At 45.7% G+C, this 144,179-nt stretch overlaps 1 protein-coding gene across 2 annotated transcripts; it reads left to right on the forward strand.

Moving 5' to 3' along the window:
* The first annotated feature begins 30,767 nt into the window (after window positions 1-30,767).
* Window positions 30,768-109,916, forward strand: BLK (BLK proto-oncogene, Src family tyrosine kinase). Of its 2 annotated transcripts, XM_043565235.1 has the most exons (13): window positions 30,768-31,137; window positions 89,469-89,577; window positions 91,303-91,354; window positions 93,438-93,531; window positions 94,474-94,572; window positions 95,870-95,973; window positions 100,965-101,111; window positions 101,561-101,713; window positions 102,557-102,736; window positions 103,912-103,988; window positions 106,801-106,951; window positions 108,165-108,296; window positions 109,023-109,916. In XM_043565235.1, the coding sequence occupies exons 2-13, from the start codon at window positions 89,470-89,472 to the stop codon at window positions 109,226-109,228; spliced, it is 1,503 nt and encodes a 500-aa protein (XP_043421170.1). In that variant the 5' UTR covers window positions 30,768-31,137; window position 89,469; the 3' UTR covers window positions 109,229-109,916. The 2 variants fall into 2 exon arrangements, with proteins under 2 accessions (XP_043421170.1, XP_043421176.1); XM_043565241.1 differs by lacking the exon at window positions 30,768-31,137 and having other exon boundaries at window positions 89,015-89,577.
* The last annotated feature ends 34,263 nt before the right edge of the window (window positions 109,917-144,179 follow it).

The following is a 144,179-nucleotide window of genomic DNA, read 5'->3' on the forward strand; positions in this document are numbered from 1 at the left end:
CTAAGAACCAGTCTGTGCTCCACCAGAGTCTACAGGTCCAGGCACCTACAACACATACAGGACAGCAGCTCGGCTGCCCCATCCTGGCCTTTGGGGTCAGTCCTGACTGGAGACACAGGGCTCCAGTCCAGAGCGGAAGGGCTCCACTTCCTTCTGGAACCCCTGACCTCAGGGCTGATTACTGGAAGTTGGCTTCATTCTTAGGGCAGTCTGGGACATGGCCAAGTTCTTTTCCTAAGACACTTGAGGTTGGCAGGATCCTCCAAAGTGATCTAATCTGCCATCACACTCATACTGGGGGTGCAAGGCGGGTGTTGTTTCCTCCATGGACAGATGTGCCCACGCACAGAGGTGTGGGGCTGCACAGTGACTTGCCCCAGGTCCCATGGGCTGGGCTGCTTGGGACGACTCAGTCCCCACAGATGCCCAGCCCCTGGTGCTGCCCCCTGGTGCTCTGTCCTTCATTGCGGTTCCCCATCTGGGCTCCATCCCACTTCTTCTTTCTGCCTTCGCTAGGACGTCTGCAGAGGGACTTTGTCCACAGAGACGTCCTGCTAATGCGAGCACCATGCTCACAGGTTCATGCTTCTAAGCTAGCAAGTGTATTTGAATGGGCATTTTTTAGGAGAGTTCTGTCATCGACCCAACCTCTTGATCCTAGAGATATCAATCCGGTCCTTCCCTTTCTTCCCATCCCCTTGGCCATTACCCTGGTGCAGGTCGCCATCAGCTTGCCCCAGCTCCTGCAGCAGGCCTCTTAACCGGTTGTGCTGCGTCCACTCTTGCCCCCACCCCTTGGCCAGTTACTCGTCCACAGCCGGAGCAAACTCTTCCAAAGGGAAATCCAAGCCCCGCTCCTCCCTGCTTACAGCCCTCCAACAACCCCCATTCCTCCCAAGATTAAAGCCCAGCATGGCCCACCGGGCCTGGCTCTGCCCACCCCTTGGGGTCCATCCTGTGTTGCTGCTCTGCTCTCCAGACACTCTTCCAGGTCCTTCTCCACACCTGCTCTTTCCACATGGGGCTGGCCACACTTCTGCCTCCCGAGGGAGCCCCAGGTTACATGTCCTCTAGCCCTACCTACCTCTCCCTTGTGGACCAGTTGTAATGTGATCTTTATTTGTGAAGTTATTTGATTAATATCTCTCTCCTTCTGAGGCTGTAGGCTCGAAGGGGCAGGAACCATGTTTGCAGGGAGACGGCTTGGTCCAGACTCAGCATTCTCTTGGACTGGCCGGACCTGACCACACGGCCCTGTGCTGGATACTGATCATCTGCCCTGTTGGCCGCCAGTGTATTCTGGCCCCGGCATGTGATAAGTGCTCCGATGTCTTCTTGGTGGAGCCGTCCCATCCCATCTGGAAATGCTTTCAACTTTCTTCACCCTATCAACCCGTCATTCGGCGTGGGGCTCCTGTTCTGCTTTTTTGTGAGTGCACTGTTTCTGTCTTCACGTACACAGGCAGCCTGTCTGGGGCAGGGATGGGGTCTTCCCCTGTGCCTCCCACTCTGCCTGGCACATGCCTGGGCAGGAGGGTGGTCAGTCAGTGCTGAAGACCAGGACAGTCAGTGAGTGGGGAGAGAGGAGAAGGAGAAGGAACCAGGTCTCTGTTGGAACAGTCTTAACCCTAATGTCTAACCATATGTGGTGGTCAAATGAGTTTATGTGTAGAGCTCCAGCATAGGGTAGTAAGTAGGCATACAAAAATATTTTCAAAAAATATACTGATGTGGGAAAATGCTGCGGATTTCACGCCAAGTAAATACGATAGGAGTACCAAATGTCTAAGTAAATGAGACATTATGAAAGCTTTAATTCTAATATCTAATGTCTAGTTTTTTTATATGTGTAGAAAAAAAAAAGACTGGGAGGATATATGCATATACTGGCTGTGGTTATCTCTGGGTGGTAGAAAAAACAGGCTTTCAAATATCTTCTATACACTTGCATTAATTTTCTTTGTTGGCTGCAGTGCATAGTTTTTGTGAATGGCACCATCAGGAAATATTACTACAGACTAAAAATGGTCCTGTGTTCGGGGTACCCGGTGTCTCCTGCTCTGCATGGCCTTTCATGCCTTTTATGTGGGGTCCTGTGAGGCTGGGCTGGAGTCCAGTGATGGGCGGGGGATCCCCATGGCCCAGAGCAGCAGGGCCATCTGGGGGCTCTTCCCCTCCAGTTGGCCATGCGGACCAGGGAACACTGGACCAAGCCTGGGAGGACAAGTCCGGACTCTGAGACAGCACGCTGGGTCTAGGGCTGCCTTGTGGGTCGGTCCAGGTATCCAATTTGACCTTCAAGGGGCAAGGCGTAATGATGTGTGGGAAGTCTGCATCGCCTTGGCGAGTGTGTGTGTTGGTGGACAGCAGCCTCGCTGACATTAGCACAGCACTTTACAGGTTATCGAGCAGCTTCCTTTCCAGCAGTCCCAGAATGGGTGAGACGACATCTCTCCTGTTTTTACAGAAAACCTGTGCAATAAGGGGGTCAAGAAATAGTCTCCCTCTTACCTGCGAGGGTGCCAAGCTTGGAAAGGTTAGGGGACTTACTCAAAGTCACACAGCAGGTAGTGGCAGGGCTCCCAGAATGGTCTGACCCCAGCCTAGGGCACTTCATGCCACTGCACCAGTCCCTGGACGCAAACGGCAAGGCCGCCTCAGTGACCACAGTCGATCGCAGCACGCAGGGATGACTTCATTAATAAGGTAACTTGATTTATTTTTTTTTTCTGATGTTTACTTATTTATTTTGAGAGAGAGAAAGCACGAGCTGGGGAGGGGCAGAGAGAGAAAGGGAGAGAATCTCAAGCAGGCTCCATACCACCAGCACAGAGCCCAATGCGGGGCCCAACTCATTGAGTCACGAGATCATGACCTGAGCTGAAGTCAAGAGCTGGACGCTTAACTGACTGAGACACCCAGGTGCCCAAATAAGGTAACTTTAGAAGAAAGATTTGAAGGAGATGAGGGGGTTGGTCATGAGGTATCTGGGGAACTAACAGAGGGAACAGCCAGGGCAAAGGTGCCTGCTGAGCAAACATGTCTGACACAGTCAAGGAAGAGCAAGGGGGCTTCACACTGGAGTGCAGTGATGGGGGAGGGTCACAAGGGCTGTGGGAGACAACACCAGGGAGGTGACAGGGTGGAGGTGCTGGGCCAGATCCGGACCATCGCCAGGCCTCGCCTTTCCCCCAAGGGACTGTACAGATTGCACAGCTGGGCAGGGCCTCTGCCTTCTTGGCCCTCCCACATCACAAAGCTTTATCTAAATTAGTCTCACCAGTTCCCACTGGAGTTTCTAAGCTACTCCAGGGCAAACTCCATTGTCTGAGGCTCCTATGTATCCCTCTTGGTGATTGAAATTTGGTGCCCGTTCACTGAATGAGAGCAGGAAGGAAGGAAGAAATTTGTTTGGCCGAGGTGCACGGAGGACACTCTCCTGCTCCAGGGAGCGATTAGGATTTGTAGGCGTGGGCCAGAGTCCACTAGGCTCCACCACTGGCCTTTAGGAGAGACTTTTCCAGCCAGGGGCCCAGTGTTTCAAGAGGATCCAGGAAGTGTTGGTCATTTGGCATTGGTGCTACAACAATAATGGCTTCTTCCTGCCCGTATCCCTCAGGAGGGGATCATTCAGGCTGAAGCACGGGAGGGAGATGGAGACCAGCTTCCTCTCTTGTGGGGAACTCATTAGTTCAATGAGCATATGTGGGCAGCTCACCGTGTCACCTGGTGCTAGGCACTGGGGTACAGCACCTGCAGCTCATTAGTGTAGGCCGGTAATTAGCAAAGCATTGACCTGAGAACTGGAGTCAGGGAGCTGATGGCTGTCATCTAAGCCCAGATGAGCAAGATGAGTGGGAGCTGGGTGGGAGAGGTTTGGGGGAGGCTGGAGGTGGAGTGAGGCAAGAGAGGGAATAGTGTGGACCGGACAGGAATGCACTTGAGCAGACTACAAAAGGGCATGATGGGCCAGATAAGGCCTTTGGATGTGATCCTGAAGGCAAGAGGTTAAGAAGGGAGCATGTCATGGCTTTTATATCTCAGAGAGACTGGATGGATGTGGGGACAAGGCAGGAGGCAAGGATACCAATAAAGAGGTTGTTTCCATTTTACTGGTGGTAAGAGGCCATGAAAGTCTAGACCCATGGCAGGGAGTGGCTCACTGCCTTTCCCGGGTGAGGATGGGTGGTGGGGAAAGGAGTGTGGTGAAGGGGAACAGCGGGTGTCTGGAAGCAGGCAGAGTCAGGTTCAAGCCCTGGATTTTCTGGTTGCTGATGTGTGCCTGTAAAAAGTCACTCAAGTTTTCTGAGCGGCACTTCCTTCACCTACAATATTGAAATATTTTTTTTAATGTTTATTTATTTATTTTTGAGAGACAGAGACAGAGAGAGGGTGAGTGGGGAAGGGCAGAGAGAGGGAGACAGAGAATCCCAAGCAGGCTCTGTGCTATCAGTGCAGAGCCCGATGTGGGGTCGAACTCATGAACCACAAAATCATGACCTGAGTCAAAACTAAGAGTCAGACCCTTAACTGACTGAGCCACCCAGGTGCCCCTAAAATGGAAATAATTTTAATAGTCCTCTCCTTATAATGGGCAAGAGGGCCTGCCTTGGATCATGTGCTTTAGAGAACCCTGCTCTGGGCCTGCTCCAAGTAAGGTGGCCATGGGGCCAGGGACATGCCCTCTCAAGGTCCACACCTTCCCTTCTACTCAGAGCTCTAAGTTTCCAGGACCCAGGAATTTCCTGCCCAAATTTGAGTCTGTGCAGGCCTCTTTCCTGGTCTATGGAATGTGGGAGAGGGTTGCGGTGTCCTCTGCTTAAGCATAAGGGCCCTCATGTAGGAAAAGAAAGAGGGAGGGCCATGGGTGGGCAGCCCCCAGCCCCCAGCCCACCTTGTTCCAGGAATCCAAGGGTGTAGAATTAGAACCTGCCTTTGAGGTTGTTATAAAGGTACATTTGTCAAGGCAAGAGGAAAGAACAAATATTATCTAACAGTTTGTTAGCCTGGTTTATAACTCTCAAATATTTAGACACATGGCATGTGGGCCTCCATTTATACATTTGCTTTGGACCTCTCAAATGTTAGCAGTGGGCCTGATTACAGGGCTACCTCTCTGGTTTGTTTAAGATGCAAAGAAAATTGCATCCTGCACTCAAACAGGAGCCACTGCTGTTGGGAGCACTCTCTCCCCCATCGTGGAATCATGGTATCTCCTGCAGAGTTTGTCCCTTTATCTTTGGACACTTGTAAGAATCATCATCTAGAAGATGCTGCAGAGAGTATTTCCAGGTGCAGAACCAGCACATTCTAGTGACAATGGAAGAAGGCATCCCTGGGCATGGGCAGCATTTGATGGAAACCAGAAATGATTCCACTAATGATGGCAGTGAAACAGCCCTGATGGGTAGGGGAGAGCTTTCTAGATTCTTCGAAGCATTACCTCACCCAACGAGCCTGGTTCCTTTGAACGATCAAAAGAGCCCTGGAAAAGAACCAGGAGAGCCAGGTTCTCATCCTGGCTCTGTGGCAAATTAGACCTGTGTCAAATCACTTTCCCTCTTGGTTGGTTTCCTTCTCACCAAAATGAGGGGTTCAAGCTCTGGCATCTTCTGACCCATGATTCCATGATACTTCCTACCCATCTGTCATGCTGGGCAGTGGCAGGGAGCAGGACCAGAAACTGCGAAGTGGGAGGGTCTGGCAGATACCGGGCCAGTAAGAGGTCAAAGCCAGCTAGACAGAGGCTGGGATGAGAGCTAGCAGGTAAGACATACATGAACAGCTGTACCCCCATATCCTGGAGGAGAGCCTGCTTATTCTCTGCCCTGCTTTAAACCAGTTGGGGGTGGGGTGGGTAATGAGGTGGTCACAGAGCCACAGGCAGGATGAAGAAGTCCCTAGAGCCTGCCATAGAACTCTCCCTCTAAGGAAGAGAGCACAGAGATGCCCAATTGCTTCACAAACTGAACAGCGCTCCTAGAGGCCAATCCAACAGCTACTGCTAATTGAGTTTATTCTTCTCATTTCCATCAGCCAACATCTGATGATACCAGAGGTCAGGGGTGGGTGTCAGGAAGAGATGTTGTCACACACAGGCATGAAGTCCAACTTAATCATTCTATCACTAAGAAAACCTAGGCCATAAGCATGGGTTTTACAGACAGATCAAGACCTGGTCACAAAAGATAACAGAGTCCTGGTCATCTGTCACAGAGCACTGGGGAGGGATTCTGGGAGAAGCCTGTCTGTGGATCTTCATATTCAGCCCCTTTTCCAGGAATCCTAGCCAGAAGACAGAACTCCCTACTTGGGGACAGAATCCCCTTTATACTTCACTGCTTTCCTAACATCAGTTCAAACCAGCTGTCCCCATAGATGCTAAAGCAAGTGGGATACACACTTTTTCTTGCACCCCATCCTGACCAGTGAGGTTGGAAGGAAGTATATTGTAGTGCACACTTCAGGCTTCGGGGACCTTGGGTCTAGTCCTGACTCTGTCACTTGTGGTTGGGCTTCCGTGCCTCAGTTTCTCACTTACACATTGGGGGTAACAGTATCTTCCACAGTGGGTTAGTATGAAGATTAGAATTAACGCCTATAAAATGCCTGACATAACATTTGGCACAGAGTAGGCACCTAATAAATGATGTTTCTTCTGTTGTCTGTGTGCCAACTGATTCTTCGATTGTGTACCATCTGAAACGAGGTGTGCCTGTTGCTCTTTGTAGTCTAACGCACAGCGTGAGCAAATGTTAAACAACCAGGCTGGCAGTACTCCCGAATATCTTAGCTGCCTTGTTTGTCTTTGCACATGAGGTACCTCTGTTTGGAATCTGACACCAGGAAAATAGGACGGAGCATGGGGCAGACAAATATGCCTCGTGGTTGGGCCACGGGTTTTAGGCACAGACTCAGAGCACTTTCTGGTGGGGAATGTAGGTAGCAAGCCTGAGCTCGGCATGGTCGGCTGCCATTCTGCTAACATCTCATGACTAGGACTGCTCCTGATTCACAGAGAGAACTGGCAGTGGAGACAGAATAGCACACAAAGATGGGCTTATACTGCACTCAGGGATGGGAGAAGGCCAAGGTGCAACTGACAGATGGATGAACACAGAGAACTCATCTCTGCAGGATCCCCTGATAAATCACTTTCAGGTTAATGTTTCATGATCGGCTCAAAATGTTTTGCAAACAGAATCAGCCCTCCTTGACTATGGTTGGTTGTGATGATGTCATAAGCTGTAAGAAGGAAAGACAGAATAAGAGAGAGACAGAGAAACAGGAGGAGGGGGGAAGGAAGGAGGGAGGGGGAAGAGAGAGAGGGGGAGGGAGAGAAGGAGAAGGAGAGAGGAGGTAAAGAAAAGGAAGATGTTCAGAATGATACTACGGTCTGCATGTGTCCCCGCAAAATTCATTATGTTGCAACTGTGATGGTATGAGGAGGTGGGGCCTTGGGAAGTAATTAGGTCATGAGGGTGGAGCCCTCACGAATGGGATTAGTGTCCTTATAGAGACCCCAGAGAGCTCCCTCTCTGCACCTGCCATGTAGGGACACAGTGGGAAGACGACCAGCTATGAACCAAGAAGTGGGCTCTCATCAGATACCCAATCTGTTACTGCCTTGATCTTAGACTCCCAGCCTCCAGAACTGTAAGAAATAAATTTCTGTTGTTTATAAGCCACCCAGTCGGGTATTTTGTTAGAGCAGCCCAAAAAACTAAGACAGTGGGACACTTTCTTCCTCAGTGGCCTGGTCTTCTGGAGTCAGGAGCCTGTGTAAGTGAACATGACACAGCCAGAATGAACTAATGAACTAATGAACTTCCTCCTGATTTTCCCCCTTGCCCCTCCGATGAAGGTCTTGGTCCATGCAGGCCCAGGTAGTCTAACTGTTGTAGGAAGGGCCGGGTCAGCCTGGGGCCAAGAGTTGTGCAGCTAAGCCTTACCCATGGTGAACCCCACCTCAAGACAGCCTCAACATACCTTCTCTCTGTAGGACCCACTCTGTTCTCCTTGAACCTGACCTCCATTTCCAGAGCCAGTTCCCTACATAGGCATTTCTGCATCCTTGCAAGTCAGGGCTTATGGTGCTGAAGAGTTGGATTCTCTTTGAATTTTACCAAGGGGGAAAAATGACCTGTTGGCAGTAGAGAGAGAAGAGCAGCTTAGAGCGACTGCACAGAATCCTCTCAACCCCATCCCACCCCTCACTGGCCCTTCTTACCCTGAAGTCCAGCTGTGCAAAGGACTCAGGCCTGTGCAATCTCAGAGTCTCAAGTTTAAAATAAGAACCAAACTTTAAACGTCATAGTACTTCTGAACTATGTCTTTACAAAAGATTTCTTGCCATCAGATTTTAAAATTTTTTCAACGTTTATTTATTTTTGAGAGACAGAGAGAGACAGAGTGCAAGTAGGGGAGGGGCGGAGAGAGAGGTAGACACAGAATCTGAAGCAGGCTCCAGGCTCTGCACTGACAAGTTGACAGCAGTGAGCCCGATGTGGGGCTCGAACTCGTGAACCGTGAGATTATGACCTGAGCCAAAGTTGGATGTTCAACTGACTGAGCCACTCAGGCGCCCCAGAACCAAGATTTTTAAAGCCCACTCACATATAAACATGTCTATGCAAATATATCCTGTACCTGCAAAATATGAGGTTCTGGCTATTTATACTTGTGTGATCTACCTTAAGTGTTAGAAGGGAGTAGAGATGTTTAATAAATCTGTTCAGATGTACCTATTTGCGGATCCTAGAATACATAGGTTTTCCAATCTTTCCCCAAGGGTATTAATCCTGTCTCTCTCTTCCCTTCTCCCAGTAGCCACTCCTCTAACTGGAATTGGTGCCCCTCATCTATGCTTCCTTGTCCCCCGAGGCAAACAGCTACTTAACACTTCACTGGGAGGTCACTGGTCTCTTGTCTGTCTCTCCTACTAGATTCCAAACCCTGTGAGGTGAAGGATGGTGTCCTACTTCTGTTCCCAGTGCCTGGGACAGGGCTGAAATTTGATGGGCCCCTAATCAGTGATGCTTGTCTAAGTGAACAAATGAATGAATGAACAAGCATATATTCTTATAGGAGGGAAATGAGCTAAATCAGGGATGCCAGGAATGTTCTGGATGGGCAGCTGGCTATGGGGTGGGCGGTTTGAAAGCTAGGACATTTGTCCTCTCCCACCTGGAAATGAGCTTGGTGGGACTCCCTTAGTTCACTTCAGGTGTGGCCTGGCCATCACCTGCCTCACCCACTCTGACTTACAGAAAGACAGGGAAGGATCTCTTCCCTGTTATTTTAAAAAAAAATTTTAATGTTTATTTATTATTGAGAGACAGAGAAACACAGAGCATGAGCAGGGGAGGAGCAGAGAGAGGGGGAGACACAGAATCTGAAATAGGCTCTAGGCTCTGAGCTGTCAGCACAGAGCCTGATGTGGGGCTAGAACTCACAAACCGCCGAGATCATGACCTGAGCCAAAGTCGGATGCCCAACCGACTGAGCCACCCAGGCACCCCACGTTCTTTTTTCTTTTAAGTTTATTTATTTTGAGAGAAGAGAGCCCACGCAGGGGAGGAGCAAAGAGAGAGGGAGAGAGAGAAGCCATGCAGGCTGCATGATGTCAGTGTGGAGTGGGACCCAACACAGGGCTCGATGCCACGAATCGTGAGATCATGACCTGAGCTGAAATCAAGAGTTGTATGCTTAACTGACTGAGCCACCCAGGCGCCCCTGTGCGATGCATTCTGTAACTTGAGTGGCACCGGGAACCGAGCAGATCCTGAAGGAAGCGGAGTGGTCTGGGAGGTTAAAGGCCTTTTTGAGTAGGTTGGAGGAGCAGTGGCCACAGAAAGAGGGGCTCAGACCTCTGGGAGGTGGAGAGAGTACAGTAAAACCTTGGTTTGTGAGCATGATTCATTCCAGAAATGCTTATAACCTAAAGCACTTGTATATCAAAGCGAATTTCAAGAGCCCCTGACTCCATTTACCTTTTACCTCCCCAATAGGATTTGACGCTAATATAGATTGATCTGAGCCACTTGGATCCACTCCCTTCCTGATAGATATATTTCCATTGTTCCCAGTCACAGGAGGGCAGTATCATCCTCATCTACCTGTGCTTCTCCAACATAGGTTCTTGGGGGTGAAATTGTGGGGGACTAAGCCTTTTTCCTTTTTGCTATATACTAACAGATTCCCCTCTATATGGAGATGTAGTCCTTTGCATCCCAACTGGTAGGACCCATTTACCCATTAACCAAGCCAGCTCCTGATATTGTCTGATATTTTCAATGATATGGAAGAATGGTATCTTGCTTTTACTTTTTGTTTCTGTGGTTGCCTCTGAGGTTGAGCATATATATTTTTTTCCTATATGGATGCCCAAATACTCCATAATTTATTGAATCATTTATCCTCTTCCCACTGGTTTAAATGCCAACATTTTAATATATTTTATGTTCACATATGCACAGATCATCCTACTCCGTTCTACTGATCAAGTTGTCTATTCCTGAATCAGTCAATACTGCACTATTTTAATTATTATAGCTTTATTATATATCGGTATCTGTCTGTCATTCTGGGATGCTATAACAGAATACCATAGATTGGATGGCTTAACAACAAACATTTATTTCTCACAGCTCTAGATGCTGTGAAGTCCAAGGACAAAGTGGTGTAGATCTGGTGTCTATTGAGAGCTTTCTTCCTGGTTTGTAGGTGACCACCTTCTTTTTATGTCCTCATTTGATGGAGACAGAAATGATCTCTCTCTTGTTTCTTATTATAAGAGCACTAATCCCATTCATGAGAGCTCCACCCTCTTGCCTAATCATCTCCCAAAGCTTCCATATCCAAACACCATCTCTTTGGAGGTTAGGATTTCAACATATGAATTTGTGTGTGGGGGGGTGGGGGTGGGGAACAAACATTTAGCCCATTACAGGGCCAATATAAGTTTGCTAATCCTCATAGAAATTCTGTGAAGGTAATTATTATTCTCTTTTTAAAGATGAGGAAGTTGATGCCCAAAGAGTTAAAATGATTTGTCCATGCCCTGTCTCACCCAGTACCGAAGGCTGAAAGGGGCTTCAGATGGGATTCTGTTGATTACTCTGCCTGTTTTGTTTTCCTCGGCCTTGCCACTCTTTGATGTGACCTGAACTGACCATGGTGCACTGCAGAAAACACCCTCATCCCTGAGATTTTGTGAGGAGCACTGAGGAGTTATGTCCTACATGACATAGTGTCCCATCGCCCCCTCCTTCCCCAAGGGGACCCGCTGGATAACTCCATAGCATGAATGGACTATTTGTAACCTCAGCCTCAGAAGAACTGAGGTTCTTTGAGCAACTGATTTGGTTTTCTTTTTTGGACATTGTGATTCTTGAGCTGTGGTGCTCTTTATTCTGGGCCCTCTTCACTCTGGGTTCTAGAAAACTCAGAGCCAGATGTGTGGCCCTCCTTAGCAAGTAGAGAGGACTTCATAGCAGGCTTTGGGCCTACTGTCTTCATTCTTAGCTCTGTCTTACTTTTCTACTCATTCTATCCTTTGACTCATTCTTCCCTCATCTACTTTTAAAATGTTTTATTTTAGTATATTGTTGATGTGTATCTTTTTACTTAGACTTCAGACCTTTTTTTTTTTTTTTTTTTTTTGTAATATAAATGAAAAGATTTTTGGTGATATAAGTGAAAAGTTAAAGCATTTCAGATAGTGGTAGGAGCTATTTGGGGCCTGATCCCAGTGAGTTAGAAGTTTCCCAAGTTGTGTGGGGGCCTCTCCCACCTCAATGGGGAGAATTCCCCAGATTCCATCCCCTATAGCCACTGTGTCTCCCAAGCCTCAGCCCCAGCAGTGGCCTGTTTCTCCATGCTTCTGGGGCTTGGTCTGTATTCCACGGAGTTGCCTGTCTCAGTCTCAGCTTCTGCTACTGCCCTGCGAGAGGCCAGGACCCTTCTGGGCACTCATCCCTGAAAGAGCTTCCACTGACTCAGCCATGACTCACCAGCAGTGGGCCCCCAGCAGGCCTGGCGGCCTCCGGGGGGTGGTCTGGGGAAGGCCTAGAGTTGCCAAGCTGGAGATGTTGCTGACCTCTCTAAACTATTGAGAAAGTTTGATTTGTGGCAGCTCAGCCTTCAGGGTTTGAAGCTCCCACAACATCTGCTCTCAACTCAAACCAGTAATTAGTGGGATTGTGGAATGGAAATCTGGGAAGAGTTTTCTAAGCAGTGAAATGTTGGAGAGAAAAGAGGACTGGACTGTGGGTCAGGAGACCTGGAATCCAGTCCTGCTGTTACTGCTTGCCAGCTTGCAGCCTTGAGCAGATCTCTTTCCTTCTCTGAACTCTGTAAAATGGGGATAAGACCCAGATGGGGATTCCTTCAATTATTCAGTAACAGTGACCTAGCACCTTCAATGTGCTAAGGACTGTTCAAGGGGCTGTGGATACAGTGATGGATGAGAAGATAAGCCCCCTTCTTGTGGGGCTTATCTGTACTCTAGTGTGAGCAAAGACTGTCAGTAGCAACCTAATAAACCAATGAACAAGGTAACTTGAGCTTTTGATAAATACCATCAAGCAAATAAAATGGTGACTCAAAGGAAAATACTAGGGAGAGGGGAGTTAAAAGTGCCAGAGAAGGCCACAGATGCCTTGTGCTGAAGTGACAGCCATGGGAGTGGAGATAATGAGCAGATTCTAGATCACATTGGAGATAGAGCCCAAAGGATTTGCTGATTGGGATCAAGAGGATGACTAGTGGGCATTTTAGATTGAGTAAGAGCCAATGGCAGTGTTGATTCATTGAATTGGGGAAGAAATAAGTCTGGGAGGGAAAATTGAGAGATTGGTCATGGACACGTCAAGTCTGAGATCCTAGGTTGACACTCAAGTGGGGATAAGATGAAGGCAGTTGGGACCCTGTTTCAAAGTGTGGCCTAGAACTATAGAGCAGACTCAAAGGGCTCACACATGGTGAAGAGGTAGCAGAAGTGTGGATGCAGCTTTCCAGGGCACTTTACACATGTTCCACCCACTCCATCCCCTTTCGAACGTCCTCTAACTGGCCCCCTCTCCCGGTGCCTCAAGTATCCCAGTGCTGGTCCCAAACTTCCTCCATGGGTGGCTCTGGGGCTGTTCCCACTTCTCAGCACAAAATCCACACCAGTTACATCCTGGGCCCTTGGGCACATTTCCCAGTTAGCTGACACGTAGGAAAGCAGCCACAGACTACCTTTCACTGAGGTATCAGTGACACTGGGCCTCTTTTTCTCTGGTGGTGTATTTTTCCTTCTCTTTTTTGGGGATAGGGAGAGGGTTCATGTAGGCACAAAGGAACAATGTCCCAATCCAAAGGTATTGGGAAGTTGTTGGGGTGTGTTAGGTTGGGGCCTGGCTTTGAGCAGTTCAGAACCCTCTGAGGCCTTAGGATCTCCATGTGAGGAGCTTTCTTGGACAGGGGAAAGCCTTTTGTCCTGAGAGAACTTTAGAAGACAAATAGGATGCTGGCTTCTGGTAAAGGGGTGCCCCAAAGACCCCACATGGCAGCTCTTATCCTTGCATCAGGCATGGAAATTATAGGTTTGTGTTCTGGTGACACAGCTAAGGTTAGTGCACTCTGGGATACAGAAACATCTTAGCAACTGTACAGATAAGCTCCATTTGCTCCAGGTTGATACTAAAGTGAACGGGGTCCTAATGAGCATCTGTTCCTTGCCCAGTATGAGATCCTTTTCCCTGTCAGTTCCTTTTAAAGCCCACAATCAGTCTATCTAATAGATACTGGCATCCCCATTTGCAATTGAGGGGCAGCATGGCTGATTAAGGAGGGACCTGGGACTGTCAGCCAAGTTGGGATCTTTACCGCATCTCCAGGACAAGGTCTGGGATCTTGGCAAGAGGGCAGATGAGCTCTGACTTACCCAAGGGTCCAGCAGAGAACAGTTCATGCTCGGGGACCTAGCTTCTTTGTGTTCTGCCTTGTGGGAAAAACACCCATCCAGTGGCTCTAGCCTAGTGTCCTCAGCAGAGAGATGGGTACTAAGGCCAGACTCTCTGGGTATTTATTCAGCTCAGCCTTTTACTAACCCAGTGACTTTGGGTAAGTCACTCAGTCTCTCAGGGAATAGTGAAAGAAACCATCTTGTAGAGTTATTTGAGAACTAAAGGGTGTAAAAAAGGTGGCTATAGTAAGGTGCAATCAAAGTCAGCTGTTATTACCGTTATCTATACAGCAATCAAGGAGCTCTTGTTGGCCATGCTGGGATCTAAAACCAATCCTTGTTGTCAGAGAGGTAAGGTATTATGGCTGGTCAGGCCCTGGGTTGTTGCCCTCCCCTGTGACTAGGGAACATGTCTCTTACCAGAGGTAGAGAGATGGGAAATTTTGAGAGGCAGTTAGAAAAAGTCAACAAAACAAAACGAAAACCAAAGCAAAAGTAAAAAAAACCAACTTCTACGTCATCCACAGGTTGCTCCAAACTGTTTTGTCTACTGTCTTAGACAATAGTAGTCAACTTAAATGGATATCTCAGGAGCACTTAGCCTGTGGCCATCTAGAGTTGAGTACCATGGAACTTTGTATTGGTTGGCTAGAGCTGTCATAACAAAATACCACACACTGGATGGTTTACATAACAGACATCTATTGTCTCATTGTTCTGGAAGCTGGAAGTCCAAGATGAAGGTCAGCAGGTTTAGTTCTGAGGCCTCTCTTTTTGGCTTGCAGATGGCTACCTTCACCCTGTGTCTTCACATGGCCTTTTCTTTGTTCATTTGCATGTCCTGAGTCTCTTTTGTGAGTTTAAATTTCTATTTCTAATAAAGATACTAGTCAGATTAGAGTAGGGCCCACCTCAATGGCCTCTTCTTAACTTAATCACCTCCTTAAAGGCCCTGTCTCCAAATACTGTCACATTCTGAGGTTCTGGATATTAGAGTTTCAACATATGTATTTTGAGGAGGATGCAGTTCAGCCCAGGACTAATTTCATGCACAGAATTCTGGAATGTACAGAATACAGACTTTAGGAGGTTTTCAGAAATCACCAACAGGATCTCAAGAGCAGTCAGATGGAGGAGATGCATAAGGCACAATAAGGTGAAAGGGGTTGGAGCTTCCATGCCCAAATCTCCATGTCTTCATCTACCTGGAAGCTCTCAGAAGCCTGTCCTTCTGTTTTTTTTAAGGAGGCTTCATTACGTAGGCATGATTAAGTAAATCATTGGCCATTGGTGATTGAACTCAATCTTCAGCTCTCCACACCCCAGAGTTTGGGGGGTGGGACTGAAAGTTCTAAAGCTGTAATCACAGGGTAAAATCACGTGTTGGTTTCCCCAGCAACCAGCCCCCATCCTTAGGCTACCTAGGGGTTTTCCAAAAGCCACCTCATTAGCATAACAAAAAACACCTTTGTCGTCTCACCACTTAAGAAATTCTAAGGATTTTAGGAGCCTGTGTTAGAAACTGGAACAAAGATCAAATATATATTTCACAATATCACATGAAGACTTGAACATTTGCCAGCCATCTTTATCCTGTGTCGACTTCTGCCCTGCCCCCTCCCCCACTCCCAGCAACCCCTGTTATGCTTGTTTTGTTTTTCAATCAAGACTTTCTGCTGCAAATAACTAAAAACTCAACTAGAGGGAATTTACAGTCTCGCAAAACTGGAAAGTCTTGAAGTAGGGAAGACTTCAGGCTTGGTTTAATCCAGCAAGCCAACAACATCAAAAAGGACTGATTTCTTTACACTTCTCTTCTCTTCCATCTGCACTGTTGGCTTTACTCTAATCCGACTCCTCTATGATCCTAAGGTAGCTACCATGAGCTCCCACATTGCACAGAGAGGGGGAATTAGTGAAAGTAGAAAGTTCAAGTCAAGCCCTCCTATCTTATAATTCCAAGCAAGAACTCTGTTTTTCACCCTGGTTGGATCCACTTAAAACAATTTCCACCATTTAACTGATAGCTATGGTCTCAGGGATGAAATATACTGATTGGTTCATGGGTAGTTTGGGGCCAGATTTCCTCAGATTACTTGGACTTGAAGGAGAGAAGAGTATTCCTGAACAAAAATGAGTTTTATTAGAAGGGGGAAGAAGAGTGGACATTAGCTAGGCAACTACAGATATTATGACATTTTCCAACCCTCTCAGCTGCCCGCTCCTGGTAGTTAGGCAATGATGGGGGTCCTCTCACCTCTGTCTTTTGGGCATGAGAAAGTTACCAGTGCAAACTTTGCTCCAAACCCTTCTCAATTTTCCCTATCAGACATCTTTGTTGACTTTCTTATATATACTCTACATCTGCCACTCATTTCTTGCCTGGTTCTGATGGATGAGTGGGCCAACTGCCCAAATCCATACTATAGTTCAGATCCTAGGACAATCCGAGTGCTTAGAAAATCCTAAACAACCATATCAAGGCTCTGCCCATCCTTGTTTTTGCATATTACTCCAAATTGGATGCTACTTCATGTTCAGCTTTCTCATCCCTGGCAGGGAGGGCAGTTTGAGGGGGTTGAGAGGCCTTTCTAAGCAAATAGGTACAAGTACAGTTTTTTTTTTTTTTTAGTTTATTTATTTATTTTGAGAGAGAGAAAGAGCACAAGCAGGGGAGACAGAAAGAGGGGGAGAGAGAAAATCCCAAGCAGGTTCTGCACTGTCCCAACATGGGACTTGAACTCATGAACTGTGAGATCATGACCTGAGCCAAGACCAAGAGTTGGACACTTAACTGACTGAGCCACCTAGGTATCCCTATAGTGCATTTCAAAAGATTTGACACCGACAAGTCAATATAGTGTCTGGCTGCAAACCATTAGTGCAGCTGTGCCATTGTGGACATTCCAAATAGTTTGTGCTCCCTGCCCTCCCTGGGGGACTTGGATTCCCCCTCGCTGTCACTTGTTTCATAAGCCCAGCCAACACAATTGTGGTGATGATGGTAAACTTCTGCACAACCTTCAAGTGTTGTTACTGTGGTGATGATAAATGTCTACATAGCATTCATGTGTCATTATAATGATGATAGTAAATATGTGCATGGTATTCATATGTCAGGAATCATTCTCAATGCTTTGTATATATTGGCTCATTGAATCCTCACAAAACCCTAAGAGATCCTAAGGCATTATTATTGTCCCCATTTTAAAGCAAGGAAACTAACCCCAGCTAGGTTAGACATTTGCCCAAGTTCTTGGGGCTGTTAAGTATCTAGGGCAGGGTCTGACCCAGGTAGTCTTGTTCCAGATTCCAAGGTCTTAACCCTTAAGCTATTTCAGGGATATGTGAGGACTTACTTGTAAGGACCCACATTCTTGGGGGCATTACGCTTTTGATTTAAAAGAGAAGATAATGGACATTTTCTGAGTGCCTATTGAGGGCTAGGCACTTTGCATATCTGCTGCTCAAGAACCCTCAGAGCTGGGTTTCTTTACGTTAGTTTTAGAGACGACAAAGTTGTAGCTGGGGGCAGTTAAGTGACACAGCCAGTAAGTTTATAAAACTGGGATTTCAGCTCCAAACTGTGTGGTAGTAAAGCCTGTGCTCTTCACTCCGGATCCAGCTGCTTCCCAGGCTAGCAAAAGTCCCTTCACGGTCCTTCATGCCAGTGTTTTTGGCTCCTTGGGACTCGATGACTGAATGGTAGTGAGAATCAATTTAGTATGTCAAAACCAGCCTTTTAAAAAATGAAATAGCTCGGAAAAGAATAAAGCACGCAGAAGAAAGAAGAGATAAAAATAGAATACAGTAGAATAAAATAAAATACATAAAAAGAAGTGTTTTTTGGTAAAACTTTGCATTTAGTTATTCCCATTTAGATACTGAGCTGTAATGTAAACTGAGTCACACTAAAAAAAAATTGGAAGCCACTGCTCTGTGCTCTTCTGACCATTTGGTTTCAGGCACCTTCTCTAGGACCCAGGAGTTATGATACTTACGATAGGCCCCGAACCCTCTCCAGTTTTGAATTGAGCTATTTCTGAAACAACAAGTTCATTTCCTGTTGGAATTCCCAAGGATTAGGGACAAGACTACCAATTTGGTCAACTTCAGGATAGCTGCTAAAAAACACATTCCCTTGCTGCCTTTTGCATCCAGTGCTCTGCAATTTTTCTCAGAGCCACAGTCCCAGATTCTCCCTTTGTGTCTGGGCACTAGTCCACCTGTGGGCAGAGAACATTTCCTCCCCATGTTCTGGGTCATCTCTCTTTTGATTCTTCTTTTAAAAAAATCTAGTTTTAGTGTCTATCAGGGTAATACATGTATGTGGTTTAAAGACTCAAGAGAGGCTTGCTATGAAAACAAAAGCCTTTTTTTTTTTTTTTTGCCTCTGCCAACTGCCTGCCATTTTCTGCTTCCTAGTCTTAGCATTTCCAACTGATATGTGTGACATTTACCTCCATTTTGCCAAAAAGCATGCTTAGACTGTTATTTCTTGATTTTTCAGTTTTGGACAAGACCTTTTTACTTCTTACTATGAAATAAATTTAGCTCTTAGTCTGTCTGAGACACCCTGTTTATAGCACCATCTTTCCAGTATAACTATATAATAATTTTTATTAGATAAATATTCATTATTTGTATTATGATTATATAAACCCTACTCACAGTTGAAAGATATAGTATACTATGCTTATTTTTTTAAAGCACAATATTAAGTTTTCCCTGGATATAACTGACTTGATTTTTCATTTGCTTAATTATCTATGTGCTTATCACCAATTTAGCCCCCTCCAAATTAATTGTCACTAGTTGTGTAAATCTCTTCTCAACACGTTCAAACATGACAAAGCAATATGGTAATATCGCCTTACTGGAGAAATCCCCCAGAGGCCTCTGACCTGCTCCAAAATGTATGGGTTTCTTCCTAAGCCTGTTTCACAGCTGTTTTCTTGAGATTTCCCTGCACCTCACCTGAGAATCAACATTTTAAGGTGTTGCATGCCCCCAAATGTCTTTATTCTACTCTCACCCTAATTAATAGTTTGGCTTAAGACAGAATTCTAAGTTGGAAATAGCTTTCCCTTAGAATTTTGAAGACATTATGGTACTTTCTAGCTTCTAGTTTTACTTTGAGGAGTCCGGAGGTATTTTGGCTATTGGTCCTCTGTTCACTGATTTTCTCTCTGGAAATGTGTGGATATTCCTTTTACTTCATTGTTCTGGGATTTTGTGATGCAGTGCCGGTGTAGGTTTATCTTTATCCACTGAGCTGAACATTCAATGGGCCTTTTCAATCTGGAAATTTACGTCTTTCAACTCAGACATTTTCTTTAACTAGTTCTTTGATAATTTCCACGTTTCTGTTTTATTTTTCTATCTTTGTGGAGTTTTTGTTCTTGTTATTTGAAAGTTGGACCTCCTTTATTGTTCTTTAATTTTCACTTTTCTCTATCTTCTTTCTCTGAGATTTCTTCAGCTTTATCTTTCAGCCCTTCCATTTCTTTGTTGATTCCTAAGACTCTTTTTATTTTTAAAGTCTCTGTTTCTCCTTTTTTTAAACATCCTGTTTTTTCTGGTTTCATGGTTCAGTATTATCTGCTAACTCTCTAAGAATATCAGTAATAGTCTTTTCAAAGTTGCCCCTTCCTGCATAGGCTCTGTTTCCTCCAAGTTGTTTTCTTTCCCCTCCTGTTTGCTTTGTTTTTGTCTGATGTAGTGAGTAGATGCTTTTTTTCACATACTTATTCTTGATTGGTTGCTCATATTTCAGAGTGGTATACCCAAAAACCTCTTTGGAAGCACTGAGCCCATGGGTGGGGACAGGGGGATTGTTCTCAATATAGAATGATAGGACTTGGGATGTTTCCATGAAAACTCTTCATGATAGCATCTTTAGACTCTGGGCTGGTCAGAGTACCCAAAGAAGACCTTTCTGCTCTCCAGCTTGGAAGCACAGGTCTGGATGCCTGTGCTCTGCATACAGAGTTGGGAAGAAAGCTGAGGTTGGCAGTTCTCAATCTTCAGTAAGCAAATTTTCACTTAATCCCTCTAAGATCAGTATATAAGTTGTGTCTTCAGTTGTGCCTGGAGTTTCCCAGTACAGAGTCTCTTTGTTGTAACCTCAACAGAGAATAAACTTCCAGTCTTTTGCTGGGATGAGGAGAGGCAAAGGCCAAGGTGTGCTGAGTAGGACAGAAAAAGCAAGAGGGTGGAGTCTAACTGCTTTTTAAGTAAACTTTCATTAATTATTTTTTCTTTAGTATACTTTTACCCTCATTTTCAATTTCTGAATCTTCTGGAGATTCTGTATTGAAAATGGGGTCTTTTCTTTACTGATTGCTCTAGCTAAAGGCTTATCAAAACTACCTTTTGGTTTCATTGATTTTCTCTTTTTGTTAGTTTGCCTTCTATTTCACTGATTCCTACTCTGATGTTTATTATTTCCTATTTTCTGCTTACATCAGATTTGACTTACTCTTCTTTTTCATTGATTTTAGATATTTCTTTTCTTCTCTTATGTTGACATTTAAAGCTATAAATTTTTGTTGTGGCCATAAAGTTCGATGTGCATTTTTAAAATTTTGATTCAGGTCAAGATATTTCCTAATTTCCCTTCTAGTTTCTCTTTTTTTTGAAGTTATTTAGAAATGTGTTGTTCAATTTCCACATATTTGGAGATTTGCCAGATTTATTTCTATTATTGATTTCTAATGTAATACCTCTTGTGGTTGGAGAATGTACTTTGTATAATTTTAATCTTTTCACAGTCACTGCAGGCTTGTTTTATGGCCTAGCATAGAGTCTCCTGATAAATGCCTCATGCTGACTTAAAAAGAATAGGTATTCTGATGTTGCTGGGTGGAGTGTTTATACACATCAGTTAAATTGAGTTAGTTGATAGCATTTCTCAGATCTTAACCTTACTGATATTCTTTCTACTTATTCTATCAATTCCTGAAAGAACACTATCAAAATTTTCACTATAATTTTTGTATTATAAACTACATTAAATTTTTTTAAATGTTTATTTAGTTTTGAGAGAGAGAGAAAGAGAGAGAGAGAGAGTGAGTGGGGAAGGGACAGAGAGCAAGGGAGGCACAGAATCTGAGACAGGCTCCAGGCTCTGAGCTGTGAGCACAGAGTCCAATGCAGGATTCAAACCCATGAACCATGAAATTGTGACCTGAGCTGAAGTTGGACACTTAACCTACTGAGCCACCTAGGCACCCCTACACTACATTTTTTCCTTCTGTCAGTTTTTACTTCATACGCTTCAGGGTGTTGTTGTTGTTGTATAAGTGCATACACGTTTATAATTTTGTACATCTTCTAGCTTTACTGACATTTTGTTACTATAAACTAAACCTCTTTTGTCAGTGATAGCCCCTGCCTTAAAGTGTATTTTGTCTGATATTAACATAGACATTCCAGTTATATTTATTGTTTGCTCATATACATTTTTATATCTTTTAATTTACTTGTTGGTCTATCTTTAATGTTGGTCTGAATTTAAAGTGCATGTTTTGTAGCTAGCTTGCTATTTTTTTTCAGTCTTAAATGACCGTTGCCTTTTGATTGAAGTGTTTAATCCATTTATATTTGATGCAATTATTTGTATTTAGAGCTATGACTTTACTGTTTGTTTTCTACTTGTGTCATCTCCATTTTGTTCTTTTGTTCATCCTTTATTGCCTGCTTTTGTATGAAAAAATATTTTTGGTATACCATTTTAATACCTCTTTACTTTTTCCCTCAGCTTTATTTAGCTGTTCATTTATTTATTACCATGTTGTTACAAATGGCAGGATTTCCTTCTTTTTAATATATATTAAACTTTTCTTTATCCACTCATCGATTCAACAAACACATTGTTTCCATATCCTGGCTATTGTGATTTTTTAATGCTGAAATCAACATGGGAATGAAGATCTCTTTGAAATACTGATTTAATTTTCTTTGGATATACACTCAGAAATGGGATCGTAATGTAATTTAATTTTTTTTAATTTTTTAAGGAAACTCCACAATGTTTTACATAATGCCTGTACCAATTTACTGTCTCACCAACAGTGTACAAAGATTCCTTTTTCACCACATCCTTGCCAACTTGTTATCTTTAGTCCCTCTGATAATAACCATTTTAAAAAATGTGAAGTGATACTTCATTGTGGTTTTGATTTGCATTTTTGTGATGACTAGTGAAGTTGAGCACCTTTGCATGTACCTGTTGGCCATTTGTGTGTCTTCTTTTGTGAAATGTCTATTCAGTTCTTTGCCCATTTGTTTTTTGTTTTGTTTTATTTTGTTATTGAGTTGTATGAGTTCCTTATATATTTTGGATATTATTCCTTATCAGACATGGCTTGTGAATATTTTCATCCATCCCATAGACTGTCTTTTCACTTCATTGATTTTTTCCTTTGCTGTGCAGAAGCTTTTTTCATTTGATACAATCCTCTTTAGCATGTTTTGTTTCAATCTGAAGAACCTGAGCATTATTGTTAAGTCATGTCTAGTGATGATGAACTCTCTCAGTTTTTGTTTCTCTGGGAAAAACTTTATCTCTCCTTCACTTTTAATGGATACTATACTGGTTATAGTATTCTTGGTTGGCATATTTTTCTTTCAGTACTTCAAATGTGTTATCCAGGTCTCTCTGGGAATGCAAGATTTCTGCTAAGAAATCCACTGATAGTCTTATGGGGATTTCCTTATGTGAGATGAGTCTCTTTTCTCTTGCTGCTTTCAAAGTTCTTTTTGTCCTTGACTTTAGACAATTTGATTGTAATATTTCTTGATGTAGTCCTTTTTAGGTTAATCTTACTTAGGGACTTTTGAGCTTCATGAATCTGGATGTCCTTTCTCCTCCCAATATTTGAGAATTTTTCAGCCACTATATTTAAAAATAAGTTTTCTCTCTCCTCCTTCCAGAAATCCCATAATGCATAAATTGATTTATTTGCTAGTTTACTGTAAACTGCATAAGTTTCCTTCACTTTTGTATTCCTTTTTCTTCTCTAACTAGATAATGTCAAACTATCAAGTCTTTGAGTTTGCAGATTATTCTTGCTTGATCAAGTCTGTGGTTGACACTGTCTATTGAATTTTTCATTTTGTTAATTATATTCTTCAGCTGCTGAGTTCTTTTTAATGATTTCTATCTCTTTGTTAAACTTCTCATTTTATTTATGTGTTGTTTTCCTGATTTCACTGAGTTATGTGTCTGTATTCTCTCATAGCTTCTAAGCTTCCTTAAAACAGTTATTTTGTTATCATAGATTCATAGATTTCCATTTCTTTGAGGTCAGTTATTAAGAAGTTTTTGTGTTCCTTTCATCGTGCCATGTTTCCTTGATATTTCATTTTCCTTAGAGCCTTATGTTGATGTCTGCACATTTAAGGAAGCCATAACCTCTTCCACACTTTACAAACTGGCTTTAGTGGGGAAAGAACTTCACCTCTGGGTGGGTTCTAGGGAACTGGCTGGGTGAGGTGCTATGGCTCCAGCTCTGGGGGCATAGTTTTAGCTCCAGATCTGGGGAAGACACAGTGGTGTAGTCTCTGTGCAGCTCTGGAAGCTGAGGTCAACATCACCAAAGACTGTGGAGGTTCTTAGCAGCCAAGGTGGCAGGTGTTCACAGTGATAGTGATAGGTCTTTATGTATCGGGGTCCATCTTGGCAAAGGTTGTTGGGGTCCTCCTGTTCTTTTTATTCCCCACAGGTCAATGTTGTGGCCCAGAAGATCTTTCTTGGTGCTGGATTTGACGTGCAGTCATGCTCTCTACAGTGATGGTACCAGTGTCTGATGCACATTGAAGTGATCATAGTGCCAGGTGTGGTGTGTGAGCATGTGCAGGGCCACTGTAGCTCCAGGGTCTGGGATGCAGACATGCTTGTTGAAGCAGGAGTACTGGTGTCTAAGATGTAAGCACATGTCAACTGACCATGGCTCTGGGATCAAGGACACAGGTACAGTTGTTGTAGTGGTCATGCCATTGTCTGAGGCACAACTATACATGGAGCAGCTGCTGAGCTAAGGTCTGAGGCATGTGTGTTACTGTTGGGTAGGGGGAGTGGGGGATACAGCAGTAGCACCTTCTCAGGGAAGGGAGCATGGCAGTGGTTCTCTTGGTGGGGAGGGGCATAGCAGTGGCTTCTTCTCTGGGTGGGGGGCACAGCAGTATCAACAGTATCAACTCCAGGCATCTTCATCATCTGAAGGCAGCACCAATAAATACTGTGGGAGTCTTTGATGGTGAAAGCTTTGAGTGTCTGCAGCAGTGGTAAAGGGTGCTGGAATCCTCTTGATCTCTTTTCCCCCAATGTGGGGAGGTCACGTTGAGGGAACCTCTCTTGGTACTGAGTTATGTCAGACTGGAGCATAGAGTAGTCTAGATAAGATACTTTCTATGCTTTTCTATGCAACCATTTTTGGATTTGTGCTCCACCAAGTTGCTGCAAATTCTTCATTGTATTCCAGACTTCTCCCAGTGCTATTTTCATCTGTTTGTAATTCTTTACTCTATACTTTTGTGGATGTTGTCTTTTACGGGAAGGACACACACTGAGATGTCCTAGTGTGCTAACTTGCTAAGATCACTTCTTGATTTACTTTTAACTAAGTTTCTTTGAATTTTTTTCCTTTGGTCGCTGCCCTGGGGATTACAATATGCGTCTTCAATTTATCACAATCTACTTTAAATTAAAACTGATTTTTTTTTTTTTTGGTGAAAAAAGAAACTTGGCATTAGTCTAGCTCCATTTCTCATTCCCCCCATGTTATTATTGTCATATTCATGTATAGGTGTTATAAACCCCCAGTGATGTTATCATTCCTGCTTTGAAAAATCCTATGTGTTTTTAAAAATTTAAGAGAAGAAAACATAATATGTATTTATATTATTGTATATGTATTTTTTATTTACCTTCATGCTTGCCATTCCCAGTAACTTTCATTTCCTTTTTGTGAACTGGTTACCATCTGGTTTCTTTCAGCTAGAAGAATTTCTTTTAGGTTTTTTTTTTTTTGTAGTTTAAGTTAGATAAAAACAAATTCTCTCTGTTTTCTTCATCTGGAAAAGGATTTATTTCACCTCCATTTTTAGAGATAGTTTTATTAGATAATAAATTCTTAGGTGGCAACTTTTTTTTTTAGCGTTTATTTATTTTTTATTATAGAGAGAGTGACAGAGAGCACATGAGTGAGGGAGAGGGGCAGAGGGAAAGAGAGAGAGAGTCTTAAGCAGTCTCCATGTTCAGCATGGAGCCCAATGTAGGGTTCGATTCCACAACTCTGGGATTGTGACCTGAGCTGAAATCAACAGTTGGACACTGAACTGACTGAACCACCCAGGCGCCCCTCCTTTAGCATTTTAAATATGTCATTCCACTGCCTTCCAGCCTCCATTATTTCCAATAAGAAGTAAACCATGAGTTGTATTATTGTTGACATATATGTGATGCATTATTTTTCCTCTTCTTTCTTGAAAGACTATCTTTTTTCTTTGGTTTTCTGTATTTTAACCATGATGTTTGGGTGTGGTTCTCTTTGTGTTTATGTTATATTAGGTTCACTCAGTTTCTTTCTTTTCTTTTTTTTTTAATGTTTATTTTTGAGAGAGAAAGAGACAGAGCACGAGTGGAGGAGGGGCAGAGAGAGGGAAACACAGAATCTAAAGCAGACTCCAGGCTCTGAGCTATCAGCACAGAGCCCAGTGCAGGTCATGACCTGAGCCAAAGTCAGATGCTTAACTGACTGAGCCACCCAGGAGCCCCTAGTTCACTCAGTTTCTTGCTTGTCCTTGTCTGTTTGGGCTGTTGTAACAAAATACCATAGACTAGGTGGCTTATAAGCAACATAAACTTATTTCCCACTGTTCTACAGGCTAGGAGGTCCAAGATCAAGGTGCCAGTAGATTTGGTGTCTAGTGAGGGCCTACTTCATAAGTGGTTATGTTTTCTCTGTAACCTCACATGGTGGAAGGGAGGAAGGAGCTCTCCTGGGGTATAATGGCATTAATTTTCATTCTTTTCCAGGTAAATACTACTGAGGGAATTTGATTCTATCCAACTTACATGAGGCCCCACTTTCATGACCTGATTATTTCCCAAACGACCCATCTTTGAATACCACCGCACTGGGCATTAGGTTTCAACATATGAATTTTGGAGAGACACAAGCATTCAGATGATAGCATTAACTCTTTAAGTTAATGTTATTTATTAACACTGAGGTATTTTCATCTATGTTTTCTTCAAATAATTTTTCTGGGTCTTTTTCTTTTTCCTCTCCTTTAGAGCTTCTGTTAAATTTATATTTGAACCCTTTACATTGTCTGGCAGATCTCTAAAACTCTGTTCATTTGTTTTAATTTTTCATTTTTTGTCTTTCTTTTTGCGATTGTTATTTGGATTGGATAAGTTGTATTGCTCTGTCATCAAATTCACAGCTTCTTCTGCTATCTCAGATCTGCTAGTGAACCTATCTAGTGAATTTTCAATTAGTTTTTGTAATTTTCAGCTCTAGAAAATCCATTTGATTCTGTTTTTATAAGTTCCGTTTCTCTGTTGTGAATCCCTTTTTCTTGGCTCTTTAACATAAATTATTTTCACTTTTTGAGCACATTGTCCTTTTGAAATTTATTTATTTATTTATTTATTTATTTATTTATTTATTTATTTTAGTTTTATTTCTTTAGAGAGAGAGAGAGAGAGAGGGAGAAAGTTCAAGCAGGGGAGAGGGGCAGAGGAAGAAAGAATCTTAAGGAGGCTCCATGACATGGATGGAGCCTGACATGGGACTCAAGCTCATGATTGTAAGATCATGACCTAAGGTGAAATCAAAAGTCTGATTCTAATCAACTGAGCCACCCAGGCACCCCAAGAATATTGCTCTTTAATTCCCTGAACATAAATATAATATTTGCTCTGAAGTCTGCTTGCTAAATCCAACATCTGGGCCCATTTGGAATCAGACTGATTTTTTTTTTCTGGTCACAATTTCCTATTTCTTTGCATGTATGGTAATTTTTAGTTGGAAAATTGGAAAATTGTAGTGACTCTGAATTCTATTTTATTTTCCTGAAAGCTGTTGATTTTTTTGTTTTGTTTTGTTTTACTAAGTTAACTACACCTAAATTGTGAAGTTTTTTTCCCTCCATGGTGTGCAGCCACTGGCACCACTGTGCATTTTTATTTTTAGTGTTTTATTTTGTTTTTTAGTCTAGCTTTCTAAGGGTAACCCCTGCTTCTGCATTGTTTAATGGTCAGGCAATTATTTGGACAGAAGTTATTCTCAGACACCTTGAATATGTAAACCTTCCACCTTCTGCTGCCCCAGCTGTGTGTGGTTGGAGGAAAAAATTCAAATCTACAGAAAGTCCTTAGGTTTCCCTTGACTTTCACTTTTTGCTTCACTCTCTCAGTTCTCCCCAACTCATGCATATTATAGCAGTCAGTCAAATATGTATGGGGTGTTTATTAGCTCAGCCCTTTCATGGCTCTCTCACTTCCAGAACCTCCCCCTTACATTTCTGGGTGATTTTCTGCCCACTCTGAACAGAGGATACAAACTCAAGCAAGTAAAGCTGCACATTTTCATTTCCTGTCTAGAACTGATTCCATGACCTTTAACCCATAAAACTACCAATTTTCATCCCCCCATCACAGACCGCATCTGTCACCACTAGCTGGTAAAGCCACTGGTATCACTAACTAACAGCCCTCAAACCAAGCCCACCATTCATTCCCACTAGAAAAGCAGTAGAACACATAAGCAAGAAGACCACAGACTCACGGTCATTCTAATGTAGTAGCAGTTTTTCAAGTTTCTTGAGTTTCTTTTCTTCAAGTTCTTCAAGTTTCTTTTCAAGTTTCTTCTCTTTTTTTAATGTTTATTTATTTTGAGAGAGAAAGAGAGAGCACACATGTGCACAGGGAAGGGACAGAGAGGACAGAGAGAATCCGAAGCAGGCTCCACACTGTCAATGCAGAGCCCTACGTGGCGCTCGATGTCATGAACTGTGAGACCATGACCTGAACGGCAATCAAGAGTCAGACGCTTAACCAACTGAGCTACCCAGACACCCCAAGGTTAAACCTTCTTTTTTTTTTTAAAAAATTTTTTTTTCAACATTTATTTATTTTTGGGACAGAGAGAGACAGAGCATGAACGGGGGAGGGGCAGAGAGAGAGGGAGACACAGAATTGGAAACAGGCTCCAGGCTCTGAGCCATCAGCCCAGAGCCTGACGCGGGGCTCGAACTCACGGGCCGCGAGATCGTGACCTGGCTGAAGTCGGACGCTTAACCGACTGCGCCACCCAGGCGCCCCAAGGTTAAACCTTCTTAATTTGTTATCTGCCTCTGTTCATTTTCCAGTGCTCTGAGATGGTTGGTTTCAACAACTGTGTCTAGTTTTATACTTGTTTTCTTCAAAGGGAGATCGCCCAGCTTCTCCCACCACTATTCCTGCAGTGAATCGTGGACTGGATTATTTTAATGTTTCTTCTACTCAAATATTTTATTGCACACAGCTTTTGATTTTGATCAGAAATGTACTGGTGTCAGGAGACTGGTATAGATCCATGGAAGGAGAGGAAATTTTGCATGAGTCATCTCAAAAGTGCAAAAATAAATGGGGGAGGCAGTGAGGCTGAACACTAAATGGGGGTTTCAGAGTCTAGTCTCAGTGCAGCCATAAAAGCCCTCTCTGAGGTTCTCTAACAAACATGTCTAATAAGGACACTCTTAGTCTCACCTGACACGTTTCACTGCTTCCTATCTTCTCCCCTGGGTCCTGCCCCTGCCTCCCCTCTGCCTTTCTGGTGGATTCTATGACTCTGTGAGGGTGAAAATGGCTGAAATTAATTTTCACTTCTGCTCAGACATGTGAAACCCAAGAGCAAGGTCATTTCCTCGTTCTTTTCTGAGTGGCTGCTAGAATCCATTTTTGGTTTTTTTGAACCCCTGTCTCCTGGAGGTGGATAGAAAGGTGACAATTTTTTTTCCAGACCACAAAAACATCAGCTTATCCTCCCTTCCCTGCAAACACTCACATCCCCTTGCACTCCAATCTTGAATGGATGACCCAGAGTCAGAGGAACATAGATTTTTTTTTTTCCTTAGGAAGATGCATCTCCTATTCCCCACTATGCTCTCAATATAAAATTTTGTCCCCAAATCACTTATTTAGTCATTTCTTTAATTATACATAATTGGACATACCTTGGCATCACTGAGTCCTTGCTCAGTAGAAGACTCCACCTAGGTATCTGCCTCTGAGAGTTTGAAGGATTCTTAGTCACAAATCATGTTCAAAACCATCTCCTTGGTAACTCCCCCCAATAATCCCTGATGCTCCTATAGCTCCTGCCTCTGTTCTACTATAGCCACACTGCCCTGTTGGGCTTCTATAGCCACACTTATCATACCCCATTATAATGTCTGTCTACCAGACACCCTTCCCAGGTTCCCTAGGCTGACTCCCTCAGAGGAAGGTCATGTTTATTTATATCTCTACCCCTAGCCTCTGGTGTGTGCTTATCACAGAGCAAACATTCACAAAATTTGTTGTGTTAATTGAATTGAAATAAAAAGACTAAATAACCTCATCTCAAGTCAGCAATTTTTTAAATCATATGCTTAAGGAGTTTGGGATCCTTTCAACTTGCATTTAACGCTTAGATCCAACTCTCAGGTGTCAGGAGATGAATAAGTAATAAATTAATAAGAGCTATGATGCACTGAGCACAAGTGGTTCTGGACACTGTTTGGGGCTCTTCACTACCAAGAATAGAAGACAAAGCAGTGATAAGGATTAGATTTGGAACTTAGATTAGGTGTATTCACATCAGCTACTGGTTATTTGGAGTTTACTATTGCTAAATACTGTAACAGATATAATGTTTTATGCATTAATCCACTTACTGTCACAAAAACTTTTTGGAGAAATTAAGAAGATTGTTTCCAAGGAGGCTTAGAACCCAAAAACTCTGTGTTGCTGCTGCTGTTGCTATGAATATCTGTCAAAAAGCTCTTTCTTACTGAAAACTCACAGCAACTTATTGTCTTAGTCTTAAAATCTATGAGGAAACTGAGATCTGGACTGTGGTCCCAGGCCAGGAGTAAAGCAAGCCTATCTGAATTCCATCCCTGCGAAGGTTCCCAGACATAAAGGCAGGAAAGGAGCTTGCCCATGGACTCCCTTCTGTCCCTGGATCACAAAGCAGGTGACCAGTGGCTTACCATGTCTGGCTGGACCCGCAAGCCTCCTGAGGTTGTCTCAGCAACTTGGTCCTGTTGGTCCCTTAGCTGGTATAGTACAGGACAGGCACCACCTCACCATTCCAGATTGTTAGGCCCATCATTCTCTGCTCCCCTGAGTGTTCCGAGTCAAGTGAAGTGGCACTACTGAAAGGATTCTGCAATCAGAACCAATGACTGGCTAGAGGGCCACTTGTTTTAGAAATGAGAATTCACATTTATTGAGAGCCCATTCTGTGCCCGTCACTCCCACCCATTCTATCATTTGTGCCCATAGTATCTCTGGGCTGGGTATCATCGACACTATTTGGAAGACAAAACAAAATGAACAAGGCTAGAGAACAGCTGCCCAGGCTCATACAGATGGCACAAGGCATCAGAGACCAAGCTCTTTCTTGTCTTGCGGATAAATACTGCTAGGCAGAGCTAAATACCCTGTAGAGTTAGCTTGGAGGTTTACTAACTCTGCCCAGTTTGGTGTAGGAAGGCACCACCCATGTCACTAAACCAAAACCCCATGAGAAAACTTTAGTGGCAGAGAGTCATCGGGACCAGTGGAGCCCAGGGCCTGAGAAAGACCAGCTGCTTGCGCTCCTTCCTCACAGGTTTTTCTGGGTCAGCAGTGCCCACTGGACCTAGTGAACCCACAGAAGCCTTCAAAGAGCTCAGCGAGAGGGGCGGGGCTCCTTGGGGGAAGCTGGTGAAGCTCTGACCACAAACCCAGGAGCCGGCCACCTCTGCCTGGTGCTCGCTGCCAGCAGGAAGCCACAAGCTACGTGAACTGATTGAGACAACAGGCATGGGTTTTTTCTTTGGGATTGCATCAAGAGTTGCTGGTTATAGCTAGAAAGCTGTTGCATCACAAGGGTGCAGGGATTTAAAAAGCCATGGTGAAAAGCTACTGAGCATTTGTCAAGGTAAGACTGCATCTTCTACCTTTTTGACCATCTTATTCTTTTAAACTGTGCAAACAGTGTTCTGAGGCCTGTGGTTAGGAGAGTGGTCAGGAACATCACTTTGGATGTTATAGAGAGAGAAGACATTAACATGATCTGAGCCATAGCTATGAATAGATTGTCCGATCATTTGTTGGTTTCTACTTTGGAGAGTTTTTTAGTTGTGTGTGTTTATGTGTTTCTTTATCTTTCTTTCTTTTCTTCCCCATATTTTTCTGTTTATTTATTTTTGAGAGAGAGAGCACACAAGTATGGAAGGGGCAGAGAGAGAGAGAGAGAGAGACAGAATGCGAAGCAGGCTCCAAGCTATGTACTATCTGCTCAGAGCCCAACGCTGAGCTTGAACTTATGAACTGTGAGATCATGACCTGGGCTGAAGTCAGATGTTTAACCGACTGAGCCACCCAGGAGCTCCTCATTTTCTTTTTCTTTTTCTCTTCTTTTTTTTTTTTTTTTTTTTTTTAATAAAAGCTTATCCATCCAGGTAGATTCTGCTTCTTGGGTTTTCTAAGCTGGAAAAGTCAGTGAATGTGCCACACGAAAGGTAGAAGACTGAGGGGTGGGAATATGGGTGGGCACACACATACCAGCTGTGGGGCTCCAAGCAAGTTACTCGGCCTCTCTATAAACCAGGGTAATTGTACCTAAGAGGCAGACATGATAGAGATTAGCAGTGATGGAAGGGGAGTGTCAGTTTGGCTCAACATAAATGATTGGTTGTTGCCCTTTCTAAATGTTGTTTTTAAATAAGTTTATCCATTTCTCAGACATCAGGGGTTGGGTGATGAAATAGGTTTAATGATGACTTTTTTGGCTAAGAGAGCCATTTCTGAGAAGGAAAGAACAGTTGCTAACATATTTTGAGAGGATTTTTAAAATTCTAAGTTGTTGGGTTTTTTGGGGTCTGTTTTTGCTTTTATGTATTCAAGTTAGTTAACATACAGTGTAGTCTTGGTTTTAGGAGTAGAACCCAGTGATTCATCTCTTACATGTGACACCCAGTGCTCATCCCAAAAAATGCCCTCCTTAATGCCCATCACCCATTTAACCCACACCCCCAATTCTTAGGTTTTGACAACTGTTCTAGTCATTTCATAATTGACCACTGCTTTCAACTATCCACATTACCAAGAAACTAAATAATTTTTATAATTGGGGCGCCTGGGTGGCTCAGTCCATTAAGTGTCCAACTCTTGATTTTGGCTTAGGTCACAATCTCATGGTTTGTGAGTTTGAGCCCTGTGTGGGGCTCTGGGCTGTCAGCACTGAGTATGCTTGGGACTCTCTCTCTCTCTCTCTCTCTCTCAAAAATAAGTAAATAAACATTAAAAAAATTATTGCCATTGTGCTTCCATTGTTATAGAGAAAAATTCCACATGATATGTGTAGATGCCTCTCCTCTCTAGATGGAGCTTGACTCTGCTCACCTTGAGTGCGGAAGAGACTTAGAATGAAGTATGGAAAGGGAAAAACAGTAACTCTGTAGTGGAGAACATCAGCAGACGCCACCTTAAGCAGGTGGTCAAGGTTAACGTTTCAAGGGATGTCGTGTTATATTGTGTAACTTTGGCTGCGGTGAAAGGAGAAAAGTACTTCCCCTCTGCGCTGTTCTTCCCCCAAACCTTTAACCCCGGTCTCATCATGAGACAAATCCAAAGGGAGGGACAATCTGCAGAACATTTAACCTTCACAATTGTCAAGGTCATGGAAAATGAGGAAAGATGGGGAAACTGTCACACATCAGAGGAGAGTAAGGAGACCTGACAACTAAATCTGGAATTAACATCTGGGATGGGATTGGATGCTTCCTGGCGGTGTGACCTTGGACAAGTCACCAAATGTCTTTGTGAAAAGTCCTTAATGAAAATAGGTGAAATCTAAATAAAGCCTGGAGTTTAATTAATACCATTGTGCCAATGTGATTTTCTTAGTTCTGCCAAGTATACCATGGTTAAGTAAGATGATAACATTAGGGGAAGCTGAGTGCAGGGTATATGGGAAGTCTCTACACTATCTTTGCAACTTTTCTATAAACCTAAAATTATTCCAAAATAAAAAGCTAAAAAAATTATGCTCCTGCCCTAAAGCAGACATGGTCAAAATGTGAACATGCTTGGGGAAACCAAGCATGGTCCAGTAGTCCCTACCCTCTCTTTGAAGTTTCTGGAACATAGCAGGCCTTTTGCTTTTTTTTTTTTTTTTTAACCATTGTCTCTCCCAACCTTAGTCCTAGAAATTTCTATATTTCTCTTTGTGGCATTCCTTATCACTCACTTATTCTTTCATTCAGCACACATGTGTTGAGCCCTCACTCTATGTCAGGGGCTTCAGGGTTAAGTACCCCATCCTCTGTTTGCCCAGCAGAGCTCACTGTGCTAGGTCAGGCTCTCAGGCCTCCAAGTGCATGCCCAGAGACCCAAACCTGACCTCTCCTCAGTGAGGAAGGAGAAGGCCAGAATGGAGGCAGGTGAGAGCCCCAACCCTGTGTGGAATACCAGGATGGGAACTGCCATCCTCTGGTCCCAACCATCCCCACAGAATCTGTGGCCAGCCAAGCAGCCATGAGCTGTGCTGGAAAATAATTCCCTGAACTAAGCTGTGGCCTGAGGAACGTAGAACCAGCTCCTGATGGAGTGACGCCATGGCCTTGGGAGCTCACCGTGTTGCCCTAGAATCTGCAGCAGCTGGACAGAGCCATCAGGGGCCAGCATCCTTATTTGGAAAGTTCAGGTGTGTGGGGAGGTAACAGGGGAGACTGAGAAACCTTTATCCCACCCCACCCCCACACATGCCCCCCTCCACCAGGCCCAGTAGAGCAGGTGTGCCCTCGTTCTGGGGTGATGTCCCAGCCAGATTAGAGAAAGCAGGTGAGAAAGAAGAAAGAATCGTGAAGCTGTAGGAAGACAGCACCTAGATAAAAATCACAACACTCAGATGAAGATCGAAACCAAGAACAGTGATTACCACTGGGCCCAAAGTACCTTTCCTGTCATATCTCCTGCTGCCCCCACTGCTAACCTATATGCACTTTGACTGGGCCGGTCACTCGCTTCTCTGAAATGCATGGGGGCCCGGGGTGGGGGGACGGGGTGGGTGGCACCTGCTCCTGCTGCTCTCTTGGCCTGGGACCTCCTCCCCACTTTCTCATCTGGGCAAGGCCCACCTGTTCTAATTCTCTTGACCGATCCCACCTCCTTCTCTTCTGTCACCAGTGTCCAAATCCATTCCTTGTCCCCGTGAACCTCCAACAACATGCTTAGGGCTACTTGTTTGTAAGAGTTCTGGATCTGAGCTCCTCCAGGACAGGGAGCTGTCCCCCTTTCATCCCTCTTTGGGTCCCAGCACTCAGGACAATGTCTGGCTCAGGGCAGTTACCCTGCAAAATGGTCCTTGAGTGAAAGAAACAAGGACAAGTTTTTGAATGCAAGTGAAGATTAAACTATGAGGAAGAAAGCTCAAAGGAGGAAAAACGTGTAAGATTTAATGATCGCCCTTAGCCCAATGAACTCCAGTGCCATGGTCATGCCGGGGTTTTAATAGGGGCCCCTGAAGAAGAAGATGCCTATCAGCAGGTGTCTGCAAGGCGGTGCTGGCCAGAGGAAGATGCTGGGCCTTGGGGCCAGCCAGTTCTGCACCAGGACCTGGCTCTGCCACTTCCAGCTGGGGGTGTGAGCAAATGGCCCAGTTCTCTGTAAAGGTGCACCCAGCTTCAAGCACAGATATGAGAATTAAATTGAACCAGATGATTGGAGCCAGAGACGGAGGCATAGAAGAGGCTATGCCATGGTCCCTGCTGACCCTGCATGACCTTCACTCACAACAGGCCACTGTGTACACCAAAGGGCTGATGTTTCCCAAGCCATGTGGTAGAAGGAGGCTCCTTTGGGTGCCTTGTCATCACCACTTTCTTCTGGCTTCTTTGTATACCTTGATACCTGGGCTGCTGGGCTAGGACAAGGGTGAGGCAAGCAAGGCACCTGGGAGGCAGAATTTAAGGAGGCCCTCACCCTCAGGGGTGCTCAAGTGCAGGAAATGTTTGTGCATATTTGTGTAGTGCCTACAAAGATATGAGATGATTTGTGCTTAATGGGTCAGGAATTCTGACCTCCAAGATCATGGAAACTTGATGAGTTCCATGGGGTCTATGAGCGCTGTGAAGTTGTCTGCAAGTTTTTGTGGACATTCACACTCTTCACTCTTCTCCACAGAGTGCTCCTGGCTTCTATCACAGTCCTGAAAGCATCTGCCAACCCAAAATATTTGGAATCACCAAGTCAAATATTTAGTAATGATAATTTAATTTTATCTCTCAATGTGTTGTGGATCCCAGAATTAGAAAGAACTTGGGCATAGGAGTATGACAAAGCAGGTGTGGCTGAGAGGTTTTCTTGCATAGAGAGTGGATGGCCAGCCTGTGAGCCAGAAGGCTTGGTTCAATGTTTAGCCCTGCTGTGACCTTGGACAAGTCACTGAATGTCTTTCTGAAATAATAGTTTGACCTCACTCTCTACTGGCATAACTCAGGTAGGTTACTTTTGCCCTGGAGTCTTAGCTCTTTACTTGTTGGTAGCAGCCCATCATAGGGTTATAAGAATAAACTCTCAATGCCCTCTTAGGTGAGTTGAAACTGAAGAGTTTCCACCTAGATTCTATTCAGTTCTCTGTGTGAGAACCACCAGAGGAGTCCTTGTAATTTGAAAAAGCTCATTTCAGGGGCGCCTGGGTGGCTCAGTCGGTTGAGTGTCCGGCTTCGGCTCAGGTCATGGTCTTGCGGTTCGTGAGTTCGGGCCCCACGTCGGGCTCTGTGCTAACAAACAGCTCAGAGCCTGGAGCCTCCTTCGGATTCTGTGCGTGTGTGTCTCTCTCTCCCCCTCCCCTGCTCATGCTCTGCCTCTCTCTGTCTCTCAAAAATAAATAAATGTTTTTAAAAAAATTAAAAAAAAAAGAAAAAGCACAGTTCACATCGTAACTTTTAACATTTATTTTTATGCATGATATTTATCTTGAAATATGCCAAAGGGAGACCATGGCTTTGTTATGTTTCTCAAAGAGGCCATGAAGTCAATATGATTGAGAAACATAAATCTAGATATTTGGGGTGTTCCTCACCCCTCTCCCCCTACCATGAAGCTAGTCAGTCTGAGAGCTGTGTGTCTGGATCTCAATGCTTGGAGTGTTCAGGGAATTGCATTCCAGAATCAGGCTTGGCACCCTTTCCTGGTGAGGCTATACCATCCTAGGCTCCAGCTGAAGGCTGCTATAAGACACAAGGTAGGGACCTCACTGTGTCATCATTGCTGGGATGCCACTGAGACTGCTGTCCACCATGACACTCAGGATCACCCTACGAACGGCTGCAGGATGATTACTCTCAGGCTCCAAACCTGGAAAATCCACGCTTCTCTGGAGCAAAGGATGTCTCAAAGACACTGACTCTTCAAACCGATGATTTCCCACTCTGTGCTTTGGACTCCAGGACACTGACAGCCTAATTTGCATCCAACCACTAGCAATTGGGCAGTGCATCTCATGGTCTGTATTCCTGCGTACAAGCTTGACGCTCAGATTTGTTTTCCTGCCTGAATTTGTCCTTTGGTCTTGATTTCTTCATTTGTTTTCCTCTGCTATCATTTCATACATATTTTTATAAGTAGCTTCAAATCTTTTTGGAAGCACCAGAAAATGAATAAGTCAATAAACAAAAACAGAACAGCATTTTTGAAAGCGCTTGATGCATGGTATGGGTGCTCGATAAGAATTAGTTTCCTTTCTGTGTACAAAACATAGACCAATTCTTTGTGTTTTTTGTTTGTCTTGTTTTGTTTCTACAAGGGTGCCACCTATGGTGAGATATTCAGCTGTGGGTCTGTTAGACATACACAAGCAGCTTGTCTCACTGCCTATTCTTACAGATATTCCTCTTGGTACTGCTACAAAGATTAGATGTAGTTATTCCATGGGAAGAGTCCGTTAATTCCTACCATTTCTATAGTAGAATCAGATTTTTAAAAAGATGTTTATTTTTTAAAAAAACTATTTCATTTGAGGGGTGCCTGGGTGGCTCAGTCGGTTGAGCGACGTCTCACTCTTGATTTTGGCTCAGGTCATGATCTCACGGTCCATGAGTTTGAGCCCTGCAACAAGCTCTGTGATGGTGGTGCAGAGCCTGTTTGGGATTCTCTCTCTCTCTCTCTCTGCCCCTCCCTTGTTCTCACTCTCTCTTTCTCAAAGTAAACAAACAAACAAACAAACAAAACCTATTTCATTTGAAGATGGGATCAAAAACAATAACCCATTTCATGGTTTTATTTGGGTAGCTTTATGGCAAAGGCTCAAATCCCTTTTTCCCATGTGTTGACGTGGAAAGGAATCATTTCCCCCTTGTGGTGTCTGATGGACATCCTGCCATCTGCCAGTACAGCAGGGGGAGATTAGGTTAAGATAGCTATCTCCTAGACTGAGAGCAGTCAGACGCTGGTAAATATTCAACAACCAGCTTTCCGGGAAACAAATGTACACACATATATACACACGTAAGTTCATTAAACATTGTACTGGTATAAAGAATATGTAACACATAATTTACAAATAAAATATGTAACGTTCTTGGGGCCCTGGGTGGTTCAGTCGGTTAAGCTTCTGACTTCGGCTCAGATCATGATCTCCCGGTTTGTGAGTTCAAGCTTCATGTCGGGCTCTGTGCTGACAGCTCAGAGCCTGGAGCCTGTTTCGAATTCTGTGTCTCCCTCTCCCTCTGCCCCTTCCCTGCTTGTACTCTGTCTCTTTCTCTCTCTCTCTCAAAAATAAATAAACATGAAAACAATTTTAAGAAAATATTCATTATAAATACCATAGAGCGATCGATTCTCCACAGAATGTTTTTGTTGACTTTTGCCAAATTCTCATATCCATGGGCTGCAACTGATGCACAAACATAGTGTTGGCATGAACATCCATTGGTATTTTCATTTATGTTAAGTAGACCAATGTGACAAAGACATGTTGGAATTGCACTCATGAGGCAGTGATGTCACTGGCTTCTTTGTTACATTGGCTAATAGTTTTTAATTACTCAAAACACTTTTCTCAAGTCCTTTGTGCTATTAACAGATATAAATAGGACACATTTTAAAGGATTACCTGCATTATTTTAACATTTTATCCATCACGGTATTAAGTCTGAAAAATCAACAAAAAAGCAAATCAACCCCAGAAGCCCTTTCCTATTCCTGTGGTGTAAACACTCCTATATTGCCAATTTCAAGCTGCCAACGTGACCTGGCTGGACATGGGGCCGGGAAGAGATGTGCAACAGCGCACCATTATACAGCATTTCCACTGCACACACAACTGATGTAAATGACCTCAGTGAGAATAGTGAAATGTAGTGAAATAACTGGGAAATGATGACATTTGGGTGTTTACTACCTTCGTTTTTAATATAACTCATTTAATTGTATTTTATATAATTTAATTTTGATTTTAGACCATTTTCATTTTATATGGTTTGGTGTTGAATAATGAGGTGCTTAACAAATGGCTCGTAAAGTTCCCCCGAATTTAACAACTGGCTCTTACAAACCTGCACGAGTTGGCCCCAGCACATTGCTGATGAGAAGCAGGATACCTCAGTTTCAAACCACAGATCAGCGTCCTGTCTGCATCTGGCTTTGCGAAGCAGGGGCCAGTGGAGAATAGCTTGCCACCTGGGTTTTCCTGAGTCCTGAGCCTTGCAAAAGAGGCCCAGGTACCCAGAGGGTCCTGCTGTCTGCTTGGTGGCAGGGAAAGAGGGGGAAGTGTATGGCCCTGGATAGAGACTTTCTTCCCACAATGGTCATGCCCCTGCACCAGTTGCTGGTGCTGGTGACCTAACTTTGGGAGACCATAGCCCCTTGAGGCGTTTCACGGAGCTTATAAGCTTCTTTAACTTGCATGTAAACTTTTGTGGACACAGGCAACCCTCTACAAAGAGCATTTCTGGCTTTCATCAGATTTCATCCATCCAGGAGGGTTTGGGACTTGCTGGTACAGAAAGAATTGACTTCTGGTTAATTCCTGGGGGGAAACGTGGCTTTCCCATATGCTCTTGAGTCAACACGGGATTCTCTTCCTGCTCCAAGAATCACTCCTGGGAGGCCTTTGCCACCAGCGTCAGTTAGACGTAGAAAGCAGAGACATTTCCTCAAGTGGAAACAGGGCTCTGTGAGGTACAGAGTGCTTGTTGTTGGCAACTGTCTGAGGCTGAGATTGGCAAGAGATACCTGCTCATATCGGCCTTAACAACCAGACCTGGTGGCTCTGTCACAGGTGTGGAGGAGGTAAGGGTGGGGTGTCACTTGTACCCATGTTTCTGCTGGGATCTTACTTCAGCTGAAGCTGCTAGCCTCTTGGGCTGTCAGACAAAGGAGCCAGCTCCCAAACTCTCCTCCTGGTCAAATAAATCTTCCGAGGCTTCTTTGCTCCATGTTGTCACTCAGACAAGCGGCCTCTGAGAACGAGCAAATGGGAAGTGAAAGTGACACCCCCAGAGAGGCTTCTGGCTCAGAGACGAAGGACAGGCCCAGTGACTGATGTCTTCCTCAGAGCTGGGACTCTGGCCTTTAGAGAGATCTCATTTGCTTGCACAATAGTTTCCTCACAGAAAGGTCATACTCCTTTGTGGCATAGGAAAAAGGGTTTAAAATCTTTCTCCATGAGGCCCTTGATTAGGGTGCACATGGCTTGCAATGCAACGTTCATTGGATTCCTGCAAAATGACTCTGCGACATTCATCCCAGTGGGTCTGGAGCCTTCTGTTTTCAAATCAGGTTCCTCTAATTGCTGCCTGCACATAAAGCCACTCTCTGATGACGTGTGCTCCACCTTCCTGCCAACTCCCCCCTCCTATTTATTTGTGTGCTGTCCAAACCGCCATGGAGAGACAGCCTGTATGTAAGAAAGTTGACATCTCCATGTTTGGTCCTTCCTTTCCTGTCGAACTGGAAAGCCTGTTGGAAATTGAATGAAGAAAAGGCATGAAAAAGAATAGGGAAGAACTGTGGGCTCTGGGGAGCTGACTCTGTCCCTATAGAATGTTGTCATAAGTTTGATATTTAAGATCAATGAATCTTAAATGGACTTCTGTGAATCTTCATGGTTCCATGTCTTTAGTTCCTTGCACGTGGGAATGGCCGCCAGCCAGCCTCCACTGAGCACGTGTTCAAAAATGTCTCCAGTGTGGTGGTTTGCTGTTGGAGATTACCCGAGTGACTGAAGGTGTCCCCCACCTCCCACCTGCCCCACCTGAGATTCAGTCTGAGAAGGGAGCGCTTCTACTTCCAGCCTGGGATGTCCTGGAGCTCTCTGGCATGTGGTGTTTAGGGGAAGTCGTCCATTTTGGGCCCTGTTTTAAAGATGTTATAACTAGAAAAACAAAAAAGAAAATCTCTCCAGGGGAAGAGGTTATTGATGTAGGATATGCTCTCTCTCCATCTCACACACGCACGAACACACACAGCCACACAGGCACATGCACACACAAGCACATGCACAGATACACGGAGGCCCACACACAGAGGTGACACACATACCTACCAACAACAACAAAACATGCCCAAACCCACTGTTGCCAAGGCCATTGTGACAGAGTAAGGAATAAAGTCTGCCCCATAAAGAGGTTTCCAAGCTTCATCCATTTTGTAGCAATCCTTTGCTAAAGCACTTTCTTCCCTAAAGTTCTTCTCGCTTGTTTTCTCATCAAAGTTCTCTGCTGTCAAATGGCAAGAAGTGCCTGTCTTCTAGTCTGAGTGGGTCTTGAGAAGGGAGGGAGCATTCTCCTCCTCCTCCCCTCAGCTCAGAGCCCAGAATGGTGTGTTGGCGGCCAGCAGCTCCATGGGGATGCTGGGATGGGGGTCACAGCAGGGGCCCCATCTCCTTCTTTCTCTGGGGCTGGCCTTCCTTCACCCGACTCCACACTGAAGAGGCAGGGTCTGAAATCCTCAGGATATTTGCCTCATCTTCCACTGCCCTGCTAAGGGTGACTGAGTCCCCCCTGCCCCCCCCCCATCCCAACCTTTACCCCAGCATCTTCTGGAGGAGGCTCTGTTCCCTGTGGAAGAAACCTAAAGTGCGGGGAAAGTGGGAGCCTTAGCAAAGGCCAGAGGGTGGGCTAGAACACTCACTGGTTTCCCTGACTGAGGGCAATACTGTGATAACATCTGTGATAATATCTGTCTCCTCCTTTCTCAAATTTATCCCTGGATCTCCACTGCTTTAACTCAGGCCCTTCCTGCCTCTAGACTAGATGACTGCCACATCCATAGAGCTCCTGTCTTCTCTGCAGTGATTTGCACTGCAGTCCATCCTCTCTGTAGCTGGCAAGGTCTCTCTGAAGCTCAAATGTGGCCCTGGAACCCCCAGAGGAACATCTCTGTTGACTCCTCAGTGCCTGAGAACAAAACCCAGGCCTCCTGGGACCAGATGTCTTAGTCTCCTGTTCCAGCTTCTCTCCTGGTGTTGTTCTTTAGGCACATTGGGCCCAGCAGTCCTGTCCCCAGTGACTCCCTGTTGCCCGTCACACCTCAGAGCTTGTGCTGAGCCCTCTTCTCCACTTGACATGCCCATCTCCATGAAGAAAGCTCCTGTGCATCCTTGAAGTTCCAATCCCAAGGTCTCAGCCTCCACAAGTCTTCCTATAACTGTGCCACCCTGGCCCAGGCACCAGCAGGCATGGCTGATGGCTTCTTCTAATGAGCGCAGCAGGGGGCTAGGGTAGCAAGGGCCTCATGCCAGGCACATGCACACACAAGGACACACCCTCATTCCCTGTTTGCACAACCCCACTGTATCACGAGTTCCCAGTGGCACACCCGGAGAGCAGAGTTCCTTTTTGAGGTCACACAGATAATCAGTGACCAGCCTGACCCTCAGGCTGGACCTCCTAGCTCCTCACTCTGTCTGGTCACACCATAGGGTGTCTCTAACACAGCCTTCAAACCACCCTTAAACTCTCCCATGACCCCTTTGCAAATCTAAGGGGTAGACAATGCATGGCCGAATTAGTCCCTTTGCTTTATTCCCTTTTACCTTCCAAAGGTCAACACTCAGAAATATGTATTTTGCTCATTTGTCATTCATTTAAAAAGAAGAAGAAGAAGAAGAAGAAGAACGTGCTGATTGCGAGAACAATGAGGCTAAGGGGGAATCTTTGGAATTGTTGATAAGGACACCGACTTCAGAGAAAGTGGAAGAGTAGGTTGAGTGAGTCTGTTACGAAGGTGGTCCTGGCCTCTGGAAGAACATCTGGAGGGTTCAGTGAAGTCATGACAGAGTAAATTCATGTGGGGTGAGTGTAGACTTGAGTCCACACTTGGTGAGCAAAAATAGAATATCTAGTCTGAACATCTTGATTTCTGCTGGTAGTGGAAAATAGCCCCAGTGAGCTCAGTGCTCTCTCCCTTTCTCCAGGGCTGGGCCCCAGTTCTGGGGGGGGGGGGCGCTAATGGGTCTTAGGACTTTGGGGCAGTGCAACACATCTGGTCTTCATCATCAATCCACACAGGCCACTTCTAGGATGTCTAGTTCCGGCCTCTGACCTGGGTCAAGCCCTCCTCCAGGACTTCTGTGCCACATCATGGGTCCAGCAGTCATCACGCTGCTCCCCTCCAACTTTGGACCAAGGGACTCTGGTGAGACCACCTGGGTCCCCATATTGCCCAGACCAACTCACCACATTTCTCTCAGTCTGAGCCAGGAGCGTTCTCTTGTTTCTCCTTTCTGTTTCCCTGTGGCAGTGGCCTAAACGTGGGCGAGGAGGAAAATAATAAATGAATAGAAGAAGAAAAAAATCCATTCACATCTCACAAAAACGTTCTGCTGACAGAAACCCTGGGTAAGCAACACTGGACTTGTTGCTTTGATTTTTTTTTCCAACATAGAGTACAAATGTAAATCGTGTTTCCAAACTGTGTCCACAAACTTAGGGAACTGTGAGAGTGCCCATGGATCAGGACGAATAGGGGAAGGGGACTGAGGCAGACGAGGGAGGATGGATGGTTTGCCAACCAGCTCCAGCTGTGGGAGGAATGGACATGAGAACTTGGAAAGAAAGCAGAGCACCCTAGCTTCCTACCTGTGGTAGACCATCCCACCCCCAGGAGTGATCCTCGATCCAGTGAGTCCAGCCTGGACCACCAGGAGGATATCAAGATGCAGGTGGGCACTGATGGCTCCTGCTGGGGTGGGGGCCTGTCGCTGCCTCTGAGGAGGACAGATTGCCCTGATTGGAAGGGAAGATACCACCGACCTCAGCTTCTGGGAGCCATCAGAGGAAGGGAAACAATACTCTAAAGGAACTTTAAAGAGACAGGAGCCTAGTGATCCCAGTGGAGATAAAGGATCCAGCTCAGGAAGCCAGATAGTACTCAGAATCTAGAAGGGGCCAGAGGATTCCAGTGGGCAGACTTGAGAGTTTGGGGAGGGGGAGATCCGAGGGTTCGTGTGGAGGTAAAGCAGAATGGGTGCCAAAGATCAACCAGGCATTAGGGGTACAAATGACTTTAGTAAGACAGGATAGTGACCTCAAGTTAGGACTGGAGGAGGAGCCTGAAACCAGTGGGGGAAGAAATTGGGAGAGCTGAGATGAGGATGCCCAAGAATGCCAGCCTGTGCCAAGCGGGTTCTGTCCCTGAGGCTGCGTTTCTACAGCTGGGCACTGGTCTTGCCATCTCAGCTGGGGGACTTCCTATCTCTGGTCTTCAGGTTCCGACCCTGCTAATGAGGGGGTAGGCTAAGTGGGCTCTGGGCATTCCATCCAGTCAACCCTTTGCTGGGTCTACTGGGCACATAATGCATATCGATCAAATGTGGAATAGCTGCCAGTACTTGAGCGCCAAGAAATGTGCCAGGTGCTTTGTGCAATGAACTCCTTTAATTCCTGCAACAGTCCCGTGTTGTCATCAGGAACCCACCGAGGGCCCCGGGGCCAGAAGGCCAGAGCCCAGATGCAGACTCAGGTCTGTGTGACTCCAAAACCGGTGCTCTTTGCTTTCAATTATTCAGTCTATCAACCGCCCACTGTGTGCAGAGCACTGACCCAGGCCAACAGTAAGGGCAAGAGAAGCCTATCGCCCGTATGGAGGCAGAGGCCAAACCCTGCTGTGAAATTGCAGCTGGCCCAGCCACACACAGCAACTGAGCAGAAATGGGCCGCCAAGCATGGAGGAGCGCAGCGTCACGCTCACTTGGCATCTGGGAAACCTCTACCCGAGGGGGCATGCAGCACAAGCTTGCTGTCCAGAGAATGCCTCTCTTGTCCTGTGGGCTAGGTCAGCACCTGTCAACTTGCCTTTTCCCTTGCTGGCTGAGCATCGCTCCTGTCTACCCAGGAGCTCCAGCCTCCGTGACATCACCTTTCATTTCTCTGTTTCTCCCCACATCTGCCCACCCTTAGGGATCAGTCATCGCCTGAAATTCCTCCTGCCCCATTGTCTCCCTGCCCTGGAACTGTCAGTTGTCCATTGTTACTTATTGTGACACACGCTAAGCCAGATACATGCTAGGCCCCGAGGACACAGAAATGAGAGTCGCTAAGTCAGACGTGAATAGCCATCCTCCCCACCCCCATCCGTCTGTGACGGGGCTGTCGCAGAGGTCCTGCCACACGCTTTGAGGACATCAGATGAGGAAGCCACTCATTTATCCAGGGGCCAGAAGAACTATGATAGAGGAGCTGCAGGAAGAGGGGTTTCGCAGGGCCCAATACCCCTGCGTGCAGCTCTGGGGCGGGGACTACCGCCCCCTACTGTTCACATTCCCCAGCGGTAAGTGCCCAGAGGAGAGGGAGGCAGTTTGGGGCTCAGCCCCTAGGGAAGTGAGCCAGAGCGCAGACCGCTTTTACGTGGGAGGCTCTGTGCTAATGACTAGTATGCTGACCACGACCTTTAAGAAGGTCAAGTGGCCTCCTGACGCCCGAAGCTGCTGCCCCTCCAGCAAGTTGCACTGCAGGAAGCTTTTCTGTAATTTTCTCTTCGTGTCTGTTTGAGAGCAGCCAACCTCCCAGCGCCCACTGGGACCCCTTGGGGACTCCATGCCTGTTTACAGCATCAGCAAACATCAGACAAGTCATTTACCTCTGACTCTGTGGGTCAGTCCACTTGTGCATGGCATGAATCTGAACACCAGAGAGGCTCACATGGATTTAGACACGGATGTCCTCAGGCTGCTTGTATGAACCAGTCTCCCCATTGGCTGGACTCAGATGCCAAGGACCTAACGTCCGCCAGGGTGGGTGATGGAAGGTGGGAACAATGAATGTGCTCTCACTGCTCTTTCAGTCCCTCGCTTGGTTTTGTGTGTAGGGGGGTCTGGCGGAGCTCTGACGGGGTCTGCCCACCCTGCCTGCCTCCTCAGCCAGCTGAGAAGGGAAGCCACAGAAAGAGCCGGGTGCTTGGAGGCGGGACAGTGCCACAACCATTTGGAAGAACAGGCTGATTTTGTACAGATTTATCATTTATCTCCTTACCTCACAACTGTAAACTTTATGTAACACCAAAAAAGAAAATTGAAAGCAGCTACAAACCATCAATAATTCTACTAACCTCACATTTTTACCCAAGAGCTACTTGTCTTGGTTCACATGATACAGTTTTTAACGGCCGGAATCACAAGGGACGTGGCAGTTTGGATTCTTGGATTCTTTGGAAACGCATCTTTTCCGTGGCTGTATGTCTTCACAATGATCATTTCTATGGCTGCATAATTTCATTTCACTGTGTTAACTCTAATTTCACCATTTCAACTGGACATTGGCTTGCTTTTTTTTTTTTTTAACATCATAGAGGGCTTTGATTAAAAACAAAATAACATGTAGTTTGCAAAGCCATGCTGAACCCCATGACACAGCTGAAGGCTATTCTTTCCTAATCCCTCCAAGGACGGACAGACAATTACACAGGGAGCCCAAATGCTCATTTTGAGGGTGGAGTCGGGTGGATTTGGGATTGCATTTTACGTCATGGTGATAGTGGCCTGAGTTCATCCTCTGCCATCAATTCCTTGTTGTCAGCAACCATATTTGCTGGCCAGGGTGACCAATGTGGTCTTTGGCCAGAGAACAGACTTTTCTCTCTATGAAATGAAATGACTCATGAAGAAAGAAAACCCAAGGCTTTGGCCTCATCTGTCCCAAGGTTCTTAATCAGAGGTCTGTGAAGTGCTGTGGGAGTTTTAGGGGGAAGGGTGCTGAAATTGGGCACAAAATATAATATGTATGTACGAAAGTATATTTTCTGGGGAAAATCTGTACTTTCACCAGATTCTCAAAGAAGGCTGCGACCCCAAAAATGTTTTATTTATTTAGGTGAGAGAGAGAGAGAATGGGGGAAGGGAAAGGGGCAGAGAGAGAAAGAGAGAGAATCCCAAGCAACCTCCACCCTCAGTGCAGAGCCTGACACAGGGCTCGATCCCACGATTTTGAGATCATGACCTGAGCTGAAATCAACCAACTGAGCCACCCAGGCAACCCGATGCCAAAAATGCTTTAAAAGACAACTGATCTTTCTCTCTCTCCCCACCTCCTACCCCAACTACTGCTCCTTTTGGGAGTCTGGGATTGAAATGAAAGAACCCTAATGATCTATGTCTATATACAGAGGTCCAGTCATGGTATGGAGAACCTATTATCCCCATTTTAAGGATGAGGAAATTGAGGCTCAGAAACACTTCTAGGGGCAGGGTGCCTGGGTGGTTCAGTCGGTTAAGTGTCTGACTTGGGCTCTGGTCAAGATCTCACAGTTCGTGAGTTTGAGCCCGGCTTTGAGCTCTGTGCTGATAGCTCAGAGCTTGGAGCCTGTTTCAGATTCGGTCTCTGTCTCTGTCTGCCCCTTCCCCACTCACACTCTGTCTCTCTCTCTCAAAAATAAATAAACATTAAAAAAAGTTTTTACAAAAAAATAAAATTCTTCAAGGGCCTAGAGCTAGCATGCAGGGAGCCTTGGTTCTGAACCCAAGTCTGTTTCACTAGCAAGTCTGTATGTGAGTACCCATTTTACTAAAGTGCCCTATGGTTAAAAGAGTTGTTTCTGTTTTTATTTCTTTAACCAAAGCTAATTGCTAATGCGTTAAAGTGAGAGACTCTGCTATGATTATGGCCATCCATGGTGCTTAACTAAAGGAAATGTTTTGGCATTTTTGAAAGCCTGGCATTTTTTCTCCAGGGAGGCAGGCGGGTACAGAAATATTTGTGGCTGGCTAATTGTTCTTTCCTGCTACAAGCATTAACCATAGGAGGTGAGCTGTTGTTTATCAAACTGAAATGTCACTCAAGGCTTAAGGAGCCAAAGAAACTTTGAAATTCAAGAGACCAAAGCCAACGGTGGGAGGTTTCAGCTCGTGATTCCCTGAATGTCACTGGGCCTTTTTGAACAAACGTTTTTATTAACAACAAAGCATTTGGCACCAGTGAGTTTGGCTTCCTAAATGTGTTGATTTCTTCTCTCTTGGTATTCTTGGGCTACATCTTCTTAAACTCCAGCACATACCTGGGTATGTGTAGATGGGGCATAATTCAACTTTGCTCTCCTTGCTTCCTCTGGGAATCTCTGCTAAATGAGCCACTCGTTACTACTGCAATGACAGTCCTTAAAGGGGAAAGGCTTCCTTAATGGTTTGTGTGGTGACAGACGGTAGCTCCACCTGTGGTAAGCAAAGGGGACCGTATAGATTTGTCAAATCACTATGTGCTACACCTGAAAGTAGTGTAATATGTGTGTCAACTACACCTCAATTTAAAAAAAAAGTGAGGGGCGCCTGGGTGGCTCAGTCGGTTAAGTGGCCGACTTCGGCTCAGGGCATGATCTGTCAGTCCGTGAGTTCGAGCCCTGCGTCAGGCTCTGTGCTGACAGCTCAGAGCCTGGAGCCTGTTTCAGATTCTGTGTCTCCCTCTCTCTGACCCTCTCCTGTTCATGTTCTGTCTCTCCCTGTCTCAAAAATCAATTTAAAAAAAAGTTAAAAAAAGTTAAAAAAAATTAAAAAAAAAAAAGGTGAGCAGAAGACTTCCTGAAATATGGGAAATAATTATGCGATAAAAGAAAGGAAATTATAATTTAATTTTGGGCATCTTAGATGTAATACAACATTAAACATTAAATCAATGTGCTTTCTTGGCCCCAAAATATTGGCTAATGATCAATAATCGGTATTTAGAATAATACTGGCTTTAGTGTAAATGACACCTTTCTGTCATTGTCCAGGTAAATTAAACTATGTTTTATGACAATGGAGTACTGGGGGGAGATGGATAAAAAGGCATTTTTTTCTTTCTTTTCTTTTTTTTGATGTTTATTTATTTTTGAGAGCGGGGGAGGGGCAGAGAGAGAGGAGAGAGAGAATCCCAAGCAGGATCCGCACTGTCAGCACAGACAGACACTTAACCGACTGAGCCACGTAAGCTCCCCAAAAGGCATTGTCTTATGTCTGGGCTTCTCTGATTAATTAATTCATCCATTTATTCAAAACAAGAGAAAGAATCACTGCATATCTAATATGTTCTAAATCCTGTCAATGGCCCCGAAGATACAAAGGTTAAAAAAAAAAAATACCCCCTTCCCTTGAGACACTCACAGGAGTGTAAGTTAGGAGACAGGCATTAAATCAAGGGCCTAATATACTGTGGTTGGTGGTGTAAGAAGTTCTGTGGGCACAGGGGAGGGGTGACTAGATACAGAGTGCCAGGAAAGCCTCCCCAGAGCTGCTGATATCTGGACTAAGTCTTAAGACTAGTTCTTCAGGGGCCCGTGGGTGGCTCAGTCGGTTAAGTGTCTGACTTCGGCTCAAGTCATGGTCTCACGGTTTGTGAGTTCGAGCCTCGTGTCGGGTTCTGTGCTGACAGCTCGGAGCCTGGAGCCTGCTTGGGATTCTGTCTCCCTCTCTCTCTGCCCCTCCCCTGCTCATGCTCTGTCTCTGTGTCTCTCTCAAAAATAAATAAGTACTTTAAAAAACTTTAAAAAAAAAAAAGACTATTGTTCAATCAGACCCAGGGAACGACACCCAAGAAAATCATGTTAGGTGTTCTTTAGCTCTTTTCCAGAACCTATTATCATTTCTTAACGTGGTCTAATTAAGATTGGTAGCATGCAAAAATCCTCACTGAAATCAACCTGATAACATGTCAGTTACCCGACAGAAATGTGGATAGTCTGGAAGACTGATGGTTCTAAACTTTTGGGCTTTTTAACTGTGGTCTCAACAGAGATTTTTTAGATAGTACTTTATAGTTTACAAGTTGCCTTAATGATTTCATTTGATCCTTTAAGGCAATTGGGAAACCTAGTGTTAGCCCCATTTTATAGACAAAGCAACAGAGGCTCAGAGCGATTTAAAAATCTTGTCCCAAATCACACAGGCTTCCAAATAAATAAATATGATTTCTTGATGATTTGGGGTCACCACTATAATATATTGTTGTGCCATGCTATAATAACAATAACTGACATTTATTTAATACTTACTATGTGGTAAAGCACTATTCTAAGTACTTTACGTATTTCATCTTATTTAATATAAAATCATTGAGGAACTTCCCTTCATAAAAGCATTTTTGGCTTTTCAGTCCTTGCCCCATCTTACAGATGAATCCAGATTATTCCCTTTCAAGGTTTTCTGGGCAACATAACATGACTGCCTTTCTAAAAAATTGGTTATTTCTTCAAGGAAGGCTGAAGTGAGTTTCTCTCAAAATTTTTTGGCCCTTGATAGAATATTTATTTTCATGTTTTGTCATAATTTACCTCCATACCCTCCGCCTGGATTTGCCTTGGAGTCGAACCCTTCCAGTGCACGTCCACATCCTGGGTCTGGCTAACACTGCTGATGTCACTCTGTGGCTGGTTCGGGTACCAGGACCCTGGATCTTAAAGTGAATGTCACAGCAGGTTGGGAGATAGAGATGCCAAAGGCAGGGGAACAGCCTGAGGGTGGCAGAAATAAAGATGGAGTGATTCACAGACCGACATGATGAGAGCAGAGAGGGGATTGAAAAGGGAAGAGAAACCAGAGAACCATTCTGTGGGACCTCGGAGTCACCACCTTGGGCTCCTTTGGGCAATGAGAATGTGGGGGCTAGACCATCTCTGTATTCCATTGTCATTCTAGGGAGCCCTCAGCAGAACCCAGGTTACCCCCTAGACCCCACTGTTCCTCTGCACCTCCAGAAATCTGCAAAGGAATTATGGGCCCACCATATTACGGCTGGGGGCCACGTGGTGATCATCCTTCCAGAGCCCTCGTCATACAGACAAAGAGGGGGAAGCAAGGAGGTGCAGTGACTGGCCAGAGATACACCATGGGCTACTAAGTTGATACTGAATGACCCAGTGAGGCCCTGAAGGCATTACAAGATGCAAAATTGCCTTTTGCACACTCAGAAAGAGGTCGGACATGCTTGGAACAAGTTGGGAGCATTTATTAAATGCCAAGTTATTTGAGCTTGGTCAGTTGGCTGGCCACATACCCTGTGTTGTATATGGAGGCGTTGCATGAACAAGACTTTGGGTAACCAGAACAAGCCACCACCCAGCCAAGGTGAATTTTAGAGTTTACCAAAGTGGTCATTCCAGCTTGGCCGAAAAACACAATTAGGTAATGGGGCCACGGTCTATCCATGAGGTTCTCCCATCACAGCTCGGTGATAAGAAAGCCCAGTTGTCCCTTTGTGAAGGAGGCATTCATGTCTCAGTTCCGCTCTGAAGTCATAGTCATAAGCAGAACTAAATGTGGGGACAAGTGTGTCTGGGTGCCTTAGGGAAGAGACCTGTAAGGGTGTTTTGAGGGTGTCTGAGGCCCAGCAGGCCCCTTAAGTTCTGCCAAGACTTGAAGAGCAGAGTGAAGGCCTTTTCTGAATGCTGAGCTCTGAGGGGTGGGAGGTGGAGAGGGGAGAAGTGTGTCGGGGGAGAAGTGGGGTGGGAAGCAAGCCTGTGCGGAGACACTCCTGGCTGCCCTGCCCCTGTGGGCCTTCTCTGCCCACCCAACCCCCTGCGACCTTCCCATCTGCCACCTCTGAGCTAGGGTAACCCCTAGACCGCCGCCTCCTTGCGGCTTCGCTGGTGAATGTGCCTGTGGAGCTGGCCACACATAGGGTTGGGGGAGCCGGGAGGGCTTTTAAAATACAGATTCTCGGCCCCACCTCAGACTTTCTGCATCGTGTGAGGAGCGCAGGAATCTGTTACAGTCCCGGATGGTACCTAACACAAGCAGCCAGGGTGCTCTCTCTGCACAGGAATAGGGACCCACTGGCCTCACCTCTGCCCCCTCCTGGCCACCTCCTGTTCAAGGGTCAGTCACACATGGCCTCAGCCTTCTTTGGAATCCTCCCACCGCTCCCTGATCAGGTGTCGTTTCTGGGAATCCTTCCCCTGCTTCCCCCATATGGGCCCAGCAGTCACCACAAACACCCACAGTCCTATGCACACGTCTTCAGGGTTTTGCTGTCTTGCCAGTAGGCAACATGAGGATGGGATTCCTCCCTGGTTGGGCAGTGGAGGTGGCCATAGCAGAGGAATGATGGTGGACAAGTCCTGGTTTGCGGCCCTGCTCGACTCCACATCTGGCTGAGGGATCCCAAGCAAATTTTGCCTCTGTCATCCTCAGTTTTTAATTTGTAAAGTAGGGTAATCGATGCCTGCCTCCTGGATAGGGGGTGGTGGTGAGGATTAAATGGGAGCTAGAACACAGTGCCGAAAGGCCAGGGAGCATGTCTGTGACTTCACTCTATGCCCCCAGGGTCTGGTGGAGTGCCCAGAACAAGTGGGCACCTGGTACCCATTGGTTCTTCCCTTGCTGCTTTTAATTTGGCATATTTCTCACAACACTACTTTCCTCTCCTTTCTTTGTTTGCTGTTGCCCTAATATGTGCACTTTGTTTTCACCTCCCCTCCATTTTCTTTGACTTCATTCTTCTCAGTCAGCCCATTCATGTTCAGGTTCTTGCCTTTTCTAATAGTAGTATATGCATTTAAAATAAAACTTTTCTGGGGTGCCTGGGTCAGTCGGTTCAGCATCCGGCTTCAGCTAAGATCATGATCTCATGGTTCATGAGTTCAAGCCCCACATTGGTCTCTGTGTTGACAACTCAGGGCCTGGAGCCTGCTTCAGATTCTGTGTCTCCCTCTCTCTCTGCCCCCCACCTGCTCTCTCTCTCTCTCTCTCTCTCTCAAAAATACATAAACATTAAAAAAATATAAAATGTAACTTTTCTCAGAAGTACAATTTTAGCCCTTGGCACTCCTTTCTACCTCGTATTCTACATAGTCATGTTGAAAGAGGCAGGGAGCTTGCGGGGGACATCAAGTCCCTGAGCTGCTTCATTTACCTCTGTTTTCTTCAGAGCAGTGGTTTTAAATGGGGAATCATGGACCTTTAGTTATTCATAAAATCAACTTAGTGGATTGTCATGAGCTTTTCAACAATGACATAAACAGAGTGAAAAGACAGCCTACAGAAGAGGAGAAAGTATTTGCAAATCATATATCTCATAAGGGATTAATACCCAGAATATATAAAGAACTCCTATAATTCAAAACTAAAAAACAAATAACCTGATTAAAAAATGGACAGGGGCACCTGAGTGGCTCAGTCGGTTAAGCGTCTGGCTTTTGATTTCAGCTCAGGTCACGATCTCACAGTCATGCTGAGCATGGAGCTCTTGAGATTCTCTCTCCCACTCTCTCTGCTCCTCCCCTGCTTGCTTTTGCTCTCAAAGTAAATAAATAAACATTTTTTTCAAAAATGAGCAAAGGACTTAAATAGACATGTTCCCATAGAAGAAATACAAATGTCCAACAAGCATATGAAAGATGTTCAACATCACTACTTGTTGTGGGAAATGCAAATTAACAGCACAATGAGATATCACCTCCCACTCTATAGGATGGCTACTAATGAAAGAAAGAAAGAAGAAAGAAAGAAAGAAAGAAAGAAAGAAAGAAAGAAAGAAAGAAAGAAAACAAGTTTTGGCAAGGGTGTGGAAAAATTGGAACCCCCATGCGCTGCTGTTGGGAATGCAAACTGGTGTGGCCACTATGGAAAACAGTATGGCGGTTCCTCAAAAACTTAAAAATAGAACCACCTTATGATGCAATAATTCCACTTCTAAGTATATGCCCCTAAGAATTGAAAGCGGGTCTCAAAGAAAATTTGCATATTCATTTTCATAGTGGCATTGTTCACAGTAGCCATGGTTGGATAAACCACATGGGATAAACAATGGACAGGTAAATTCTTGCATATCCACACAATGGAATGTTTTTCGGCCTTAAAAGGAAGGAAATTCTGGGGCGCCTGGGTGGCTCAGTCGGTTAAGTGTCCGACTTCAGCTCAGATCACAATCTTGCGGTCCGTGAGTTCGAGCCCTGCGTCAGGCTCTGGGCGGATGGCTCAGAGCCTGGAGCCTGCTTCAGATTCTGTGTCTCCCTCTCTCTCTGCCCCTCCCCCATTCATGCTCTGTCTCTCTCTGTCTCAAAAATAAATAAAACGTTAAAAAAAAATTAAAAAAAAAAAGGAAGGAAATTCAAACACGTGCCACAACCTGAGATGAACCTTGAGAACATTATGCCAAATGAAATGAGCCAGTCACAAAAGGACAAATTCTGAATGATTCCACTTACCTGAGGTATCTGCAATTGTCAAATTCATAAAGACAGATAATAGAGTGGTGGTTGCTGGGGGCTGATGGAACGGGAGGGGGAGGGGAAGTTATTATTTAATGGACATGGAGTTTCAATTCTGCAAGATGAAAAAGTTCTGGAATTGGTTACACAACAACGTGAATATACTTAACATCATTGAACTGTCACACTTAAAAATTAAGATAGTAGGGGCACCTGGGTGGCGCAGTCGGTTAAGCGTCCGACTTCAGCCAGGTCACGATCTCGCAGTCCGTGAGTTCGAGCCCCGCATCAGGCTCTGGGCTGATGGCTCAGAGCCTGGAGCCTGTTTCCGATTCTGTGTCTCCCTCTCTGCCCCTCCCCCGTTCATGCTCTGTCTCTCTCTGTCCCAAAAATAAATAAATGTTGAAAAAAAAATTAAAAAAAAATTAAGATAGTAAATTTTCTGTTCTGTGTATTTTACCACAATTAAAAAAAAGAAAAGAAGTAGAATAGGGGCCCGTGGGTGGCTCAGTAGGTTCAGTGTCTGATTCTTGATTTCGGCTTAGGTCATGATCTCATGGTTCGTGGGTTCAAACCTCGTGTCAGGCTCTGCACTAAGAGTGGGGAACCTCCAAGGGATTCTCTCTCTCTCCCTCTCTCTCTGCCCCTCCCTGCTCCTTACGTACACATGCATGCACTCTCTCTCTCTCTCTCAAAATAAATGAATATTTTTAAGTAGAATAGAATATATCCAAGTGCATTGCTTGATGCAAGGGTAAAAAAAAAATCATGAACCTTTGTTTCATGGCAGGGGTGAGGGTGTGTATATGTGTACCTGGGTATGTGCTGTCTTACAGATGTACAGTATTTCTTATTGAGGGTCACTGTGAAAAAGGCAAAGAATTTTGATAAACACTGCAGTGGTCAACCTCACAGCACACAGCGCAGGGAGGACACCTGCAATCTGTGTAGGGAGACCTCCCTTCCTGGTGTGGTGCGGGCACAGAGCCTTCAGCAGAGTGGCTGCTGGTGACCTATTACTTCCCAGGGGTCTTCCTGATCTCAAGAAACACTTACTGGTGTCTATTGAGAAAGAGATGATCTAGTAGGATTTATACATCCTCAACCTTCTTCCATTTTTCCCAAGAACTAAAGCCTGAAAACTCAACGGATGTGGAAGGGAAAAGAAATGACAAGTATCTAGCACACTCAGTAACTGTGGACGGAGGGAGGGAAGGAAGGAAGGAAAGGATGGAGGAATGGAGGGGGGAATCGCAGAAGGAAGGAGATAGATGGGAATAAAGATGGACTGGTCCAGATCTCTCAGGTATGCAGATTTTACATAAACCCTCTGTAACCTCAGGAAGCTAAGAGGCTCATTGGAAGCCGTCCCGAGGCTTGAACAGGGGTCCGGAAATCTCAGGCTTGGTCTGTAGGAGCAACGAGGAGAAGCACCCCATTCTGCTGGGTGTTCAGGGAGTACCCCCTAGCTCTCCTTTTGGGGAAGGAGAAGTGGCTGAGAACTGCCCTACAGGCATGCCCAAAGGGAAGCATTCTCTCTCTCTAGCAATTATGGAGGGGGACCGATTGAAAGTGAAAGTGTCTGGCGTGTTTAATAAAAGAGCTACCATTAGCACGGCTTTATAACTCCCGGAAAGTGCTGTGCACAGAAGATGCCAAGAGCTCCCCCACCCCCACCCCCAGAGTGGCCCAGGTGAGGAGAGTGCAGTTCCGCGAGGAAGGGGCAGAGCTGGGACTTCAACGCTTTCACCATGATTTAAATCCCTACTCCTCCTGCTACCCCCTGGAAAGTGACAACAGTGGCTCTGGGCCACGAGGAGAAGCGAAAAGGCAATGGCAATGGACCCAGTGAAGGGATGAGATTCCCATCCTCACACATGGGACCCACCCCCCAAGCCCCCCAAGGCTGTTGCAAAGACCACGTTTCATGACACACTCACTTGCCAGCCACATAGAGGACGGAGGCCATGTTAGAAGAGGGGCCATCCATTCAGTGACTCAAAGATATCTGTGTGCTTTTACTACGTGGTGCGGGCACTGCAGTTATACCCAATGAGGTCTAGCCTCACGGGGCTCACCCTCTACTGGGGGAAGACAGAAACTGAACGAATTAGTAAATGCAAAGTGTCAGGTGGTGATCTGGACTATGGAGTAAAATAAATCAGAGTGAAGTGCCTGGGATGGGGGTAGATGGGGCTTGTGTCATCTTCAGAGGTCAGGGAAGGTCCCTCTGCTACTCAGGTGACATTTGAGCAGAGGCCTGAAGGAGGTGAAGGGGCTGGCAATATCTGGGGAAGAATGTTCCAGGCAGAGGAAGAACAAGAGCAAATACCCTAAGGTGGGAGCGTGTTTGCTTGTTGAACGGCCAGTAAGGAAGCCAGTGGGCTGAGAACAGAGTGGGCAACAGGGAGAGTGGAAGGAGACAAGGAGGGAGAAGAGAAGGGTGTGGCTCCTAACGACTCTGGAGCATGTGTGTGTGTGTGTATGTGTGTGTCTGTGAGTGGTAAGATATACATAACATAACATTGACCATTTTAAGTGCACAGTTCAGTGACACTAAGCACATTCACACTGTTGTGTGATCCATGACTGCCATGGACCTCCCAGCTTCCAGGCACACATGGACCTTCCAGACACCTCTAGACTTCGGACAGCCTCCTGCCGTTGCATCTTACACCTTGCTCCTCTGTGCCTCACCTGCTTTTGGAGTCATATTTTAGAGAGAGCTTCTTTTGGGCATGTGGGGGTGAATGGCACCGTGTGGGGGCAGAAGCTAGCTGCCCAGCTCCTCAAGACCATGCTCCTAGCCCAGCCGAGGGCTTGCAGCCCGAGTTCTGCAGTCTGGGCTCTTGGCCCTGTGACACGGTGGCATCCTATACCCCAAGAATTGGGCCCTGAGTCAAGGGCCCCTTCTCAGAGCTGAGAGGGGCTTCTGGAAAGCCAGAGAAATACCCTTTCCCTGCGCTGAGAGTAGCCCAGCTCTGTGCCCACAATGGGGGGAGCTCCAGGAAGAGTCATCAGAAAGATGTGGGAGCCAGCATCCTCAGATGGCTGGCTGTCAGTGAGCGCCATGGACGCCAGGCTCTCAAAACTCACTTTACAGAAGAGGAAACTGAGGCCAGCAGAGGGCAAAGGAATGTGCAGGATCCACAGCAGGTCGAAGGTGGGATCAGGCCTAGAACCCGGTTTTCCTGGTTGCCCCCACTGAGCAGCCCTGTGGCTTCACACAGATCTTGGGGGCCCTTCATCCATTAGGTACAGAACAACTTTCAAATTTGGGCTCCAGCTAAGGCTTTAGATGGTGGGTGCTCCCGGCAGAGCTTGGCTTCCCAGATCAAATACCCACTTGCGTGTGTATTTATGCAGCGTGTTCAATTTTCACAAATGGATCTGTCAAATCCCTGCTGGATGCTGGTTTCTGAATTCTGAATGCAGAGGCCCCGCAGCAGGGGGCTGGGAGTGCAGCGGAAGGTTCTAATTCTTCTGGAGGATTGAGGGTTATCTCTTTCCTCTCCCCTCCCCTCCACATGTGAAGGTCAGCCCCACCTTGTCATTAGCACCTCAGGCTTTCTATGCATTTCCTCCATTTCCACTGACAATACCCTGTCCCACCACTCCTCACTGGGCCTCCTGCCAAGTTCTCCTGCCTAGCGACCCTCCTTCTGGCTCACGCCCCACAGCCTCATCCACACAACAGCCACAGTGATCTTTCTAAAAGGTAAGTCAGCCTTGCTTACAATAGTTAAATGGGGCATTTCAAAAGAAAGCCCAACTCCTCGCCTGCCTCCCTCCTTTGCCTTCACCTCCCCTGGCCTTCCTGACCTTGCAAGAGCTGCCACCTCAGTTTAAGGCCACCACCCCCTGGGAGAGGTCTTTCCTGATCCTCTGAATAACCCCGTGCCTCTGCGGTGATTCTATCACACTGTCCTCTACTCTCTGCACAGCGCTTACCTCTTTTGGAAAGTGATTGGCCATTTACTTTTGCTTATTTGCTCTACTGGCCATCTGTCAACTAGAAAGCGAGCTCTGGAGCAGGAGCAGGAACCTGGTCTGTCTTGTTCTCACTCGTGTCTGATGCTCACCCCAGAGTGCCCTGGGGTCTGTGCTCAAAAGTATTTGCTGGAGCAGGGGTGGGGGGAGAATGAGGTGCTCTTAGGGAGGAATGAGATAGTTCTAGCTTGTGCTGGGTGCCAGAGGACCGTGCTCATTCTCACACGCGGCTGCTGGGAGTCCACAGTCTTTCTGGAAAGCAATTTGATAGTTTGGATCAGGAATCCTGAAACAGTTCCATACAGTATTTGTCCCAACCAGTTTTCCTTCTGAGAGCCAAAACCAGGGTTGGGGGCGGGAATCTGAAATGTAGGCAGCAATTTTATACACAAATATTAGATAAAGCTCTATGTGTATGTGTGTGTACGTGTGTGCACACACATACAGGAAGAGGACAATTTTAAATTGTGTTTATTGTCAGTTTGAATGATATGAACAAAAGCCTATGATGTAGTGTTTGGTGATAAGAGGAAGACAAAAGTGTACATACCGCCCGATAAGAACTAATATGTATTTAGAGGCTATTTGTACCAGACGTCATGCCAAGGACTTTACTTATATTTTTCTGCTTCTCTCAACAACGTTTGTGAGGCAGTTATTATTATTTTACTGGCTGGGAAAGTGAGATTTCAAATGATCAGGGATATTGATGAGTGTGGTGTAGTTTATAAATCATAAAGTCAGGATTTAAGTCCATTTCAAAAATTCCACATTCAACCATGGTCCCCACTGATGTCAGCTTTGGAAAAGCTCCCTCCCCCATACCCCAAAAAAGACTAAGAAGAAACACACCAAAATATTCACAGAGGTTGCCTCTGAGTGTTGGGATTATAGGAAATGATCTTCTTTGTAACTACTTACATTTAATTTTTTTTTCTATCATGAGTACATGTTATTTTTATACAAAGTTTTGAGTTTTATTTTAAAATAAATTGTCACACACATATCTATAGGTAAATTCGGTTTATCAATACAGAAGCAAAAGTATTTTTTTTAAATCAGTTTGAGTCAAATATAATATTTAATATATTGTGACTAAGTAGAATTCATCCCATCGTGAAAGGAGAATTCAACATTAAGAAAAGTATTAGTGTAATTTGTCACACCAGCAAGTCAAAATAGAAAGGTAATTGTTGACAATTGTCCTGATAGGTATTTTAAGAGACATTCAACAGAATTCAGTGACATTCTTATAAAAGCTTCTTGTAACCCAGCGAAAAGGAAAACTTTCCAGATTATCTACTGAAAGCCAACAGACAAATTCAAGATAAATGAGATGTGCCTAACACTGATATTATTTAACTTTGTTTTGGAAATTTAGCCTGTGTAATATAACAAGAAAAAGCAGTAAAACTACATATATAACGAAAAGACGTAACAGATGATATCTCTTCTTCCTGAGAAATCTAAGACAAGTAACTCAAAAACTATCAGAACTAATAAAAATAACTCAAATATACAAAAACCAATAGGTTTCTTTTTCTAATATTAACATTAGCAAACCAATTTTTTGAAAATAAAACATGGACTTAAATGTAATACCAACAAAAACTAGCACAGTCATTTTTAAGTTGTCAAAAATTATTCTTTTTTAAAAATTTTCTTTAATGTTTATTTATTTTGAGGGAGAGAGTGACAGAGTGTAAGGGAGGGAAGGGCAGAGAGACAGGGAGACACAGAATCCAAAACAGGCTCCAGGCTCTGAGCTATCAGCCCAGAGCCCATTGCAGGGCGCAAACTAACCAACCATGAGATCATGACCTGAGCCGAAGTCAGACACTTAAACAACTGAGCCCCCAGGCATCCCAACTTGTCAAAATTATTCTTAAATTATATTAGAAAAATTAGCAAGAAAGAATAATAAAGTCTTTTTTTTTAGAAGTCTTCTTTTAAATTTATTTATTTATTTAGAAAGAGAGAGAGGGAGGGAGAGAGAGAATCCCAAGCAGTCTCCACACTGTCAGCGCAGAGCCCTATGCAGGGCTCGATCCCACGAACTATAAGATCATGACCTGAGCCAAAATCAAGAGTGAGATGCTTCACCAACTGAACCACCCAGGCACCCCAATAAAGAAAGCCTTAAAGGAAGAAATTGAACTGTATTATTAAACTGGAGTAATTAATATTTAGGAACAAACAGAGTCCAGCAATAGGCCCATGAATATGTGGAAATTTAATATGTGATAAGGGAAGCCTTTCAAATCATTGAGAAAGATGGACTTAAAAAAGTTATTATATAATACTTGATTTGTCAACCAAAAATTTCTCTTTATTCTTGAGATATTCTATACATTTTTTAAAAAGTTTTAATTCTTGCTTTTGATATTTAATTCTTCCATCAGTTTGGATAGGACAGTTGAGAGTGATTATAAAGTAAGGATACAGTTTCATGTTTTTCTACATAGAAAACCAGTTGTCCCAGCATCATTCATTGAATGGCTCATTATTTTCCTGGTGATCTTCCATGTCTCTTCCGGAATGTACTATTGCCCATGTGGGTGAGGGTCTAGTTTCCCTGTATTACCTGTGTATCTCCACTCTTAATTGCTACAGTTTTTAATAACTGTTGGTATCTCATAGGGGTCTCCTATCTTATTCTTTTTCCTCAGGAATATATTTTCCATTCTTGGGCCTTTGCTCTTGGGTAAAATTTTAGAACCAGTTTATAAAGTTCTTCAAAAACAACAGGTGGAATATTGGTTGAAAATAAATTCAATTTTTGAGTGATTTGGGGAGAATGTACATCTTTAAGATAGGAGTCTTCCTAATCTTGATCAACGTATATCTCTCCTTTTCCTTAGGATACTTCTTTAATGTATTTCAATTAAATTTATATCATCATGTAAACTTGCACATTTTTGTTACATATATTTCTAAGCAATTCTATTTTTAGTTGATATTAGAAATGAGCTCTTTTTTAAAAAAAAAATTGAACTTTCCTAAATGGTCAAAGGATATGAAGGTCATACACAGAGGGAAAACCCATATAATCAAAAAACATCTCAAAAGTAATTAGGGGAAAAGAAATGAAAACAAAAAAATTCCATTTATCACCCATCCAATTAGTTAAAAGTAAAAAAAAAAACCCTGGTCTGATAACACCAGGTTTGGTGGGAATATGGAGGAAATGAGAATTCTTAGGTATTGCTGGTGGGAGCATAAACTGGCACTTTGGAGACCATTTTGGGAATTCACAGTAGCGCTGAAAGAGCTCTCCCTACTGCCCTTAAGTCTGCAAAGTAAATTAAAGCCACATTGGTGAGAGAAACTCTCATAGATGTGCACAAGAGGACATGCTCATCACACGGCAATTTGTAAAAAATGAATGAATGGATAAATAAAATGAGGTTTATCCACTTATTGGAATCAAATCACACAAAAATAGAAGAACCAGAGATCTATGTAGTAAGATGAACAAATCTTAAAAACACCATTTTTTTAAAGCAAGTTGCAAAAAGGTTACATGCATTATGAAGCCATTTTTGCAAAACCATACTGAGCAAGAGTATATATATATTGTTTGTGGCTGTTTATACAGATGTCACTAATGTACAAACCCGTACATGGTAATAGCACTCACTAACTTCAAGGTAATGATTACTTTTGGATACAAAGGGGAGAAAATAATGATCAAGCCTTAGTTCTGTCTGTGACATAAAGACACAGGAACACAGATCCCCCTGAGATCAGGAACATGACAGGGATGTCCACTCTGACCACTGTTGTTTAATATAGTATTGGAAGTCCTAGCCTCAGCAATCAGAAAACAAAATGAAATCAAAGGCATCAAACTTGGCAAAGATGAAGTCAAACTTTCACTTTTCACAGACGACATGATACTCTATGTGGAAAACCTGACAGACTCCACCAAAAGTCTGCTAGAACTGATACATGAATTCAGCAAAGTTGCAGGACACAAAATTAATGTACAGAAACCAGTTGCATTTTTATACACCAATAATGAAGCAACAGAAAGAGAAATAAAGAAACTGATCCCATTCACAATTGCACCAAGAACCATAAAATACCTAGGAATAAACCTAACCAAAGCACACAGCTAACATCATCCTCAATGGGGAAAAACCGAGAGCTTTCCCCCTGAGATCAGGAACACGACAGGGATGTCCACTCTCACCGCTGTTGTTTAACATAGTGTTGGAAGTTCTAGCATCAGTAATCAGACAACAAAAGGAAATCAAAGGCATCAAAATTGGCAAAGATGAAGTTAAGCTTTCACTTTTTGCAGATGACATGATATTATACATGGAAAATCCGACAGACTCCACCAAAAGTCTGCTAGGTCTGATACATGAATTTAGCAAAGTCGCAGGATACAAAATCAATGTACAGAAATCAGTTGCATTCTTATACACTAATACTGAAGCAACAGAAAGACAAATAAAGAAACTGATTCCATTCAAAATTCCACCAAGAAGCATAAAATACCTAGGGATAAATCTAACCAAAGATGTAAAATATCTGTATGCTGAAAACTATAGAAAGTTTATGAAGGAAATTGAAGAAGATACAATGAAATGGAAAAACATTCCATGTTCATGGATTGGAAGAATAAATATTGTTAAAATGTCAATACTACCCAAAGCAATCTACACATTCAATGCAATACCAATCAAAATTGCATCAGCATTCTTCTCAAAGCTAGAACAAACAATCCTAAAATTTGTATGGAACCACAAAAGACTCTGAATAGCCAAAGTAACATTGAAGAAGAAAACCCAAATGGGAGACATCACAATCCCAGACTTTAGCCTCTACTACAAAGCTGTCATCATCAAGACAGCATGGTATTGGCACAAAAACAGACACATAGACCAATGGAATAGAATAGAAACCCTAGAACTAGACCCATAAAAGTATGGCCAACTAATCTTTGACAAAGCAGGAAAAAACATCCAATGGAAAAAAGACAGTCTCTTTAACAAATGATGCTGGGAGAACTGGACAGCAACATGCAGAAGAATGAAACTAGACCACTTTCTTACACCATACACAAAAATAAACTCAAAATGGATGAAGGACCCGAATGTGAGACAGGAAACCATCAAAACCCTAGAGGAGAAAACAGGAAAAAACTTTTTTGACCTCAGCCACAGCAATTTCTTACTCAAGACATCTCCAAAGGCAAGGGAATTAAAAGCAAAAATGAACTATTGGGACCTCATGAAGATAAAAAGCTTCTGCACTGCAAAGGAAACAATCAACAAAACTAAAAAGCAACCGATGGAATGGGAAAAGATATTTGCAAATGACATATCGGATAAATGGCTAGTATCTAAAATCTATAAAGAACTCACCAAACTCCACACCTGAAAAACAAATAATCCAGTGAAGAAATGGGCAGAAGACATGAATAGACACTTTTCCAAAGAAGACATCTAGATGGCCAACAGTCACATGAAAAGATACTCAATGTCACTCCTCATCAGGGAAATACAAATCAAAACTACAATGAGATATCACCTCACACCGGTCAGAGTGGCTAAAATGAACAAATCAGGAGATTATAGATGTTGGCGAGGATGTAGAGAAATGGGAATGCTCTTGCACTGCTGGTGGGAATGCAAACTGGTGCAGCTGCCCTGGAAAACAGTGTGGAGGTTCCTCAAAAAATTAAAAATAGAAATACCCTATGACCCAGCAATAGCACTGCTAGGGATTTACCCAAGGGATACAGGAGTGCTGATGCTAGGGGCACATGTACCCCAATGTTTATAGCAGCACTTTTAACAATAGCCAAATTATGGAAAGAGCCTACATATCCATCATCTGACAAGTGGATAAAGAAGATGTGGTTTATATATACAGTGGAATACTACTTGGCAATGAGAAACAATGAAATCTGGCCATTTGCAGCAATGTGGATGGAACTAGAGGGTATTATGCTAAGTGAAATAACTCAGGCAGAGAAAGACAGATACCATATGTTTTCTTTCATATGGGGATCTTGAGAAACTTAACAGAAGACCATGGGGGAGGGGAACAGGGGGGGAGTTACAGAGAGGGAGGGAGGCAAACCACAAGAAACTCTTAAGGACTGAGAACAAACTAAGTGTTGATGGGGAGTGGGGGAGAGGGGAAAGTGGGTGATGGGCATTGAGGAGGGCACTTGTTGGGATGAGCACTGGGTGTTGTACGGAAACCAATTTGGCAATAAATTATGTTTTAAAAAAAAAGAGAGGGGAAGAAGAAAAAGGGAATTGAAGTAAATGTACAAAATATAAATATCTGTTTGACATTAGTGCTGTTACATTAGCTTCTGTTCTTTTCATACATATAAAATATTCATAATTAATAGTGAAAAAATTTTAGACTGCTTGTATATTCCTGTCATATTGGGATGGGGAAGATATTCCTAAGTGTGAACAGCAGAGGCAAAACTTGGTAAGTTTTGTGAACAACAAATACCATAAAATTAAGAAGCGAAAGATAAGTTGAGAAAAATATTTACAATATATGTGACAAATTAATGTAGGAATTAAATATATTTATCGTCTAAAGAGGCCCTGTACATCATCAAGAAAATGATAAACACCGCAACGTAAAAATGAGTCAAGGATACGGACAGCCAGTTCATCACCTGAGAAATACAAGTGGTTGACAAATACAGCATAAATATTATTAGAAAATGAAATTACAACTATGTTACCATTTTAGTTGAGCAGATTGACAAAGATTTCTTGAAAACTTGATAAAAGCCACTGACGAAGGGCCAGATAAATGAGCTTCTTTCCTCACTGTGAGAATGTAAATCAGCATTACTTTTGTAGAAATCAACCCACCATCAGAGATGAAGATCCTTATGTATGTGCATCTTCTTTGACTTAGTAATTCCACTTATAGAAATACAGCTTTAAAAATGTTAGAGCAACAACTAAATATATATTTTATAAGGATGTTTATTACAGGTTTATTTGTAATAGTTGAAGGGTGCAAATAACTTATTTGACCAATAGTGGTTAAATAAATTAATGTTGAGTCTATACAGTGGCATACAGTTAATAATATTGGCTTCAAAATTGTATTTATTTATATATAGTTTACTATACTGCTTACTGAAATTTGGCCCCGTTTTTTGAAAAGTGTATATGCATCTGTAAAAACTCTGGAAATTCATCACCAAAGCGTTCATAGTGGTTCTCTACACGTGGTAGGATTACAGATGATTTTTATTTTGTTCTTTGCATGGATCTGAATTTTTCTGACTTTCAACATGCATGTATTACTTGCTTATGAAAAACTAGGTTAAAAAGTAAAAGACAGAGGCACCTGGGTGGTTCAGTTGGTTGAGCATCCAACTCTTGATTTCGGCTCAAGTAATGATCCCAGGGTCGTGGGATCAAGCCTTGCATCAGGCTCCGTGCTGAGCATGGACCCTGTTTAGGATTCCCTCTCCATCTCTCTCTCTGCCCCTTTCTCCTGCTCATTCGTGCTCACTCTCTCTCTCTCTCAAATAAAATGAATAAACAAAAACTTTTTAAAAAAGTAAAAGACAACTTCTTAAAAATAAATTAACTTTGTGAGTATAAACAGAATAATAACCTTTATCGGAGAAAGTACAGGGAAGGACATACTCACATCCTGTGATATGAAATACCTGAAGGCTGATTTGGCAAAATCTGTCAGAAAATTAACATGTTATGGTCTTGGGCCTACCAATTCCACTTTTAGGACTTTTCACCTCAACCAGGATTAATAGAGGACATGAGCAAAGGGCATCCTTGCAGCTCTATTTCTGATACTAAAAAGATGGAAACAGCTTGCGCATTTCCAAAAGGAATGGTACAAGAAGTACGGGTGCCACTTTCCAATAAGACGCCTTGCAGCCTTGCCTGCTATGTTACAGGAAAAATGGGTCCTGACATGAACAGATGGCCACGATACACTCTTTTAAAAGCAGGTCACAAAACAGGATGTAGATAATGATCCCAGCTTTGCTTTTTTAAAAAAACTGGCGATGGAAAATTACATACCAGAATGCTGATAGTGGTGATCTCTGGATGATGGTGTTGTAGGCAATTTTTACCTTCCTCTCTGCCTTCTGGATTTCCTGTAACAAAAGCAAATTATTTGTGTAGAGAGGAAAGCATATTTAACGTGATTCTTAGGAGGCTGAGTCCTCCAAGCAGAGGTGGAACACATAAAGGATAGAATTCTGTCCCCTCGTTCATCCTTTCTGACGTCACTCAAGGACACACGTCCCCATGTATTTTTAGGTAATTGGCTAGTTTCTTTGTTTCTTAACTTCACATTTTAAGATGATGTTTAATGGTATCACGTTTTTGAGTGTATTTAATACATACGTGTGTGTAACATGTATCCTGTGTTAAGTGTGTTTAAGCCAAACCGCACCGAGGTATGTAAAGCAAAAACATAAAGTCCTCCAGTCCTTTGGCTTGTGAATGTCATTCTCAAGAAGTGGCTCTGGTAGCAGTTTCATTTATACGAAGGGCTTCCAGACATTTTCATTTGCAAATATATTTATACACCTCCCTGCCAACCGCCCCCCACCCCCCGCCACGCCTCGTTTTTCTTTTCTTTTTTTTTTTAATTTTTTTTTTCAACGTTTATTTATTTTTGGGACAGAGAGAGACAGAGCATGAACGGGGGAGGGGCAGAGAGAGAGGGAGACACAGAATCGGAAACAGGCTCCAGGCTCTGAACCGTCAGCCCAGAGCCTGACGCCGGGCTCGAACTCCCGGACCGCGAGATCGTGACCTGGCTGAAGTCGGACGCTCAACCGACTGCGCCACCCAGGCGCCCGTCTTTTTTCTTTTACACAACAAGGATCGTACTATACAAAACATCCTGCAATCCTAGTCTTTCACGTCACAGTAATGTATTCTGGACATTTGCCTTGGCTCGTTAGATCTCTTCTTCTTCTACTAATTTATCTACCCACTCATTTACTGAGCTAGATTTTATTATTATATAAGTTATCCATGAGAATTGTTTTTCAAAATGGCAACAGCCCCAAAAGGTCTCAGTTGAAGAGTAGAAGTTTGCCTCCCCTGCCATCACCACAAAAATCAGCAACGAGGATAGTTCTTATGGTTGGGGCGCCTGGGTGGCTCAGTCAGCTCAGCGTCGGACTTTGGCTCAGGTCGTGATCTCACGGTTGGTGAGTTTGAGCCCCGGACCGGCTCTGTGCTGACATCTCAGAGCCTGGAGCCTATTTTCGGATTCTGTGTCTCCCTCTCTCCCTGCCCCTCCCTTGTTTGTCCTCTGTCCCCCTCTGTCTCAAGAGTAAACAAACATTCAAAAAAAGAGAGAGAGAATAGTTTTTGTGGCTGAATCTCTTTTTTCATTACCTTTAAAACTTTAAAGAATACTAACACTTTTAAATGTATCTCTGGGCTAATTATATTGATTTCCACCATGAAAGATGCAGAGGGCACTTCCTTACCTTCCTTCTGCCTGTATCCTCTCCTCTCCTACCCCTAAGCTTTTATCAGTTATGTTTCATCCTTCTCATGATTGACTTTATGATTTAAACTAATATATTTAAGTCTTTATACCTTGATTCATCAACTTTAAACTGTATCTACTGACCCCTCCCTCCCAACACATACACGTCCTCCTTTCAACTTCACATCCTACTTTTTGTTCTGTTCCTATTTTTACATAGGTTCCCAATGTGTATATTCTATTCTGTGCCTTTGTTAACTTTATAGTACCTTATTGACAGGTTAATACTCAAAATTTTAAAAATTGAAAACCAGGCATTATAATATTTTGATTACGTGAATCATTTCTGTAGAATCAAGCCCAATAATTGGAAACACAGAGAAGGACCTATGACACCCTGTTATTAAAATTTGTCATTTGAGGAGGAATTTTCCAAATATCAAGGTTTAATGAAGCCTCTTTTGTTTTCCTTTATGTATCTGGAGTCACACTCGGCTGCCGCTATTTCTTATATCTCACACGCCATCCTCTGTCTTCGAAACTTTTTTCCCCCATTTTTTCTAGAGTCATCTATTTCATATCATAGTGTCATTGGTTTTCCCCTGTGTATGTGTGGGCTTGTACATGTATGCGAGGGGAGATTTCATTGTTATCAAGGCTTCATTTAAGATGCCTGGACAGGAGTAAGTCTTTTCTGTCATGCTATGAACTCAACCCCACACCCCACCCCACCCCCCTGCCCAGAATACGCAATGCTCAATACCCTTCAATAGATTTTAAATGCTCTTTTTAAAAAAAAGTCAACTTTAATAAGGTATAGATCATGTTTCATAAAATTCACCCATTTTAAGTGTACAATTATGAGTTTTACAAATATGTTCACTTGGATCAACACCACAATCAAATGTGAAATATTTCCATCGCCCCTCCCAGTTTCCTTAAGCCTCTTTTGGTTCAATCCCCTTACCCCATCCCTTTGCCCCTGGGAACCACTGATCTGCTTCCCGTTACTATAGTTTGGCCTTATACAGAGTTTCATCTATATGGAGTCATACAATGTGTTTTCTTTTACATTTGATTTATTTCTCTTAGCACAATGCTCTTGAGATTCACCTATGTTGTTATAGTATCAGTAGTCTGTTACAGCCACAATTTTAAAAATATTTGGAGAGAGAGAAAATCGGGGAGAGGGGCAGGGAGAGAGAGAGAGAGAGAGAGAGAGAATCTCAAGCAGACTCCATGCTCAGTGTGAAACCTGACTGGGGGCTTGATCCTATGACCCTGGGATCATGACCTGATCCAAAACCAAGAGTCCCACACTCAACCGATTGAGCCACCCAGGTGCCCCCAGCCACAATTTTTTAAATTCATTCATCAATTTCACTTGGGAGCTAATATGAGTAAAACTCATAAACAGAGCCGTACAAGTCTCTCTGTGGTCATATGGTTTCATTTTTCTTTGATAAATACCAGAAATGAAATATCTAGGTCACAGCATGAGTTCTGAACCTGTTATCTAAAGTTTCTGTTCCATTTCACCTTTGCATCAACATTGTAAGAGAATGGTGGTTTCTTCGCAGCCTTGCTAGCACTTGGTATGATCAATCTTCAATTCTAGCCATTCAAGTGGGTGTGTTGGGATATCTCATTGTGATTTTAAAAGTCCTTTTCCTAAAAATCGATACCCTTGAGCATCTTTTCATGTGCTTGTTTGCCACTCATGTATCTGCTTTGCTCAAGTATTTGTTCAAATTGAATTTTTGTCTTCTTTTATGAAGTTATAAAATGTATTTATATATTTTTATATCAGATATATGTTTTTCAAATATTTTTTTTTTCCTATCTGGGGTTTCCATAGCAGTGTCTTTTAAAGGGCTGACATTTTTAGGACTCCTGGGTAGCTCAATTGGTTAATCCTCTGACTTTAACTCAGGTCATGATCTCATGGTTTGTGAGTTCTAGACACACATCGGGCTCTGTGCTGACAGCTCAGAGCCTGGAACCTGCTTCAGATTCCGTGTCTCCCTCTCTCTCTGCTCCTCTGCCACTCGCACTCTGTCTCTCTCTCAAAAATAAATAAACATTAAAATAAATAAATAAAATAAATAAAGGGCCAACATCTTCCATTTTGAAAAAGTCTATCGATTTTTCTTTTATAGTGCATGGTTTTATATTCTAAAATATTTTTTTACCTAAGCTAAAATCAAAAAGATTTTCTGCTATATTTTTTCTAGAAATACAATGTATATATTTTTTAGCACCTTTTAAGATTTTTTTTTCCTTTATGACTGGGTTTCAGCAATTTGATTATGATATAACTTAATATAGTTTTCTGCATACATGAGGTTGATTGACTATTTTGACTCTTTGGGTTTATAGTTTTCAACACATTTGGAATTTCCACCTTTCATTTCTTCAAATATTTCTTTTTCTCTTCCAGCCTCTTTCTGATAGTCCAATTACATGGGTTTTTTTGGCTATGTAATACTGTCTCACAGCTCACCAGTGCTGTTCCTTTTTCCCAGTATTGTTTTTTTCCTCTGTGCTTCACGGTGGATAATTTCTACTACCATACAAGCTCATTGACATTTCTTCTACGGGTCTAATGTGCTATTAATCCCCTCTAGAGGTGATTTTTGGTCTGTTTGTTTTACAGATCGTATTTTTAAAGGTCGATTTAGGTCTTTAGGTCTTTCTTTTCTCTTCTCATTATAATTCATTATTTTCAGTTATATTCTTGAGCCTATTTATATAATTTGTAATGACTGTCTTAAGGTTCTTGTCTACTAATTATACAGTCTGTAATTTCTAGTTCTGTTCCTGTTGATTCATGTTTCTGCTGGTTACATGTTATGTTTTTCTGCTTTTTTTTTTTGCATGACTAGTAATTTTTCTTCTCTTTTTAAAAAATTGTATAGTTAACCTACCATGTTATATTAGTTTCAGGTGTACACTATAGTGATACGACAATTCTATACATTACTCCGTGCTCATCAAGATAAGTGTACTCTTGATACCCATCACCTATTTCACCCATCCCCCACTCACCTCCCCTCTGGTAACCATCAGTTTGTTCTCTGTATTTAAGAGTCTGATTTGTTTGTTTGTTTGTTTCTCTTTTCCTTTGTTTGCTTGTTTTGTCTCTAAAATTCCACATATGATGGACATCACATGATATTTGTCTTTCCCTGATTGACTTATTTCACTTAGCATTATACCCTCTAGGTCCATCCATGTTGTTGCAAATGGCATGCCTACTAATTTTTATTGGATGCCAGGCACTGAATTTTATGAGTGTTGAATATTGGTGTTTCTTTAAAGAGTATTAGGCTTTATTATGGCACACTATTAAGTCTTTTGTGGACCAATTTGATCATTCCAAGGCTTGATTTTAAGCTCTATTAGAGCCTGTTCAGAGCCTTTATTTTACAGCCAATTTAGCCCCACTATTAATGCAAGACCTTTCAAATGACTTTACCCAATGCTGTATGTACTGTAAAGTCTCTCTACTCGGGATGGTGGGAAGTTGAACTATTTCCAGCCCTGTGTAAACTCTGAGAATTGATAAGACTACTATTTGCTAGTGGTTCTTTCTGGTGGTTTCATGCATGCATAAACTGATATTCAAGAGAAGGTCAAAGAGTGCACCCCTCTGTGATCTGTGGCTTGTGTGCTCTCTTTGTGAGCAGCTCTTTTTCCCCCTTCTGCTGGCAAATTCTAGACAACATGGCCTTTTCACACTCTGATCTCTGTTCCCTCAACTCAGTGAAACCCCTGGGTTCCTTAAATCTCTGGCTTAGGAACTGCTTTCTGGCAGTAATTGGGGCAATTATAGGACCTCATTTGTTCTCCCTTTCCCAGGGATCATAATTCCATGCTGCCTGTTGTTCAATATCGGAAAATAGTTTTCTGTCTAATTTTCTACTCATTTTGGGGGATACAGCAATTCCTGTAGAATTAACTACTCATGAGTGGAGGCAGAAATCTCTTGAGATATATACGATGTAGTCTTGATGATTTTTCTGAATTCCTGCATTTTCAAAACTGTCCTTATCTTCAAACTGGGTTGATCATTTTACTAGGTATGAAATTCTAGGCTTGAAATATTTCCCATGAGGAACCTTCAAAGCCTGACTCTATTTCTAGCATCAAATCTAATGATCATTTGACGTACATTCCCTTATAGGAAAACTCTTTTTCTAGAGAGAGAAATAGAAAATTGTAGGGCCTCATATGTATTCTTGGAGCTCTAACATTTTTATCAAATATGTTTATATATTTTAAAAATCTTTTCAGTTATCAGAGGGATCTTTCCATTTTAAGACATATTTTTTTTAATTCTTGTAAATTTCTTTTATTATTTTTACATTATTTATTTTCTATAGTTTTTAATTCCTGTTCTGATTCTCTCCTTGTATGAGTCGAACTCTTAGTGTTATTTTCCTAATGATTATTTCTTAATTTCTCTTATATGAATTGATCATATATTCATCTTTTTTTTTTAGTCAGTAGACTTTACCTTTTGTAGCTTTAGGTTTACCGAAAGAAGAATGGAAAGTAGGGAGAGTTATCATATACCTCCCTTGCTCTTTCTATTATCCTCCATTATTAATATCTTACATTCATGTGGTACATTTGTTACAGTTGATGGACAATATTGATACATTCTTATTATCTAAAGTCTATAGTTTATATTAGAGTTCACTTTTGGTGTTGTTCATTTGGTTTTGATAAATGCTTAACATGTATCTACTATTACACTATCATAAAGAATAATTTCACTGCCCTAAAAATCCCTTGTGCTCTATTTACCTCTCTCTTCCCCTCCTGAATCCCTGGCAATTACTGATCTTTTATTGTTTCTATCATTTTGCCTTTCTAAGAAAGTCATCAAGCTAGAATCATACAGTATGTAACCTTTCAGATTGGCTTCTTTCACTTAGCAATATACATGTAAGCTTCCTCTATGTCTTTTCATTGCTTGATGGCTCACTTTTTTTTAATGTTGAATAACTTTACATCATCTGTACCATAGTTTCATGTCATTGAGGGAAATCTTGGCTGCTTTCAAGTTTTGGCAACTATGAATAAACATGCTATCAACACGCACATCAACATGCACATCATGTTGCATGCACAACATGCACATCATGTGCATGCACAACATGCACATCAACATCAGCATGCTATCAACATGCACATGCAGGTGTTTGTACAGACCTAAGTTTTCAACTCCTTGGGTAAATTCTGAGAAGTATATTTGTTCAATCATATGTAAGAGTATGTTTAGCTTTGTAAAAACTGTCAAACTGTCTTCCAAAGTAGCTGTATCATTTTGCATTCTGACCGTTAATGAATGAGAGATCCTATGGCTCCACATCCTCACCAGCATTTGGTATTGTCAGTGTTTTGGATTTTAGCCATTTTATTAGTATCTTACTGTTGTTTTAATTTGCAGTCCTCTAACAACATATGATATTGAGTATCTTTTCATATTCTGTTTTGCCATCTGTGTATCTTTTTGTGGTGAGGTGTCTGTTCAGAACTTTTGCCCATTTTTAAGTTGGGTTGTTTTCTTACTGTTGAGTTTTAAGAGTTCTTTGCCTACTTTGAGTACCAGCTCTTTATCAAATATGTTTTGCAAATATTTTCTCACAGAATGTGGCTTGTCATTTCATTCTCTCAATAGGATCCTTCACAGAGCAGAAATTATTTATTTTAATGAAGTCCAATTTATCAATTTTTTTCTTTCATGGACAATCATGTCATCTGTGAACAGTTTATTTTCTTCCTTCCCAATCTGTATACCTTTTATTTCCTTTTCTTGTATTATTGCATTATCTCAGAACTCCAGTATGGTATTGAATAGGAATGGTGACAATGAACATTCTTGATTGTTCCTGATATTATACATTATCAGGCTACAAGTATTATAGTAAAGAAATCAGTGCCTCCTCAGATCTGAACCAATAGTTTCTTCATATGAATCATTTTCAAGTTTGGCAAAGAGGCACATCTGACTTTGCTAGCAATAACTGACCTTTAAATTACAGTTCTAAAGGAGCAAGGACTCAGCATAGAATTCGTTTTAAAAGGGAATGAAAGGGATACCTGCATGGCTCAGCTGGTTAAGTACCTGACTCTTGGTGTCAACTCAGGTCATAATCCCAGGGTCATGGGATTGAGCTCCACGTTGGGCTCTGCACTGAGCATGAAGCCTGCTTAAGATTCTCTCTCCCCCTCACTTCTGCCCCTCTCCCTTGCTCATGTTCTTTCTCTAAAATTAAAATAATAATGGGGTGCCTGGGTGGCTCAGTTGGTTGGGCGTCCGACTTCAGCTCAGGTCATGATCTCATGGTCTGTGGGTTCAAGCCCCGCGTCGGGCTCTGTGCTGACAGCTCAGAACCTGGAGCCTGTTTCCAATCCTGTGTCTCCCTCTCTCTCTGCCCCTCCCCCACTCTCACTTTGTCTCACTCTGTCTCTCAAAAATAAATAAATATATAAAAAATTAAAATTAAATTAAAATAATAATAATAATAAAAGGGAATGAAAAAGTGTCCCTCTTCTCTGAGTAAAAAGAAAAATTCATTCTGACTTTTTAACTTTTTGGCTCCATTCCCTGTTAGTTTGGAAAAAAAATAATGCTTTTCCACTTGGCATCAAGGAGGACAGAAGCATCTCAGTTTTCATTAGCATGATGTGTAGAGTGTCCATCCCCTAACTGGACCTCATTGCCATTGAGTTCCTTCTGAGCTTCATGGAAAGATTTTTTTGTTAATCAGACTTCAGGAGCCAAGGAGGCCATTTATCCAATTGACTAAAAAAATATAGTCACTTCCATTTCAAAGTCTGTTAAGTTTTATGCTTAAAGAAGTCTTCAGTAGTTGATCAAAAAAGTCGTATTACTTCATCCTGAGTTAAGTTGGGTGAAATGTGTGTTTAGTTTCTACTTATTTAGAAACTGCAAAATAGGACAAAGCTGCTATGGAAGAATCCCTTTCCCTTCTTTGGTATATGTAGTTCAAATATTTTTGTTGTTGTTACATTTAAACTATATCCATGTACATTAGTCTGTTTTGGACCCCTCTGCTTGCATTAAACATAGAAATAAAATCATTAATTTGAAACAAACAAAAAAAAGAGTCATCACCAAGCAAGGTCAACTAAGTTTTTTTCTCTATTATCTTTTAAGAGTTTATAACTTCATGTTTTACATTTAAGTCTATGATCCATCTTAGTTAATTTTAGTGAAAGGTATAAGGTCTGTGTGTGTGTGTGTGTGTGTGTGTGTGTGTGTGTATGTTCATATTCATATTCTGGCATGTGGATGTCCACTTGTTCTAGCACTGTCTATTGAAGAGAATATACTTTCTTCATTGAATTGCCTGTGCTCCTTTGTCAAAGACCAGTTAGCTATATTTGTGGGGAATCTATTTCTGTGCCTTCTGTTCTGTTCCATTGATCTGTGTATCTATTTGTTCATCAATACCACAGTGTCTTGATGACTCTAGCTTTATATTAAGTCTTAAAGTTGAGTCTTCTGACTTTGTTCCTCAATTTTGTATTGGTTATCCTGGATCTTTTGCCTCTCTAAATAAACTTTAGAACCAGTTTATTAATATTCACGAAATAACTTGCTGGGATCTTAATTGGGATTGCTTGAAAAGTATAGATCAAGTTGGAAAATCTGACATCTTAATAATTTTGAATCTTCCCATCAATGTACATGGAATAGTTTTTCTTTTATTTAGATCTTCTTTGATTTCTTTTATCAGAGTTTCATAGTTTTCTTCTTGTTCATATTTTGTTTAATTTATAGTTTACAATTTCATTTGTTTGGTGTAAATAGTATTGTGTTTTTAATTTTAAATTTCAATTATTTATTGCTGGCATATAAGAAAGCAATTGACTTTTGTATATTAACCTTTATTCTGCAACCTTCCTATAATCATTGATTAGCTCCAAGAGAGTTTGTTGTTGTTGTTGTTGTTGTTGTTGTTGTTGTTGATTCTCTGGGATTTTCTACATAGACAATTATGTCGTCTGTGAACAAACAGTTTTTTTTCTTCCTTCCCAATCTGTATACCTTTTATTTCCTTTTCTTGTGTTATTGCATTATCTCAGACCTCCAGTATGGTATTGAATAGGAATGGTGGCAATGAACATTCTTGATTGTTCCTGATATTATACATTGGTCTTTTTATGTTATTTTCTAGGATATTGCTTGACTTTATATTCTAGATCATTAACTTGGAACGTCCATTGTACCCATCTTAATATTTTTCAATCACATTTTTAGTTTACAATAATTCCTCTTTTCTAACAATAATTTTTGTTTTCTCACATCAACATATTCCTCTTAAATTTATACACTATCCTGTATAATCTCTCTAAGGACACTAATTAGAGGTTTTCTTAAAAGTCACTTTCTGCATTCTGTCTCTGCTTTCTCCTGAACTATTCTACTTGTTTATTTTTAACCCTATATTTAATATTGCTCATTTTCTTCTGATTCTTTTGACACTTGGGTTGCTGTTTATATTTATGGATAAAGCACTTTGTTCTGTATTGGTAGTTGATATGGATTTACTCTGCAGCTGTGCAAGACTAGTTCCCCACAGGCCCCTTCCCTGAATGGAATGACAGTCTGTATGCACCTTGCATAAATTGTATGGGACCTCCCGAAGGTGTGAGAAATAAGAAGGCAATAAGATTGTATTCTTAAAAAAGCCATACAAGGTTTGTAAAGCTAATCATAATGCTTGGCACCAATATTCATGTTAGTTACTATAACTGTCCATGGTCGTCATGACGGTGGTTGTACCCAGATTTGTAAACTTAATACCTGCTGGCACTTCTAAGTCCTTTCCAGTCAAAAAGTGCTACTTTTATGAAGCACAAACTACATGCCAGCCTCTTATGTATACGATCTTTATTCCTTGCAATAATTCCTCAAGGTTAGCATACTATTTCCATTATGCAGGCAAGGAAACAGAGGTTTGGATTAATAAATCACATCATTCTATCAAACGGCTATTAAGCAGCAAATCCAGGAGTCCACACAATTCTGTGAGTTTCCAAAGTCGGGAAGTACTCTCTGCATCACACCTGCCACATTGTCCCTCACACACTATTAAGGAGTCAGGCCTCTGTGCTATGACACCTCGCTGGCTGAATTTTTTGAGCTTAAATTGCATGCATTTTTACTCTTATTTTAATTCAACTTGTTAGCTTCAGGCAATAATTCCTGAGGGATTTTTTTTTTAATCTGGCTCTGTTAGTTTTTCCTCTCATTTTATGTCTTCCGAAGATCTAATGAACAGAATTTTTGAGTCTGCACACAAATTGCTAATAAAATATTAACTAAGAGAGGCTGAAGATAGAACTCTGAAGCATGCCACTATAGTCCTTCCTCAATGTGAGATCAATCTATCCTTTAGCACTACTCAGTAGGGTGGCTCACTCAGACACAATCGCCTGACCCTGGGATAACAAACCTGGCCCAAAATGAGACTTACAGCAGTAATTATAAATAAATGAATCTCTTGAAATTCTCCAAGATGCTCTTCCTTTAAAAATTTTTTTAATGTTTATTTACTTTTGAGAGAGAGAGAGGGAGAGGGAGAGAACACAAGCAGGGGAGGGGCAGAGAGAGAGAGGGAGACACAGAATCAGAAGCAGGCTCCAGGCGCTGAGTTGTCAGCACAGAGCCCGACACAGGGCTCAAACCCACGAACCATGAGACCATGACCTGAGCCGAAGTCAGATGCTTAACTGATTGAGCCACCCAGGCGCCCCACCAAGATGCCCTTCCTATCCTAAAATCCTACCAGAATCCACCTTCTCTTGTCTAGCACTCCTACATAACTTTCTAATCAGTTTCATGTTTTTCACAGATGTCATCATAAGTGTCTTATTTTCATTACTTCCCATACTTTGGAACAGAGTGGGTCAACCAGACTTTAAAGACAGATAGAATTGTTTTTTAAATATATGGCTCCCTGTGTGGTCTTGAGCAAGTCCTTACACCTCACTGAGCTTTGGTTTCTTTGCATGTAAAATGGGAGGGACTGCATCTGCTGTCAGGCATAGACGTACTGTACATAAAGAACACAGCACAGTGTCTAGCCTTGAGTAGGAAAGAGCACAAGGCACTGTGCTAGTCATCATTAGCATTCATATTTTCATGTATTGGCAAATCCTGCAACAAAGACTTTTATACATTAATTCTAAATCTCCGTATCTCTAGCTGGACACCTGTGTCTCTAGATCCATTCAATAATCACGATTAACCCCAGAGGCCTGAGACCCTTGTCGTCTTTTCTTTTTCTGTCTTTAACCTTTTCCAGGCTCATCTTTGAAAGTATAATAGAGTCAATGTTTCCAGTCCAAGTGTGCACATCCTACCCCCAAAACCTGGTAGATAGAAGTGTTTCTCTGCACAAGCCTGCCTTCTTTTTACAAATTCCGTCTCTGGGTTGTGCTTAATCAACGTGGGGGAGGTGGCTCGAAAAGCCTGAATAATGGATAGTGTCTTTTTAAAGAAGTTCAAATCGTGAACATATAGATCTGAAAAGATACCTGTGAGCTCAGTGGGAGAGAGCAAGGCTTTGAAGGCAGAGATGAGATTCAAATCCTTGTTCTGTTAGTTTCTGTACCTCTTTCTTCAGTCTTCTGTCTGAGGACGAGGAGGAGGATGGTGAGTCTGTTTAGCTCATACGCTCATTTTGAGGTTTCTGAGATACAGTGTGTGAAAGTCAATTGCAAATTGCCAAGTATCATAGAGATGCCAGCTAGTATTACAGAAAGGGAAGTTTATTTCCCCCTTGTCAAAATCTTGTAGAAATATATTAATATGTAAGGAATGTATATGTAAGGAGGATAGAAGAAATTCATTTCATTTAAAGACAAGAAGATCACTGGCAGGAGAACTGTAAGCATTATTTATGAGGCACTCATATGAAGAAATACCCAAGGTCGGCAATACTTCTAATCCTTTTTACAAGTAATACTCCAAAAGTGCAGCCAAATTAAGAAAAGGTCTTCGTGGGGCCCCTGAGTGGTTCAGTCAGTTAAGTGTACAACTCTTGATTTCAGCTCAGGCCATGATCTGACTTTCTGAGATTGAGTCCTGCGTCAGGCTCTATGCTGACAGTGTGGAGCCTGCTTGGTATTCTTCATCTCCCCCTCTCTCTGACCCTCCTTTGCTCTCTCTCTCTCAATAAATAAATAAAATTAAAGAAAGAAAGAAAGAAAGAAAGAAAGAAAGAAAGAAAGGGTCTTCATGAAGCAGGGTTGGTGAGCCTGTCTGCATCAGCATCATTGGGGACACTTGTTAAAAATGGAGACCTTGGAACCCCACCTTGGCCCCAATATCAGAACTGGGCCTCAGGAATTTGCAAACTCCCAAATGTTTGTAATGCAAACTGAGATTTGAGAACAGTTAGGCTAAGGAAGCATAATGGACTCCATTAGACAGTAGTGAACTCATGATTTGCTTTTTTTGGTTAATTTTTTTTTAAAGGAAAACAATGCAAAGAAATTTAGAAATTACAAAGTAGAGTAAGGCTCATAGTGCCATGAATACAAAGCACAACAGTAGTTGTATTTATGTTTTGCCATATTGGTGGCATGTTTTAATTATCACTACTGTGAGTGTTTTGAAAATATAAATTTGCATGGTGCCTCCAAAAAAAATAGTTTTATTCACAGGTTAGTAATTATAACAAGAACTTAGACATCAACACAGTGCCATTTTTCCTCATAATTGCCTACCAAATTTCAAGCTTCTCTGTCAGCAGAATCAAATGTCAGTGACCCAGTAAACATGTGTCTGTAGTTTACTTAACACAGCTTCACAAGAGTGCTATCTTCCTTCCTGAAGCTTTGCTCAGCACCCTCAAACTTTTTACCACTTGAAAATCTTCTTTATGAATTTTACCATGGTGCGGAGCAAATTTCCACAGTGGAAAAATTTTCACTCTACAAAACTGAAATAGCCGCATGTGTGTCTCCTCCTCACTGTGCCTAAATTGGCAGCCACTTTGACCAAGAGCACAACCACGTCGTAAGGTGTCACTGCTAGCTTGCCCCCTGGCAGGGGTTTGTATGTGCCCAGGTGCTCCACCTACTCAGCCAGGAGTTACAGCTCTGTATCAGGTCCTATACCAGTGGTGGGCAAATATGCTACTGGTATTTAAAAGTATCACACAAGGTGTTGACTGAGGTTTCTTGAATAATTCTGTCATACACTCTACAATCCAGCCAATGGAAAAACTCTGTTTCCTGAATTAGGTTCCTATCACCATGTCTCTGGGAAAGCACTGTTTCTCTATATCCAAAAACTATTCAACCCTGGTGGAATTACGCATGGCATTTTTTCTTTCTGATCTTTTACTTTCTCAACTAACAAACGTGGAAAGAATGATGGAATGAGAACATCAGTATTTAGTAATATTTAGTAACCCTTAATGGAAACATTAATTGAAGTGCTGATGAGAAGCTTGTCAATGGAGACGTCAGACCAGCATCACTTGAACCCAGACCTGTCTTAGCATCACTAAAGTGGTGCAGCCAGACAGTGTGAGCCTCCTGATAGTATGTGATATTGAGCACGTGCTCCCTCCATAAGACATCCCCATGAGAAAAAGATGAATCTAGGTCTATGGAGCCCATAGAGTTAATTCTATGTACTACGAGTAGGGAGATAGAGAAACAAGTCAACACAAGGAAGCGAAATCTAGAATGTAGAACCTTCTATAGGACCACCAACGTGTTTTTTTCAAATTGATGGCACGAAACTAACCCAAGTAGAGGGTGCAGGCTACTCCAGTTGAGGGAGAGACATAACAATCATATGTGATGTAGGAAGCTTGTTTGAATCCCGAATTGGACAAACCAACAAGAAACCACTTGTGAGACAATTGGGGGAATCTGAATATACACTGGACGTTAGATAATGCCATGGAATTATTACTAGCTTTTTTAGGTGTGATAACAACATTGTGGTTATGTAAGAAACCGTCTCCACATTTTAGAGACACGTGCAAAATATGTGGAGGTAACATGGCATGTTTCAAGCCATTCATTTCATTTCGTTTCAAAAAGCTCCAATCCTTTTTTTAGAAAATTATTTGTCCTCAAATATTTCAAACAAGAAAATAATTTTTAAAGATAATTATTGAATACGGGTGATGAGTATGCAGGTGTTCGTTATACTCTTTATTTTTTATATTTTGAAATTTTTCGTTGAAAATAGTTTTCACCCAAAAAACTGTATCTGAATTGTCCTTTATGGTCTAGCTAGTGTTTCCTCCCAGGTGGAAGTGATTTCTTCTTGCTGAGTTCACAAAACCTCTCTTCTTTATATAATCCTGCTTACCTTGAATTGCTGTGAGTTGCGTATACGTCTCACCTCTTTATCCTACCACGAGGGCAGATTCCTTCCTTGTTTCCTCTCTCTGTCTTTGCCTGACACAGTACATAGTTGGCAGCGACTGAATGAACACAGCGATATAGAGTTTTAAGAGCCAGCACTACTACTGTTTTATGTTCGCATGTGGAGCGATCCATATTATTCAACTTGAGCTATCCTGAACTTGAGACTCAAGAAATGGGTTTCAATTCAAGTTCTTTGGCTTCTTCTTTGATTAAGAGTTGCAGGGCCATTACTATAGTTTTCTCATCTAGGAGGTGGGCAGGACTTGGAATGCTGAGACGTTGGCAAACACTCCGTGAGGACTCCACGAGAGAACTCACTGAAGGGAAGACACTATCTCAGCATGGCAGCCAGCACCCCGGGTGAGACCTGGCTTTGCTAATAGGCTCAATGCTGTTCCACCTCAATGCCTCCCTTCCATGTCTGACAGGTCAAGTCAGAAAGATAAAGCTTTCAGCTAATAACAAGGCAAGGTGTTTCCAGATTGCAGACTTAGGAGCTAGTCAAAACTGGAGGTAAGGCCATCCGCACAAATTACTAGCTGTTTGACCTGGACAGACACTTCATGTCCCAAGTTCATCTCATCTGTAGAAAGAAGGTAGTAACACCTATCTCACACAGTTACTGAAGAAATCATTACTGATAATTTGTAAATGTGGAATAATAGTTAAACCTTTATTAAATACTTACTGTGGTCCAGGCACCATTCCAAGATGTCCTAATAGCCTGTAGTAACTAATTTAACCTTTACAACACTCTGTTGTAAACTGTTATCTCAAGACTAAGAGACAGAAGTTAGCAAGTTAAGCAACTCGCCCGAGGGTACCCAAGTAGATAATAGCAGAACCAGGATCCAGAGCTCAGCATCCTTATCTAGTGTGCCATGTGGTGTCTCTCCAACATGACAGTGTATGTAGCATGTCTGGCTTTGGGTGTGGCACATGGGGAACACTCAACACGTTACAGCACCTGCTATTGAAAAAAGAAAACTAGAGGGGCACCTGGATGGCTCACTCAGTTGAGCGTCCGACTCTTGGTTTCACGTAGGTCACGATCTCATGGTTCTTGAGTTTGAGCCCCACCTCAGCCCAGAGCCTGCTTGGGATTCTCTCTCTCTGCCCCTCCGCCACTAGCCCTGTCTCTGTCTTTCTCAAAATGAATAAATAAACTTTGAAATAAAAGGTAAACCAGAGTTTACCTGAGCTTTCTGTCGTAAAATTATATGCACTTCACAGCTAACTTCATGCATGAGACTTTTTTTCCAACCAAATCATCCCCCTGCCTCTAAAATAACATGCCTGGAACAGCCAATGTGGATAAAGGGACTCAGAGCCATCAATACTCTTCTGGGCCACACGGCACCCACCATCCACATTGGCCTTTGTCCCCCTGCCCATCTCCACCACCAAATACCCTGACTTCCAACACCAGGCTCTCGGCACCCTCCTCCTAAAAAAAAGGTAGGAAATCCCAATGGATCCCAGGGCCACCTTTGGGCACCATGAAGCCCTGGGAAGGGAAAATGTCACCCAAGTTGCTCTGAGTGGCCTCTAGTTAAAGTTTATTTACCACTCTCTATGCTCTGTTCCTTTCTCTCCCTCATCTTGCTAGTTTGCATGACAACCGTGAGAATTATGTACAGGCTGTCGGTCTTGACCTTTATAAAACATACATCTTTGTGTGTCAATATCCCAAAATATTTTCCGTATGCTGCATTTGAACCTGAGCACGTCAGCTGGTGAATGAACATTCCCAGCCTCACGGGGGCCTGCAACTGCCTGCCTGCAGCTCGCTCTTGGCAGGACAACCATTTTCGCCTGGGTAGTAGTGTTTGCACAACTGTTTTAATGTTTTGGTGCATTTTTCTCTAATTTTACACAAATTAGTCAAATAGTCATTGAACTGATGCCCACGATAATGGGTGAGTGCATCATTAAAAAAACATCTGCAAAAGACTGAAAATAGATTGTGAAGATTTGCCAAATGGGCAAGACGTAACTGAGAATTTCGTAACGTGGTTTAATTCTGTAGAAAACTGCTCCCTCCCCACAAAACAGCAAAGTCGATCGTTTTGCTGTTTTTGGCATTCACCTTTGAGTATGCTTTTGTGGGAAGGCTTTATGTACAAAAATGAGGAACATTTCATACCTCCCTATTTTTGTAGAGGAGACTGAGACTCAGAGACATTAAGGGACTTGCCCAAGTTCACACGGCCAATGCCTAGCTTGCTTTTGAGTCCAGGTTCCTTGAACCGCTGTCTTCCCCCCACTGCACCAGGGAAGGGAGAAATGTGCTTGAGTGTGCCTGAACTCCAGAGCGGCCCACAGGCCTCCTGGCTCCAGCAGCAACCCCCGAGGTCTCTCCTCCCAGTCTCTCCTCCGGATGGAGGGCTTCTGAGGCAGGTGGCAGCCCCCACAGAGGAGAGGACTGGGTATCTGAACCTGAACCTGAACTGTGGGTCAAGGGGGATGGAACCCTAGGCAGGGATACCTGTGCACCTGCTTCGAGCAGCAAGTTCCAGGCAGCACTGGGGCAGAGAACACCCTCCGGCTCCTGGTTCTGCCACCCTCAGTGTGACCTTAGCAAGCCACCTCGCCGCTTTTATCTTCAGCCATAAAATGAGGATAATCGTAATCAAACTATGGATGCCTTCCTGAATATCACATAAATCGTATATGCCAAGTGTTTTTCTACCTGTGAACTGCTGGGCAACTGCTGGGTAAATAAAGGGTTTCTAGTTTCTCTATTTTTAGTTGCTGTTCCACCACATCCTCTGTCAGGCCGGGGCTGTGTGTCGGGCTTTGAGCATCTCCCCTGGGGCAAACACTGATCTCCCCGCTCTGGTCAAAGTCTGCACAGCGGGGATGAATCCACGCCAAATAAACAAATAGAAGCCTCCTTCTCTCATCTTCCTCTCCTCTTGCCACCCCCCCCCACCCCACTACACACACACCCACAAGCACACACACATGGGTACGTCCCCATGCTTGCTCTGTCATGCACACACACAGGTGCACAAGTGCGCGCTCTCCCCCCCCCCACCCCTCTCCTTTTCCCTCCTTCTCCCCCTTCCCTCTCTCTTTCTCTTTCTCCCTCTCTCTCTCTCTCTCTCACACACACACACACACACACACACGAACTCACACCCTTCTCTCCTCTGTCTTTCACCACTGGAAAGACCAGTGCCTTCTCAGTGCAGCAAAGCCATCTGGAACCACTGAGGACCTGCACATGTCACACTTCAGTTTTGCAAGGACTTCTGCATTTGCTGGCTCCACCCAGCCTGAAACTGCTAAAATATCACAGCAGGGTGGCAGCCCAGCACCCAGACGCGGCTCTGGTGATCAAATGGCCTTCTGAGTAACTCTAGTCTCCAGTCAGAACCACTGGGGTGGAGGGACCCATAGCGAACCTATGTATTTATAAAAACCACGGAAAAGCATCCGTATATATACTGCTAAGGAGTCAAAGGACAAAGAAGTGTAAGTAGTGGGTGATTTCATTTTAGGAATTTTACTGCATGTCAAGTTATTTAGATGATCAGTTGTGTTGTTTAAATGGACATAAATGTTTGCTCAGGAAGTTTAAAATTGGTGGCAATATGGAGTCCAAGCTGGGAAAGTTCTAGAAGCTGTTGCCTGCTAACACTTCATTAGGCCAGGAGGCTGGGAGAGGTCGGAAAAGGCGTGAGTCTCAGGCAGCCCTGGGGGCTGCTCAGTGGCCATTCTTGAGAACAGGGGCTGGCCCTGCCTCCAGGCCTCATGACTTTCTGTAGCTGGGCAAGTCGTCCACATTGTCTTGATTTTTCTGCTTGTAACGACAATATATGCTTACTATTAAAAAATTCATGGAACATATGAAATTATAAGAAAGAAGGTAAAAGTTGCATGAAGTCCTGTCACCTGATAAACAACATTAATATTTTCGGAAAGATCTTTTGGGGGCACTGCTTTGCATCGACACCTACAACATGCATACACACACACACACACACACACACACACAGAGTTTTTGTAATTCACTTTTGTTTTTTTACCCTTCCACCTCCCTTGTCTGTTTCTACCTCCCCCATCAATAACGAAAGTAAACAAGTTTGTGTTTATCCCCCAAATGTCTCTCCACATAACATAAAAACATATGCATATGCCTACCTATAGAGGTTTCTTTTCTCATTCTTTGGTATTTCCAAATATGGGATAACTTCATGCACTTTTTTGAATCTTGCTTTTCTCATGTAACAGCATGTTGTAGAAATTCCTCTTAAAAATTTTTTTAATGTTTATTTACTTTTGAGAGAGAGAGAGAGAGAGTATAAGCAGGGGAGGGGCAGAGAGAGAGACATACACAGAATCCGAAGCAAGCTCCAGGCTCTGAGCTGTCAGCACAGAGCCCAACACGAGGCTCAAATCACGAACCACGAGACCTAAACTGACCTAAACTGAAGTCTGACGGTTAACCAACTGAGTCACCCAGGCACCCCAGAAATTCCTTTTAGCTTTACCTGTAAAGATCTAGCATATTCTTTTTAAGAATTGCATAATATTTAGTCACTTTTAGAATGCAGATTTATTCAAATGGTGAGCAGTTACAAAATTTTGTTTTGTTTTGTTTTTTGCAGCTATAAATATTGCTGCAATAAGCATTTTTATATCTCATACATTCGTATATAATGATGTTTTGATACTCTGTGAGATTCCCAGAAGTGGGATTGTAAACTGAAAGGTATATGCATTTTTTAAGTTTTTTAAGTTTATTTATTTTGAGAGAGACTGAGAGAGTGAGAGAGCAAGCACAAGTGGGGGAGGGACAGAGAGAGAGGGGGAGAGAGAATCCTAAGCAGACTCCGCGCTGACGGCACAGAGCCCAACTTGGGGCTTGATCCCACAAATCATGAGACCATGACCTGAGCCAAAATCAAGAGTCAGATGCTCAACCGACTGAGCCACCCAGGTGCTCCTGTATTTTTAAGTTTTAATAGAATTTTAAAAATTTCTACATGGTTGGTAGCATTTCATATTTTATTTTTCTAATAACTATTTATTATGGCCTTACCCCTATTTGGATTCAACAATGAGTAAGACAAAGATCCCAGCCCTCATGGAAGGCTCATCTGAGAAATACAGTGGAGAAGAAGAAATGAAATAACCATAACTATAATAAATACTTTAATTACAGAAATGTATGAAAACACAATTCTCCTTTGATTTACCATCAACAACTGATATTATCACTCCTTTTCTTTTTTCCCCAAACTTATTGATAGAATGTGATATTTTATTATCTTAATTTGCATTTTCCAACTGGTAAGTAATTTTAACATTTTCACATGTTTATTTAGCTATATGGATTTGTGTTGGATAAACTGCCTATTTATATAAACTTTACTCATTTTTCTATCAAGTAGATTGTATGCTAGACCCATACTTCTTGTTAATTTTCATGAGCTCTGTGTATATTATAAATAGACATTTATCTATGGTATGGTTTGCAAATCTTTTCCCCAATCTGTTGCTTATGCACTGATTTCATAACGTTGTTGTTTTTTGTTTTTTGTTTTTTTACCATAAAATACCTTTTGTGTTTATAAATTTGTCTTTATGTTATCAACATGTCTTTTTGTCCTCTCTTAGCTTCTGGCTATTCTGTCTTTGTTAATTGCTATCTCTGAACTCTGGATCATATGTATAGTCTCCTAAATTTTCTTTCAATTAAATTTTAAAAAAATTAATATTTTTTTTAGTACACATGGAGTTTATTTTTTAATATGGTGTGATGTAGGGGTCTGATTATATTTTCTTCTAGGTAGACAACCATTTTCCTAGTACCATTTATTAAAAATAAACTATCATCTCTCCATTGAAGTAAAATGCTACCTTTTTCATATATGCAGTTCCAAATGTACTAGAATCTGTTATATCTCTATTCTTATTCCAACTGTATGCTATTTTGATTACAGTGTTCTTTTTCATAGTTTTAAAGCTAGATTAAAATTGCATTTGGTCATAGAAAACTTCAGATGATTTTATCCAATTAAAAATTGTAATTATTATTGAAAGTACATTTACTTTATCTTAGGAATGAGGAAGAGGACATAATCAAGAAAGAGAAGAGATTAAAATAATTCAAGACAATACTACCTAAAACTTTATGGCAACAAATTAGAAAATGTAGAGGAAATCAAAGGTCTCCTAATAAATCATATAATCATCAAAATGGTGCAAAGAGGAGGAAAAATAGGAACCAACAAATTCCTGTAGAAGAATTGGAAATGAACTTGAAGATCTACTTTTTGGTTTTCTTTAACTTTTTAAATTTATTTTACATTTTTTTCTTTTTGAAGATTTTACTTATTTATTTTTTAATTTAAATTCAAGTTAGTCAACATACGGTGTAGTATTGGTTTCAGGAGTAGAACTGAGTCATTCATCTCTTACATGCAACACCCAGTGTTCATCCCAACAAGTGCCCTCCTCAATGCCCATCACCCTGCCTCCATCAACCCTCAGTTTGTCCTCTCTATTTAAGAGTCTTTTACGGTTTGCCTCTCTCTAGGTTTTTATCTTACTTTATTTTTCCTGCCTTTCTATGTTCATCTGTTTTGTTTCTTAAAGATCTACTTTTTAAAAAGACTTCAGAGCAGGGGCACCTGGGTGGTTCAGTCGGTTAAGCATCTGACTTCATGTTGTGATCTCACAGCTCGTGAGTTTGAGCCCCATGTTGGGCTCTGTGCTGACGGCTCAGAGCATGGAGCTTGCTTTGGATTCTGTATCTCCCTCTCTCTCTGTCCCTCCCCTGCTCATTCTCTGTGTCTCTCTGTCTCAAAACTGAATAAACATTTAAAAAAAAAAAAAAGGACCCCAAAACAGATGACTTACTGGCTGAGTTCTATCCAGCCTTTAAAGAACAGAGAGTCTCAGTGTTATTCAGTGATTCAAAGCCATAGGAAGAAAGATGGAGAACCCCCTAATATTACAAAGTCAGCATCATCTTAATGTTAACTCCTCATAGACAGACCCCACTTGTGAATATTGATTCTCATTTGAAATAAAACATTAGCAAATAGGATCTATCCATGTATCTAAAAGACTAATGAACTGTAAACAAATAGCTTTTATTTTAGAACACAAGGATTTCAGTAGCAGAAAATTTATCAACATAATTTATTACATCAACAAATTAAAGAAAAGGATCATATTAAAAGACACTAAATAGGGTACCTGATAAGATTCAGTATCAATTCTTAATAGAAATCCATAATCCCTTTTCCAAAATTCTGATAACAAGAAATCTCTGAAAAGTAAAATGTTGGCCTGTAACTTTGGCATTTCATTTGCTGCTAAGGTTTATGCAAACTGAATAAAGAAACTACTTGAATACAGAGAAGTGCTGTTCTTTACAAATGTGAAGTATTACATGTTCTGTACACGAAGCACGCTCAAAAAACAAATTATGGATTATTTGTTATTGGGGATCTCTCTCCTATATTTAGAATTACTCCAGTCTTTCTTTTTTTCAAGATGAGTTTGAGGAGAATTAATATGAGACATGTGCTTTCAACTTTCTAGAAGAAAACATCATTGCATTTTAGTAAATATAAGACACCGCTATTTGGAAGACTAACATTTATTCTATGTATCACTAAAAGAGAGGGAAAAAGGATGCTGCTATTTATGAATCATCGTCGGGTGTAAAACACATCGCAATTTCAAGAGATGTTGAGTGAAAAAAGGTGCATCCCGGAATCGATGAAATATGAACACATGTGAAAGCAGTCAGGAACTCTCCATCAACCACACGGCCCTTCCGACAAGAACAGGGACTCAAGGTCCTTTCCTCTATAAATGTCTGTGTCTTGGGGATGGGCCGGGTGTGAGGTGGAGTGCAGTGGTCTGGGGTCAGCCAGGGCTCCACAGTTCGCTCTTCGTTGGTTACTGGTTTGACCAGGAACCAGCTATTTAACATCTCAAAGCTCAGTCCTCGGACAGGGATGATGCCTACTTACACTTACTTTAGAGTTAAAAGGATGACATGAGATAGGCTTTGTGAAGTTCAAGAGTAAGTCCTTCCTAATAGCTGCCCCTGGAATAAGGGCGGTGCTGATGTGGTGGTGTCGGCTGTGGTCTCTGGCATCTTTCCCACTTCTATAACTCTATGATCCTTTACCCAAGAAAAAGCTTGGCCGATCTCTCTCACTTATGGAAGACTCTGATATTACTGAGAAGACGCTGTTGGCCTCACACGCCTATACCATCAGTGTGCCCTGAATTTATAGCATCTCATCTGAAAATCTGAGTGGGAAAGAACCTCAGACATGTCCTAACATGGACCAAGAGAGGAACTTGACCTTCCCAAGTAATACAGCCAGTGGCAAAATGAAGGCTAAACCCGGACCACCAGGCACGTTGGTCAGACTCTTTCTACATGGTTCCTATCCCCAAGGCACTAGGGCTCACCCCAGAAGTTTCTGGCAGTTCGCTCAGACCTGGATGATCTCTGTCCTAAACCCAGTCATTTGTCCTGTCTGGTCTACTTCTTCCTGCTCTGGGAAAAAGAGATGGATGCAAACTTAGCTTGCCCAACCGCTTACTGGCTTCATGTTCTGATTTTGGCCTTCACTGCCCCTCCCACTTCCGCCCCACCTTTCTAATTGGCCACCTGGAAGGAGTTGGGGGAGCTCTTCTGTACTGAGGCTCTGAAGACCTACTCACATCACCAATCTGCTGTGTGCTCTCCGACAGGATGGGAGTGGTGAGCAGCAAAAAGCAGGTGAAGGAGAAAGGTAAGGGCCTCTGGAGCCCTGTGAAGGTCAGCACCCAGAGCCAAGATCCCCCACCACTGCCTCCCCTGGTGAGTGATGGCTGTTCCCAGCTGGGGAGGGAGGGGAAGGAAGAAGAGCAGGGAGCAAGGACGGCTCCCTGGGGGCTGCTGCTTGTTTCCAGCCAGCCCAGAGCCACCTCTAGAGAATTCAGGGCTCTGACAAATCGGCCCCCTGTCACTGCCACCAAAACATGGCACCAACCTCATGTTGGTGTGGCAGGATAGTGGAACATTTAGCAGCCAGATTGCCAGTGTTTACATGGATTTGCTGTGTACTTTGAAGCAGGTTACTTAACTCCCCCATGCCTCAGTTTCTGCATCTGTAAAATGGGTATAATGAAAGTGCCTTTCTGACAGGGATGCAACAGTACATGTATTATACAACTGTGCAATCCCATTATATATTACCTTTACACAGGATCGGGTTAGTTTCCAATAATTCTTACCCAGTTTTCATTTTGCAAGGGGAGCCTTGAAGAGAAAAATAAATCAAAAAGGTCAGCTTGAGAGGAGGGTGTGGTGGGAAAGGGTCTGGGGCGTTTAGCAACATCTGCTGCCCTATTCCCACCCAGAAGCTCCTGGAGGTCATTGTCCCCTTCCTGGAGCTGGTGATGCAGTTCTGTCTTGTTTACAAAGCGTTTAGCACCCTTGCACAGAGGCTACTCCATTCCAAAAGTGCGTTTTTAGATGATTGTTTGTGACACCCCCCTCCCCCACCTAGCCCCCTACCCCTTTTTGGTTTGGGCAGCGGTGAGTCATGCCTGGAACCTGCTTTCTTGCTCTCTGCCTCGAGGAGCACATTCAGCTGGTCATCACTTTACTCCAACAGTGACCTGATGAGGGGTGGGGATTGCTAATCTCATTTCTTAGACCACTAGGCATTTTATCTGTGTCCCAACGTAATCCAGGGCTTGGCACAGAACAATGAAATGTTTGTTGAATGAATGAATGATGGCGGGGTAAACTCAGATTACATAGAGTAATATTAGCATATTACTTATGCTAATAAGTAATAGAACCTGGAATGTTTTTGACTTTAAAAAGTCACATAATATATACTAATTATGGAGAAAAATTGTAAATACTCATTATCCGACTCGCCAACGATACCCAGAGTTCGCACTCCAGAGCTCCTGCCGCCAGACCCTTTTTCTCAGTGTTATTTATATTATGTGTTTGTGTTTTCTTTCTTGTTTAAATGTTTATTTATTTATTTTGAGAGCGAGAGAGGGAGAACGAGCAGGGGAAGGGCAGAGAGAGACGGAGTGAGAGACAATCCTAAACAGGCTCCGTGCTGTCAGCACAGAGCCCAATGTGGGACTTCGTCTCACAACCGGGAGATCACGACCTGAGCCGAAACTGAGAGTCAGACACTTACCCCACTGAGCCACCTAGGAGCCCTATGTGTTTATATTTTCAATTGAGCCAAACTATACATACCATTTTGCAAAATGCTACTTCAAAATTATGTTCGGTAAATATGGAATACAAAAAAAGAATATTCATAACATGAATAAGCTGGCATCCCCCACACCCTCCTCCTCTAACCCTGTGTACGGTCCAGGGACTGTGTGAGATGGCAGTGGTACTTGAGAGTGGTGGCACCGTGTGCACGATTTACCTGTGCAACCTCCTGCTGACAGCAGCACCCCTAAGACCACCCAGCTGCTGGGCCCAGCAGCCTTCCTGCCACACCAGGCCCTGCCCAGGCCTCGGGGGCTGAACTAATGCAGCGTTCCTGTGTCTCTACTCCAGGTCCTGTTTAACCACCTGGCTCCTTCACCTCCGGACATGCACCCAGACCAAGGTAAGAAGGGGTTGCTTTGGAAGCTGAGGTTCCACAAGCCATCTTCCCCTCCCGACCATGAGCAGTCAGCACAGGGGCCCAGTAGGGGGCCACTTCCTGGAAAGGACTGGGTGGGCCTTCTAGGGTCAGAAAGAAGGCTGAGGGTGGGGGTGTTGAGCCGGGCACAGCTCTGCCCCAGTCTTCACCTGCCCGTAGGGGCCTCTCCAGGAACCAAGCACCAGTTCCTGTATCTGAGCCTGGGTGGGTTTTCTTTTAAAAAGGACTTTACAGACTATAAATGGGACAAAAAGAAAAAGCATTACAGTAAATACAAATGGCATACAAACAAACCTAAGTTTTCAAAGATTCTAACTCCTAACCTCAAAGGGCGAGGGCCTATAATAGGTCTGCGTCTTCCCTCCTGCCCTCAGTCTATTCCGTGAATGGAAGCACCATCTTTTTTTTTTTCCTCCGAGAGATAGAGATAGAGATAGATGGATAGATAGATAGATGATAGATAGATAGATGATAGATAGATAGATAGATAGATGATAGATGATAGAGGCAGAGAGAGAGGGAGACACAGAATCTGAAGCAGACTCCAGGCTATGAGCTGTCGGCACAGAGCCCGACGCGGGGCTCGAACTCACAGACCTCAAGATCATGACCTGAGCCAAAGTCGGACGCTCAGCCAACTGAGCCACCCAGGCGTCCCATCACCATCTTTTTTCCCACTTTTTCCCCACTATTCAAGGCCACTGCTGACCTTCTGACCACTCACACCATCCTCCCTCACCCCCAGTCTCTACTTCCACTCTGATGGATAGGACAGTTGGGGGTCCCATAATGAGTGACCTTGGCCTTCCTGGGTCAGGGCTCTGGACCTTGGGAGCACTCACAGGATGTAGCTTCATTCAGAATCAGCTTACAGGCACTTACAACCCACTTCCACACGGCACCAAAAGCTCTGTCAGGGCCTCAGTCACTCATTCCCTCACACGGCACACACGGAGCAAATAGTAAGTACCCAGAGACTGGCCGGGTTCGAGTCCTGGAGAAACTGTAGAACTGAGTAAGACGTGCCTCCTCCTCTGAAAGAGCTCAGAGTCTGTCAAACTCATGAGCAAAATGCTAAACAGAGATTAGTTCTCCTACATGGTGTTCCTCATCCTATCCTACTGGGGATCATGATTAATTACCATGATTCACCATTAATTACCAGGGTTTACCCTTCACTTCCTGCCGGGAGCTTTATATCTCCAGTAAGGAAGCCCAGGGGGCAAAAAATAAATGAACTGCCTTTGGTGCAATAACTTGAATCTCAGGACTGGAGGGGGCCACTGTCATCTATTCCAACTGCCTCTTCCCACCATGGGGAGGTGATGAGCCCAATGTCACACCACCACACATTGGTGACAAAGCTGGGTGATCTACTCCCAGGTAAACGAGGTAGTCTCCAGCTGACCTTTTCCAGGCGGGTCTTGGCTCCCTGGAGCTTTGCAGAAAAGCCCTCCTCACTAGCAGTGGTCATTTGAACGTCCATTCCAGAAACCACTGGCAAGTTAGAGAGACTGCCTACCAAGAGCACTGGGACAGGGCGTTGGGCATGGTTATAGGTCAAGGTTACAGTGGCCATGTTCCAAGACCACTACCCTCTTTGGAAAAGAGGTGGGAAGGGGCAGGTGGGGAAGAGGAAGAATAGGGAAGCTCATGTTCTCTGAGGCAATAAGGAATCAGCCAACACTTGTTTCCAGACTTGGGACTGCAGCCATCAGACTCATGTGGCCAATCTCCCTAGATCTTTGGGTTGTCCTTTCCCTTAGACCGTACCCTGTTCAGGCCTTAAGGCTCCTATGTGGAGAGCAGAAGAGAAGCCAGGATGGGCCCTGAGGAGCAGCCCTTTCTTTGTTCCCAGCAGCAAGGTCAGGAAGTCAATCTGCCGGACAGGAATTGCCTGTGCTGCACCGGTGAGCAAGAAAGCTCACCACAGCCTCCCCTATGTCCCTGCCTCATCCTGACCCCTTAGCAGCCAGAGATGGCCCATTGCACCAACTTACCTGGTGGGTCCGGGCTGGGGTGCCCATCTCTTCCTTGTTCACTCTAGAGGAGCATTTCGTGGTGGCCCAGTATGACTACACCTCAGTGAATGACAGGGACCTGCAAATGCTGAAGGGGGAGAAGCTACAGATATTAAAGGAGTAAGTTTCTGGAAGGCGGTCCTGTGGTCAGAGGCCTCGGTGGCTCCCTGTCATGGCAGGACTCCCACCCCGCCGTCCACCTCCCCACCCACACCCACACCCTCCACGGCTGCGTCCAGAGGATCTTCTCCATTGCCCTGCCCCAGCCCAGTCACCCACTTTTTTTTTTTTTAACTTGACCCAATCGTCTTCCTTCTAGCTACCATTCCAAAGTCTGCCTCATGTGGTGGTTTCCATTCTCTATCCCCTGCTCCACTGCCAAAAGCCTACTCTTCCTTCAAAACCCACTGCTAACATCACCTCCTCCATGAGCCCTCTGACAGTGCTTGCCAGCTGCTCCACCACAGCTTTGTGTGTCTCCCTTGCTGGACAAGATCTCACACAGGATTCCACTCGTGAAATCAGCTTTATTTCCAGCTTCCTTCTCAGAAACTCCTCCAAAGCCGGTTCTCTCTCAAACATCTGGCTTGTCCTGTGGAGCCCTGGGGGTCTGCTTTTGTTCTTGAAGTTCTGCAATGGCCTTGAACCAAAAGCACGAAAACCCGGGCCTTCTGGGTCTACACTGCGGGGAGCCCGGCTCCTCCTCTGAGCAGCTCTCCTCCTGCTTTTGGCTTTCCCGTCCAGTCCCAACTCACTCACTAAATTCTTCCTCTGTCCCATTAATCCAGAGGAAGGTTACTCAGGGTAGACAGGGGCCCTCTGGGGTGGCCAGGCCGTGTGGACAAGCCGCACCATCTCCTTCCTCCCTGGGCCGGCCCGATGCTCGGCAAGTTAGCAACCCCTCCCTGAGCATCTTGCCCAGATTCCCTCTCACCAGCCCTCTGAATCCTCCGCCTCTGGGAGGAGATCCTGCTGGGGGGGGGGGGGAGGGCTGGGGGCTGCCCCCTAGGAGAGGCCCGCAGCAGCCACGATCTCATTTTTGTTTTTCCTCCTCCTCCGTAGAGTTGGAGACTGGTGGTTGGCCAGGTCTCTCATCACAGGAAGAGAAGGCTACGTGCCCAGCAACTTTGTGGCCCGAGTAGAGACCCTGGAGGTGGAAAAGTAGGTGGACCATCGGAAGGCCCTTCAAAAGCAGAGGCTTGCTTGCTGCTGCTGCTGCTGCTGCTGCTGCTGCTCTGGGGGTTGCTGGGCAGGGAGGGGGCCAAAAGGGGTGAAAAGAGAGCCTCTGTGAGCCCAGCATGGAGGGGACAGGAAAGGGAAAGGGAATTGGGATTGTTGGGGAAGACTTGTCCACCTTTCAAGATGACCCTCAGGTCATCTTGAGTGTCTGGTGTTGTCTGGTGTCTGGTGCTCAGGGAGCCACCCCGCCGTGCTGAGCACACTTTTCCCATCTGTGAAATGGGACCTTTCCTGGCCCCTTTCCCGGTCCATGGCCTCGCAAAGCTAACACCAAGGCACAGCGATCAGCACTTCTCCTCCAAAGCCTCCAGTGGGCAGGACTCAGGAGCTCAGACCTCAGGGGGGCTCACAGAGTGGTGACCTCATTCAAAATTGGGTTACAGAGGGCAGCACTCCCCAACGTCCTCATGACCTACTTCCACACGACACCAGGAAGGTCTACCTCAGCCAGTCAGGGTCTCAGTCATTCATTCCCTCGCACAGCACGCACTGAGCAAACAGTACCCACAGCCTGACTCTGCCCAAGGACTGAGAAAGCTGTAAAGGTGTGGGACCATGGGCACTTACTTCCACATTGACTGGTCCAGGCTTGAGAGGAACAAGGCAGGAATCTGTGCTCTGAGAGTCTCAGCACTTTGTCTAATTCAGAGACTTGACCTTGAGGAGGGTGTGCTTTTTAGAAAAAACGTTTTAAATGTTTATTTATTTTTAAGAGAGAGAGAGAAACAGAAAGCAAATGGGGGCGGGGCAGAGAGAGAGAGGGAGACACAGAATCTGAAGCAGGCTCCAGGCTCTGAGCTATCAGCACAGAGCCTGATGCGGGGCTCAAACCCACAAGCTGTGAAATCATGACCTGAGCCGAAGTCAGACGCTCAACTGGCTGAGCCACCCAGGTACCTCAGGGTGTCCTTTGAGGGATGGTGGTTGGCTGCATTTTCCCAGAATAGAATTAACAAAAGGCACCCCCCAAAATGTTCTCATTCCAAGAAAATAGTAAGTCTCCCCTGATGGGAAGTGAGAAGGAAAGAGAGGCACAGGGACCAAAGGGCATTTCATGAATCAAGATGTGAGGAGTGTTGTTAGTTCATGGTTAAGTCGAAAACAGGAGGACACTATTTTATTTCTCAGGGTGAGGCATACGGCTTAGTAGGGAGGTTTGGAAAAGAATATTCTGCGGAGCATGACCAGCTTCTGAGGTTTGTCTGCCTTCCTTTTTCAGGTGGTTCTTTAGATCAATTAGCCGGAAAGATGCTGAGAGGCAGCTTCTGGCTCCAATCAATAAGGCGGGCTCCTTTCTTATCAGAGAGAGTGAAACCAACAAAGGTAAGCATGGCGCCCAGCATGTCCTTCTTGTGTGGTCCCCGGGAACCCTGACCTGAGGCTATGTCTGGGAGGGAAGGATGGGAGGGAGACACCAGCCGGGAGAGCCCAGCAGCTTCCAGGCCTCTGGTCTCCCTTCCAGTTCGGGCCCCGCCTGGACAGCCCATCTAGTGCCTAGTAGTTGAGTGTGAGGCTTCAGGGCCAACAGGTGTCCCTTGGCCAGGCTGGAAATGTACAGGGTGCAGGTAGGAGGTGCAGTTGGAAAGCTGTCTCCACCCAGGGCCACTGCGCACCATCTTTGGCTCAGCGGGGGTGCTGAGGCTGGTGGGGTCTGAAGAAGGGGCACAACCCAGAGCCACATTTGGAATCAAAGGATTTGAGAGCTGAGACTCCTTAGAGATAATCTCAGCCAAAGGCTGTGACCTCAGACACCTCCAGGAGCTTGGAAGATAACATAAGTTTGCAGAATGGCCTGTGGCTGGAAATGAAGGAAGGGAGTGGCCATTGTGGAGAACTGGGAGCCCTCATGGATTCAAACCCGCTGACTGAGAGACACAATCCTGCCACCGTCCGCAGGCCACTGGGCTTTCTCGTTGTCTTTCATTTAATTTTCTCTCCTTCTTTCCATCTTAAAGCTCCTTTTGTTATAAAATATAGAACATATAAAAATTGCATAAATCATAGATGAGTCCATAATTATACATATAGAGTCGTAATAAGTAAATGCCTGTGCAACCACAAGAGAGAGAACATTCCAGACATCCATAGCCCCTCTCACTGCTCCACTTGTGCCCCTTCTGTATTCAACAACCCTCCCCCCGCCCCCCCCAGAGAGGTCACTGCTGTCTCAACCTTTGGGGAAATCCTTCCTCGGTTTTCCTTACGGTTTTACCATCCACGTTTCGTCTGTTCTTCAACTTTATGAGCGTGGAATAGTACTATTTTTGTGTGTGTGCGTCTTGTTCCTTGCACTTGGCATCGTGAGATTCGTTATTAATTTGCCAGGCTGCTATAACAAAGTACCAGAGGCTGGGGGGCTTAAACAACATAAATGTACTGTCTCACAGTGCTGGAGGCCAGAGGTCCAGGATCAAGATGTCAGCAGGACTGATTTCTTCCGAGGCCTCCCTCCTTGGCTTGTAGATGGTCCTCTTGTCCCTGTGTCCTCACCTGGTCTTTCCTCAGTCTGTGTCCTAATCTCTTCTTCTTATAAGGACACCAGTCATATTGGATTAGAATCCCCCAATGGCCTCGTAGTCACCCCTTTAAAGATCCCATCTCCAAATATAGTCACATTCTGAGTACTGGAGGTTAGGAGTTCAACATAAGAATTCGGGGGTGGGGGTGGGGGTGGGGGTGGGGTCACAATTTAGCCCATAACAGGTCCACTCATGTTGTTGAGTATGGCAGTAGTCTGTTCACTTTCACTGCTCTCCAGAATCCAGCATGTTAATATTCCATAAGCTATTCCTCCTTTCTAATGTTGGTAGACATGTGTTGTTTCCACTTTGGGGCTGTTGTGAACATGTTGCTCTGAACCTTAATATATATATGCTTCCTGGTACATGTCTGCCATCTTTGGGATGCTGAGCCAATACCCCCATTTGCAAGATGAGGAAAATGAGTCCCTAAGGGAGGAAGTGACTCACATGAGGCCTACAGTGAACAAGGCTCAGATCCCAACTCATCTAAGAGGCTTCAAAAACTCTAAAATGTGGGGCGCCTGAGTGGCTCAGTCGATTTAGCATCCGACTTTGGCTCAGGTCATGATCTCATGGTTTGTGAGTTTGAGCCCCACATTGGGCTCTGCTGTCACTGGAAAACCCCACTTCGGATTGTCTCTCTGACCTTTCCCCACACCCTCTCTCTCTCTCTTTCTCTCTCTGTCTCTCTTTCCCAAAAATGAGTAAACATTTAAAAGTTTTAAAAAGAAAAAACGGCTCTAAAATGTGTCAAGCTGGCCTAACCTGGGGTGATGGAAAGGAATTTCCCAAGATGTGTAAAGTAATCATTTGTTTATCAGGATACGGCACATAAGGACCTATGACGTCCTCGTGGCCAATTTTTAACTAGAGAGAAAGGAGGTGGTGACAGTGACATCAGAGGAGGGAGGCGAGAGAGGATGGCTGGATTGTTAGTGGATACCCTGTGGTTGGGCAATGAGAATAGACAGGTTTGGGTAGTAGGAGCCCCTCCACCCCCCATCCCCACCCCGGACTCATTCCTCAGCTCCATTCATGGCTTGAGGACTGCGGCGAGTGAAAGCACCAGAGCTGCAAAAGCTGGACAAAGAGAGATGCTCATTACACCCTGTGAGGCTCAGGGGCGATCCCTAGGCCTCCCAGCCCTTCAAAAGGTCAGGGCCGGGGTGCCTGGGGGGCTCAGTCTGTTAAGTGTCTGACTCTTGGTTTCAGCTCAGGTCATGATCTCATGCTTCTGTGAGTTTGAGCCCCACATCTGACTCCACGCTGATAGTGTGGAGCCTGCTTGGGATTCTATCTCCCCCCCTCTCTCTGCCTCTCTCTCTCTCTCTCTCAAAATAAATAAACAAACTTTAAAAAAAAGGGAGTCAGGGTCAGGTTGAGAAGAAGGAGGGGTGCATTGGTAAGTTGGGTGCTCTGTGCAGAATTTCTGGAAATGCACCAATGGATGCATTAAATTACACACACACACACACACACACACACTAAGATATTGCCACTATTCCATTTTAACAGCAAAGCACCTATGACCAAAAAACAATATGGAAATCACTGGAGATGACATAATGTTTTGTGGTTGTAGAATATTTCGAATTTATACAGAAGCAGAGAAAATAGTAAAATGGAAGCCTTGGTACCCAACACTCAGTTTCAACAAATGATCACTCAGCCAATCTTACTTCATGTATATCCCCACTCATCCCTATTATGTTGAAGCAAGTTCCAGAATCGTGTCATTTCACCCTGGAAATGATGTTTTAATCATTTCCTATTGCTAAGGTGCCCAGTGGAGAGAAAGGGACTCATGACCTCAGTACAGAGGAGGGGGTTCTCCAAAGGTAGGGGTATCCCCTCCTGTCCTTGTCCACACTAGTCTAAGCTGGAAATTGGCCAGATAGAGCTGGAGCTGAGGACCATCCCAGCATCACCACCCCCACACACGTACACACACACACACACACACACACACACGTGCACACATACTTCTCAGAACTCCAAAACAAGTGCATCTGAAAGCCACAGCCAGGGGATGCCAGACAAGGAAGGAATGCTGCCCTCAGAAACAAGGGAAGTGAATTCTAGCCTCTTGTGGCCTCCAGGACATCCCTTAACTTCTCAAGCCTCAGTTTATTCATATCTGTATGAGGACCAACTAGTTTCCCTGTCTGAAGGCAGGCAGTTCTGCCAGTGTTAAGAAATCTCAATCCCTGGGGGCACCTGGGTGGCTCAGTCGGTTGAGCATCCAATTCCTTATTTTGGATCAGGTCATGATCTCATGGTCGTGAGATCGAGCCCCGTGTCTGGCTCTGCACAGAGCATGGAGCCTACTTGGGAGTCCCTCTCTCCTTCTCTCTCTGCCCCTCCTCCACACGCAGGGCCCACACACTCTCTCTCTTTCTCTCTCTCAATAAATAAACTTAAAAAAAAAATCTCAATCTCTAAGAAGCTTGAACTGGAAGCTGATTGGATCTGGAGGTCCCCTTTAAGAAGAACACTGAGCTGTCAAAAGATACCAGGGGCAGGCTGTTGGATGAACCGGGGCAAGAGGGAGGCCCCAAATCACGAGCTTGGAGAGCAGTCCTATGTGGATGAAAGCAGGGTCTCCTTGGCTACTTATGATGCAGCCTACGCAGGGTGCAGCTGACAAAATGAGGAGAAAGACTCTTTTCCTTGCTAGAGTGATGCGAGGATAAATGAACTTACTAGAGCCACTCTCTCGTTTCTTAGATACTGGGGCACAGTTGCACTTACCAAGGGGCATGGGGGAGACCGTTTGCAGCACTTGGGCTGGGGCTGGTGTCATGGGCAGAGAATGGGCTTAGCAGCAGCAAGGTGTGCACACATCTTGCATCCTTTTGCAAGTAGGTGATGAGAGGTGTGATACCTAAGGGAGATGAGAGGGAAAGGGAGTTTGAGATGTAAACAGCACAGTGAAAAATCAAGGGTCCACACCGGAAAAAGAGGTGTCCGAGCCTGACACCTGGCGGGGCAGAGTGGTATTTCTTGCGGTAAACACGTCCTCAGGGAGGATCGGGAGCCCTGAAGCCTGCTGCTAACCAGCAGAGTGACCAGGAGCAAGCAGCATTCCCCTTCTTGGCCTCAGTTTCCTCATCTCCTGAATAAGAGTGGCAGGTGTGGTACCTGGAGAGCTGGACAGAGGCATTTTATAAAAACACCAAGTTTGTTAAAGGAAGTTTCTCCATTGGAAACTCTTGCTTCCTAAATTGTTCTTAACTTTTAGCACCTGCTACCCCTTGTACACGACAAAATGCATAGGTGTGTGTATAAATTTGTACAGAACTCCAGTAAATAGCTGCTTATGTTCTCCTCCACAAACATGAGTGCTTCAAGGTTGGGATTTGCTATTGCTTGTGGAGGTAAGGTCAGCCTTTTCAGCTAGAATGAACGAACGAATGAATCAATGAATCAATCAACCCCCTAGTCCCTCCAATAACTCTACATTTCTCAGTAGTCCATGGCAAAGTGTCCCTGAATGACCAGGGGCCCATGTGAGGGACATCGTGTTTGCTGGGAGAATATCCTGTCTGCTCCAGAGTTCTGTGATCCCATGACTGAATTTTAGGAAACTGGGGGAGGAATATCAAGGTCAGAGTTGGGTGGAGATGATAGTAAAGGTTTTTTGGAGGGTTGAGATTGAAGTGAAAGAAAAGGTAACTTATGGTGGAAGGGGAGCAGAATTTCCAGTGGCAGTGATATGAAGCCCAAATCCCAATCCTGATTTTCCCTCTGTATGCCTTACTTCTCATTCATGTATCTCTATTACCCGTCTAGGTGCCTTTTCTTTGACTGTGAAGGATGTGACCACCCAGGGGGAAGTGATCAAACACTACAAGATCCGCTCCCTGGATGAAGGGGGCTATTACATCTCCCCCCGCATCACCTTCCCCACTCTCCAGGCTTTGGTGCAACATTATTCTCGTAAGAGAAGAGGATGTGGTGGGGGTGGGGAGCAGAGGACCCCTTGTATCTATCACTAAGATCTCACCATCATGTGACTCACTGGTGCCATCTTGGGGGTGGGGGGGTGGATTATCCCAAGGCTGGACAAATGTCAACATAATGACTCAAAGTCTATGTCCTTAATTCCCTCTCCTGGCTCAGCATGTGACCACTTGGAGAATAACAAGTATTTTCAGTCTTAGAGAGAGCAGGTTAATGATAGCATGCCTCACTTTATACAAAATGAATGCAAATAGCTGAGTGTGTGTGTAGTATGTGTGTGCCCGTGCACATGTGTACTTGGAAATGGGAGTATAGTTGGCAAAAATGAGAGGGGGACACAGCTGGGAAGGACATGGTCCCCAAGGGAGACATGTGATCTGGCTGCTCTGGTAACCTCCAGCCCCATCTCTTCTTCCCTAATGCAGAGAAAGGGGATGGCTTATGCCAGAGACTCACCCAACCCTGTGTCAGCCTGGCTTCCCAAGACCTGTGGGTCCAAGATGAATGGGAAATCCCCCGGCAGTCTCTCAAGCTGGTCAGGAAACTCGGGTCTGGGCAATTTGGCGAAGTCTGGATGGGTGAGTATGTGGCAGCCAGAAGCCTCTCTCTCCCTGCCCTGTGTCCCGAAGCACAGAAGGCTCAAGATACGCACAGTTCATCATGCTTCCCCAAAACATTTGTTCGGGAGAGGGACAGAGGCCATGATACCCATTTTACAGATGAGATAATGAATGGCAGGCTAAGACATTGAAGTCACTTGCCCTCAGGACACTGTGGTGATGCAGCAGGAATAGAATCCAGCTCTCCCAAAACCTTGGTTGGTTCCCTCACTCACTCTTCACTGCCCAGGGCTAGCTTGCAATTGACAGGTGTGTGAACTTGAACATAAGGCTATCTCCTCTTAGCTTTGGTTTGCCAGACAGAAATGACCTGTTAAACATAGTAAGCAGTGAACCAGGAGCTCCAGGGGTCTGATAATAGACGAAGCCACTGCTTGTGGCTGTGTGACTCTGGCCAAGTCACTTAACTTTCAGGTTCCTGTGTGTATAGTTGATGATCACTCCCCTGTTCACCATGGGCACTATCAGACTATAAAAAGTGTTTTATTTTATCCCTCGGGGCAAAGGTAAAACGGTCCCCTCCCAGGCAGGGTAAGTTCTTGAGGTTAACTGCCTGAGGTTCCAGTTGAGCTCGAGAGGCTGAGACAGGCTGGCATCCTGTCAAATAAGCCAGCTCACCTTTCGAAGCTGTACATTCCAGCCCACGGCTTCTTCCTAGGGGGGCAGCTCTGGCCTCAGTCCTGCACCTGTAGAATGAGGAGGGATCCTGGAAACTTATGTACATTTTGGTTAAGGGATCGCCTTCCACAGCCTCTGGGTCTTCTGAATGGCTTCTTTATTCTCTCCCCTACCCGCTCTCAGGTTATTACCAAAACACCGTGAAAGTGGCCATCAAGACTCTAAAGGAGGGGACCATGTCTCCGGAGGCCTTTCTGGGTGAGGCCAACCTGATGAAAACTCTTCAGCATGAGAGGCTTGTTCGTCTCTACGCCGTGGTCACCAAGGAACCCATCTACATCGTGACCGAGTACATGGCCAGAGGTGGTGCCCTGCATGGGGCTGCATCCCTCAGACAGGGGTGGGGAGGGGCGGACAGGGGTGAGGCTGGTGTGCCACAGTGGGTCTGCCGGCAAGGGATCTCCATGGGGGATCACTCGGCCACGGGCCGGAGCAATTAGCCAACGTCCACTCTGTTCCGTGTGCCTGGGGAGCAGGAGGGCAGATGATCAGAGACAAGATGGGGCAGTGGTTCTTACAGAGCTGTGTCCTCCATTCAGGAGCACTTCAACCCACACTTTTGGAGGGCATCTTCTGTGCCCAGCACTGTTTGATGCCCACTCGGGAGGACGCAGCATCGCAAAGAGTAGCGAGCCGGGCATCCAGACATGGGTTCTGGTCCCAGTTCTGCCACTTACTAGGCGAGGGACCTTTGACAACCATATGAGCATTTGACATGGATGAAAAGAGAAATTGGTCCAGCTGGCCATTGAGGTCCATGGTGGGGTCAAGATTTCATAGGTCAGTGGGCCAGGGGTCGGGCCTCAGCCTGTGACCTCCTTCCTACCCTTCCTGTGATCCCGATTGCCCATTGCTTCCTATAGGATCCTAAGGTGCCATGATAACACAGTTCCTTAGAAATCGTCGTGAAGGGGACCCCACATTGAGCTGGGAGTACGATGGCTCCCCTGCTCACCTCTCAGCCCCACCTCAGGTGACCATCCCTCCCAGCTCTTAGATGCCAAAGAGGAGCTGCATTGGTCTCCTGCACCAAACCCCAGGGACAGGTCTCTCTATTCGCATTTTCTTGCCCCCTTGGTCCTCGGAGGCAGAATCTCTGCCAACAAAGGATGAAGGGGGCAAGGAGACACTTTGGAAAGTCACGTGAGGAGGAAGCACTGAACTTACAGTCAAAGAGCAGGTTCCATGCCTGGTTCCCTGGCTGGGTGATCCCGAACCTGGATGAAACCCAACCTCCTCTGAGCAGCTGGGAATACATTTGCTGCCCCCTGGGGTGTTATGAGGACTGTGGGTAGAATTTCTGTAAAGCAGAAATCACTCTGCAACGATGGGTGGGTTTCTTTTGATGTACTAGAGATCTGACAGGGCGCCCCGTACTTCCTGACACCAGGTGGGGAGCATTCCATGCTTGGGAGAGGCTGGCACAGCCAGGTTTGGATCATTTTGCAGAAGGGCAGATGCCACATCTCTTTCCGTAGGATGCTTACTGGATTTCCTGAAGACAGATGAAGGTAGCCGACTGTCCCTCCCGAGACTGATCGACATGTCAGCCCAGGTTTGTGAGCTACCGAGGGCAGTGGCCCCCGAGAGTCGTGATGCCCAAAAGACCCAGGACCCAAGGCCCTCTCCTCTGTGCCCTATGGCTTAACAAAGTCAGCTATTTAGAGGTTGTATCCACTAAATTTAAGTTGGGCTGTGAAGGACAGAAAACCCAAAGCAATAATGGTTTACATGCATAAACATCCAGAGGTGGGCAGTCTGGGGCAGGTAGGTGGGTCCGCCCCTCAAAGCCACATGATTCTTCCACCTGCTGGGTACTTAGCATATGTCATCTTATTGTCCAAGACGGCTGTTCACACTTCATCATCTTGTCCTCTCCTCGGCAGGCAGGAAGAAGTAAGGGGGAAGAAAGTCCACCATGTTCCCTGTAGAGACGTGTCCCTGAAGTCACCTACTATACTTGCTTTAACACCCTCCTCTTCCCCCCCCCCCAACCATGTCACCTGGCCACACCTAGGCTTCAAGGGAGCTTGGGAAATGTAGTCTCTACTCTGGGCAGCCAGGATGGGATGAGGTGAGTCCTATTACTAGAGAGGGAGAATGGATGGTGTGGGAAGCCCATCCATTCACATGAATCCCATTTAACACTGTAGGCAGATGTTTTGCTGTTACCTCACTTCTTCCTCTGATGGTGCCCAGAAATGCCTTCTACAGCAGGTGAATCACAATCCAGACTTCATGAAGTGAAGAGTAAAATGGAGAGGAGGCATCTTTCCTCCCCGAGGATTCCTCAGTTAGCTGAGGGTTCTAACTGGCAGGAAAACACACCTGGTGGCCCTGAGTGTGTATGTCTGTTAAAACTGGGACCCTCAGCAGAAAAGTTCTGGTCTGTGGTCAGCCTGTGAGACACATAAACACACACACACACACATCCAGCTACAGAGAGGAAACCTCCCCCTTACCCCACACCGCCCCATCTCCACCTTATCTGGTATTATCTGCTGTTAGTATCAGTTCAGGAACTGATGTCACGATGCCCTTTTTCCACTGAGGTAAGCACAGATGGGTTTGAGCAGGCTGGTGAGTGGTCTCGGAAAATTCACACTGCTAACCAGTTTCAAACAACATAACAGTGATAAACCTGTCCACCCCCTTTACTTTCTTTCTTTTCCTTTTCTCACTCTCCTCTGTCTCTTTCTCAATCCCTGGAGAAATCTTGGATCACTAAGGGATTAAGGACATGAAAAGCCACCTGCATTTAGACCTAGATGTGGCCAAGAATCTAAGGGTTAGGAAACCAGAAAATCAGAACCTTCCAGGTAAACGGCTTCTAACCACATTCTCATCATGCTAGCGCCTCACCATGCATGCGTGCACACACACACTACCCTTCTGGGCATTCCTTTTCTTGCTTTGCAGGATGTAATGCAAACCTCCCCTACAACCACCACCCACATGCCCTACTTGGCAGAGTCACCAAGGTCCCAAATGTGCTGTCACACCTGTGAGCTCAGGCTCCCCCTCTGCTCAGAATGCCTGGGCAGAACCCTGGCATTCTCCTGATCAGTGGCAAACTCATCTGGCAAACTCCTGATCGGTGTTCAAGACTTAAGCTAAATTAAATTAAATTTCCCTGGACGGGAAAGTGGCACAGAGCACTTGGTGCACACGTTTCTGTTGGCATTGAGCGCCGTATAGTCTTCTCCTCGAAAGCACATCTGGGTCCTTCTCAACCTTTTTAAAAAAAATCATTTCTGGTACTGCTGAATACATATTTGTTAATGGGATGAGTACCAGTAAATGCTGTCTAGATACCAAGCATTTGGTATTCAGCTTCAGAGCCCCCCGGCCAGAACCATACCAATATATGTATATTGATGGAATGATTTAGCAAAAGAATAAATAAGTGAATGGCTTCACGAATAAACCAATGCAAACAGACACATAGGGAGAAGTGGGATAAATTCCAGTGCTGGCTTCCTGGCGATAGCAGGTCTGAGGAGGGAAACCGGCATTCTAGTCTCAGTGTCTTCATCTGTCAACTGGGAGCACAGTGGATAAAACCCGAATGAGTGTCCTCCACTAAAAGACACAAGAGCAACTCAAGCAGCTAGTCCTGGCCCAGAGCTGGCGATCGGGAACAGAAACAGAAACTGCCTGGGTGCCACTGGGATTCTGTGTATGCTCTGAGTGCCTGCCTCGGGCGGTGCTGGGTTAGGGCCTTGGCCACCTAATGCTCACCTCAACTCCGTACCCTGGAGCCCCCTTCACTCAATTCTTAGTCAGGACAGTGACCCCTCAGAGAGCTTAAGCAACCTTCCGGGGGTGGAGGTCAAGGACTCCAATCCAGGGCTCGCCGCTCCAGGAACAGGGAGTCCAGTGTGGCAAGGAGATGAGACCCTTTCTTTCCCTCCTTCCCTGTCCTCTTCCCCTGCCCCCTGAGAGACCTTCATTTTCTCCTGCTTTCATTCTGCTATCTTCCTCCCCTGCAGACACTTGCAAGGAGAGAGAAGTGGGTGGGGGTTCAGGTCTCTCTGGCTCTGACACCAGCAGATATGCCTTGCTGGGCTTTTAGGCGGCTGGAGTTCTTGGCTTGTCTAACGGAGGAGTGGTTGAAGCCATTTTCCCTCTCCACTCAGGGAGCTGCTCCTTCCCCAGCAGCAGAACTGCCCTCTATGCACCTACCAACAAGCCCGACACACACTCCCAAGCGTTCCTGCCCCTTCCAGGCTGTGAGAGGATGAAGGCTGGCCTTCCAGACAGGGTCCTTCCTCTGCTGACAGGGGCTATGCAGGGGACGCTGGGTGGGCTCCATCCTTGCACGGAGGTCCCTCTGCTGTCTTTCACTGTGTGACCTGTTTCCTCAGATTGCCGAAGGAATGGCGTATATCGAGCAAATGAATTCAATCCACCGCGACCTGAGGGCGGCCAACATCCTGGTGTCTGAGTCCCTGTGCTGCAAAATCGCTGACTTTGGCCTGGCCCGCATCATTGACAGTGAATACACTGTCCAAGAAGGTGAGGAGATCCCCCATCTACAGGGAGACCTTGGGCCTTACTTTCCCCACCTCCCTAAACCCCCTTGGACTTCTCCTCGTTGCTACAGGGCAGAGCCTTGTGTGAAGAGATCTGAGAAGCTTTGTGGTTTTCACAGTTCTGGCCTTACACCCACCTAGATCAGCGTTTCCCTAGAGGCGCTCTGCAGGGCACTATGAGGAATGGTTTGGGGTCAAGTAGGTTTGGAGATGCTGCATGGTCCATCCAGGCCTCCTTCAGAGATTCTTGATGCACACCAACATACGAAAGGCCCTGAGAAGTCTTGCAGCAAAGGAACGGCGTACGTGGGCTTCGCCTGGTCACTCCCAAACGAATTGGAGCCCGAGATACTTTTTCCATCAATGCCCCACAGAACTAGCTTTTCGCAGAACACACTTTGGAAAACACTTTTCTGAAGCATGAGAAGCAAACGCTTATAGCTGAATTAGGGTTCCCACAGAGCACTCTGCTTTTGTTCCTTAGTATACCCGAGGTGGGGCTTCTCTTCCCAAGGGGACTTGAAACGGCCCAATACATCGATCAAGTAAGCTGGCAAGCAAGCAATATTAGCTGAGCATGTTAATCAGTTGGCACGGGAGAAGGATCAATAGGGCTCGTCAGCTGAGGAAGCTTCAAGCTGGCTGGAGAGACCAAGAAAGCGAGGCGAGGTAAGGGGAAATCCAGTGCCGAGCTGTGCAGTTTACTCTGAATGCTGACCAGGGCTGCAGCCGTCCACAGGGCTTCCTGGGACAGCAGGATTGGAATCCCCTCCTCCCTGTGACCCTAGGTGGGACATGAGTCATCCGTCATCGTTTCCATTAGGCAGGAAGGGATTAACTGAGGCAGGGATGAGTTAAGGGGATTTGCCCAAGCCGTGATTCCTGTTGTTAAACACATGAGGCGGAGAGTGACTCTTCTGTCCCAGGTGGAAACACATGTTGGTGGCCCTCTGAAGCCCACTGGGCAATGACCCAATCGGGGTGATGGAGGTGGCATTTGTGTCACGTTGTCCTTCTGTGCTATGGAGCCCCAGTAGTGTCTGCACGTGCCTGGCCATGTGTCCTAGTGGGGCTTAGTGGCTCTCTGGGAGCATCTCCATTGCATACAGTGGTCCAAGCCCTGCCAAGGGGAGGGAGCAGGTGCATAGGGACAGTCAGCCATGGCCTCACAAAGCTGTTCATGGCTTTTCTCACAGGCGCCAAGTTCCCCATCAAGTGGACTGCCCCAGAGGCCATCCATTTCGGGGTGTTCACCATCAAAGCAGACGTGTGGTCATTTGGAATCCTCCTGATGGAAATCGTCACTTACGGGCGTGTACCCTACCCAGGTAGGTGGCTTCACCCTGTAGGGACTAGGTGGGCTCCCTGCTGTCCTGAAATGGCTGTGATGACAGATATCCCATGCTTAGTGCCTGGGGCTGCCCACACACGTGCCAGAATGGAGTCCCCGCAGTCGGAACAGAGATCCACGCATGTCACTCTGGGGATGGAGGTTCCGCCTCCTTCCTCAACGTTGCTTCTGGCAACGGGGCCGCATGCCCTTCGGTCAGCAGAGGTCAGTGAGCCTCCGAACCCTGGAAGTAAGGACAGGTCAGGGTCTGAACTCAAGTTTACCGTGAATTGGTTTGTTCTCCGTTGGGGGCGGGTCGTCTCCCCCTTGGCCTTCCACCTTGGGTGGATTCCCCAAAGCCCTCTCCTGACTGTGAAATCTCCCAGTCTCCCTGTCCCATGTCTGGAGCGCGTGGGCAGCTTAGCCGCCTGCCGAAGAGCCGTGTCCCTGGGCGGGCTGGTGCGCCATCATGAAGCGCCTTCCCAGTGAGTGATGGGCTTGGGCCGCGGCCGGGAAGTCCCAGCTAAGCAAGGCAGGGTTCCCCACCCGGAGGACCGGCCCTACAGCCTCCTCTCCAGCTGTCCTCCAAGCGATGGAAAGTGAATAGAGGGATGTTTAGGGGTGGCACTAGCCAGACAGCCAGGTGACCTGCCAGGGAGGGGACGCCGGTCTGTGCGCCTCACCTCGGCCCCGCCCTCAGCCTCGCTCTCCATCCCCTCCGCAGGAATGAGCAACCCCGAGGTCATCCGCTGCCTGGAGCGCGGCTACCGCATGCCGCGCCCCGACACGTGCCCGCCACAGCTGTACCACGGTGTCATCACCGAGTGCTGGCGGAGCCGGCCGGAGGAGCGGCCCACCTTCGAGTTCCTGCAGTCGGTGCTCGAGGACTTCCACACCGCCACCGAAGGGCAGTACGAGCTCCAGCCCTAGGCCCGGCTCGAGGACACGGGTCTGGCCAGCGGCGGAAGGGCCCGGAGACGGCTCGCGCCCCCCGCCCAACCTGTAGAAGTGACGAGGCGTGTTCACCTCGAGGCTCTTACCCCAGCCCCAGGCCGACTGGAAGGGCAGGGAGGAATTGATAGTCCCGTTTCTAGATGAGGGAAGGAGAGAGAGAGGCAGCCTCACAGGTGGGTCACGCAACATGGAGTCCGGAGATCCCATCGCAGTCCCACCCTTCTTGGGCTGTGTGACCTTGGGCAAGTTATTTAGCCTCTCTGTGCCTCCACTGTTTCGTTTGTACAGTGGGGGAGAACCATAATAGTACCTACCTCCTTATGTTCCTCAAGAGGATTACATTAGTTAACCCCAGTAAGATGTTCAGAATAGCGCCTGGCACACTCCTGGCACACCGTTAAGTGTTTGGCATCGTTGTAAGACTCCCCTGTGCTGGCGCCCAAAGCGAGAAGTCCGCGGCAAGTGGCTAGGAATCGCGCTGCTCCCACCTGTGCGGACCGCGCCCTGGCGCGGCTCCCTCTCTACTACCCCAGAAGCAGGACTGGGTCCCCCGAGATGTCCGCTCCGAGAAGTGTCCACCTGCTTCGGCTCTGGGCAGGTAGCTCTGACCTAGACTGCACTCCAGCACTTTGGGACTCTTCTGTAATAAAGTCACAAGATCTGACCTTTGCCGTGTCGTTACTGGTGACAAGCCTGGACATCGCTACATGACGTAGGTGTTTTGCATGAGTGGCGCAGCAAGGGACTCGCTGTTGGCCCTGGGTTTCCGGTGGAGCTCCCAGCTCCAAGGACAGCACCGAAGAAGACTCCACGGTCATTGCCTTTAGGGGAGACTTGAGCAGGGCCAGCAGGTGGCGCCCTCACCTCAGCAATCCTGGCCTCCGGGATGCTTTGCTCCGACAGCGGTAGCTACAAGGGGGCTGGGTGCACGCAGAGAGAGGAGGGAGCTCCCCAGGCTCCAGTCTCGGGACCAGGCGCATTAACGATGCGCAGATGATCAGGCGATGGTGACACCAAAACCGTCAAGGCTTCGCACTGCTCAGGCGGCTCGCTGTTTATTTTTTGTTTTATTTAGAATAGACTTATTATAATAGATTATTATGAAATAGATTTATTATTGTAGATTTTTTGAGCTTTTAGGTTTACTGAAAAATACACGGAAAGTGCAAAGAATGCCCATCTACCCCTCACCCCGCCCCTCAATTTTCCCTGTTACTAACATCTTGCAATAGTGTGGTACGTTTGTTACAACTGATGAAACAAATCGACACGTTATTATTAACTAAAGCCCATAGTTTACATTAATACATTATTAGGATTCACTCTTTGTGTTGTGTTCTATGGGTTTAGATACATGCATAAATGATATGTATCACTATATGTATCACACTATCATATGTAGTTTCAGTGCCCTAAAAATCCCTTGTGCTGGTATTCGTTCTTCCCTCCTACCCTTTGAATCCTTGGCCATCCCTTTGCCATGTTTTGACGCTTCTGATCCTGTGATAACCCAAGAAAGTAGGACGATTACCATGCCACGTACAGAGGAAGAAACCCAGACACAAAAAAGCCTGGGTAGTACTCCCAAGGTCACACTGCTCATGAGTGCTGGGATGGGGATGTGGACCCAGCTGCACTAGGCAGCAGAGTACTGGGGAGGGGAAGGGCATCGCTGCTGGCCTGGGAGAACCTCACAGAGGGGGCTGCCTCTGCAGGGAAACAGAGGTGACTAGGCAAAGAAGGACACGTGTCCATATAGTCTTTGTGATTTCCAGAGTACATTCCCAAACTGTCTATAGATTCTTGAACAGCTCTGGGAAGTAGGCATCACCAGTGTCATTATGCCTACACTCTTCTCCACACAAGAAGTAAATGGCAGAGACTCTACACCACCAGCTTGTCCCAAGGCTCTTAGCTGGCCAGTGCTGGACCCCAGATCTGAACCCATTCTTTGCCCCCGGCCCCTTGCCATAAGCTATTACGTAGGGAGCACAGCACTCTCAGGAGTAGGAGGTGTTTGTACCAGTAAATCAGGCAGGATCACCGAGTAAGTCTCACGTGGAGACCTGTGTGTGTGTGTGTGTGTGTGTGTGTGTGTAGCCCGCAATGTGGTCAGACTGGGGCTTGGACAGATCTCCCCTGGGCGGTCCAGTATTTAGGAGGCAGAGGGCTCCAGGAACAGGGAACTCTGCCCACGGGGCAGTGGGGGCCCCCAGAGAATTGTGGCTCCACCCCCACCCCCTTGGAACCAAGGGCTCTTGGGGGAGGTGGCTGCTGAGTCTGTCAAGAAAAAAAAATGTGACTCGGCCTTCCCCACCCTGGAGGGGGCTTATGGCCACACCCCATCTCCCCCAGAATCTCTGGAATTGGGGCTGTCACACCCAGACCCTGGGATGAGGGGGCATGGCCGGTGGGAGCTAAGCTGGAATTTAGGGCACCAGAGATCAGACCGCCCCTGTGGAGGGTCAGGGGGAGCACCAGACAGAGACAAATCTGACCCTCAGGGCTCACAGATGAGGAGGACTCTGAGAGGACCTAGGGGTGCCTTTGGAGGTAGGACTGAAAAGAGCTAGGATAAGAAATGAGTCCCTCCTTCTGGCTTAGCCGCCTGGACCTACAGCCTGGGCACCACCACCCTGCCTCTCATGGTCCTTCTGAAGTGCTTTCCCAAGACTCGGGCCCCAGTTGGCCACGAGCTGCAAGGCCCAGGGCTGGCTCATCCCCTCCCAGGACCCCACCACCTTCCCCTAAAGATGAAGATGGTCTCCCAGGGCTTTGCCAACCTCACGATTTATAAAAATCACCTCAGGGCTTTGTTTTAGAAAGCAGGTTTCTAGACCTCCCTCTCTCAGATTCTGATCCAGCAGGTCTAAGGTAGAATCTGGAAACCCCATCTTTCCTAAGCACCCTAAGTGATTCTATAGTTCTCCGCCCTGGCTGCAGCTCAAATCACAGTGCAGTGGAGGTCAGACGAGGACATGGGGGAGGGCACATCTGGAAATACCAGTGCCCGGATTTCCCAGCGGGGCCAGGCCTGTGGCACGTTGTAAGTGTCCCCAGCTGGTACTACAGTTCAGCCAGGACTGGAAACCCCCAGGGCTAGGCTGTGTGGAGTTTGGAAGTATCCTTCCCAGGAGGACAGGCTGCAAGGTACCTGGGGTTCCAGTGTGAGGCTCAGGTCCTGCATTTGCAGGACCAGCTCATGTCTGTGGCTCTTCCAAGTTCTACATGCAAGTTAGAACTTGCAGAAAGTGGAAAAGAAGCCCACAAGATCGGCACATTCTCAGAGGTTTCCTGGGGGTCAAACTGGAGGCAAACTTTGAAGGACCAGTGAGACCTTTCCCCACCAGGGGGCGCACTTGCCTCGGCGGTGCCCAGAACTGAGGCGGGGGGGGGGGGGGGGGGGGGGGGGGGGGGGGGCGTCCCCGCGGGGGGGGGGGGGGTTGTTAGGCGTTTACATATGTTTATAAAGCACAAGGAGCCTTTCAATTCCCAGCCACAAAGTGAAGTGTGAGAGGATGTGGAGAGAGATACAGCAAGACAGAGAGAAACACAGAGATAAAAACAGAAATAGAGACAGAGAGACAAGACACAGAGAAACAGAGACAGAGAGAGTATTGAATGTGCAAAAGCAATGTTTCCTGCTCTGTGAGTTTGTCTTCTGAGTGGAAAGGGAGCTTACTTATGGCTGTGGAGGCCGTATTCTCCCTGCCATGATCCGCATGCCTGAGAGGATTGCAAGTGGGGCCAGGGCCTGAGATGCCTGATCGCTGCCCTTCCTTCACCCAGAGCCCTGGAGAGGAGCACACCTAGCCTGAGACCCCAGATGCCTTCTTGCCCGTGATAGAGGCTGTGCCTTCCCTTATCTCTCCTTCCTCACAGCCAGGACACATTTGCATCGCTATTGGAAAATGAACAACAACATCCTTGGGGTTAGATAGACCTGGGTTCAAATCCAAACACTTCCTTTCCCAGGACATGCAACCGTAGATTCTTTGCTTGATTTCTCTGAGCCTCAGTTTCTTCATCTATAAAATGGACATACTAAAAAACATCTGAAATATAGGCTTGTCTCAAGGTTTAGACAAAATAGTATTTTATCACAGTGAGGCATTTATCACAGTGCCTGTCTTCTGGTAAATGCTCAGGAATGTTAGCTCTTAGGGGCCCCCAGGTGGCTCAGTTCGTTGAGTGTCTGACTTGATTTCAGCTCAGATCATGATCTCATGGTTCTTGAGATCAAGCCCTGATGTCTGTGCTGACAGTGCAGAGCCTGCTTGGGATTCTCTGTCTCTCTCTGCCCCTCCCCTCACTCACACACTCTCTCAAAATAAATAAACATTTTTAAAAAGAGAGAGAGCAGGGGCGCCTGGGTGGCGCAGTCGGTTAAGCGTCCGACTTCAGCCAGGTCACGATCTCGCGGTCCGTGAGTTCGAGCCCCGCGACGGGCTCTGGGCTGATGGCTCAGAGCCTGGAGCCTGTTTCCGATTCTGTGTCTCCCTCTCTCTCTGCCCCTCCCCCGTTCATGCTCTGTCTCTCTCTGTCTCAAAAATAAATAAATGTTAAAAAAAAAAAATTTTAAAAAAAAAAAAAGAGAGAGAGAGAGATGTTAGCTCTTATTATTGTTAGTATAGCCCCCAAAGACAGGTCTTCAAACACAAACTCCAGCACCCTTAGCTGGGTTTCCCCTGTCCTCAGTGATATGTCTCCTGGCTTGGAATTCTAGTTGTACCCCCAGTGTTTTTCTCTATTTGTTTCTTTGATTTTTCTTTGCTTTCATGCATCTCCCACCCTCGAGCAGAACTGCAAAAACAGAATTTGAAGTCAAAGACCTATGTTTATCCAGCACTTTTCAGCTGTGTGAACTTGGGCAAAGAACTCAAGTTCTCTGAGCCTCAACTTCCTTGTCTATAAACAGGAGAGAACAATGATTCCCCTGCAGGGTTGTTTTAAGGATATAAAGAGTGTTTTAATTGTTTATTTTTGAGAGAGAGAGAGAGAGAGAATGAGTGAGGGAGGGGCAGAGAGAGAAGGGTACAGAGGATCTGAAGCAAGCTCTGTGCTGACAGCAGCAAGCCCACATTGGGCTCAAACTCACGAACTGTGAGATCGTGATGTGAGCCAAAGTCCTATGCTTAACTGACTAAGCCACCCAGGCACTCCTACAGAGTACTTTTAAAATGGAATTGTATATTGGGCTGCCATAACAAATACTACAGACTGGAGGGGATTCCACAACAGAAATGTATTTTCTCATAACTTTGGAGACAGGAACTCCAAGATCAAGGTGTTGGCAAGATTGATTTCTCCTGAGGCCTCTCTCCTGGGCTGGCACATGGCCACTGTCTCCTGCGTCCTCACGTGGCCTTCCCTATGTGTGTGTGTGTCCTAATTTCCCCTTCTTCTAAGGACAATAGTCATCTTAGCCCATCCCAATGACCTTGTTTAATTTAATTACTTCTTTAGAGGCCCTATCTCCATATAGTCATATCCTAAGGTACTGGGGGTTCAGGCTTCAACATAGGAATTTGGGAGGAACACAATTCAACCCATATCAAATAGTAACACGTAAAGGTAATAATTATTTCTTCTTTTGAATGTTCTCCTATCCCTACCCAGTACGAGGCCCACGGTAGATGTCGTGTATTCTAGTGACCAGTTTCAGAATCAGGAATATTTGATGTGGATAAACTCCCAGCTACAAATAAGTAAGATCCAAAGCTAAGTTGGAATACCAGTGGAACAGCTTTATTTATTTATTTATTTATCTATCTATTTATTTGGAGTGAAAGCACAAGTGGGGGAGGGGCAGAGAAAAGGAGAGAGACAGAATCCCAAGCAGGCTCCATGCCATTAGCGCAGAGCCCCATGCTGGGCTCAAACACGTGAACTGTGAGATCATGACCTGAGCCAAGAGTAAGAGTTGGACGCTTAACTGACTGAGCCCCCCAGGGTTTTTTTTTCAAAGTTTTATTTTTTATTATTTTTTATTATTATTTTTTTAACATTTTATTTATTTTTGAGACAGAGAGAGACAGAGCATGAACAGGGGAGGGGCAGAGAGAGAGGGAGACACAGAATCGGAAGCAGGCTCCAGGCTCTGAGCCATCAGCCCAGAGCCCAACGCGGGGCTCGAACTCACGGACCGCGAGATCGTGACCTGAGCTGAAGTCGGTCACCCAACCGACTGAGCCACCCAGGCGCCCCTTCAAGGTTTTATTTTTAAGTGATCTCTCCACCCAACCTGGGGCTCGAACTCACCACCCTGAGATTAAGAGTTGCATGCTCTACCGACTGAGCCAGCCGGGCACACCACCTGTGGGCCAGCTTTAAGCAAACTCATATATGATAGTCCGGATTTCCACAAAAGAGAAACCTGTCCTTAATGATGTATTTTACAAAAGTTTCTACCACATTTCTTTGAGGTACTTTCAAAGTGCTATTCAAGTCTCCTCAGGGCTCATACTGTCAATTTTTTTTTTTAATTGTGGTAAAACACGTAGCATAAAATATACCTACCCCTGTAGACACTTTCTAAGTGAACTGTTCAGGGACGTCAACCACACTAGGTGTGGTGCAGCTGTCACCACCGCCCAGCTCCCGAACTTGTTCATTTTCCCAAACTGAAGCTCTGTCCCCAGTGAACCCCAACTCCCCATTCCCCCTCCCCCAGCCCCTGGCGATCCCCATTCTCCTTTCTGTCTCTAGGTCCCTCACGTAAATGGAATCACACAGCATGCGTCCTTTTGTGTCCGGCTTAACTCGCTCAGCAGAACCTCCCCCAGGGCCATCTCTGCACACTGTAAGCTGCATCACAACTTCCTCCCTTTTTCAGGCTGAATGCTATTCCACCGTGTGTTGTAAATACCGCACGTTGTTCATTCATTCGTCTGTGGAGGGACACTGGCGCTGTTTCTGTCTTTTGGCTGTTACGAGTAATGCTGCTCTGAACGTGAGTGGACAAATAGCTCCTCAGGACGTAGGGCTGGATCAGAGAGCACTTCTAGTTTTCTTTTTTCCTCCCCTGTTTTTAATGTATTGTTTTGTCTTCGGTCTTTAGAGAGCAGTTCTATTTTGAAGTTTTTGAGGGCTGCCCTACTGTTTTTAGTAGCAGCTGCACTGCCGTGCGCTCCCAGCAGCGCACAAGGGGTCCCGTTTTCTCGCATTGATATCTTCCGCTGTTTCAACATCGCCCTCCTAGCAGGTGTCAGGCGAATAGTGCCATTTAACAGCAATAACCCAAATTCCTCCGACGTTGGGCCCCGCAGAACCCCAGCGCTCTCGGAGACACCCTCAGGGGATTCTGAGTTTCTAGGCGTGTGTTTTTCCCCAGTATGTGCTCATGACAAACCTCTTCAGGCCAATGCTTCTGCTGTCTCCCACTGGGCGCTGGGAGTGAAGGGGCTTCGTGGGCCTAGCTGAGAGGTTCCACCTGGGTGGAGGTGCCTGGGCGGGGAACAGGACTCTATTCCGAGGAAAGTCTTTCAGCTTTCCCCCTGGGTGATCCCCTGCCCCCAACACCCCAACACACACACAGCACCACCTCAGGGGCTCCTGGAACCTGTCAAAGGCTCTCACCAGACATCCCCAGGTGGGCCTGCACCCTGGTGGGCACGTGCTCAGGCCTCTGCCTCGCAGCACTCCCAAGGATTTGCATGACACACAGCATCTCAGTCGTCACCAGAAAGAACCATGTCCAGTTTGGGGCACGCTAGCACAGAGGTGATGAGGAGAGAGCAGAAGGCAGCCACCACCGTGACCCCAGGCAGATCAGGGAAGGTGACGGACACCGGGACCTCTGAAAGTTTTGCCGGCGCACCTTGTGGCCAAGCTGAGCTCTTAAATTCTTCTGGAATAAAGAGCCCCCCTTGATACCATGTCTAGAATCTTAGCTGAATAAGACCTTCATGATCAGTCAACATTTATTGGGTCTAAAGCGCCATCACAACTTGGAAAGGTAGGTCCTGTGAGCCTGATTTCATAGATGAGGAAACTGGGGCACAGAGAGGGTGAATAACTGGCCCAAGGCCACACAGCTGATAAAGGATGGAGTGAGGACTCATCACTTAACCGTGCTTCCAGAAAGAATCTGGTCTAGATGTTTCAAGCGGTGCCCCTTTTGGGGCCTTGGGGATCTATGCTGGGGTCTCAGGAGTCGGAAGCTCACAGTGGGATGGAGGTGGGAGTCGAGAAGGCTCCACCCCCTCACTTCAGGCACTGGCCCCTCTTGCATCTGTTTCACCGTTCAGCTGCGTTACAAGGGTTGTTTGAACACAGTGCGGCTCTCAAGTTGTTTCGCAGATCAGTCATCTAGTCTAATGCTCTGTCCACCCTCTCCATCTCACAAATGGAAACTGAAGCCTCGTTAAGGGCCCATAGCCAGACAGGGCCCGTGCACCAGGGCCCAGCCCTCCAGACACTTGGCCAGGTCCTTTCTCTGTCCACCCAAACGCCCTCAGCTTCCTGGTAGACAGAAGTTTGTTTACTCCAGGGTTTTCTGAAAATTAGAAATCCTTACTGAGAATTCTCCAAATCAGGTTCCCTGGTTCCCTGGAAAACCGCATTCCTTGGCCATGCCGGAATAGCTACTTATGTCATGGAACAGAGCATAGGACCTTCAAAACAGTTACTCGTATGAAGGGGTGCAGCACTCGCCACTGTACCAAGGGGTGTCCTGTCTCTGTGTTGCCTTGGGTGTTTGCTGTCGTTTCTCTTTGTTCAGGACAGGAGGAAGGCAGCGATGCTGGCCTGTCACTCACCATCACAGCACTAGAGAGTGGAGGGGCAGGAGCGCAAATCCTGGGCCCCTGGCTCTGTGCCCAGCACTTGAGGGACCAGCAAGTGCACTGAGATTGAAAGTGCTCTTGAGAAGTGGGGAACAGGGCCCGTGGAGTGGCCCCCACGGGGCAATCCCTTTAATAAGGTTAAGCAAACCGTTCGGAGAGGATGACAGGGAGGTTTTGTGAATGTCCGGTGGAAAAGAAGCAGGGAAGAGAAACATCTGGCACTTATGAGGCCACTGGGCTTAATGGGTTCTCATACTTGTGACAGTAACTGCCGTCCCTGGAGAGGTGAGGTGGCCAGAGTCCCCACGCATGAGGTCAGGAAATGTGCCGATGATTCACAGCAAAACAACTCTGCCTGACATCAGCCGAAGACCTAAAAATAGCCATCAGGGAATGTCCAGAAGATAATGGGGGAAAGTTTGACTTTGTGGGCAGAGGGGTGGGTGCACATGGAAAATGTCTAACTGGCACCTGTAGGGACCTAGTGACCTCAGGTCATCTCTTGACCGTGTAGGGATATGGCGATGAGTAGGACAAGAACCTACCCCGAAAGAACTCTTAAATATGCCCTCGTCCACAGAAGCTGAAATCTCACATCACCCATGCTCACTACCGAGGATCGTGGTAGCAACATCACCTACCTTCGTTATGTGTCGGGCACTCTACTTATGCTCTATGCGCACAAACTCATTTAGCCCACAAGACAACCCTCGGAAGTAGGTTCTACTGCTGGTCCCCTTTTGTAGATGAGAAAACCAAGGCTCTGAGGGGTGAGGTCATCTGCCAAGCTCACACAGCTGAGACTCGAGCCCAGATCAGCCTCTCTGCAGAGCCTCCCCCAACGAGAATTCCCTAGCAGAGGGAGGGAGCTAAGGCTTTGAAGGCCACCAGCCACACCACAAGCTGAAGGCAGAGCTGGAACGGGCTCCAGAACCCACTGGTGGGGGCTTTGCCCGTAGCCCTTTGACCTCTCTTCCTTGCCAGTTGCAAATCGTGTTGTAGACAAAGAGGCTTTGGAGGAATCAGGCAGTGTGTTCACTTTACCTCTTGGCTCTACTCTTCTAACAAATTATCCAAACTCTCTGAGCCTCCGTGTCATCATCCTTAAAATGGCACAAACATACCACAAACATATGAACTGAGATAATATAGATAAAGCTTTGGGTACAGGGTCGTGCATGCAGTAGGATGTCAAAACATGCACACTCCCTTCCCCCTGTCAAGGCTCAGGCCAGACAGCATCTTCCCTGGGGTCACCTGAGAGCCAGTGTGGGAGCTCAGCCTGCCCATCCCCATCCCATCTGCCTCCATCTGCAATCAGCAGCTTGGCCCCTAGGCCACCAGGTCCCTGTGGGCAGCACAGGATGACAGGGGTTGATGGGAGCCAGTCCCAAGGGGTCTGAAGGCAGATTACTGAGGACTGATGAGGTGGAGAGGGCCTGCTTCCATGAGCTGACAGCACGGCCTGGGAAGATGGGGAGACAGGAGGGTAAAGGAGTTCCCTAATCTCAGCCTGATGTCTTCTAGGAGGGCAAGGGTACCATTTGGGGGCTTCTCTGCTGGAGATTTGGAGGCATTTCCTTCTGTGCCAAGGTCGCTCTGCATCTCTTGGTTAAAATTAGCTTCCTGCTCATTGCTCTGGACTGAATGGCCTTTTCCCGTGAACCACCAGGACCTGACCTTGTACAGACAGGGCCTAGACCATGCCCTCTGCTCTCCAGACAGCAAACAGAATGTGTGTTTCCATTCGGGAGGCTGGACAAGAGGGTGAGGTGTGTATATGAGGGTGTGTACGTGTGTGTGCATGGATGGACATGCCTACACACGTAACTAACCAAACCAGGGCCCCCGGGAGGAGATGTAATCACAGAATTGTGCACGCTTTTCATCATTGGTATCATTCTCCGTGTTGTTTCTTTCTTACTTCCAAGGCTCCTATGTGACATCTGATGACATCATCTTACTTATTTCTAGTTCTTAGCATTAAACAGCAGGCCCAACCCACCCCATGTACCACACCTGAATCCCAGGTGATTCACACATACTTATTCAGTGAGGAAACACATAATAAAGCCAAATAAAGAACGGTTTGGCTAGACTGTCCCGTTTCTTGAGCTGGGCTATTCTTTTTCCCATCATGTCCCCAGCTCCTGGCACAGGACCTGGAATTGGAAAGTGCACAATGGTTATTTGTCAAATATATGAATGAACAGGGACAAGCTGCCATCTTGCTCTTTGCTCACATCCCATAGATAGTAACGGATAAGTCAAAACATGCTCCCTCTGGGCTAGGCAAGGATGGTTTGAGCCATATTTGACAAGGAGGCTGAGACTGGGGAGAAAAGAACACAGGGATCAAACCTCTGGAGCCTCAAGTCCTGCTCAGCTGGGTGGCCGATTCCAGCTCAAGTGCATCCACTAGTCAGAGGCCCTGCCTGGAGTGGATGAGTCGGTGGCTCCCCAGTCCCTCCACGGGAAGCCTGCATGCAATGGGCACTCAATAGAAGAGTAACTGTTAATATTTTTACCAGATTCCCGCAGACGAAATGTGGGTTAAGCATCCAGAAACGTAAGATACAGAGGAGAACCTCATGCAGGACAGGCGAACGAGTTCAAAGCAAGCATTAGACAGGCGAAAACACTTGTGGTACCCATATCAAAAGCATTACTGCAAAGAAAACTTAAGGAGTTCTCCCCATTCTAAACAACTGGAAACAAATGGACAAATGGCAAGACCCGGGAAGGAACTGCACCAAAGAACTCCAAACAGCTAATAAGCATAGGAAAATGCGCCCCACCGCAGCAGTACGTGGAAAAACGCAATTTGAATGGCAGTGCAATACCTTCTGAATGACAACATGGAAATACTGCTAATTCCAATAATGCTGGTGAAGTCACGGGGAGAGGGTTACCCTCATCAAGTGTTGCTGGAAGTGTAATCTGATAAAGCCTTTTTGGGGAGCGTGTTTGGCAGTAACACCCCAAATCTGAGATGCATCTACTCCGTGATGGGGCAGTTGTCCTTCCAGAAAGTTTATCCACCTCCCAAACACGCTCTTGTTCCCAAACATATACGTACAATCCCCTTCATGGCAACAGGTTTGCCAACAGCAAACACTGAGAACCACGTAAAGGTACAACGGTGGGGAAGATGTAAGTAAATTGCGGCACGTGTATTTCGTGGACTACTGTCGTGTCATCAAAATGAACAAGGCACTTCTATAGGCACCGATAAGGAAAATCGTCCAAGACACATCAAGGAGGGGAGAGAGGCTGAGGAAAACACACGTGGCATGATTTTACACACATACGATTTTACATTTATCACACACACACTTATGTGTATGTAGAGGTGTGGCAAAGGGATCCAAGTGGTACCCACCCAACAGAGCCCTGTGTGACCTTCCAGGGGCGGGGTGTGGTTAATAGGACAAAGGCGGATAAGGGAGGGAACTTGGCGTTTCATCCTGTCCTTCGGAACTGCTCCAAACTTTTAGTATGAGAATGCATTAATGCATTTGGAGGAAGAAAAAAAAAAAAAGACAGGCAGAGGTCAGTGATGGATTGCTCGGTGCAATTGTGCCTGGTGGCAGAGAATGGATGACATGACCCCTGGGGTTGGGTCCCGCCCTGGGGCTGTAAGCAGCCTCCTGATGTTGGGCCTCACTTACCTACCCGCCCCCCAACCCAGCCCCAGCCTATTTCCTCTCCAGATAGCACCCTCCACCAGGTTATCACTGGCCTCCGAGCCCCGCACCACACCTTTCATGTGCCATCACGTGGCTTATCGGCTTATCGGGCCAGCACTGAGCGAGGCCGGTGGGAGGTCCGGAGACTGCGTGTCACAAGCGGTAGACTGACGTTGCCGGACGGTGAGGAGCCCCCACCTCTCAGCCCAGGGCGGCTTGCTAATGGGGTGGGGGTAGGGGAACAACTTCCGACCACCGGCATCTCCGCCTTCTACTACTGTGACATCCCTGTGACATTCTTCAGACAGCCCTCTCTTCCTATAACAGTAACAGCACCTAACACTGATCATACATGCCTACTGCAGACCAGCCACTGTGTTAGGCAAGGAGCATGCTTTGTTTTCTTCGTAATATTTACACCACACTAACAGGTACCGGGGTGCCCACATCACAGATGAGGAAACACTCAGACATATGAGTGACCAAGGCCACCAACAAACATGTGACAGAATCAGGATTTGGACCTGGGCCACCGAAGGGATTTCTGTCCAGAAAGGGGCTCCCAGCGGACTTCATCGGTTCCAACCCTGGGTCGCCCCCAGGTGCCTCACACCCCAGAAGTGACTCATTCTGCCTCCTTATCCTTGGTAGTTAGTGAGGGACCCTCTCCGTGGGGGGTGGCTCACACAAATGTCATTAAACTTAGCCCAGCTAATTGAGAATTTTTGAGGGAGTGACTGGGGTGAAAAGAACACTTCCCAGGATCAGAGACCTGACAGGCCTCCCTGAACCTCAGCTGTGCCATTTGTCAGCCTCGGTTTTTCCATCTGTAGAATGGGTATAATAAAAGTACCTGTGGGAGTAAAGGAGGAATCGATGTACATCGTGCCCTTAAGTGTCAAGTAAATGGGTGTCAAGAACTGTGGTATCATCATCATCACCACCATCACTACCACCCTCATTTGTGCCAATCTCTGAGCCTCAGTTTCCTCATTTGTAAAGTCAAGAGGAAAGCTTAGATGATCTTTTAAGGTTCTCCCAACTATATTTATAATCATGACCAGCCAAGGTGAAGTTTCTTTGGTACCTTCTTTGAAAAAAATAGGATTGGCCAAACCAGAGTAATGAGACTGCAGGGGAGATACTTCTGAGTATTTGAGGCAACAACGTGCATAAGTCTTCCAAGAACCTCTGGAAAACTGTAGAACGTGCTTTCTACTTGGAAAGCAATTGCCTGGCAATTCCATTAGCCTCCTTCCTCAAGTGACTTTATATCCCTGAAAGTATCAGGACAATCTTACTTTTTTTTTTTTTTTAACTCATTTTTGAGAGCAAGACAGACAGAGCGAGAGTCAGGGTGGGGCAGAGAGAGAGGGAGACACAGAATCCGAAGCAGGCTCCAGGTTCTGAGCTGTCAGCACAGAGCCTAACATGACCCGAGTCAAAGTCAGACACTCAACTGACTGAACCACCCAGGCGCCCTGGGAAAATCTTACTTTTAAGATCAACTTCCCACCACAGAGCTTTTGTGAGTCAAGCTCACCTTTACCCCACTAGAAAGGGTTGGTATAACTGAACAGAAGGAGTCTGTTGTGTGGCGTCTCGGGAAAATGTGAGGGAGCTTGGGATTTAGGGAGCTTTGGAAATTTTTGGAAAATTCTGGACAAAACCCCTTCATGGGCTTAGGGAGCAGGAATTTGGAAAAGTTACCTGGATTTTCAGAAACTTGACCCCTGTTCCTAGCTCTATCCCTACTTGGTCATGAAACTACAGCTTTCTTATAGGTTGTAATGTCATTTGCAGGTGGGGAAAGTTGTTGCAGGCTTCAGCATAGAGGGGGCCTTTAGACCGCCAGAGCTGGAAAGGCCGAGTTCCCCTAATCTCTTGTGCCTGGGCCCAACCTCCAAGCAATCGCTGGCAACTTACCTAGATTCCCTGTGCCTCAGTTTCCTCTTGTGCAAAATGTAGCCACTCCATCTCCTGAGGTTACTGGGAATGCTGAGGAATGCAAGCATACTGGGAATGCAAGGCCGGCATAGAGAAAGTCCTTACCTAGCGCCCCCTAGCGGCTGAGGATACCGATCAAGACAGAGGAACTGATTGAGGAAACACGGACAACTCCTTGGCTCTCCCAGAGGCCTTTGGTGACTGTGCTCCGTTCCACTGGGATCATTTCCCAAGGCGACTAAAAGTGCTGGGAACCCTGTCCCAGGGTTCAGGAAGAAGATCAAAGAGCGGTAGGTGTGGCATGGGCACACGGTGGGCTTTGGGGAGTGGAGTTTCATGGAGGGATGGGTGTGTTGGAGGTGTAGGTGTTTGGTATGGGGATGTTTGGGGAGACATTAGGGAAGGTTGGGTGGGTCGTGGGGGTGTGTCTTAGAGGGCATCAGTCTCCTCAACCTGGAGCCCCCACCAGAGGTCAGACATGTTTGTGAGGCCTCTGGCAAGACATCCATGCAGGCTGGTAGAAGAGATCGGAGTGGGCAAAGGAGATGGATGGAGAAAGGCTAGAGTGGACACAGGTAGTAACCAGCAATCGCTTCAGGAACCTGCAGGTGTCCCCCAGCTGGAGAGTTGGGGTGGCGGTGATCGATGCCCATATGTCCATTCTGGGGCATGCATCTTCTGAGTTGAACATTGTTCGTGGTGACTCAGATTCACCCAACATACCCTTGAAGAGCATTCACCGGGAGCCTGGCATGGAGCCAGATGCTTCACATGTCTCATTGTGCGTAATGGTACAGAAACCCTATGAGAAGGCACAGATGAAGAAACTGAGGTTCAGGAAGGTTGGGTGAATTGTCCACCATGGCTTTAGACTTCCAGTCTTGTACCCCCTTTAGGACCGTGACCCAGCTACTCACAACACAATTGGCTCCGGAGAACACTGTGTCAAGAAGTCAGCTGGGTGAGCAAAGACTCAGAGTAGAGTCTGATTCAGACTTCCAATCAGGGGCTTTCCAGAAAAATTTTTTTGAATCAGTGTGACCCTCTCAGGTATTAAGTTGGGCCATATGAAACTGCCATTTTTTGTTGGTCAAAAATAATTGAATATTAGCAATTTCATGTGGATCCACCCAATAGTAGTTGGGAAAATTGTGCAAAAAAAAAAAAAAAATGGACAAAGACAGGGACTGGAAAGAAAGACCTCTGTCCAGCTCAAGGATTCTATGATTTGTCCCTGGAGTTTAATTGCAATTATGATCAGCCTTGCTGAAATGATGGCTGGGCCTCAAGAGATACCACCTACACCATTACCACCCCACCTCGAGGAGGCGGTGCCCGGTCTTGGGCAAGTTCCTTCCCCCGTGGCTGGAAGAGCCCTAATGCTAATGTGCCGTGGGTTGATGGTGATGCCCACGGGAGAGTGGAGCCGGGGTGGGAACACTGGGGGATGACCTACTCACCAACGCTGGAAACACTCAATCCTTACCTCACTTGTCTCTCTGTGTTTCTTGTGTCCCACAAGGATTCCTGACCCCAGACACTGATATAAATAAAGTCATGGCGGGAATGCGGGTGGGCTTCAGTCCAGGGCAGCAGAGTGAGATAAGCACTCTGAAGGCCAGCCCACCTGGATCACCATCCTGCTGCTGTCACTTCCCAGGTGACAGGGAGTATTAACGGTCCTTCCGCTGCATGCCTCAGTTTCCTCAGCTACAGAACCTGGCTGGTAAAGGTAACTACCTCAAGAGCTGTTGAGAGGATAAGTGGGGAAACGTTTGTAAGGTGCTCGGCAGATGGTAGCCAGTGTCTGGGTTACTACGCATGACAGCAGTGGGCATTTATTTATTCAGCACCTGTGTGGAGCCAGGACTGGGACCACGGGCCTGAGGGAGCCTCCCCTAGTTTCCCCCTTGGCTCCATCACTGCCCTTGTCCTGGCTGCATCGTTGGTGGTCCTGGGCCCACCACAGGACTGTCTCCCTGTGATAACTCTGGGGTCATGGGGGTCAGCCTGGGGCCAGCAGCTGGTCAGGCATCTTCGATGTCTCCTTGCTCCCTGCTCCTGGGGGACCGTGCTGGAGGCTTGAGGCTCTCGTCTCAGAGACAACGTTGTAAACACTGAGAGGGACACGACAGCACCCGCAGCAAATCTGAATGAACCAGAAAGCACCTCTCCCTCTGGTGGAAGCCACAGGCGCCAGGGGGAGGAGATCCTGGCCAAGAATGGCAGCATCCCAGCACAGGATCACCTGTGCCAAGGACCCAGTGTCCCACAAATGTGCCCAAGGTGGGTGAAGGGATAGTCTCCAAAGCCTCCTTTCCCAAAATACTGCCCCTCTGGCTCACTTACTCCTGAAATTCCCTGTTATACTCCTTTGAATTCTATGGGACCACTGTGAACTTCAGTCTCTTCTTCTGTGAATGGGGGCTACTGTGTCCTCTCTACTTAGCCGGGGGTGACGGTAAGCACAGACAGTGCAGTGCCCAGCACAGAGAAGCATTCAGTACCTTCCTGTTGGGGCTTCTGCCCTCTCCTAAAGTCCTTTCCCAAGTTGTTAAGATCCCTGGGATGGGCCACAGAGGCAGCCTGGCCTGTGATGTCTCTCAGCAAAGAGAACACGATGGCATTTCAGAACGTTGATGCTGAAAGGCCCCTGCAGAGCTGGGCTGGCCCAGTCACATCTTTCTACCTTATAAAGGTCCCCTGGCTCAGGTCGGATCTGCAATTTTAAGTTGTATGGACTTCAACCAGGCACTCAGCCTCCGAGCCCCAGGGTCCTTGTCTCCACTTCGGGGTAATAACAAGGTCTGCGTTGCCAATCTCACATAAATGAGATGAGGTAAAAGGAAATGCCTCGTAAATTTAAAGTTCCTACTAGTTATTTGTGTTGTTTTCTGGGGTTCAAGTAGCTAAGTGCTCCCCCAACTTAGCTTGGGATCAGACTTCCCCAGCCTGACCTTCGTGCCTCCTCCCTTCCCTGGCCCACAGAAATGGCGGGGTGGCCAGTGCGGGGATCTGGGCCGTGCAGTCCTGGGGTCGAAGCCAGGCTCCATCGTTGCCGCTCCTAATTCAGTACTAACAGCTGACATGTGGGGGCCGCATCCTGCGTGCAGGCCCTGCACCTTCCAGGTGAATCCGTCCTTCTCCCGCCGTCCCCAAGATGCAGATGCCCTGACTTCCCTTCCAGCCTTCCTGTGTGCCTCACATGCCGGGTATTGTGTTGTGCTAAGGGACACACACATAGTCAGGCACGACCCTGCCCACCAGGAGAATATGACTTCATCACAATCGTGACCACAAAAACGATGGTCACTGCCAGTTATTGAGTGCTCACTACACCCCTCAAGGTTGGTCTTATGACCTCATTCTGCCCTTTGGCAATGGGCCGATTCTTACCTCCATTTTACAGATGAGAAAACTGAGGACTAATGAGACCGACAATCAGTTGAGATGGGACCACAGCGTGGGTCTTTCTGACTTCAGAATTCTTGCCCTTTTTTCTACCATTTTTCTAAATACTCTTCCCGTCTCCTTAGTCCCGTGGATTAAGCCTCTGTTCCACGCACATCTTCCAGCCTCTTGTGATTCTAAAACTTTGAGCCATTCTTTCCGGCCCTCTGTATAATCTTGCCCTGTTTCCTTTTAAACCACCAATGTTGAACGGTCTTTTCAGAGTAAGGCTGCTTGGGTTTACTTCTGAACAATCCTGTCAGCTTCTGAGCTCTGTTGTCAGCCATGCCCTAGGCGAGCCAGATCAGAGTCCTGGTGGCGACAAAGAGGCTCAATCTCCAGCCCCCACTGAGTGTCCTTCTCCAAGTACAGTGCCTCCTCGATTCCTAGCCTCTCCTTCCAATTCCCACAGGAAATCAGTGGTGTCACGGAGGAAACAATTCCCCCTCTCGACCGACTTAACAACTCCACAATTAACTAGTTGACAGTTAACACATGAAAGAAGGAGGGAGGAAGGGAAAGGTTCTGACCCATGAGGTCTGAGGGAACCCGTCTTGGCTTCCAGAAATCACCACACATTTTCTAAACATTTACAAGCTACCTGAATGTAAGCTCCGTGAGAGCAGCTGGTTTTGTTCCCTGGCCTAGAACAGGGCTTGGCACATAGTAAGTTCTCAGCAGAGACTTGTTAAATGAATAAATTTGTAACTCTTTATGCCTGTTTCCCTCCGCCATGTTTGTGCTGGGTCCCTGTGGCTCAAGGACTTTCTCCAGACTTTGTCTTCTCTTCTCTCCCCATCGCCTTGCCTGCTTTCCTGGGGTTCTTCATGCTTCATGCTTCCTGCCCCCTGCCTTGAAACATCCCCTGTACAGACCCAGAATCCCAGGTTCACTGACTGAGACTCCTCCTATTCCAGAGGATAGAGAGTCAGGAAAGAATTCTAGTGATCGTTTAGCAAATCAAAATCTTCACATGCTCAATTCAATCTTTTTTATTTCAATCAATTCACCTTGGTCAAAACTGTTCATAAGAGTGGCGCCTGGGTGGCTCAGTCAGGTAAGTGTCTGACTTTGGCTCAGGTCATGATCTCACAGTTAGTGAGTTCAAACCCAGGCATTGGGTTCTATGCTGACAGCTCAGAGCCTAGAACCTGCTTCGGATTCTGTCTCCCTCTCTCTTTCTGCTTCTCCCCCACTCACACTTGTCTCTTTCTCTCTCAAAAATAAATAAATATTAAAAAAATTTTTTTAACTGTTCCTAAGAATCTCTGTTAAAAGATTTACATTTCCCCTCATTTCTTTTCCTCTGCACATGTCTTAGAGTAAGTAGCAAAGGGGTGGCAAGAGACGCTAGGATGGGAAAACCAGAGGTCTGGAAAATCCCCAACTAACAATCAGGACTGAGTTTCCAGTACTCACAACGACTGTTCTAGTAGGTTTGTGGACTGTCGTATATAAGAACTCTGGAGCCCAGTGAAACCTGACGATCCATTTCTTCAGCCTGTCTGTCCAGTTACAGAACGCTCTCCAAGGAAGGTCTTGCACTTGCCCGTCAGCTCATATTCTTTATTGTGCTCATCTGGCTTCACTCACCTTGAGGGGATATGGGGATCCTCAAGCTAATTTCGTATTCTGTTTCACACGGCCTTCCTCAGGCCACCTCTTCACCAAAACTTGCAAGACCCACTTCAGAGGAGTTCAGAATCTTCCTTGAAGTCTCTTATCTTCTATTTCCTGCCTCTCAGTTCTGCCGGCATGAGACTGAAGCTTTGATACATGACATCCTAATTTGCCTTGTGTAATTCAAGGAGGCTGTCTCTTCCCCTTGCTCTTCATGGAAGTGGTGCATGCCTATGTCATCACAGTAAAATTAAAGTTGGGTGGACACCCTGTTCACCGAAGCATTATTCACAATAGCCAAAAGGTGGAAACAACCCAGAGGTCCACCAACAGATAAATGGATAAACAAAATGTGGTATATCCATACAGTGGGATACATTCAACCTTTAAAGAAAAAAAAAAAAGAAATTTTGATACATGCTACAGCATGAATGAGCCTTGAGAACATTATGCTAAGTGAAAGAAGTCAGTCACAAAAAGACAAATAATGTATAATTCCACCTGTAGTCGTCAAATCCCTGGAGACAGAAAGTACCTGTGATTTCTAGTGGCTGGGGGAGGGCGATCGGGAGTTACTATTTAATGGGGACAGAGTTGCAGTTTGGGATGGTGAAGAGTTCTGGAGATGGGTGGTGGTGATGACTGCACAGAAATGTGAATACCACAGAACTGTGCCCTCCATAATGGTTAAAATGGCATATTTTACATTATGTGTATTTTGCCACAATATAAAAAAAAAAGCTAAAGAAAATTAAAGTTGGCATCCAACTTGGTAAATAATAGCCCTAAAAATTTTTGTCGGGCAAGTTATCTTTGTTTCAGAATCTGGAACAGCCCTCCAGATGTTTGGAGAGAGCCAGCCAAAATGCTCACTGAAATATTCTCTGGGCCTTAAGCAATGCTGGCACATGGCAGACCCTCAGCAAATAGTGAATGAATCAATGAATGCATCCATGAATGCTGTAGTGGAAACCCTGTGTGCCTTCATTCCTACCTCCCGCTCCACCCACTACCTTCCCTTCCCCATCTTTGTCAGAGACTGGTGGTCAGCCGACTTGGTTTTGATGACCCATGTGGAGGGGACTGTCAGAAGTCATTTGTTCATGCTCCTTCCTCTAAGAATAAATGTTTCAGACAATCAATGTCTATGTTCTTGAAGGCCTCCAAGGAAGAGGTCACTCTAATCCCCGGGGTCATGTTTTAAACACTCTTTGATTGATGGGACATTCTCCCACTTTTTTTTTTTTTTTTTTTTTTTTTTTGCTCTGATATAAACCTCCCATACCCCTGAAGAGATGAAGAGACGTGAGAAGCACCTGGAAGAAACAGGTTGGTGGGGGGGGGGGGGGGGGGGGAGTGCCATGCTTGGCTAAGGGAAGATATTGGATAAGAATAGGACTCAGCCACCTTTTAAGTACTATCAGCCCAGACAAAATGTTATGAGGGTTGGTGAGGTCTCCCCTGGGGCTGGAGATGGATTGCATGGCCTCAGGAAGTTCTCTTACCACGTCATGGAATTCCCTCAGAGTCTGTGAGGCCAAATGAGGCCACCTTTGAAGACCCCCAGTTTGTGTGAGCTGCCATTTTGGAGACTCTCTCTGATAAGTGTGTTTCCAAGAGCCAAAGGGAGGCCAATTAGTGATTGCTGAGTCTCACTGAAAACCCAGAGAAATAATTGTACAGCAAAAGGGCACCATGGGAAAATATAAACAAGTAATGTCAAAACTCACAACTTAAGCAAATGATTTATATTGGCAACAAGAAGGAAGAAGGTCCCTGACTAAGGCAATGGCCTGGTTAAAAATATAAGGAAATGGGGCACCTGGGTGGCGCAGTCAGTTAAGCGTCCGACTTCAGCCAGGTCACGATCTCGAGGTCCGTGAGTTTGAGCGTCGGGCTCTGGGCTGATGGCTCGGAGCCTGGAGCCTGTTTCCGATTCTGTGTCTCCCTCTCTCTCTGCCCCTCCCCCGTTCATGCTCTGTCTCTCTCTGTCCCAAAAATAAATAAACGTTGAAAAAAAAATTTTTTAAGAAAATATAAGGAAATGATGAGATGGCCTGATCTCCCAATGTTCTCTTACCTTATTTGAAATTTAATCAGTTTTCCATAGATCTTAAAGATTATGAATAACCAGTATTACTAGTATAAGAACACAGTAAGAGGGGCACCTGGGTGGCTCAGTCTGTTAAGTGTCCATTTTTGGCTCAGGTCATAATCTCAGGGCTCCTGAGTTTGAGCCCTAAATCAGGTTCTCTGCTGTCAGTGCAAAGCCCGCCTCAGATCCTCTGTCCCCTTCTCTCTCTGTCCTGTCCCCGCTCATGCGCACTCATGTGTGCTCTCTTTCTCTCTCAAAAATAAACAAATATTAAAAAGAATAAGAAGACAGGGGTTCCGGGGTGGCTCAGTCAGTACATGTCTGAATTTGGCTCAGGTCATGATCTCACAGTTTGTGGGTTCGAGCCCTGCATCAGGCTCTGTGCTGACAGCTCAGAGCCTGGAGCCTGAATCAGATTCTGTGTCTCCCTCTCTCTCTGCGCCTCCCCCACTCGTGTTCTGTCTCTCTCTGTTTCTCAAAAATAAATAAAACACTAAAAAATATTTTTAAAAAGAAGAAGGAGGAGGAGGAGGAGAAGGAGAAGAAGACGATGACGACAGTATGTGTAGAGGACACATGGTTAATTAAACATTTCAGCAGAATAAACGTCACTATGGCCATGTGACTTTTCCCACAAAAATAATCACACTGTTGTCTTCCAGTCAATGTGCTTCATGTGAGAATTGATACAGGAATTATGTCAGATGTTCCCAAAGGATGTGCTCTACAGCCCTATATAATGAGACCTCTTGAAAGAACAATACATATTAGCATATTTTAAAATGTGAAAAAGACTTCAATAAAGAAGTAATCTAACCCAAGTACTTTGCCTGATGTAGCATTTCTCCAAAATAATTTTCTATAAATACAAAAACCTCTGTCTACCAATATCTATCATTCTATGGAAATAGAATTTCTTGGAATATATTTAGGAAAATGCTTAAGTATATCATTCAAATATCCTTAACACACCCCATGATTCATTAAACAGTTGATGCCTATTCATAAAGATGGACTGTGCTGTCCAGACACAAGGAATGCAGAAATGCAGAAGAGGCAGTCCTTGTCCACCAGAAATAGACCACATAAGAGATGCTATGGGCAGTTGGTTTAGCAGGGGCTGTGTAATTCCACAAAACAATCCAATAGAAGTTCGAATAGAAGATAGCATAGGGTGCTGGAGACACACAGGAAGGAGGAAGGCACCTACGCCAGGTAAGCAATTAGGGAAGGCTTCCTGTTAAAGATGCTGCTTGAGCTGAGCTCTGCAGTCAAGTAGAGGAACTAGCCAGGTTTATATTGGGAGAATGTCCTAGAAAGAAGGAAACACTTATGAAGGACTCAGAAACACAAGCAAAAAGAACTTACCCAGGAGATGGAAAAGAGCTTCTGTATGACTAGAGCAAAGTGCATAAAGGAATGAGGAGAAGGATGGCTGGAGAAGAAGATGTGGAAAGATCGTGGAATCTACCATCTCCATTGCTTAGAGTGCGTCCTTCATCCTAAAAGCGATGTGGCACCAACAAGGCTCCAAGCATGCGACGGTCACGCCTCACGATATTACCAGCACAAGAGTTTTAACTGCAATAGCATGGGGGGCAGATCAGGAAGAACAGGTGCTAAAGAGACAATCCTAGCACAGGGGATGGGAGAGATTTCAGACAAGACCTACCATCTTGGTCAAGAGCAGTATCCAGGTAAGCAGTTTTCATCAGAGAAATCAACAATGGATGGCATTCTTTACACAGGCAGTGACGTTCAGGAAGTTCTGGTACCAGGTGTAAGGCCCACGGCATGAGACTGGGGGACAAGACTCCCGTCCTGAGGGTAGCGAGGAGAGATGAGATGGAGATACAACAGTAACCTAGGGAAGCTTTTTTAAGAAGAGGAAGTAGCAGTTAAGAGGCAAAAGAGGGTGGTGGGAACTGGGATGAGAAGTTAGTATCAAGGACACAAATCCAAAGCTTTGGGGATACAGTAGTAAGATCAGAGGGTAAGCATGAAAACCAGAGCTCCTTAAAACTCTGGTAACTAAGATCAAGACTGGCTTCAAAGCCTGGGGTGCAGGTAGTGATTGAATGGCCTTAGCGGGGAGGTGGAGGAGCTTCATGAAAGCTGGAGAGCAGGCAGGTCCTGACAGGAGCTGCATCTTGCCTCCACAAGCTGATGAGAAAGCAACAAAACTGTTCTGGTCTATGCTGCCACCTGGTGGTTGGCAATAAAAACTGGGAGACCAGATCTCCAGGGCGGCCATCTCCCGCTTCTCTCTTGAAGGAATGCATACACTCTGCCCTCACCTCTTTGCAATGTTCTTTGTTTCTGCGTCCAGAGCTTAGCACATTCCTGATCAGACACATGCTCACATATACACACGTCCTCTCTTAGCTCCTTCATCTCGGCCTTAGCTCTCACCCAATTATCTCAGAGGAAAGCTCCCTCCCCCATGTCTGATCTTGTTTTCTCTTGTGCTATTCTGCATTTTGTTTTGGGACAGAAGGAGATTGTCTTAAATGACCCCAATCGTAATTGGGAACAGATAGCGAAGGGTCTGTATTAATGGAAGGAAAACGTATTGGGTTTGAAGCTAAGCACAATTTTAATTTTTTTTTAATTTTTTTTTCAACATTTTTTATTTATTTTTGGGACAGAGACAGAGCTTGAACGGGGGAGGGGCAGAGAGAGAGGGAGACACAGAATCGGAAACAGGCTCCAGGCTCTGAGCCATCAGCCCAGAGCCCGACACGGGGCTTGAACTCCCGGACCGCGAGATCGTGACCTGGCTGAAGTCGGACGCTTAACTGACTGCGCCACCCAGGCACCCCTAAGCACAATTTTAAAACACAGAACAACGTCATCCATCTTCATAGCACAGCACTAATTGGTGCTCAGAAGCCTCCTCAGATGAGTGCCCCATCTATGTCTCCACTTCGGATTAAATCTATCTCTCCTCGGGAACTAGCATTTGGGGAAGGAAACTGACCACTTTATCAAACTTGTTCTTTTGTTCACTTAAATTATGAATTTGCGATAGCATTCACTTTTCATTGCAGATATATGGCCTTTGAGGCCCTGGATTTAATAGATTCAGGGGGTTGGGAGGATGGGAAGTATTACGTTGTTTTTACAGGGAGGCGTGTCACGATTTGCAGATAAAGCCACCCAAAAGCAGGGGCTGCCTGTGCCATCACTCCACTAGCTTTGCGGTTGAGACAAGGTCTGCGGGGATAGCTGGAGATACAAGGGGGACCGCAGATCCTGACCACTTCACATGAAGAAGACAGAGAACTCGGTGATTGAACTTCTCTTTCTAGAAATACTACCACAAGACCCGTGCTGGACAAAGGGAGCCAGAGGCTGAGGGCAAAGCCAGAGCAATTTTGAAAACCGGCTGCTCTCCCAGTGACTGGGCTGTCTTCACATCCTGGGCAGAGCACCTTCAGAACAAAAGGCAAGGCACGGCCACAGGTGGGACTTTCAAGTGAGAGGTGCAGCAGGAAGCCCGGTCTGGTTAGCCGGAAGAGACTGTGCAGTTCCCAGGAGGCTCCCCTGGAAGGCACACGAGTTAGGAAACCAGAATAATGTTTGCAGGCACCGGTACAGCTCAGCAGCTCCAACTGCAGTTTCCCAAAACTATGAATTTCATCTTCCGTGTTCCTGGTCCTGGGAGAGCAGGAGCAGGGTGCCAATGTTCGCCTGTCTGTCCCTGTGTCTGTATCTGTTTCTGTCTCTCTCACATGCATACACACACACACACACACACACTCACACATATGCATGCAAGCATATTCTCACCTAGGACCTCTCATTTGGGGCTTGAAGGTGGTGGCCTGTGTCCTCCCAAAGGCCACAAGAGCTACAAGCCACCCCAGGGACACTCTGCCCCTGCATTCATAGAGTGACCTCCCAGAAAGCCAATGCCAGTTGAAAGTCTCTTCTCGGCGGGGCTGCAGAGAGCACACTCTCGCCCCGCCGTGGAAGAACCAGAGCACAGGACGGCGACTACAATAGTGACACGCGTGACGACAGGTGAACTCTGCGGTCTTGTGATTTGTAAAAAAGAGTATCGATGGCGTTGTTTTTTTTTTTTTTTTTCCTGGTCTTTTCTTTCTTGTTTCTTTTCTCTACCCTCCCTTCACTCAGGATTTCCCATCCCTATTCCATGCCTGTTGATTCTGGAATGTCCACATAGAAGGGTCTCTGGGTTCTTGGAAGGGCACCTTGAACCCGACTTTCTGCACAGCTCTTTTTATAAGGCTGCTTCAGAGCCTGCGGGTACCTGTGGAGATTAGGGCATCTGCATCCCCTGCTTGTCCTGGCGCAGCTCGGCTCTGGTCCTCTCAGCCCCTGTCTCTCCTGGTCCCTGTCCCCCCCACCCCCACCCCGCCCCACAGGATGCCACCCTCTGCTTCACCGCTTGCCGCTCTCCTGTCCCCCAGGGTGGCTATCTGGCCGCCCATCAGCTGGACAAAGCATTTGTCAGCTTTAATGGATGTACAACTCCCAGCCCTGACATGTTTTATGCACCCCCGGGGGGCTTTGATCTCCTTGTCTGCATACATAAATGAGAGGATTACCGAGACATCCAGAACAGGGCACCAAAAATGTCTTTCACTGAGGTGCTTTTGCCTCCGGCAGATAAGAGCGACAGGCTGCAATCCCCGGGAGCCATTAGGGCCCTGAGCTGCAGGGTAACTTCACTCAGGAAGAAATGGTTTAGGGAGACTGGCCTAGAAGGATCTCCCTGTCATGATTCCCCGATATTGTTTATATCTGGGTGATGTGGATAAAGAAACCGATCACTTCTGGCACCGCCTTACCTCCCTGGAGATTACAAGCAGCTGTGGCTGACATTTGCCAAGGTTGCTGTGACTGACCCCGCGGTGGCATATGGTCACTGTCAGGACTTCTGGACATGGGGGCCGGGCTGGGACCCTGGGCTAGGGACTGGTATTTTTAGGACACTTGGAGCCCACGGCTAGATTTAGGCCAGCTCTTCAGACTGTTATGAAGTCTCAATGTCACTCCTGCTTTGCCCCCATCTCTGAGAGAGAAAGGAAGGGCGATAGAGCGTCTGGGGACTGTCGCCCTGACCATCTTTTGTCCAGTGGATGCTGGGGGCCACTGTTTGGAGGTGGGGGTTCTTTAAATGCACACCCAAAGTTTCAAGGTGGCAACATAGATAGGGTAACTAACCAGCAGAGAGATGGGGTGGGGCCTCATTAACTAGATCAGCCAGGTGACCGGGGACCTCACATGTGGCTCACCTGAGCAAGCAGCAGCCCCAATCCTGATTCTCTGACCCTCATTTGTTGAATAAGGCTACTGTATCTACTGACATATTTATTACATGTGCCCATATGTTCTAGGGATAGTGAGTCCATGACGAATAAGGCACATTCCTTCTTTCAATGAGCTCAAGATTTTGTCATCATTTTCTTCTCAGTGAAATAACTGTGTAGGCTCTCTGGGTTGGAAGAGATCCTGAAAGACTGTCGAATCCATCCTTATCTAAAGTTTGAGGATCTTCTACAATATCCCTAGGAAAGAATCATCTGCTTGAATACATCTGGTGATGGGCACCTCACTACCACAAACCTTGACTATCGTAAAGCTCTTTCTGTGTTGGGCCAAAGTTTGCTTTCCCTTACCATCCGCTCCCTGGTCTTCCTCCTTGTCTCTGAGGCCGAGTAGAACGAGGGCGACCTACCTCCACAATCCTGTGTGAAGGAGTCTCTAACCCGCTGGCAGGTCATACTCCACACCTGTCAAATGCAAAGGAAAATTAGGTAATGCTGAGTCCTGCCCCTCACCCAACCCCGGTACACCCACCAACCCGTACAAGGCCTTTGTGTGAGTTAGAAAGTGGCGGCTCTCTCCAAGACTCATTACCGCCACCTGCTGGAAGACTACACCAAGCTCCTGTGTGGTGGACAGAACTGCGCCCCACTTCCTGGGGACCCTGCTCCTGCCAGCCCACGGCACTGTGGCTCTCTATATTCTTCCATTTGCTCTGGGATGTGAGAAGAAAGAAGTCTCAGGAGTCTCAGCACAGAAAGGGGGTTGGTGATGTGTAAGCTAAAGCCAAAGTGATTTCTTGAATTTATTTTATAAGAACAAACAAAAAATTCTTAAGCATCTAGATCAATCCTCCTAAATTTCAGAAAGCATCTCACAGTTCCAGATACTTTTAGCCTCTGTTCTTACCCCCTTTCGCTTTCTTGACTCTGCCTTTTTTATCTTCTTTCCTATGTTGATGCCTCATTCCCAGGGCCCGAACCCCGGCTGCCTCGTTCAGGATTGAATGGAGAGGGTGAGATAATGAATTATGGATCTTGCTGAAGAATAAGCCAGCTTTACCAATCTCTAACCCTGAGCCATGAGGGACAATCCGGAGAGAGAAACTCAGTCATCCTCACTCCCTCAGGCTCTAAGGGCTGATCAGGGGACCCATGTGGTGCAGACAAGAGGCCCAATCCCATCCTCCAGTAGTTTCCAACCCAGTAGAGTATCTGACCTGGACTTGATACAGACATTTCCTTCTTGGGAGAAAAGGCCACTCTATCAGTCTGATTTATTCAGTTGCTTTCAACAAATGACCGTCAGTGCCAAGAATACAGTACCACGCCCCGATTAGCCACAAGCTTTGGGCAACATGCAGACCTTTGTTGTCTATCCTGTTCAGGCCACCTGGGGATGCTGGGTGAGAGAGGGCCTTCCTGCCCAGTGCTCTCATTCTCCAGTCCCGCACGTCTTCAGCAACTCTGTGCAGTGCACTTTCGTGGAGATGACATTTGAGCTGGGCCGCGAAAGGTAGGTAGATTTGCAGAAGCGAAAGCAATCCGAGGTACCATGAACAGACGAGTGGATAAACCAGAGGTGGTCTACCCACACAATGGAATATTATTCAGCCTTAAAAAGGAAGGAAATTCTGACACGTGCTTCAAGATGAATGAACTTTGAGGACATTTGCTAAGGGAAAGAAGCCAGGCACAAAGGAACAAACACTGTACGATTCACATGAGTCAACTTCAGAGAGACAGAAAGTAGATCGGGGGTTCCCAGAGGCCCGGGGGAAGCAGACAGGGGAGTTAGCACTCAATGGGTGCAGAGTTTCAGTTTGGGATGATGAAATAGTTCTGGAGATGGATGGTGGTGATGATTGCACAACACTATAAATGCACTTCAGGCCACTGAATTGTACACTCAACAAGAATCAAGATGGTACATTTTAGATCATGTATATTTTACCACGGTTTCTTTTTTTTTTATTTTTATTTTTTAAAGTTTTTTTTTTAGCGTTTATTTTTGAGACAGAGAGAGACAGAGCATGAACAGGGGAGGGGCAGAGAGAGAGGGAGCCACAGAATCTGAAGCAGGCTCCAGGCTCTGAGCTGTCAGCACAGAGCCCGACGCAGGGCTCGAACTCACGGACCGCAAGATGATGACCTGAGCCGAAGTCGGACGCTCAACCGACTGAGCCACCCAGGCGCCCCACCAAGGTTTCTTTTAAAAGTTAGGTGTATTTGGAGATTGGAGGCCAGTGGTGGCAGCACTCAGGAGGTGCAGCAAAGGCACGAAGCATCTCTCTGGTCCGTACCGGAAACAGAGTTTGAAATCCTCGGTACAAGCATTTACCTAGAGAAAGTCACCCCACGTGTCTATGCCTCCGCCTTGTCCTCAGCAGAGTGTGGCAATGCTAATCCCTGCCCGTTCGCTGTCGATGAAGACCAAGTGGAACAGCCTCTGTCAGCCTTCTAAGCCATAGGAGCGTGAAGCGGTGGCAGTGAAACCACGGCTGGTGGCTGTGATGACAAGGACTTGGGCTGCACACTCACCAGATCCAGGTTCAAATCCCAACTTCTCCACAACTGGTTATGGGACCTTGATCAAGTCACTGGACACCACAGCTTGGGCTAATCTCATCTTTAAGGTGGGGTCAACATTAACTGCCCTCGGGAAATGCATCAGTCGGGGTCCAACCTGGAAAAAGAAATCTGTTCTAAGACTTAAAGCCATGGGACTTTTTTTTTTAAGTTTATTTATTTTGAGAGAGAGTGCATGTGTGAGCAGGGGACAGAGAGAGAGGGAGAGAGAATCCCAAGCAGGCTCCACGCTGATAGCAGGGCTCCATCCCCTGAACCATGAGATCATGACCTGAGCTGAAATCAAGAGTTGGACATTTAACTGACTGAACCACCCAGGTGCCCCATGGGATTCTACACTGAAGATTTGGTTAATCAGATGATGGAATTGGCGACAAGCCTGACAAAGGGCAGCGAGGTCCCCGGAGCTGAGCAGTGCAGGAAGACACCACCCTGCACCTGGGGGGTCAAGGAGGAAGACATGTTCCTGGAGCCCAGGAACCAGAAAGATCCAGAGAAAATGGAAATGGAGTGGGCCTGTTCAGAGGGAGCAAAGACATGGAATTGAGGGCAAATAAGATAGGACAGAAGTGGGGTCTGCTCAGCACCTATCTTGCCCTGTACTGCTACTGAACTCTCAAACAACTTTGCCTGACGTGGGCAACTTTCCCTCATAATCCTAGCCCATCAGGAGCCTGAGGGCATGGAGGTGGCCAATGTGCACGCAGGTCCACTCCTGGAGCAGGCCAGGTGGAGAGGGGAGGAGTAGGGGCCACAGAGAGGTGTCTTGCACGTGGCATCCTGGAGACAGCACTGGGCCCTTGAACCTACAGGAGGGGCTGGAACCCTCTGGGTTCTCTGTCTCCACACGGGTCTGCACTGGTCAGGTCCAACCTTGGATTGGAAACCACAGAGGTGAGATCTGATGAGTTCCGTCCACCCTAGAAGTTGATCCGGGGCTGACAAACTAGCCATCAGTTCTTGGACTTGGTCAGGGCTTGATGTGGCCCCACCTCTACCTCTGACTCCCATTCAGTGCTGCCTGAGTGATCCACCTAATGGGTCACTTCCTCAGCCTCAGCCTGGTCACCTCCAGAGGCCCACCCAGCAGGGCTTTCAGCTGACCCCCAGTCTGGGTTCCCATGCCACACAGGACTAACCCAGAGCCTCTCTGCACTACCATCCCTGCCAACAGAGGCTTTTCTCTGATGTGGCTTCTCCATGCTGGCTCCTCAGTCAGTACCCTGAGAGGTGGCCCCTCCCACAGCACCACAAGAAGCAGAACAGACCCGTATGATGTCACCCTCCCTAACTCACCAGCTCCTCTCGGAGCCTCATGGGCAAGAACAGGCTGGTGTAGACCATCTCACCACTGGCCTCCTCCCACTCCTCACTCCTTCTCCAGTCCTCCAGAACCCTGGGGGCAGAAGGCATCGGCCTGCCCTCTATTGGGCCAGGCCACTCCCTGGGGACATACTTTCCTACTCGGGAGATGAGAGCCACCTCCCCCTGGCCCCCACCCAGTGCCCTGGAGCGTGAGGTGCAGGAGCAGGAAGCCAACGACCAGTAAGAAAAGAGGAGTCAGGAGGAGTTTTGTTCAGGTGATGGCAGACCAGCCGAGGCTGGGACCAGAGGGCAAAGGCACTGAAGCTGCCGGCTCACCAGCTGGAGGATTCTGAAGCTTAGCTACCTTTTCACAAGGGTCTGGGAGCCCTTGTGAAGGTAAAAGTGTCTTCTTTGCTTTGGATTCAAAGATTTGAACTGGGTGCGTTGGGCCTATATGTATTGAGGCAATGGATGTAAGTGTTAACCAGAGAAGGTTAACGCATCTCCTTGAAGGAAGATCTTGAATGACCCGGTATCACAGCAGGCTCCAGCTTCCAGAGGGCCCTCACCCACAAACACCCACTCAGGCCCAGCTAAATCTGTTATCTCAGTTCTCTGAATACCCTGATACTAACTGGGACCATGCCATCTTCTCCCTCCCCTCCCTGCCCATGTCCCCCCCTCTCTGGACCAATCATGCTCCCGGGAACCCTTCCCTCCTGCATTGGGGGCATCCTTCCTTCTGCCACAATGCCCGACATGTGCTCTGAGCGGACATTTGAACCAAGCCATCTATCCCCTAGAGGCTGTACCAACAACCACCATCGGGGACCATCACAGCACACCAGGCATCCACCGATGCAGTTCCTCTGGGGTGTGGACAGCTTTGAGGGGCCCCTCCCCCAGACACAGAATTAGATGACCTGTGTTTGAGTCCCAGCCACAATGCTGAACCACCCTGCATATGTCACCTAGCCACTCAGAGCTATAGTTCTTTCCCTCAATCAGGACATAGGAAACAGTGTACCTGTCCTGCCTTTCTCCCCAGACGGTGTCAGAGACCCAAATGGGATGACAAATGTCACAGGGCATTGCCGATCATAAATCAGCTGGCAAATACGAGGGAGCACTCTTATTATCCTTGGTGCTCTAACAGTGTCATATTGTTACGAACAGAAAGCTCTAAGTTCCAGCCAGCTCCAAAACTCTTCCGTGGACATCTAGCTAGCTGACAGGCTTCATCCACAGGCAGAAGAGTGAATTAGGAGGGGCCTTCAGATGCCATGGATTCTTCAAAATATGTCTATTTCAGTCACTGAATTACTGTTTTAAATTTCTGAAATGCCGGAGAAGCAAAAGCCGCCTCTGACCACGTGTTGCTGCCTCCCACCCTGTCTCCTGAACCGTCTTGCCCGAGGGGCCCCTCCTGGGTGAAGGGCAGACCAGGGCCTCCCTCTGCGGCTCCGCACTGCGCCGGGCCGGCCAAAGCCTGGCGCTTGGACCCGGTCCAGCCCGGATAACAACACAGCTCTCCTCTGAGCATTTGAGCCAATTAAAAAGACAAATGATCACTGGCTTATCTTCCCTCCTTCTCTGCCCCTCTCTCCCTTTCCACCCCCACACTTTAGGCCCTCCCCTCCAGGGAAATGGGGCTAGGGACCTCCAGGCTGTGATTCCCTTCTGGAACAACTAGGCTCCCCCGACCTTCTCTCCTCCCTGCCTCCCCCCCCCCCCACCCAGACCTGCCTGGGGCCTTTCAAGGTCTTGATGGATGGGGCTTCTCCAGCCTCCTCATGGAGCTTCTGAGTGTTTCTGAGACCTTGCACTGGTGGGCAGACAGTGGGGGCAAAGGAGTGGCCTGGGAGAGATCAGAGCAGAAAGGCCACAGGCTCAAAAAAAACTTTTTAATGACAAAGCCTTAGAGTTTATTTTCAAGGTCTGGCCTTGGGGCCTAGAGCTTTCAGACAAGGCTCTAATTCTGGAGGGGCATTTGATATATTTACCCCGTGGTTAAGATGACCAGGTCCTCTGCTCTGAAGGAGGGCCAGCCTTCCCAGGAAAGAATAGGAGCTCTGGGAGGTAGAAAGCCCCTAGGTCTCATCCAGCCTCCAGCCCTAGTGAGCGCTGAGACCCAGAGTGAGTTACTAAAGCCCCCGGAGCCCGCACTCCCATTTGTCAAATGCCTACCTCATGGGAGGGTTAGAAGGAGCAAGATATCAGGCATTAAGTGCCTGGCATAGCACTGGGCACAGAAAAGGCATGCTATTAATATCTTTTCCCCACTGTGGCAACCTCAAGACATTTATTCTAATTTCTCTACGGCTCACACCTTCACCTCCTGTCATAACTTTAAGGGGCTCATAGGCATCATCAATAGAAAGTTTATCATGAAATCTAACTGAAAAAACAAACAAACAACCTTTTGTTACATTCACGCCCTGATGAACCACTATTAACTCTTCGAAACTCAGTCCAGCTGTCACCTCTCAGGCTTGTGCCTTCTCCACTATTCTCCCAGAACCTTGATCACACTTGCGGTCTTACTCTGAAATATTGTCAATTGTTCCATTCAATTAATCAATATTTAGTGACTGTTTGCCACGTGCAAGGGACACTGCCAGTTCCAGAGGACATCTTGTGAACAGGATGCAGGAAATTGTCATTCTCCTGCAGCAAATATTCCAGTTGGAGGAGACAGACATAAAAAAAAAAAAAAATTCTAAAAACTAAGCAACTTGTCTGCCTCCTAGACAGTAGACTTCTCGTCTTCTTCCTCTTCAAATTCTAAGAAACCACGCAGTGCCGACAGAGTAGAAGCCCAGCAGATGTTAATTCTCCTCTCTAGACCACGTTTAATTTTCCATGTTTCTCTCCTCTGGGAAGATGAGTAAGGCCTGTTCACAGGCCCTCTTGGCGGTCAAGGTCCCTCGCTCCTTAGGTCTGAACAGCTCTGAGCGCCCTGTTTCATGGACACACAAGCAGACTCAACAGCCTGCGCTGATACCGACAAAGTTCCACCAGACTCTCGCTGCCTCTGGGGTAGAGAGCACAGCAACGAGTCCCACCCGCTGCTCCCCACGGGGATGGGACCCCGGACACAGACACGGGGTAAGGGCTCGCTCCAGGGTTGTGTGCGCAGGCTGGAAGGGACTCCTGCTGACAATCAGAAACTGCCTGCTGAGGCCAGGAGCCGCTTCCCAGAGGACCCCCGCCAGGCAGGAGCTGGTTTCCTTCCTGTTCCCGGCTGCAGCCAACTTTTTGTAGAGGAGCATTTGGGGTAATGTTTGGCTCGGCCAAGGCACAGAGTCGCTGGGGTCCTAGCGTGATGAAACTAAAGAAGAATTCGGAGGTCAGCCGGCTCCACTCCCCATTGATAGAGAAGACAACTGAGACCCAATGTAGGGAAGAGTCATATTTTAATAGGATCTTGCAGACCACCTACTTCAGGAAAGGAAAACTCCTGGATTTCAGGCTCCTAATCCATTTTAGCGCACATCACCTTGATCAATTATGGCACTCTCCCTGCTGAACCGTGACAAGGTCCCCAGTCTTCTCAACACAAACCCAGGCACGCACTGCCCACCTAGCACTGGGAACGATAATGACAATAATGATCACACCTCTGTATACTGGAAACTCATTCTGTGTCCGAGGTCCCCCAGCTAGTAACCACCGCTCACATAGCCTTTGGCCCTTGGTCAGCCAGCAAGGAGGACAGGAGTGCAGAGAAGCACACACATCAACCCAACACCTCGTTCTGAGCCACGGGCACCAACACATTTTCTCAGGACTGTAGTACATCAGGGACTCAGCTAATCATCTTCATGTTAGTTACTATTTGCTGAATATCTACTGCACATCAGGTATAGTGCCAATAATTGATATACACAATCTCATTTTCATCCCCAGAGCAGTCCTACAAAGTAGGCATTATTGCCTTCATTTTACAGGTGGAAAAACTGAGACTCGGAGAAATTAACCAACACCCACGAGGTGGAGCAGCTCATCCGTGGCAGCATCAGAATCTGGACTTGAATGTGTCTGACTCTCGAGCCCGTGTTCTATTTTCCCGTGATTCATGTCTCTTCCCAGGAGTGGTCACCCCCAGCGGAAGGTGTTGGGGAAGGGCAAGGTGCTCCTAGGTTTGTGGGC

This window comes from Prionailurus bengalensis, chromosome B1 (assembly GCF_016509475.1).
Source record: "Prionailurus bengalensis isolate Pbe53 chromosome B1, Fcat_Pben_1.1_paternal_pri, whole genome shotgun sequence".
Taxonomy (NCBI): domain Eukaryota; kingdom Metazoa; phylum Chordata; class Mammalia; order Carnivora; family Felidae; genus Prionailurus; species Prionailurus bengalensis.

Excerpts from the sequence above, each read along its gene's own strand:
- BLK (XM_043565235.1), top strand. The coding sequence starts at position 89,470 with ATGGGAGTGGTGAGCAGCAAAAAGCAGGTGAAGGAGAAAGGTAAGGGC. Across the intron at positions 93,532-94,473 it reads AAGCTACAGATATTAAAGGA|AGTTGGAGACTGGTGGTTGG; the intron begins GTAAGTTTCTGG and ends CCTCCTCCGTAG. Across the intron at positions 102,737-103,911 it reads GACCGAGTACATGGCCAGAG|GATGCTTACTGGATTTCCTG; the intron begins GTGGTGCCCTGC and ends CTCTTTCCGTAG.